The 112,684-nt window shown below is 36.9% G+C and overlaps 8 protein-coding genes and 1 pseudogene across 8 annotated transcripts; 5 read left to right on the top strand and 4 right to left on the bottom strand.

Annotated features, from left to right (window-relative positions):
- Window positions 1–14,019: 14,019 nt before the first annotated feature.
- Window positions 14,020–17,516, top strand: LOC137707665 (EIN3-binding F-box protein 1-like). Its single transcript, XM_068446577.1, has 2 exons — window positions 14,020–14,260; window positions 14,807–17,516. Exons 1-2 carry the CDS (start codon window positions 14,236–14,238, stop codon window positions 16,723–16,725), a joined length of 1,944 nt encoding a protein of 647 aa, XP_068302678.1. The 5' UTR covers window positions 14,020–14,235; the 3' UTR covers window positions 16,726–17,516.
- A 3,550-nt stretch (window positions 17,517–21,066) lies between these two features.
- LOC137741804 (CBL-interacting serine/threonine-protein kinase 24-like) lies at window positions 21,067–25,551 on the bottom strand. Its single transcript, XM_068481524.1, has 14 exons — window positions 24,935–25,551; window positions 24,669–24,731; window positions 24,442–24,513; window positions 24,225–24,332; window positions 24,040–24,114; window positions 23,840–23,893; window positions 23,553–23,678; window positions 23,088–23,177; window positions 22,676–22,798; window positions 22,327–22,446; window positions 22,094–22,210; window positions 21,833–21,889; window positions 21,654–21,728; window positions 21,067–21,433 (listed from the first exon to the last, which is right to left on the bottom strand). The coding sequence occupies exons 1-14, from the start codon at window positions 25,094–25,096 to the stop codon at window positions 21,338–21,340; spliced, it is 1,338 nt and encodes a 445-aa protein (XP_068337625.1). The 5' UTR covers window positions 25,097–25,551; the 3' UTR covers window positions 21,067–21,337.
- Window positions 25,552–38,513: 12,962 nt separating this feature from the next.
- LOC137743318 (uncharacterized) lies at window positions 38,514–40,054 on the top strand. Its single transcript, XM_068483188.1, has 3 exons — window positions 38,514–39,274; window positions 39,370–39,542; window positions 39,643–40,054. The coding sequence occupies exons 1-3, from the start codon at window positions 38,648–38,650 to the stop codon at window positions 39,836–39,838; spliced, it is 996 nt and encodes a 331-aa protein (XP_068339289.1). The 5' UTR covers window positions 38,514–38,647; the 3' UTR covers window positions 39,839–40,054.
- Window positions 40,055–41,617: 1,563 nt separating this feature from the next.
- On the bottom strand, window positions 41,618–43,181 carry LOC137747810 (equilibrative nucleotide transporter 8-like). Its single transcript, XM_068487973.1, has 2 exons — window positions 42,602–43,181; window positions 41,618–42,439 (listed from the first exon to the last, which is right to left on the bottom strand). The coding sequence occupies exons 1-2, from the start codon at window positions 43,089–43,091 to the stop codon at window positions 41,745–41,747; spliced, it is 1,185 nt and encodes a 394-aa protein (XP_068344074.1). The 5' UTR covers window positions 43,092–43,181; the 3' UTR covers window positions 41,618–41,744.
- A 2,825-nt stretch (window positions 43,182–46,006) lies between these two features.
- On the top strand, window positions 46,007–51,280 carry LOC137742482 (nuclear pore complex protein NUP1-like). Its single transcript, XM_068482397.1, has 8 exons — window positions 46,007–46,414; window positions 46,741–46,805; window positions 47,358–47,515; window positions 47,918–48,128; window positions 48,685–48,996; window positions 49,107–49,193; window positions 49,570–50,169; window positions 50,308–51,280. The coding sequence occupies exons 1-8, from the start codon at window positions 46,138–46,140 to the stop codon at window positions 50,746–50,748; spliced, it is 2,151 nt and encodes a 716-aa protein (XP_068338498.1). The 5' UTR covers window positions 46,007–46,137; the 3' UTR covers window positions 50,749–51,280.
- A 6,277-nt stretch (window positions 51,281–57,557) lies between these two features.
- Window positions 57,558–62,075, bottom strand: LOC137716363 (axial regulator YABBY 5-like). The gene is made up of 7 exons (XM_068455806.1): window positions 61,805–62,075; window positions 60,579–60,698; window positions 58,574–58,703; window positions 58,329–58,377; window positions 58,163–58,238; window positions 57,978–58,050; window positions 57,558–57,884 (listed from the first exon to the last, which is right to left on the bottom strand). Coding segments are annotated over exons 1-7 (525 nt in total). The 5' UTR covers window positions 61,880–62,075; the 3' UTR covers window positions 57,558–57,882.
- Window positions 62,076–95,616: 33,541 nt separating this feature from the next.
- Window positions 95,617–97,784, top strand: LOC137747567 (methyl-CpG-binding domain-containing protein 11-like). Its single transcript, XM_068487700.1, has 3 exons — window positions 95,617–95,680; window positions 95,849–95,932; window positions 96,779–97,784. The coding sequence occupies exons 2-3, from the start codon at window positions 95,861–95,863 to the stop codon at window positions 97,496–97,498; spliced, it is 792 nt and encodes a 263-aa protein (XP_068343801.1). The 5' UTR covers window positions 95,617–95,680; window positions 95,849–95,860; the 3' UTR covers window positions 97,499–97,784.
- Window positions 97,785–97,928: 144 nt separating this feature from the next.
- Window positions 97,929–99,951, bottom strand: LOC137747577 (thylakoid lumenal 16.5 kDa protein, chloroplastic-like). Its single transcript, XM_068487712.1, has 4 exons — window positions 99,467–99,951; window positions 98,712–98,851; window positions 98,384–98,456; window positions 97,929–98,263 (listed from the first exon to the last, which is right to left on the bottom strand). Exons 1-4 carry the CDS (start codon window positions 99,849–99,851, stop codon window positions 98,154–98,156), a joined length of 708 nt encoding a protein of 235 aa, XP_068343813.1. The 5' UTR covers window positions 99,852–99,951; the 3' UTR covers window positions 97,929–98,153.
- A 6,763-nt stretch (window positions 99,952–106,714) lies between these two features.
- On the top strand, window positions 106,715–108,098 carry LOC137742140 (glucan endo-1,3-beta-glucosidase 11-like; annotated as a pseudogene).
- Window positions 108,099–112,684: the final 4,586 nt, after the last annotated feature.

Here is a 112,684-nt window from a genome sequence, read left to right as displayed (position 1 = left end):
AAAGTTAACTATGACCTCACAGCCGGTTGGACGTTTTTGGAAGCCAAAACTCTTTGATGCATGTATATTAGGAAACTTCGTTGCTTTGCTGGGTTTGTTTTCCATGTCGTAATTCATGGAATTTCAATGGCTTGGTGTTGATGTAGATGCCGAAAACAATATGAGATAGACTTTGCTTGCGTCTGAGCTTTTTCCACGTGTTTGTCGATAAGCCGTGACTTCTTGAAATTCTAGAATCGATTGGTTCATAGCATGAATCGAGATCTTTGGTTACTGCATCTATGTTGACGTGGATGTCGGAAACAATATAAGATGGGGAGTGATATTCACACACCCATTTTTACTTTGTTCACACCGTTGTTAATTTGTGCCCATTTATCTTCTTCAATTCGTTCAATTTGATGGCCGGAAGTTAAGATGATGTGTGAAAGGTAAAAATAGGTGTGTGAATAGTAACACCCTATAAAATCGAAAATTCTAAATTAGTTATGGACCAAGATATTCATGGTTGTTGAATCCTTAGTCAAGGATTCATCGACTAAAGATCTAACGGTCATAGACCTCTGTTCATGTCATGGGCCGGACTCCGTTTGTATTAGACTTAAATGGGATCGTGTTGATTTAGATCCCTACAAGTGTTATAACCACTCCCAGTGCCTCATCAAGATGTGAGTCGCCCACACCGAAGCCTCGTAGACTTCGAAGAAGGATACTTTCGACATGACCTAGCCTCGTAGACTCAATTGCGTGTCTATAAATCCGTTTCGACCGAACAGTATTATAAATAAATAAACCTTGTTCTTTATGGTTAGATAAACACTAGTGGCGAAGCCACATGAAGGCGAGGAGTGGTGGCCACCACTCCCCTCATCGGAAAACAGGACTGGAGCTATGGGTTAGCCCCTCCCCTTGTCGAAACACTCACTGGTTCAGCTCCTCCTGTGGTCCGCTGTTCTCTGCGCACAGCATACTGCATTTTCTATTTTTTAAACATCCAAGCCAAACTAGTAAAAAAAAATTGAAACAACACCGTTTGTACGTTTTGAAATAAAAAAATATATATATTGGGGGGATCGTGTGTCCCCCTTTCACTCTCGGAGGCAGATTGTCTGCCCTTCTGTTTGGGTGCCCTTCCCATCCCCTCCTATTTGTACGGTCATAGTTAAGTCACGTCAACATTTTATATTCTTATTGCTTTTTGTCTTATTATCTCTATAAAAAAAAAAATCAATATAAGATGCTGACGTGGCTTAACCGTGACCGCACAAAATATGAGGGAATGGGAAGGGCATCCCAACAGAAGGGCAAACAATCTGCCTCCTTCACTCTCAATCCCTCTCAGACTCTCAGTGCTGCCGTGTCCCTCCCCCTTTTGTTTTTTCAACCTTTCTACTAGAGAGCACATCAAAGCGGCCCCCCAAATTCCCAACAGCAACAGAAGAAATATTTTTTAATTGGAATTGAATTTTCAACCTTGAGAGATGCTGACTTTGGGGACTTGCTTGATGATGTACAAAAGTTTTGTGAAGAACATGATATTGTCGTTCCTAACATGGAGGATTTGCATTTCGTACCTAGAAAATCAATGAGTAAAGCTCCAAGACTCACAAACTTCCATTACTATCGTGTGTACTTTTATTTTCAAGTCCTTGATACGCAATTAAAGGAATTGAATGATCGTTTCAATGAGGTAAACACCGAGTTGCTTCTTTGTATGGCATGTTTGAGTCCCGTGAATAATTTTGCATCTTTTGACAAAGCAAAAATTATTCGTCTACCCCAACTTTATCCTCAAGATCTTGATGGTATGGACCTCATGAATCTTCCAATTCAACTTGATAATTATATTCACGAATGAAGATGCATAGTGAGTTTTCATTATTGAGAGGAATTGGCAATCTTGCAAAGGAGTTGGTGAAGACCGGGAGGTGTGCAAGCTATATGTTAGTGTATAAACGTCTTACATTGGCTTTGGTGTTACCGGTTGCAACCGCTTAGGTGGAGAGAGCTTTTTCTGTTATGAAGATTGTGAAAACACTATTGCTTAACAACGTGGGAGATCAATGGTTGAGTGATAGCATGCTTGTTTACATCGAGAGTGACGTATTTGCTTTTATTGATAATGAGCCTATTATGCGACGTTTTCATGATATGAAACCTCGCCGGCAACAATTGCAATTTGTTTGTATTGATAAATTATGGAAGACATTACTATATAAAATGATTTGGTTGTTGCTATTTTTTTAAACCTTGCAATCTTTTAACTTCTCCCCTTCCCTCGTCAATTCCTGACTTCGCCACTGATAAACACATTAACTTTACTAGGTTCGATGCTCAACTTTACTAAGTTCGATACTCCTAACAGGTGAATCTACTTGACTGTAATCATGAGCAGAGTGAAATTCCCCATAGCCTCTCCAAACCCAAAAATAGTGAATAATTATGGCTTGTCACCAATTGTCCACTTTCTAAAAAAATTAAAATAAAATAAAAAATAAAAAAATAAAAAACCGTTAACTTCTTACATGTGGGGTTAATGTCTGTCAAAAGGGAAGAAGCATCTGCATATTACCGATTCAGTTAAACTTGTTCCAAGTGGTAGGTTTGTTGTTTGCTAAATCATGAATATATTATCTAACTTGGCATCCGGGCCTCCGCACAACAGCTGACGAATGCCCTATTGAATATATTCAAGAGTTAAATATATGAATGCAAAGAACTACTTCACCAAAATGTGAACTGAATATTTATTTGAATCATAGATTACGTGCATTTTCTATGAACAAACCAGAAGAGAAGACAGAGCACTGAAGAGTAAATATTTATTTGCATTTTTGTTCAGATATAAATTTCATGAGGTCAGTCACTGCCATTAGTGCCAAATACATTCGTATACAAATAAAAGCTTACATGGATTGCATGATGCATGCTGCCAAATTAAGCTGCCATTACAGAACCTCACCCTACCTCTCTTTGCCCCCTGCACCCACCAAAGGGTGGGCATGCACAATTTTTAATATCTAAATGACTAAGAACTCACCCACCAAAGGGTGGGCATGCACAATTTTTAATATCTAAATGACTAAGAACCATTGAATCAAGTCTAACCATCAAATATGTTTCAGCACTGTATCTTATATAGTGCCTAAAGTTATACTTACCCACTGACGGGCGGGCAACTAAAGAAAACACCAAGTTGCAACTTATAATTTGGTTCCATGTTTATGACTTTATGGCACCCCCTTCCACTTGGTTCTGAGTGAGGGAGAAAGTCTTGCTTTTTTGAAAAGTAAGCCCTACAAAACATATCAAATTCCCAATGGGTTCACATACATTTTCTTATCTTTTTTCATCCCTTCATCTACTCCTATGAAAGGAGGAACAAACAATAGGACCAAGTTGAATTATATAAATATATCCCTCGTACAATGCATGTATAAAGACAATACCAAAAAGGCTACCACTTCAGATATCTTGAATATCCATATTAAACGTACGTAGCATATATTTCATAGTTTTTTTATGACTATTTATGTTAGTATTTCCAAGTCATAAAAGTCCGCATGGATTATGGCAAAGACTTGGTAATAAAAGAGAAGAGATCCTTCCCGGATCTTTTCCACTAAGCCTACCAGATCAAGTGATCCGGGCATTTGAAATTTCATTCAACGGTCACAAATTATTATAACTTTTAAGGGGTTAAAATAGGTAGGCTGTTAGACGAAATTTCAAAAGTTTGGATCACTTAATCCGATAGCCGTGGTAGAAGAGATCCGGAATAAAAGGAAAAAAAATTAATTAAGACGAAAATTGTCAAAGATGAAGACTTTAGAATAGCAAGATCACTGAACATATATTCCATATCGTCAACCAACAAATCCATTAGACTGGATCATGTCCGCTTTCTTGACAAAATTCTCAGTCTTAAAATATGAATATTAATTTTTATAATATCGATACCAGGAAATTGGGTTGAAGATATACCACGGGTTAAACATAATTAGTTATCAAACTCGTCACTTTTTAAGGATTCATTTGGAAGTGTTTTTAAAATGAATGAAATTGCTTTTACACAAAATGTTTATGGGTTCCAAAAGCATTTAAAGAACATGAAACACTTCAAGTGTTTTTTCAGAATTCACTTGCATTTTCATTAAAGATTAATTTCAAAATCATTTTTACAAAAAATATTTTTATTCATTTCGAAAGCAGTTTCAAACGAACCATAAGAAACAAACATGAATTTAACTTATCAAAAAAGAAAAATATTAAAAGTGGACTAAATTGAGACATTCTAAGGTGCATGAATCGTGTGCCTACCTTTACCTTTCTCAACCTTTTTCATTAGAGAATTTGTGGGCAAGCTAAGTGGATGAGATAATTCCCGAAACTTTTTTATTAATGTAAAACATCTTTGATTAGTAGAAATTTGTGCACGATTAGGGTTTATTAGCTGGCGATGGCATGCTGTGCATGGTTGTCTCTGCAAGGTATTGAGAGCGGCGCCTGGTATACCATTACCAACGCTGACCTAGGGTTTTACAGCCTTTTGCCTCGTTGGGTCAAGACGGCAAGTTGGCAACCATGAGTACGCACGTAAACAACTAGTCCTAATCGAATCTGATTACAATACGCCAAGTTGATCAAAAAATTTAAACCCAAACATTTTGAAAAAATAAAAAAATAAAATTCATTCTCTTTTTTTTCTTCCTAGGAGATTAGAGATGGTACGGGTACGTAACAAAAGATTGAAACAGAATTACAGAATTGGACCGGATACAAATCACAGACATTCTAAGAAAAACCAAGCATGCATTTCGATACAAGCACTGGGTGGTTACGTGAAGAACTTTTACCTACAAAGGTAAATTAGTACCCGATGACTTTAATTTTTTTTAATAGTCCAGACTATATATTCAGTAGTTTGAAAAATAAATGGTCATAATTGAATTAAAATTTTTTTTTTTTTCTTACTTAATAATTTTAATGGATAACAAACCGGACTATTCAATGGTTCAGGCTGTTGAAGACAAACCTGACTCTAGTTTAGGTAGCAACATGTAGAACAATTCGAAGAACAAATCAAAAAAATATTTATGGGTTTCTTTTTTCTTCTTTTTCCTTCTTTTTCTGGATGAGATTTGTGGAAATTCATTGGTGGAGGAAGGTGCATGTACAGTTTAGATTCTGAACTTTTGAATTTTGCATTGAAATTTCAGGGTATTTTTGGTGAATTAGATTAATACCCTAGTCTTCTTTGTCTACCAAGTTTGCATAACAAGTGGGAGAGGGTCCAATGTTTCTAGCCTTGCCATCAGGTCAGCCAAATCATATTCAATGCACATTTTCGACGTAATTGTAAATAACAAAGAAAAAGAAAGGCAAAAATGCTTGCACCCTTTAAAACATTATGTCGATGTTAGAATCATCTCTGAGATTTTAGGAGTTCTGTGCAAAATTTATAAAAAGGCTTTTCTTTAAGATGGTTAAAAAAAAAAAAACTAGGAAAAAACAAACTTTAGCACTCACTGATTGCAAGTTTATAAATGCCATTTATAATAAGTAAAACGAATTACAAACATAGTGTCACATCCTGACCCGGGCCCTCACCACATCTCGGGCTCGACTCCACCGTAACATGATATTATCCGCTTTGGGCCCCTACCACACCCTCACGATTTTGTTTATGGGAACTCACACGAGAACTTCCTAGTGGGTCACCCATCATGGGATTGCTCTCGCGTGCTACTCGCTTAACTTCAGAGTTCCGATGGAACTTGAAGCCAATGAGCTCCCAAAAGGCCTCGTGCTAGGTAGAGATGAGAATATACATATAAGGCTCATTACCCTGGGCGATGTGGGATCTTACACATAGCCTTCACTAAATAATCAAAATCAGTTCAATATTAAACAACCAAACAAGAAAAAAAAATTTCAAAACTCTAACTTTATTAAAATTTCACTTAAATATATAACATTATACAAATAAAATTGAAAAATAATATCATTTTTTAGGGTGTTATCATTAGCACTCAAAATATATCATTATACTCCATATTTTTATATGTAGAAAGAAAACAATTACGCTTATAAAGAGTGCGCAATGAGATTTTTTTAATTTTATTTTTTAACAAACGATATTATCTACAATAAGGGATGGTGAAGCGGGCTAAACCTCACAATGGACCAGCCATAATAATGTAGTTCAAATTCGCCTTTGGTGAGAATCGAATCTAAGACCTCTCACTTACAAGTAAAGAGAAATGCCAAAAATTTCGAGGACTGTCAAATTGGAGGCCCTATGCGCATAAAAATATGGTAATATTATTTAGACACATCAAAATCAAATAGTATAATCTAACCTGGTTCATCTTACTTAGCACAACAAACCAAATCAGTTAGTTGCCCACACACATCATTTTCGGCTTAAGTTCACTTTCATGTCACTAATTAAACACAATCACCAACTTTTTGTTTTTTGGTTATAAACAACTAATCCAAGTGAAAGCCTTTTTGTTTTAATATAAATCTCAAGGCTCAAAGCATAAGATTTAACCTTTTATACTAATCTACATTAAGAAATGGAGGAGAGTGCGTAGAAGGCAAGGAGTTGAAAAAAAAAAGATTTTAACTATTAGGACAATTCATAATTTGTAAGATTGATCTGGGATACAGCAGGAGCAAACACATGAAAAAGATTTCTCTTTAGTTATTTAGTTTAGAGTATATTTCGATCTATATTAGTTATAATACAATGAGCTGCTAATAGTAGTTATACAACTTATACTTAAATGGCCACTCCACCAGTTTTAATTTGAAAGTGTCCCAAAACTGAAAAAAATTATAAAAAAAAAAATTTAAAAAAAAAAAAAAAAAAAAAATGAAGAATCAAGTGGATGGAGAGAAAAGCTTATTAACTGACAAGTGATCATGTATTCATGTGGTTGTGGTTGGCTGTCAGCTGCGTGCGAACCTCATTAGTTAAAACTCAAGTGGCCAACATTTTACAAAAATCAATTGCCTTGATATCAACTTATAACTTAAAACCATTAAATTCGTTTATTAAAGTTTAAAAATGTTAGATTGGTTGCTAGTAGTTAATATTTGTTGAGCAGCACTAATCTCTTATAAAATGTCCTATCTTCCTTCATATTTACGTGTTAAAACAGCTAATGTTAGAGTATTTATAATCCTACGAAACTTGAAGGATAATTTATGATGTATTTATGCAATATCTGTCAATGTATAATAGTCAAAAGCAGCTAATTTGTATAAGAAATTCACAAATAAAATACGAACCAAAATTTAAGAAATGTATAGCAAAATACCATTGGCTAATGTATTTCTCTCATAACTTAAGAAAATTAAAGAAATGATAATCAAGCATCATTTTTATCTTCTTATACGGTCATGTTTAATCTCGTTCGTTGTTTCTATTTAATTTCCAATAATAAAAAATAAATAAAATGTGTAAAAAAAGAAAATGATGTATGATTCTCATATCCCGAAGAAAATACTGATTATCCAAGCAATGAAAAAGGTTGGTGAATAATGAAAGAAGAAATGGTCGGTACGTAGACATTTGCTGAGACTTAAAGAAAAAGAATAAACCTATCGACTTTAATCAGAAAAAAGCACAAATGGAAAAACCGGAGGAAAGAAAAGCCAAGTTTTGGAATTTGCATCACCTCTAGAGACTTCGAAAGCGATCATTATATTTTTTAAAAGCCTACAAAGTCTGAAAATGTTGTTATTTTTTAGCCATGCATTGGACCTACAGACAATTTCCTAAATTATTTTTATATCAAGTTCATTGCACATCCTCACACCTCTTTGCCCAAAACAAGAGAACCAGGTTGAATATGACATCGGTCACTCTCACTACGCCCATATTTCCTTTCTGGCTTGGAATTTCTTTTATCCAAGTCTACCAGCATGTATGTGTGACTCATTCTCTTTGGGAAACAATTTTTGACCACTGCAGGTTGACTTGCATTGTTGGAGTGGTTTGAAGGCTACTTGTCAATGCGTGTGAAGATTTACCCCTTTTTCTTCAGTGTTTTGGATTTTAACCATGGAAAATGCTATTTTCGCTCCTTTTTTTTTTTTTTTTTCTTTCTAACTTTGGATTAAATAAATAAATAAAAGAAACATAAATAAACAATGGAATGAGTGTAAAGAAGAAAATAAAAGTGCGGAAATCATTTTTCATTTTTTATATGACAAGACTAGACAAAATATTCGATTAAGTAACGTTTAATGGTAGGTTAAAGATTAAATTTACTCTAACATCAATGTTTGATAAAAAAATAATAATAATAATGAAAATGGTTTAAAAACTTTGAGTTTTAAAGATAAAGACAAAATAAAAGGTAAAATGAATAGTATCAAGATTGAATTTTTAATGTAAAAATGTGATTTTTCGTTAAAATGAACAGTACCAAAAGCTTTTCGTTAAAGTTCCCTAAAAAAAAAAAAAATCTCTTGTATAACATTGACATCCTAATAATCTAGTTTTGTTTTTTTCGTTTTCTCCAGGAATTTTTTATTTTCTGTTAGTTTTAATATGAATATGTACTTAAGAATAATGTTAGGTAGATCAATTTTTAAACCAATTTTATAAATCATGTGATGTGTCACTAATAATAAATAAGTACATTAACAAACATTTAAGTGATAATGTAATCGTCAACTACCAAGTCATATGATATACAAAATTTAATCTAAATAATTAAGGGAATTGTTAAAAAATCTCATTCTACACTCCAAACTTTCTATATTATGAAAAAAAATACACTTAACAAAAGTGTATAATAAAATTTTTAAAATTCTAATAACATTTCCTATAATTAATCTCTCTAATATTACTCTGTACTTAAAATTCAACTTTTGTGTATCAAATCATTGTTTGTTCATGCACGGTATTATGAATGATATTATCACGTCAGTCCCACATAAATATATGTAATTGATTAGACATGCCACCACACTCAATAATGATGCGTCCAAATTATAGTGGTCCAAGAGGAAAGTAATTATGAATTTGTTTTATGGAAGGAAAAATTAATTAAGGGGGATTTAATTATGGAAAAGTAATATCTACATACTTTTTTTTTTATTACAGCAGTTAGGGATGAGTTTGGTTTCAGTCCGTTCGAGTTTTTATTAAAATTGAAAACCTAACCTGTCACATCCCGGCCCGGGCGGCACGATTTCCCGGGCCCGCTCCACCACCATAGCACGATATTGTTCGCTTTGGGTCCCGACCACGCCCTCACGGTTTTGTTTTTGGGAACTCACGAGCAACTTCCCAGTGGGTCACCCATCATGGGAATGCTCTCGCGCACTACTCGCTTAACTTCGGAGTTCCCATGGAACCCGAAGCCAGTGAGCTTCCAAAATGCCTCGTGCTAGGTAGAGATGGGAATATACATTTAAGGATCACTCCCCTGGGCGATGTGGGATGTCACAATCCACCCCCCTTAGGGGCCCGACGTCCTCGTCGGCACACCACGGCCAGGGTTAGGCTCTGATACCAAATTGTCACATCCCGGCCTGGGCGGCACCACTTCCCGGGCCCGCTCCACCACCATAGCACGATATTGTCCGCTTTGGGCCCCGACCACGCCCTCACGGTTTTGTTTTTGGGAACTCACGAGCAACTTCCCAGTGGGTCACCCATCATGGGAATGCTCTCGCGCACTACTCGCTTAACTTCGGAGTTCCCATGGAACCCGAAGCCAGTGAGCTCTCAAAAGACCTCGTGCTAGGTAGAGATGGGAATATACATTTAAGGATCACTCCCCTGGGCGATGTGGGATGTCACATAACCATTTTAAGTCTTCAACGCTTCAATACCTAACCATTTCAAAATTGAATGGATTTTATTAATGCTTAAGTGGCATATGGGGGCAACATAACACCTTTCTTTGATTTTTCACTTGCTTTTTTTATATAGAAAAAAAATAAAGAGAAATCATGATTAAAACATTATTTTGATTATCTGCTTATGAGAAAGGATAATACTAGGAAAATTAAATTTGTAAACGTTGTTTTAGAAACTAAAAGATATGGAAGTTGATAATTAGTTTATTACTTAAACGTTAATAAACGTGTTCATTCTTAGCACATCATTTAGTTTATAAACTTTATCTTAAAAATTTAATCTCCATAACATTACCGTTTGAGCAAATGTTTTTATCTGCTTGCCCTGTGAAACTAGAAGAGACAACAAAACAGAACATTGAGGAAGCGTTGTCGCGGACATCGTAAAGGAGGTGTCGCAGACAAAGCAGAGTGAAAGTGAGGACGACCTGGACGAGGAGGTGTCGGCGTGTTGCCGTTGCAGAGTGACAGTGAGGACCGAGGAGTGCAGGTAGACCGTGCAATGATAACAAACATTTAGGAATTAGGAATTAGGGTTATTGGGGTAAAAGCAAAACAACGATGTTTTAATATTAAATTAAATTCGGTTTGGTTCAGTTTTGAAATTATTAAAATAAAAATCGAACCAAAAGATTTTTGTTTGGTTTGATTTTTCTTCAATATGTTTTTTTGTGTTTCAATTCGGTGTTCCGTTCAATTTCTTCCGCTTTGATCACCCACCCCTGACAACAACACTCGTGATTATTTATAAATTTTAGTTGTATAAACTGAAAAACAAAAATAAATAAAAATGTACAAACAAACAAAAAATATGTAAGAAAATTATATCCTTTAATTACGAGGCAGAGGCAAATTTACTCTTTGCTGATGATAACTCCTCAAGGTTCAACACTTCCTGCTGCTTTTTTCCCTCTCTTCGAATTTTTGTGTTCCCTCCTTCATAGTCATCAGTCAAAAGTTTATCTTTTATTGTATTGTATGTATAATTGGTTTACTTGGGACGGTTCTCCAATTACCAGACATCCACCCTTCCTCTCAATTCTGTGTGATTTATTTATTTATTTATTTTTGGACAGATTCTGTGATTTATTATTATGTAATTTTTGACTCATACTCTTTTGGCTCGAGATTCCAACACTTGTCTCTTAAGTCTATTTAAACGCGCTATTCCTAGATGAATGAACCTGATCATCAAGTACCAATTTCACAAACAACAGAACATGTATAAATGTATATTAATTAATCTAAACTAATTTCCAAACTTATAATCGAGCCAAATTAGCAAGTATCAGTGTATTCAGATTTAGTTTTATGGAAAATACGATATTTATTAAGATGTCAATAAAATACGTATAGATAATAGAACATAAACAAGAAGAGAAACTCCAAAAAAATATTGCCAAAACTTTCAATTCGGAGCAAGAAAATAGAGGCTAGCATTATAGAATAAAAGAGAAAAAGATATAAGCATTCAATAAAACTATCTTCAATCAAGATGTCTGATACGTACCATGTCCCGTGATTCCTCACACTAAGTTACCTTGCGCTGCTCTCCAACTCCTGAGCGTTGCTCTCCAACTCTTGATCTTTTGCAGTTTTTTTTTATTATTTATCGTGTACTTTAATCGTAATTAAGGTGAAATAATTTGATCCTCTAACACAATACTGAAGAGTGTGATTCAGAAATTGAATCATTATGCTTTGTTTGGTGATTGAGAAAATGAATAATATATAAATGTATAAATCCCCAATTTGCGATTAATAGACAAGTGTATAATCCTCAATTTGCTTTTAACTTGTGTGTTAACCAAGGGTGGGCAATTACGTTATGTTTAAAGTTCGATCTACCAACGTAAGCAGCAAGAAAAGTTTAGAGTTCAATTTTTCCTAACATAACAAATAGTTGGAATCTCTAATGCAATCAAGTCATAATTTTTGGTATACGGAAGAGGAGAGGAGCTTTCCTATCTCCGTTGTAAAGCCGTTACGACATAAATAGAGAAAGTATATTCCCCCAACTAGGAAAATACACAATTTCACTATACCCATGTATTTAGCTATGTCCACATACGTGGTAATCCAATTTAGACATATTTTTTCTATCCAAATTAGGAGAGGAGCGTCTTTATCCTCGTTGCATATTAGGGAAGATTTATCCTAGGAAAGCACACAGATTCGCTATACCCATGTTTTTAGCCATGTCCATGTACATCTAATCATACAAATGTACCAACATAAGCACTTGCTAATTACCTTTTAGTCTCATACTAATTTTGCTATATGAAATTGCCATTTGCACAAGTTGTTGTAAACCCGTAGTTCCATTTTTTGTTCATTTTCTCTTTTTTAGGGCATATTTCTAACTAAGAAAAACTTGTTGGATTCTTTATTCTTAATACAAATGGTCTGTGAAAAAAATACCCGAAGAACTAGGTAACAAATGTCAATTAGGCCAATTAAACAAACCAGCATGCTGGTCTCATTGTGCACAAATTTGTATCTTATTTTTTCGTATATCCGTACATTAGAATAATATAGAATATCGCTTTGTGAAAATAATCAATACATATTTCTTTCTTTTTTAACTAGCCTTCACTCACGCGCTCACACGCGTGTAGAAGACATTTTTTAAATCACGACGTGCTATGCGCTACTTACACATTTTAAATGTATTTATATACGTGAATTGACAAAAGAAAAGTTAAATATTGTAAGTAAATGAATAATCTTAGATTATGTTAGAAGAAACCCTTAGTGTAGATAATATCGTTTGTTAAAAAAAAATCGTTTGACAACTAATTTAATCACATTATTATGCGCGTGCGAAAAACCTTTTTTATAACCGACATTACACGTATATGAAGATGTTTTGAACGTGCTTAAAAATAGAGAAAATAATATTTAATGAACAAATTATAGAATCGCATTATTGCTAGCCTATTATGAGGTACTAATTATAAAAAATAAAAATAAAATTGTACAAAAAAAATTTAATTATTAAAAAACACTGTTAAAATGATGAAAATACCCTTACCACATTTGATGTATTATTTTGGATTGCTTTTGAAGTTTTTTGTTTGAGGGGCATTTTTGTTCAATTATTTTTGCTGAAGCTTGTGACACCAAAAAACACTATTTATTGGGCTTGTTGGCTTTATATATACAAGCTTTCATGCACACGTTCAGGCGCTTGCAAAAAACATTTTTTGAATCATGGCATAGTACGCGCGACTTACACGTTTTAAATATATTTATAGGCGTAAATTGACAAAAGGAAAGTCAAATATTTGAAGTAAATGAATAATCTTAGATCATGCTAGAAGAAACCCCTCATAAACCAATTAAAGCAGCTGAATCCACATAATAAAATCGGTCTCTATTGAATTTATATTAAGAATAGAGAAAATAATATTTAATAAACAACTGATTGAAAGACATTATTGATTGCCCATTGTGAGGATAAACCCACCCCCTTAGTGTAGATAATATCGTTTGTTCAAAAAAAAAAAAAAACAACCATTTGACAACTAATTTAATCACATTATTATCCGCGTGCAAAATATTTATTTTATAACCGGCATCACACGCCTCTTAAAATGTTTTAAACGTGTTTAAAAATCAAGAAAATAATATTTAATGAACAACTGATTAAATCACATTATTGCTAGCTTATGTGAGGTACTAAATATTTAAAAAAAAAAGTACAAAAAAAATTAATTATTAAAAAACATTGTAAAATGACAAAAATACCTATGTCACATTTGATGTTTTATTTTGGATTGCTTTTGAAGTTTTTTATTTAAGGGGTATTTTTATTTAATTATTTTTTATGAAGCCTGTGACACTAAGAAGAGAAGATACGGAGGGAAAAAATTTGAGGAAAAACATCGAAAATAAAAATGTCATAAAACAAAAAAGGAAAAAAAATAAAAAAATAAAAGGAATGCCGGTTTCCGGTTTGGAGGTATTGGGCTGGGGGGAAGTGGTTAGAACAGGGGGTGACTGGTATTGAGGAAGGATACAATGCACGTAGCAGAATCAGATGTATGAGAGGAGAGAGAAGGAGAGAGAAAGAGAGAAGGTGAGAGCGACACCTCCGTACTTCCCTTTTCCCCATATAATCTTCTCCCAATGACACATATATACCCAGACTCCCCCACACCTTCCCACATTTCAATTTCAACACGCTCTTCCTCTTCCTCCTTCTCCACCTCCATTTTTTTCCCTACTTGCTAGGGTTCTTCCCCAAATGCTCCGTGCCCTCATCGCTCTAATCTCAACGCTTTTCGTCTTCGACTTGTTTGCTTTTGAAATCTCTGGATTCTCGTGGATTGTTACGAGCCCGCGACCATGCCTGCCCTCGTTAATTCTAGTGGTGAGTCTCTGTTTTTTTTTCTTTTCTTTTTGCTTTTAATTATGTGGGATTTTGATCTAGTTTTGGTGAATTTTGGTCAGTTGCTTTTATGGGTTTTGTTAATCTTGGTTTAGTTTAAATGGGTTGGTGTTAAAGTTGTAAACTTTGTATCCAATTCGTATTGATCTGTATGTTCTATAGCTTTAATCTTTTGGTCCCTTGGTGGTTGAAGAATGCTTAGATTTAATGGCTGGTTGAATTTTCAAATGTCTTAAAGTTGTTGAAGATCTTATGTAGTGTGCTTTGGATGTTTGTTATGTTCAGAAATCTCATACCTTTATGAGTTTTTAGGGGAAAAAATTAGCTGAGAAATCCCAATCAGGAGTATTGTAGATTCAATAGGATTGTATAGTAAGTTACATTGAATGGTAATCCTTACAAATTAAATTCAATAGGAAAGCCTGTAATTTTGTTAAGACTTAAGATTTGGCATGAAGAATTTCTGGTTTTGAACGAATTTGTGGATACTTGTAGCTGAATTTAGTTTTTGTTTTTGGGTTTTTCCAGGTGACGATGATTTCTACCCTGGGGGTTCTTTTTACTCAAATCCCATGGATTTGGGTTGCCTGTTGTCAATGGGCTCCCATGTGGATGTGTATTGCCCTCCTAGCAAGCGGGCGCGCATCAGTTCCCAATACGCCTCTGGAAGGAGCGATTTTGAACAAGTTAAGAATCCGTCAATCAACGTTCTTCCCGATGAATGCCTCTTTGAGATTTTCAGGCGCCTCAAGGGTGGTAAAGAGAGGAGCTCTTGTGCATCCGTCTCTAAGAAGTGGCTTATGCTCTTAAGCAGTATCCGGAAGGTTGATCTATGCAAGAGCCCTGTTGTCGACAATTCCGATGACGCTGAAATGATCACTGGTGATGAAGATCAAGAACAGGAAAATGATGGTTTCCTCACAAGGTGCTTGGAAGGGAAGAAAGCAACGGATATTAGAATTGCTGCTATTGCTGTTGGAACCAGTAGCCGTGGAGGACTAGGAAAGCTATCGATCCGAGGTAGCAACTCATTCCGTGGAGTTACCAACCTTGGCCTCTCGGCAGTTGCTCAGGGATGCCCTTCTCTCAAGTCTCTTTCATTGTGGAACATCTCTTCCGTTGGTGACGAAGGCCTGATTGAGATTGCTAAAGGATGCCCTTTGTTGGAGAAGCTTGATCTTTGCCAGTGCCCTTCAATTTCCAACAAGGGTTTGATTGCAATCGCAGAGAACTGCCCAAATTTAAATTCTTTGAATATCGAATCGTGTTCAAGGATTGGGAACGAGGGCTTGCAAGCTATTGGAAAGTCTTGCTCCAAGTTGCAGTCCGTATCTGTCAGGGACTGCGTTCTTGTTGGCGATCATGGAGTATCTAGTCTGTTATCATCAGCTTCTTCCGTGCTGATGAAGTTAAAGCTTCAGGCTTTGAACATCACGGATTTCTCTCTTGCCGTGATTGGACATTATGGAAACGCTGTTACCAATTTAGTTCTCAGTGGTCTCCAGAATGTTAGCGAGAAAGGTTTTTGGGTCATGGGTAATGCTCAAGCTTTGCAGAATCTGGTTTCATTGACAATCACATCATGCCGGGGAACAACAGATGTCAGTCTTGAAGCCATTGGCAAGGGATGCACAAGTTTGAAGCAGATGTGTCTTCGCAAGTGTTGCTTTGTATCCGACAACGGGCTGGTAGCTTTTGCCAAAGCTGCAGGATCACTTGAGAGCCTGCAACTGGAGGAGTGTAACAGGGTGACACAATCGGGAATAATTTCTGCCCTCACAAACTGCGGAGAAAAGCTGAGATCTCTCACCTTAGTGAAGTGCATGGGAATCAAGGATGTAAGTTTAGCAGTACCTATGACCTCTAGTTGCAGATCACTTCGATCCTTGTCCATCCGAAACTGCCCTGGGTTCGGTAGTGCTAGCCTGGCCATGGTAGGAAGGTTGTGCCCTCAGCTACATAATATAGACTTGAGTGGTCTATATGGAATGACAGATGCAGGGATTCTCTCACTTCTCGAGAGCTTGGAGGAAGGGCTTGTCAAAGTGAATCTTAACGGATGCTTGAATTTGACGGATAAAGTTGTTGTGTCGTTGGTTAGTCTGCATGGGGAAACCCTAGAGGTACTGAATCTTGATGGGTGCAGGAAGATTACTGATGCAAGCTTGGTGACAATCGCAAACAACTGCTTGTTTCTTCGTGAGCTAGATGTGTCGAAGTGTGCAATCACTGACTCTGGCCTTGCTGCCCTTTCTTCCGCAGAGCAGATCAACTTGCAAGTCCTTTCCATTTCTAGCTGTTCCGAAATCTCACACAAAAGCCTCCCTTCCCTGAAAAAATTGGGCCAGACCTTGATGGGGTTGAATCTCCAACATTGTACTGCTATCAGCAACAGATCAATTGAGCTGCTTGTGGACAGCTTGTGGAGATGTGATATCTTGGCCTAATGAGGAACAGAACAATACGCCTATATAGCGAAGGAGAGAAGCAGATATGAAGTAGGGGTAAGATCAAGAAATCAATGGAATTCGGGTTACATTCGGCAGTTCTTAGATGTTAAGCTCACACGGTCAGTCCACACGCGTATCCACGTTCTGCATACATAATTTTTGGTCCATTGGTAGTGGCCTTGCCGGTAGATAAGCGGCTTGGTTGTTTTCCAGGGGGACTTTGGCAGATAATCATCATTTTTTTGCAGGCTTTCTCAAACGGGAAAGCCTGTTTCCGCTGTTTAGCCTCCCATCAATGGGAGGTTGCCTCTCTTCACCGCCATGGTTCCCCTAGAATACAGTCCACCAACCGCTGATATAAGGTGTTTCCACTTGCGTTCGGTCCTCTTTTTGTTCCGCTGGATGGTTTACGTGGTGTTTTTAGCTTCGTCCCTCATTCCTTAGTCGGCGTGTTTGATTAAGCTTTACATATTTTCAGTCTGATGGGAGTCTGTTGTCTGAGATCTTAGTTTTCGTTTGTGTTTATGTTTACGGGCTTGCACATGTTTACGGGACTAGTTTTCCCTTTTCATGCGCATATGTAGTGTTTCGATGCTTTGTGCGGTTCAAGGGATGGGGTTTCTCCTGCGTTTTGGGCTTCGTTGGTGGCAGCGACTCCTGTCGTTCTGCCATGGCAACCTTGTTTTAGGGTTGTTATTTTTCCCAACCAAGTCGTAGTTTTGCAGGTTTCTCCATGTTTATGAATTGTACTCTGCACCTACTAGTAATGTAATTAGCTTTTTCCTCTATTTATGTGGGATGCATTTCTCTTATATACACGTGATTGATGATTCTCTCTCTTGGATCTTATGTCCTCACCACTAAGTTATGAAAATTGAAAACCAAAAACAAAAACTGAGGCTTATGGTTTTGGTTTTGGTTTTGGTTTTGGAAAAGAATGGTGATAGTAAGTAACTCATAGAGAAATGACTTGGTTTTGGTTTTGTATTTCTTTTTTTTTCTCGTCTCTATCCGTGGTTCCACACGATTGAGAGAGGCAGCATGCGGCAATGGTACACAGATTCTCATAAGCGTACACGGGTGGTGCACCTGCCTTAATTTTTTTTTTTTTTTTTTAAACAAATGATATTATCTACGATAAAGAGGAGGGGGTTGGTTTAGCGTCACGAAGAGGAGGAAGTTGGTTTAGCATTACAACGGACTAGCAATAATGTGATTCAATTTCGCAATCGAACTTAAGGTTTTTCACTTAAAAGGAACATCACTAGACTATAATACTAAATGACGGTGCACCTGCCTTAATTAATTTGCCTAGTAGACATCGAAATGAATGTCATTTTATACACAGATGGCTTGTTGTATCTTTTTTTGGATAAGGATTCTCTCTTCTTTTTCTTCCTTCCCTTCTCTCTCCCTGTTTGCACGCTCAAGATTTCATCTTTATAGAGAGAAAAGAAAAAGAAAGAAAAAAAAAATGTAAGAGGAGAGGGAAGAGAGAAAAAAGAGGAAACAGAATCTCCATCCATCTTTTTTTTTTCTCGTCTCCGTCCGCAGTTCCACCCGATCGAGAGAGAGGCAACATGCAACATCTGTACTTACGATTCTCTTAGGGTAAACGAACGGCGCATGTGCTCTGGTTAGTTGACCGAATTCACTTTTAAATGAATGACACTTCATGAGATTTTAGAGGGCAACAGTTGGAAACTTGGAGGTGGTGGTGGTGGTGGTATCTCCTTTGTTGTTTACAATGAAGACATGGTGGTGAGGTGAGGTGGTAGAAATGTCAGAGTGATGCAACTGGTGACTGAGTAGTGGTTGAGCTACCCAAGGTAGTGAAAGCAAGCAAAGCAGCCATCTTTTCTGGTCTGGTGAAAGAACGGCATATGGCTACAGTGTTGATTCTTTTATCATCTGAATGACTCTTTGTCCTTATGTATCTCTAAGCGAAACTTGGGTAAAAATGTCCAACTAGCGCAATTAGATGGGATCAGGTGCGGTCGAATGAGATTAAAATATATTCGTGCTAAAAGAAACTTTAGTAGGGCTATTTAACTAACGCAATCGAATTGAATGAAATCACGTGTGGTTGATAAGATTGGAACATAAAATAATCTCATGCTTTTATAAGATACGTTTAAACGCGTGATTTGTGGTAGGGGGATTGATAGCCCACTATTGCTGCGTCCTCTCAGCATGTGGTTCTTCTGAAGCCTCAGATGTTGAGCAGTTAGACTGTCTCTGTGCACAGAATCTTCCCTGTTTCTAGACAAAGAAAATTATTAGAATTCCACTCATGCCATTCTTAATCTTATAAGAAAACACAGGGATTGATGAGGCCTTTTGAGCAAATTGTTGTTTCTCTTTCGCCCTCACTAAAATAAAAATTTATAGTATGGTCGATGTCGTCTATAAAGTACACCAGAGCATACTAAAAGATCGTCGTTTATCACAAAAAAAAGAAATTAAAAAAATAGTTCTTTTCTTTTTTATGGCACACCACTGCAAAATGTAAGTTTATCTGTGCAACTCCTGGAAGCATGAGCATGAGCTCTTCACTTTTGAGTTGGTACACAGTTCCTCATCAATCAATGTGATCATGGTGATTGGCATGGCAATTAATGCAAAGTTTACAACTTAAGAAAACTTGGTAACACCCTGTGTAGAAAATGCTTTTAGGTTTTAAAACCTACTATCTTCCAACTCTCTGCGGAGTTGTATATCTTTAGCTACTTTCCATTCACATGGGGTCAAGATTTAGCAGAGAAATTTCAGCGGGATTGCTGACATGTCATATTTTACACTAGTAGAATTAATATGGGGTCGAATATATTCATGTTCTTGCTAGAGTTGTCTTACAAATAATGTAGTCAGACTGTTCTACTGAAATTTTTTACGAAATTGAAGTTCATATATGTTATTTAACAGAGAAGAAAGCAAATGGGGATACGGGGTTTGCATGATGAAAAGGTGGAGGGGCAATTGTACACCAATAATTTGTAAAAGAAGGCAAGGAAAAGTCAATTTAGGCAGAAAAACTTGTAACTTCAGTCATTCACACTGAAACCTAAAGTCAGATAAACTGCCAGTTTGCTCCAGAAAAAAAGCTTAAAAAACAATATCATCCTTCCATCAAAACTCAGAAGATGCATTGCTTCAGCCAGTGATCAAAGTCACACTCATAAACCATAGCTGCTGCTTCTTTTCCTTTTCCATTGATGGCTTCTTTAAGAAAATGCCCAAATGGGTTAAGGATCACAGTCATTATCTTGTTTCTCACATTCTTTCCTTCCATTTCAGGTAACCGAAACGAACCCATTTAAGTCGAGACATCACTCTGTTAAAAAAGAATTGTTATTAGCACTCCAAATTAGTTGTCGTGGACTCCTTCTCCATCATGACAATTCTTTTGGTGTGTGAATAACTGTTCCTCCTGAATATGTATCTTGGTTCTTCTAATTATTTTCTCCCTTGAAATGTAGCTGAGTCAATGTTGAAGAGAGATGGTGATCAACGGTTAAAAAATCAAATGAAGACGGTGCTGGGATCGAGGCCGCCGCAATGTGTGAACAAATGCATGAGTTGCAGGCCTTGTACGGCCACTCTGGTTGCTTCTTCACACCACAAGAGCAGTAATCTCAAGGCAACAACTTATCAAGGAGATGAGAGCTATTATCTCCTCTCATGGAAATGCAGATGCGGGAACAAGTTGTTCCATCCTTGAATATATTAGATTTTAGTTTAATGTAACGATGTTTCTACAAGCAGCTTGTAGCTTAAGTGATTAAGAGCATTTACTTGTGTCAGAGATCGTGCGGTCTTCTGACTCGATTCCACCTTCGCCAGATATAGTTTGTATTCTAAAAAATCAAGTTTCAAGGAGTCCCTGCTTCCTATGTACTCAAGCAGCTATGATGTTGATACAAAGACTTATGAGCTCTGGAGTCCTTCCATGGATTGCTCTTTAATATTGAGGCAGGGAAGCCCTTTGGATTGTTGCTGCTTTCATTGTGATTACTTGAAAACATTCATTTGCACAGAATTTTGGGTTGGATTTCCATTAAAATCATTACAATATAACTCGACGAGATTCTTTGAGTCTCGTCGGTGTATATAATCATATGTTTGTGGCTCTCATCAATACCCATATAGCAACATAACTCAACAGATGAAACTTTGAGAAATTCTCGGGTGCCACGAGTTGTATATAAACATATGATGTGATGAGAAATAAAAACGTAGTTACACATATACATTTAGTGATAGGACATACTTTCTAAAGTGAAAATGTCGATGCAAGAGAGAATACTTGTTGAAAACATTAAGAAACTGCTGTAATGGTGGACAAAATGAACAATCTTCACGATTTATACATTCTGCGAATCATGTTCGGCGGATAATAAATACATGGCGATATCTCTCAACGGAAATCAGCTACATTTTTCTTCTTCATGTTTTTAGGGTTAATAATATCGAAACGACAAACTTACAGAACAAAATTACAAGCAAATACAACATGTGAAGGACACGCTAGCTTCAGAACATGTCGCTAGAGAAATAGCCTTCCTTTGTTGGTCTGCTCACTGATTTGATTCACACCCAAGGAAATGGATCAGCAAGCCCTTGTTCTAAGAAGATTCGAACTATCCTTACCCTCTTTTGGGTTCCAAATAATATCTTTTAATTTGGCACAGAAATTCTTGTAAAACTGCAAAACGAACCGTAAAGAATCACAGGAAAGATAAATTAACTGATGCGAGTATGCAATCTTCAAAGAAATATTGTACAAGGAGAAACAAAATACGAATCACGGAATGCTTTTTTGAGTACTTGAGACTCGTCAAACGATCACATAGTGTAGCAGCCAAGTATGACAGGCAAACAACAACGAACTAGAATTGAATTTATGGCATCCACTAGAAGCTAACCTTATGATATTCAAGAGTATCTCCGGCGGCCTTTCGAACATCTACCATGAAAAGGGATGGTCCAACTTCATAAACCTATATGCAAAAGATAACGATCAAGTTAAATAGTAGTTGTACTGAATCCAGTCCTCCTTTGGGAACATAATTACAGTGGTTATGCTGACAATCTTAAAGATTACCTCGAGGACAACTGCAAATTGTCCCGTCCTATTTGCTGATATTCCTTCAAGTCTTGTCTGCGGTGCAAAAATTCAAACACGAAATTAAATGTGATGTTAAATAAAAGGTGAAAAAGGAACCAAAAGATTTTCAGGTAGCATCATCCAGAGTACACACTAGTTTCCAATACAAAGTACTAGGGTAACCCAACCAATCATACTCAAACCTCAACTAAGAACACTAGTCAATGTTGGACATCTGAAGCCGAGGTGCAATAATACCTTGTAATTGCGCGTATGGACCTTGAGACTCATTGATTCTGCAACAGCTTCTACATTTGAAATTATAATTTGAGCTGGTTTGCGGGAAACAAATCGGGTTTGCCGATTTACATAATCCTGCAAAAGGTAAGAGCTTTATAAGTTTTAACAAAATAATAAGTTAAGGGCTGGCCAATAATTGGGCAAGGGAGTAAATGTGTGGCAGCACAAGTGCTGAAAGTATACAACCATACCTGTCTTCGGTCAAACAATGCGGATAGATTTAGCCCTTGGGATAGGGTAATCATCTCGAACGCATTCATTAACAAAGGACCACCATCCTTAATTTCTGACCGCTCCGCTATATATTGATCCTGTGACATAATACCAATAGTGTAGAAATACTTTCTTCTTTAGTTATGAAATAGACTTTGAAATGCATAAACTATGCCAATTAAATACGTCTCTGCAGACATTAGGTTATCACTAGTTTACCGCATCCTACTAATCTGTACTTCACCATAACGTAAATCACAAAACTTTACAACTATGCATTAGAAGATTTCTTAAAAAGTGTATAACACAAAAGAAACATTAACCAACCTCAATATCCTCAAAGACTGCACGAACATCATCCAAGCTTACTTCCTCATCTTCTCTATATTTGACAGGAGCATAATTTTTCTTAAACCATGGATCATTTCTGATGACATCAATCCGAATTCGCTGCATTAACACATGAACCAGTTAAACAAAGTTAGGAAAATCCTTAACACTCCAAAAAATGTAGATTTTCTTTTTTCTTTTCTTTTCCTTTAACTGATTGTAGAAACCAGTTTTTTCGCTCGATTATAACGCATACGCTATCGCCGTATGGCTTCCAAAAAATTAGAATTAATTTTATTAATACTTGTATAATGATGCTGAATTTGATCAATAAAATATAGTGTGAAGTTAATCATATAGACCTTTAATCAATTGGCAAAAAAAAAAACTAACATCTGAATATACTCACAGTTTTAGGATTGGGATCAAGTATCTTATGTATCAATTTATTTGCCTTGGGAGAAAACCAATATGGACAGGAGAACTCTGCTGCAGTAATCTACAGACAAGACAACAAAAGAGTTAGAATCTCATACTCTCTAGCAATATCCACAGAGTCCATATAAAAAAAAAACATTGAAGGAATGACGGGAGGGACCAAATCCGCATTCCTAAGGGTCATAAAATTATAAATGTGTTCTGGATCCTATCTTGGTTGCATTGTTGATACTGTTATACAGCATTTTCAAGTATGTGAGTAGGCATGCAATAGGATAGTTACAACATACAAGACATCTCAAAGGCACAAAACAAAACAAAAATTAAGTTCCTGTGCAAAATGTTTGAAATAGTGAAGGAAACCATTGTGTTAGACATGAACATTCCAAACGTTGTATAACCATAATTCTTACTAAGTAGAACAATGTAAACATACTTTGCTATAGAGGTTATATAGATTTGTCTCATCAAATGGGAGGTATCCAGCCATCAGAACATACAGGATGACCCCACATGACCAAATATCAGCAGCAGCTCCATCATAACCCTGATCGCCGAGCACCTGTTGGGCATTGGTAACAAAACATATTTAGCATAAGATTTTGTTCTCTCCAGCTGACTTCTATAATTATTGTTTTTTTTGCACAAATTATGAATTGACAAGATAGCTATCTCATCAAGTGGAAGGTGTGAATACAGCAGTGAAGTTTCTAGAAATTTTACCTCAGGAGCAACATAGTTTGGGGTTCCACATGTGGTGCGAAGAAGACTGTCCCCCTGCTCAAGGATTAGGAAACACAGGAGCATTGGTCAGAGAGAGAGATGAGGAGAAAAGAAGAAAGGGTAAAGTACAAGAAAATCATACGCATAAAATTAAAATTCTCAAGTGTGATTGAATATTAACATAACAAGATCATCCTTACTTGCAGGGGCAATGCACTTAGTCCAAAATCAGAAACCTTCAAATTTCCATAAGCATCAAGGAGAAGATTTTCGGGCTGTAAATGTACATCACAAGGAAAAGAAAGAGAAACTATTAGAACCACAGCACTGTATAGAAGCCACAAAAGCAATTGGAAAATAGCGCCAACAGAATATTGGTTTGCACCTTCAGGTCTCTGTGGTACACACCCTTACTGTGACAGTGGGCAACTGCATCCACAAGCTGTTGAAAGTATTTCCTGGATTCATTTTCAGGAAGCTTTCCTTGGTGAACCTGTAGACAAAAATTTAATTGTTAAAATTTTCTAACATAACGACACGCCTATAGGAATGTAAGTGTACTGATTATAATGATGGTCCGAATCTTGAAGAAGTAGCCTTACAATTTTATCAAACAATTCTCCTCCAGTTACAAACTCGAGAATTATAAATATCTTTGCTCGACCAGCCAAAACCTAGAATTTCGAAGGGAGAAGGCATAGAGAAACAGGGCCAAATTAAAAAATGAACATCAGCGGAGATGCCAAGACGCAAATATAGCATACAAATTTCCAAATATTCACAGAAGTCCTCGGAAATGAGGCATTAATTCAGAATGGCATAACCATACCTCATGCAGCCTTACTATATTAGGATGCCTGACAATCTTCATTATTGATATCTCTCTTTTAATCTGAAACATGAATAGAAGTTAGCCTACTCCATAAACACAACGGTTTTTATAATATACACTAATCTAAAAAAACTATGAACTGCGGATATGGGGATTTGAAGTCGGGTGCATATGGAGAGCGCATCTGTTCTGTCCAATGTGGCTACGCTCACATCTGCAATCCCAGACACAATTATTTAAGGGAAGAGAAAAAGGTGAATCACCTGATCAACCATTCTGTGCTTGAGAATGGTGCTTTTGGCCAAAATCTTCATGGCCACGCTTTCGCCCGTCTCGCAGTTCCTCGCAAATTTAACCTTGGCGAATGTCCCTTCGCCAACCGTCCGCCCCACCTCATACTTCCCTACCTTTCTCGACTTGTTCATTGTCGTCTCTCTGATCTCATTTCCCACAAAAATCACAGAACCAAACTTTCCGATTCCCGGAAAATTCAAACTAACACGATCAAGCAACACAATTTCAGCTTCAATTTCTCCCAAGTTTTCAAAAATAACACCAAATTAGAAGAAAACTCGATCAACCCAAGTTCCAGTGCTCTTAATTAAGCATGAAAATCGAATCTTTTTCAATTAAATTCAATTAACACGTAACTGATGAACCATAAGACGTTGTTTGGGTGCTGAATGATCAGTGATGGATCATGGAGCATAAACAGAAATTGGGAAATTCAATTCGCGTGGCTGTGATTTGCGGCAATTAAAATTCACCACAAATTAATCGGGAGGTGGAGAACCGGAGTGATATAGCACATTCCGGCGAGGCAATTATCGGAGAACGAGAATATTGTCGTGGATAGACGCCGTCAGGCTTTCAGGTTCCTCCGAGTCCCGTGACTGTCGTCTTTGTTTTATGAATGTTGCAGATGACGTGACGTGTACGAAAGTTTTGTAATTCATGGCCCACCAAGTGTTGTGTGTGTGTATATATTATATATCACTTGTTTTGTAATATAATATTTTTTAGGAAATGTTATTGTCATTTTAAATTTCTTATTTTACATTTCAAACTTTCTATATTTAAAAACATAAAATTGAATCATCATTATTTGTCATTTGACGTGTCTCTTAGTTTGATCAATGTGAACTGAGTCAGACAGAAAGATGATGGTTTGGCGAAACTGGTTTCGTTTGAAAATATTTTTAAAATAAATCAAAGTGTTTTTAGGTTTCAAAGTACTAGAAGTGTTTTTTCAAAATTCATTTGCATTTTGATTAAAGATTGGTTATAAAGATATTTTCACTAGAAAAGTTTTCAGATATTTTAAAAGCATTTTCAAATAAGTTTTACTGTTGAACTTTGAGTGTGTTGTGTTCGAAGAACCTCCTCATCCAAGTATTCAATTAGGGTTGCTAGGAATTCTGCTATTTGTGTAAATCATTTTAATTGATGAATATTTTTTTGTTTAGCGTTTTGCTCGGCCTTTGAGCCTCCTTGTAACTCAAAAAAAGGAAATTATACATACAAAAAACATTTAATGAGATAAACGCATTATTTAACATGGCATAATACAATCCAAAAAATGAAAACATCGATTTTATTTTGTTTTATTTGTAGAAATGTTGAGCTGGATGTAATCGAACGAAGAATAACTTGGCTAGTTCCCAAAAAAGTCGTAACCTTTTTCGTTTTGTTCATAGAAAAAGTCGGCGCGTTTTAGTTTGGCTACTTGTTTGGGAGTAAACAATTTGTCAAATAATCCAAACAAACATATAACTTTAAAATGGAGGTGATAAAAGAAGCCACCGCGGAATGACTCAGCAGTTAGGACAAATTTCAAACTCGTATTTCACACTATTCGTTTTAAATTCGATTTTTAGTATTAGAATCACACAATGATGATTAAAGGAAAGCTAAAATGTCTCTATGAGTTTTTCTGATTCAAATAAAAAAAATAAAAAATAAACTGTCATGACTTCATCACCAGTTATTCTCTTAAAAAAAAAAAAAAAAAAAAAAAGTAATGGGGCTGACAAAGATGAGAAACTACTTGCCACATATGTAAAGTTATATTGATGTACACAGCTAAAGTATGTAGTTTGATTTTTCTTCTCAATCGAGATTATTTCAGTGTGTTTTTTTTTTTTTTTTTGTCAAACGATAGATTTTGTCAGATTAGATGTTAGATTAGCCACCATCAGGTTTTTAGATTATTTTTTTGTTTTGACTTCGTGAAATTATGTAAGTTAAGGTGAACAAGTAATTAGAAAGACTTGCATGCAGGTTTTTAATTGTTAATAAAATAAATAGCTTGAGTTAACGTATGCTAATTAAAACATTAATTTGAGGACTACAAGCAAAACTATTTCGCTACCACGATGGAATAATGATAGACTCTCATGAGCTTACCACGTGGTGTTTATTTCTAATTTTCTAATAGCTAGATTATTGATGAAGAGTGCTGCTCAAACAACTCACATATCATATTTTCTCACCTGTTTTTTTTATGAAAATTTTAAAAGCATGTTTAATTTTGTGTAAAATGACTTTTAAGTCCTAATAAAAAACCATAAGAACAAATTCTAATGACATATTTAACATGTATTTCCAAATCAGATCTATCTCTAATTCTCTATGATTGATAGAGAAAGATTTGCAACCGATATGGTGATCTTAGCAATAATCTCAAAAAGTTTGAATTATAGTTCTTGATATTGACGGTCTTTATATTTGGATCATGGGAGGAGAGAAAGAGAAGAAGAAAATGGGAGGAAAAAATTTGGTCGGCAGCAAGGAGAATGATGGCGGGTGCGGTGGTGAGTTTGGTTGTTGTTGGCTAATGAGCTCCACCGCTATGTGGTTATTGAATTTGTGCTTTTTTCTCCATCTTCAATTTTTGTTTTAAATTTCAAACATAGGAATATTTAGGAACAACAGAGGATGGGAAAAGATGATTAGGTTTTTTTGCACTTTTTACGGTGGGTGGATAAATAAGACAAAAGAGGTGGGTCTAGCAACTATTTGGCAACCATTTAATTTTCACTTTTTTTTTTTTTTTTTTTTTTTTAACTCAAATCTTGTTTTATATTTACTTTCAGTTTTCAGGAAGATGAAAACTAAAAATAAAAAAAATGAAACTCAAGACAAAAGGACACAATAAAGGTGTAAGTGAATAGTACCAGAAATGACTTTTCAAGGTAAAAATGTCTTTAACGTTAAAAGTGAACAGTACTAAACGCGTTTCATTAGGATTCCCAAAATTAAAAAAATAAAACAATAAAAATAACCAATTGACACACGGGCATACGTACGGCAAGTGGCTAATTTTTTTTAAAACCTGAATATGACAACCTAACTAGTTGGATAGTTTAACAGTTACGCACTTTCATAAAGAGAATGCACAAGTTCCTCCGACTTTATTTTTCACATATAACAGCAAACGTTGTGGGATTGATTAATGTCACATCCCAGCCCGGGGCGGATTACTTCCCGGACCTGCTCCACCACCGTAGCACGATATTGTCCGCTTTGGGTTTACCATTCCCTCACGGTTTTGTTTTTGGGAACTCACGAGCAACTTCCCAGTGGGTCACCCATCATGGGATTGCTCTAGCCCCCTTCTCGCTTAACTTCGGAGTTCCTACGGAACCCGAAGCTAGTGAGCTCCCAAAAGGCCTCGTGCTAGGTAGAGATGAAAATATACATATAAGGATCACTCCCCTGAGCTATGTGGGATGTTACAATTAATCACTAATTCGAGCTTAATTATCGTTTATAATTAATATCTCGAATAAACAAAGATGACGAGGTTAAGTAGATTTCAAACAACGTTGTTGCCTCGGGTCAAGGAGCTTGAGGGAGGGGGGGATTTCCAGAACTGTCGTTGGTCTTGGGTGCCCATATCAGCTAATGGTGCGGCGCATGAGCTTGCGTCGGTTGGTTTTTCGGAGATGAGTGATTCAGTTTGGGTCGATCGGCCCCTATCTTCATTGATTTATGTTTTGCACAATAATGGTCTTCCGTGTCCACATTAATTTCGTTGTGATGGTGTTTGGGGTGACACTTCCGCTCGGTGAAGGTGTCTTTATGTTGTATCCCCGTTCACTACTAGTTTGCCTTCTTGGTGTTTACCTCTCAGTAGGCTTTTCTGTTCTCGTTTGGCTTCTGTGCCTTGGTATGTTATCCCTTGCTTCCAAAAAAAAAAAAACACGTCGCAGGCTAGCGCGATATTTTATGCATGTCTCTGAGCCGGTAAACAAACGGGGGGCCTTTTCACTTGAGCATCCCGGAAGTCAGCGAGAGAATAAGCTTGATCCTTTGGGCCGGGACACGTGTAGTTTTAATTGGAATAGTTCAACCCTGGCCCAACACAATCACAAGAAATTTTCCCCCTTCATTTTTGGTGCATTCGGGCTTCTTTGTTTGTGATACTACTTTTGTTATGGGAGAAGACACATATTCTACTTCTTAACTATTATACAAATTTTATAATCGAAATTGTTTAACTTTTTAATTTTGATTTAAGGATCATTCTTATAAATTTGAATCAGAGATCGTTTAGTCATCTAAATTTATAAAATAAATTAAGGGTATTAGCATCAAGTAATATATTCATAATGAACAGCCCAGACATATTTGAATGACTAAATGACATTCGATTTGAATAATTTTTGTGTAGGGATGATCTTGAAATGAAGATTATGAATTGAAAGATTCCGATTATGGAGTTTATAAGGAAAAGATACGTTATTCGCAAAATGTGAGATATGTGTAGTCCCCCCAATAGGAGAACACGAGTATTATTCTTACTTAGGTTAGTTCATACCATTTTTTTAGCGATATTTTAGTGCTTTTTAAAAAAAAAACAAATTCTAAGATAATTTAATTTAAATTCATCTGAACTATGAGGAGAAGATTCGAATGAACATCTCATATGCAAAGACAAATGCTTTTGACCAACTGAGCTATAAGGAAGAGAAATTTAAAATAATTTGGTGCGTAGGAGTAGAACATTATTTTAATCCAATCATATATATAATCAAGGGAGTTTTAACGAAAAGTCTACGGTACTGTTCACTTTAACGAAAAACCACATTTTTACACTAAAAAATCAATCCTGGTACTATTCACTTTACCCTTTATTTTGTCTTTATCATTAAAACTCGAAGTTTTCAAGTTCTTTTCATTAGTTTTCCTTATAATCAAGTGGGAAATCTAAAGCAATTTTTATTGTTATCATTCAAGCATGATGTTCCAATGGTTGCTAAACAATTAATATTTAATCAAGGATATGTCAGACATTTAAACTTGTAACATTGACATATTCATATGAGAATTTTTTTCATTATTGTGCAAATCTTATAAAGCAAACTATGATTTTAACATTATCTCATCACTTTGAAATGTAACAACAATCCCAGTTAAATCCAAAATATGTATGTGATATGATTGTAAGCCAACAAAAATATCATGAAGATAATGTAGGAATTTAGCAAAACAAAGATAATGAAGGATAAAAAATACCTTTTGTTATATTTATTGTTCGAAACCCTCCAGAACAAAAGATGACAAAAAAGAAAAAAGAAAAAAGGAAAAAAAAAAAAAAAAAAAAACTTTCTCTTGAAGCAAACCGTGTATGCATGACACCTGAAATCAGAAAGTACATGATCGTAATCATTTAAATTACAACCAGCCCTAAACAGACTTTAGAAATGAAAATGAGGTGGTTGCCACTTGGCAACATCCTCCCATTCTTATTGGAGGATGCAATGAGATGAAAGATACAGATTTCTCCCATAATCTACAACCTACAATCTTGACCTCTAGATATTGAACCAATAATCTATCCAAATGTTAATTCTCTTTTCCCACTCTACCTGAAGTATTGGCCTGAACATCAACACCTCTCATTTAGCATACGGACAATTTTCTCCTACTGGATAGCATATTTAGTTGTTGTGATCATAAATTTTGATAACAACTATATTGCAAAAGAATAAGCTTACACATAAGGTTACAATTTGATTTATACAGAAGTAGTTAATTACATTATTTGAAATGAGTCACCTTCGAATACCACTGATACTTTGGTTCCATTTGCCAAATAATGGTGTATTTATTTGACACAATTGAATGACTAAATGACATTCGATTTGAATAATTTTCCCCCTTCTTTTTTGGTGCATTCGGGCTTCTTTATTTGTGATACTACTTCTGTTCTTGGAGAAGATACATATTCTACTTCTTAACTATTATACAAATTTTATAATTGAAACTGTTTAACTTTTTAATCTTCATTTGAGGATCATTCTTATAAAAAATCATTCGAATCGGAAATCGTTTAATCATCTAAATTTACGAAATAAATTAAGGGTGTTAGCACCAAGTAACATATTCATAATGAACAGTCCATTTATTTGACACATTTGAATGACTAAATGACATTCGATTTGAATAATTTTTGCACAGGGATGATCTTGAAATGAAGATTAAGAATTGAAAGATTCCGATTATGGAGTTTATATAAGGAAAATATACGTTATTCGCAAAATGTGAGATATGTGTATTCCCCCAGTGGGAGAACACAAGTATTATTCTTACTTAGGTTAGTTCATACCATTTTTTTAGCGATATTTTAGTTTTTTTTTTTTTAACAAATGCTAAGATAATTTAATTTAAATTCATCTGAACTATGAGGAAAAGATTTGAATCAACACCTCAGATGCAAAAACAAATGCTTTTGACCAACTGAGTTATAAAGAAAAGAAATTTAAAATAATTTGGTGCGTAGGAGTAAAGCATTATTTTAATCTAATCATATATATAATCAAATGGGAAATCTAAAGCAATTTTTATTGTTATCACTCAAGCATGATGTTCCAGTGGTTGCTAAACAATTAATATTTAAGGATATATCAGACATTTAAACTTGTGACATTGACGTATTCATATGAGATATTTTTTCATTATTGTGCAAATCTTATAAAGCAAACTATGATGTTGACTTCATCTCATCACTTTGAAATGTAACAACAATCCCAGTTAAATCCAAAATATGCACGTGATATGATTGTAAGCCAACAAAAATAACATGAAGATAATGTAGGAATTTGGCAAAACAAAGATAATGAAGGATAAAATACTTTTTGTTCTCAAAATATTGGGTAAGCCTAGTGATAGATGGTGGATAAGGTAGGAGTTTGAAAGATTTATTGTTCGAAATCCTCCAGAATAAAAGATGATAAAAAAGAAAAAGAAAAAGAAGAAGGAAAAAAAAAAAAAAAAAACTTTCTCTTGAAGCAAACCGTGTATACATGACACCAGAAATTGGAAAGTACATGCTTGTAATCATTTAAATTACGACCAGCCCTAAACAGACTTTAGAAATGAGATGAAAGATATAGATATCTCCCATAGGGTGTTAGAGGATTATATTACGGCCTGAGTTTGATTTGGTTGTCTGCTTTCGATCTTGAGGTCTATATTTTGTAATCCCCATCACACAAATTAGATTTTAAAATTCACATCTCTGTCACTCTATTTTCTTCGCTTTATATCTCTTTCACTATACTTCTTAAAAATATGCTAATTAGATGTCTCTCTCTATCTCTTCCGTGGAATGATTAGGGATCATTTTGTTCATCATTCTACTTCCTAACTTATGCAAGTGGAGTCTTCTAACGTTTATTTGGTTTCCAATACCATGTTTGTGACAACCTACAATCTACAATCTCGACCTCTCGATATCAAATCAATAATCTATCCTAATGTTAATTCTCTTTTTCCACTGTACCTGAAGTATTGGTCCGAATGTTATTCGCAAAATGTGAGATATGTGTATTCCTCCAATGGGAGAACACAAGTATTCATTTGAACTATTAGGAGAAGATTCGAATCAACACCTCGGATGTAAAGACAAATACTTTTGACCAACTGAGCTATAAAGAAAAGATTTAAAATAATTTGGTGCGTTGGAGGAGAACATTATTTTAATCTAATCATACAAATAATCAAATGGGAAATCTAAAGCAATTTTTATTGTTATCACTCAAGCATGATGTTCCAATGGTTGCTAAACAATTAATATTTAAGGATATATCAGACATTTAAACTTGTAACATTGACATATTCATATGAGATTTTTTTTGGGAATATTCATATGAGATTGAAATACATTATCGTGCAAATGTTACAAAGCAAACTATGATTTTGACTTTATCTCATCACTTTGAAATGTAACGACAATCCCAGTTAAATCCAGAATATGTGTGTGATATGATTGTAAGCCGACAAAAATAACATGAAGATAATGTGGGAATTTAGCAAAACAAAGATAATGAAGGATAAAATACTTTTTTGTTCTAAAACTATTGGGGCTAGCCTGGTGACAGATGGTGGATAAGGTAGGAGTTTGATAGATTTATTGTTCGAAACCCTCCAGGAAAAAAAAAAAAAAAAAAAAAAAAAAAACCTTCTTTTAAAGCAGACCGTGTATGCATGACACCTGAAATCGGAGAGTACATGTTCGTAAACGCTTAAATTACAATCAGCCCTAAACAGACTTTAGAAATGAAAATGAGGTGGTTGCTCCTGCTATTCTTATTGGAGGATGCAATGAGATAAAAGATACAGATTTCTCCCATAGGAGTGTTAGAGGATTCTACGGCCTGAGTTTGATTTGGTTGTTTGCTTTCGATCTTGAGGTCTATATTTTGACTACCACCCATATGCATGTAATGCCCATCACATAAATTGGATCTTAAAATTCACATCTCTGTCATTTTATTTTCTTCACTTTATATTTCTTTCACTGTACTTTATAAAAATATGCTAATTAGATGTCTCTCTCTATCTCTTCTGTGGAATGGTTAGGGATCATTTTGTTCATCAGTCGACTTCCCAACTTATGCAAGTGGAGTCTTCTAACGTTTATTTGGTTTCCAATATCATGTTTGTGATAATCTACAACCTACAATCTCGACCTCTCGATATCAAACCAATAATCTATCCTAATGTTAATTCTCTTTTTCGACTCTACCTGAAGTATTGGCCCGAACATCTACACCTCTCATTTAGCATACGGACAATTTTCTCCTACTGGATAGCATATTTAGTTTTTGTGATCATAAATTTTGATAACAACTATATTGCAAAAGAATAAGCTTACACGTAAGATTACAATTTGATTTATACATAAGTAGTTAATTACATTATTTGAAATGAGAGTCACCTTCGAATACCACTGATACTTTGGTTCCATTTGCCAAATAATGGTGTAGGTGGGAGAAATGCAGACAGTGAGAATTAATTCCAAATCAAGCCCATATTTGAGAGTTAAAAGAACATTACCACTACTTCATACATCTTTACGCATAAAATACAGTTATTTTATTTGTATGTGATTTATCACGTGAATTTAAAAGTTAGTCCAAATTTACCTAAGAGAATTGTTCATAATAGTATCGCTCATAAGTGCGTGGGTGAATCCGAGTTCTTGAACTAGATAGGGCATCCCATACATCAATGGTTGATAGACACTACGTATAAGTGGGTAGAAGTGTGAGTGGGTTAAGAATAGGGATGGGCAAAATACTTACGATTATGAGTAACTGCGGTTACCCGGTTATTTAAAATTCACGGTTACGGTTATAGGTAACCGTTTAAACAAAAAACGGTTATGGGTATAACCGTTTACCTGTGAAATTTAAATAGGTGGTTATGGGTATTACCCGCGGTTATAAACGGGTACCCGTTTAACCACGTATTGGTTCAAATGAACATTTTACCCTTGCCTTCACTTGCTTATATCTCCTTCGTTATAATTTCGATTTGCGAACAGTTTTTGCCTACGCATTGGTGGGATCGAGCTCTAATATACTTAGTGTGATCCCGAAATATTACATGATTTGATAAAACTTAGAGGATCAGGTAGAAAACGAAATCCGATCATGGACATGCTGTTGAGAGTTGCTTCCAATGGAGTCAAATGACTTGTTCAGAACTTTACTTGAATAAGGGCATTAAACATGGTTATTATAATCCAGACTACACGCCAGGCCAATAGCATTGGATTTCTTACTAATTCACCTTTCTTAAGTAACTTGCAGCATACCCTACAAACTCACGACATTCCCATCTTATTCCAATAAGTTTTGAGGTATAATGTGCAAATTGTAGGGCACATATAATGTTCCCTTCAACTAACCTTCACAGGAAAGGGCAAATAAGTTTCGTAAGCTTAAGGGGAATGTTTCAGAAAAAAGAAAAAAAAAGAAAAAAAGAAAGTAACTTGCAGTAATTAATAAGATGCTTGAATTGCTTGGACCAAGTGTAAAGGTGGATGTAGTTGCAAATATCGTTCGCTCTATAATTTCAATTATTGCAGTGGTATGAGAACTTAAGAGATTGAAACACGGTAATGCATGTTAAATGTATTTATAAATGAGTAAAAAAAAAAAAACGTGTAGATGGGTAAAACAAGGGTAAATGGATAAAAATGGTCAACGTGTTAAAAACGGGTAAATAGGTAAATGATTAAATAAGTATGTGATTATGGATATGGGTAACCGTTTAGAAACGGTTAAGGGTATGTGTATAACCGTTTATGCAATTATCGAACGAATAAACAATTATGTGGTAATGACTTAAACGGTTATGGATAAATAATTGTTGTTACTTGCCCGCCATAGCTGTTGTTCATCCCTAATTAAGAGCGACGAGAACATCCCTATGGTGGTGGTTGTTGATTGATTATGCTGCTGAGATAACACAACAATTGACGATTGTGAATGTACAATTAAGTTCTACCCATTGATTATGCTGCTGAGGTAAGACAACAATTGATGATTGTGAATAAACAATTAAGTTCTGCCCATTATATATAATCAACGGTTGTGATAGCGTCATGCATGCAAACAACCCCCAGCACAGCGGCATGGGCAAGCATTGTGGAAAAGTCATATTTAACCTAATAATTTTGGACCACCGTTGATTCACATGACGTAAAAGACTTTGTAGTAACCAGCAAGGGCCGCACACTACACCCGACGTACATGTGTGCATGTACAACCAAGTCCTCTCCTCGCAAGACCGTCACTTTTCAAGTGGTGAAAACAAAAATTAAAACATTTTGCTAAAAATAAAATTCACATACATGTATATTGTTATAAGTAAGTTAGATTATTCTCAATAACAATCTTTGCATAAAGACGAAGCAAGAATATTTGTCAAAACACTCGGAATCAAAAACGAAATGACGAAAGAACAAGTACACCGGAGGCTGAAAAATATCTTCGTCATCTCCAAATGACAAATTTACCCTTGACAGGGCAAGTTGGCCGCACTCTCTGACAAACAAGGTTCTTCCATAGTTCCATGGGATAAACAAATCATGCAGGGGAGCTGAACAATCAGTAAGCCCTGCCTATGACGTCATGACCAGGCCTTCAACGGCACAGCTCTACCCTTGAACCCGATCGTGGGCCCGTGAGCTCCACCCAGGATGCAATACGGGGCCCAGCTAGAGCGAAGACTGGCCGCTAAATAGGTCCAGTGGAAAAATCATGCCATCCTTCGGCTAAACACACCCCCCCCGGCCCCCCCCCCTCCCCCACCCAAAAAAAAAAAGGTACATAATTTTAGGCAAAACAATAAGGGTTAGGGCATCCTGGATTAAATCCCAACAAAAAATAATCTAAAACAAAAAATAAGGCCAACTAGACTAATTTAATTGCCAACATATCGTTGAATCTTTGGGTATGGCGAGCACGAAAACACATCCAACACTAAAAGAACTTCAATTAAAGTATGATATGTATTAGGTTTCGTTTAAAGTTGTCTTTTTTCATGATCACAATGTGATTAGCCTATTATTTGGTGCTTCCCATTTTTTTTTTTTTTTTTTTGGTAGACATAGCCACATGAAGTTGTTTTGAACAAATTGTTAGATGAACCAACTTTTGATCTAAAAAGCAAATTATTAGGGTTTATTGATTGACTTCTCATTCTATTTTCTCAAGTTTTTAATCAATACAGGAGAGATGATTCAACTGCAGAATATCTTATAATCAAGGATGGTAGAATCATCAAATTATTCACTAAATAACGTGCTAGTGTACATGTCAGTATCTTCTTTGTTCGTAATTAATCAGATTTAAAGTATAAAGTTTAAATCAATTGGACATTGGCACATTATCTAATGAACAAATTTGACGTACTTAGTACTATTGTAAATATACTATTGGCTACCTTTTTGTCAAACGAGAACATACATGTGAAAGAGTTATTGTGTGGTACTATAATACATTCACATGTATAACTCATCTTAAGATGAATGAATATTTATTGATACTATAACTTAAAATAGGAAAGTATTAATAACTTCATCCACCATATCATAATACATGGACTAAGGACTCGTTTGTAATTGTTTTTTAAATGGCTGAAAATGCTTTTCATGAAAATATTTTGGGAATCAATATTTAGTAAAATGTAAGTGAATTATGGAAAAGTACTTAAGAGCTTCTTATAAAAAGCACATAACTGATGTTTTTTGCAAGAAACACTTTAAGTGCTTTTGTTTCATACACATTTTTTTTTTTAAAAACGTTTTCAGTTATTTAAAAGCACTTTCAAACAAATCCTAATTATATGCAGCTGCATTTAAGACTTTTATTAGCACACAATAGTTTTTGTGATTGTCATGAACAAGTTGAATAAGTAAAAAGGAAATGCATCGTCGAAACTCTCACGTTCACAACCCATTTTTTGCAAGCAGATTGATGATGTGCAAGAATAAATTGTTAGGTTTTGTTGATCTTTATTTCTCATTTGGTTATCCATCACCCCAAATGAAACTACTATTGGTGGTTGCGAGGAACAAAAGTATGCAGCTTTACTAATTTATGTATCTACTGATTTTAGCAATCTTATCTAAAATTAAGCTTGAAAAAATGTAGCAATTGCAGGCGCATACCAAATGGACTTTTCCTTTTTCCTTATTTATACTTACTTTGAATGGGTATGTAGCAATAGCCATTGTTATTGTTATTGTAGAGTATTAAGCGCAACTTTGCTCACCCTTAAATTGTCGTTAAATTAGTCTGATTTAATTAATTTAAGACATGAATCTTGAAATTTAAATTTATTTAACAGTAATTTATGAAAGGGTGCGCATCACCCTAACTTTAGGAGGTGAGAAAAAAGAGTATTGTCGGTCATGTGATGAATATTTTCCATTTCAAGTTATAGTATCAATATATATGTACTCATATCGTAACACGTGGACTGATTATATCGTGACTATATTTCTGTACTAGATGAACAAAATAAATAAGGAAAAAAGTTGATCAAGTGCAAGATACTTGGTTAGGTTTTTCTTGACTTCATCCCCTCATTGGTTGTCCTAACTCCTAACTTTTTACAATAAAAACAAATACGCAAGTTTCCTAATTCTTGTACCAACTGATTTTAGTAGTATTTCCCAAGATTAACCTTGACAAAATATAACAAATTGAGGTGCATTAGCATATGGAGAGGATCAAATTACACATTTTTAGGGTTTGCATGAGCTATTCTTGCGCTGAGGATCTGACCAAACAAATCAAAATTCCAAAAGCCTAAAATCCCTAAACAGCCCAGAAAGCAGAAGCACTTTTAGGCTTTTGCTTTTAACCAAACCATACTAACAAACGCGTCCTTACACTCCCTCGCACCATCTCACATCACTCCACTTGACACAGATACAATCAACGGCTGAGATCTCATCCGTAGCCCGCTCTTTCCTCTTCTATATATTATCTTCCCATTACTGTCTTCTTTCTCATCCTCACCTCTCGCCTGCAAAATTATCGAATTCCTTCACAAGCCCAGTTTCTCTTCCCCTCAAAGTTTTATTCTTTCGGTTCGAATACTCGAATTTTAAAGTCTTTTAGGAGTCTGAGGTTTGGGTTTTTCTCAGACGCAGATTTTAACAAGAAAATATGCTTCTACGTAGCTCATCGACGCCGGTGCCCAACTCATGGCTGCAGTATTCCAAAGATTCAACATTTTTCGATCAGCAACCGGAAATGGTGCAGCAAATCCAGAGAACTCGCTCCGTTACCCTCTCGGCGTCGTCGCGGTCGCCCCTTTCGCTGTCGCCGATCAGCGACTCGGGTAGGAGGTTGACCCGGGCGGTCTCCGAGGACGATCTCAGAGATTTCATGGTGGCGCCGCCGAAAAGAAAGTCCTTCAGCATCCCGATGGATGGGTTTGAGGAGAGAGAGGAGCAAAACGAGATAAAAATGGAGATGGGTTTTTCTGCCTCTGGGTTGGGCAGAACGGCCTCCTTGGGATTGGCGGAGTTGGAGAGGTGTGAGGCCGGGTTGAGGGAGGACAGGAGGTTGCTGAGCGATTTGGAAGGGGGCGGCGTTGGTGGAGGAGGCGGCAAGATCTGCGGTGGTAATGGCGGAGGGAGTGGTGAATCGGACGACGGAGATGATGAGGGCAATGGATTTTGGGAATCGAATCAAGGCGGTGCGAGCACCGATTTGTACTACCAGAAAATTATTGACGCTAATCCTGGAAATCCCATGCTCCTTGGCAATTATGCTCGCTTTTTGAAAGAGGTATCCAAATTCGTACCAAAATCTTTAAATGTAAAGACAAAAGATTGAATCTTTATTGAAGCTAATGATATTTTGTGATGGGAAAATTTTTACAGGTTCAAGAGGATTTCGGAAAAGCCGAAGAGTACTGCGGGAGAGCAATTCTGGCGTGCCCGAATGACGGAACTGTTCTGTCAATGTTTGCGGATTTGGTATGGCAGATTCACAAGGATGGTCCAAGAGCTCAGTCTTACTTTGACCAAGCTGTTCAAGCTGCCCCCGATGATAGGTAATTCGCCGGAGATATTGTATCTAAATGTGTCGATAACATGTTGGTACGTTTTGTGGATCAATTGTTCTGACTGTGTTTTGTGGATTTGATGGTGCAGTTATGTTCTAGCATCATATGCCAAATTTCTCTGGGACTCCGAGGAGGAAGACGAAGAGGAGGACGAGGAGGAGGAGGAGGACGAGGAGGAGGACGAGGAGGAGAATCTGAAAGAAGGGGGGAATAACAGAGCGTCGCCAACCAATTTGTTTCCTGGAATTCCTCCTTCACCACCTCCATTAGCTGCTGCTGCATAGTTATATATAGAGAGATATATGTATCTATATGTTCAGAGGCTGACCTTTCTGTTTATATTTTTAAACTTTTGAAACCTTTTTTTAGTGATCCTTTGGCTGCAGCTGGGGGTGAGAAATTGGGTTGTGTTAACTGACGGCTCTGTTTTTGTTTTCAAGATATTTTTCTAGTCATATCTATGTAAAAGAAATGTAACAAAAATAAGTGACGAAATGGAGTTTTTTGAAGGCATAACTCTCTCTCTCTCTCTCTGCAACACTGCAACATTCCTTAATCTGGATTTTCGGTTTGATTCGGAACCCTCTTAAGCTTGAAGGAGACGCTCGAATCGACTTCATGCACGAACGGTGGAAAGATTAGATATTGAGTGCTGAGGATACTGTCTAATTTGTTAATAATAACACAAATCAAGTTCTTAATCCAACCCTAAAAATGGAAAATGCCTACTGTCCTTCCGTCATTTTTGAAGGATATAAAATCCAGAGTTATGGCCATGTCTCCCTGCCCCCAAACGGAACAAAAGGGTCTCCTCTCGAACAAGAGCCATGTCTGGACCTCTATCTCCTAAACCCTTATACGGAGGAGTTGCAGGCTGCTGAGGCAATCCACCAGGCGCCCATGCTGGTGGAGCTTCTTCCTTCTAAGCACAATAGATTTAGAATTTGAGGAAGTCGATGAAGTCCTGGAGTAGGATCCACAAGAACACCATGGAGTGGAGAAAGATGGAAGGCCTGTGTATATTGAGAGACTAGGGAAAGTAGATCCCACAAAGCTGATGCAAGTTACACCCGTGGACAGATACATAAAATACCATGTCCAGGAATTCGAAAGAACATTTGATGATGGAGGACAAAAATTAGATTATTTCACATGCACTAAAATTAAAAGAAGGAAGTGGCGAGTAATCGAGAAAAGTGATTGGAGAACTGGCGTGTTAATAGATTATTTGCTGCTGCCATATTCCGAAAGTTGATGCTTTGGATTTTTTGTATCGTTCGGATTGACTGCAACTTTGGTTTGGTATCTCGGTGATGAACCAAAGTTGTAATCCTTGTACGCTTGTGCTGCCAAACCAAAGTCGCGTCAATCCGGACGATACTTGTGAGTTGCCGGAGTTTTTAGGAGGGACCTGTACTTGTGCTGATCAGGGAGGCTGTATGGCTTCGGATAAGGGACTGTGGAAGGACCTGGAGATATTGAAGACGGTTAAAAGGGTGATGAGGAAACTTGGAACTTAAGTCCGAAGAGAAGGGATGTGATAACGCTCCAATGGACCATATCAAGCACAACCACCTTCATCCGACCATATCCATTATCATGGCTAAGTCTAACGCAGCAGATGGTTTTGCTGAGCATGATGCCTGCAAAACTTCAGCTCCTGGGTTTTGAGTGTGCTATGACATTGGTTATGTACGGGGATTGGTAACATGCCAAGACGCTCACTGATTTCACCTTCTACTCCAGTGCCGTCTACTGATGATGCAGCGCGCAAAAGCCAGGCGCCTTTACAGCCTGCGTTAGCCTTTTAGCAGATCTTGTCAAGAAGTAGAAGAAGCAGAAGGGATGAAACAGTATAAATTTTCCTGTTTTCCCGTTTACCACATGTATGTAACAGTACAAATTTAACTTCATTGATAGGACTAAATAAATTTGTCGTAAAATTTCTTGTATTTTACTTAACAGATATAGTTTTGATCGAGTTGAATTATCAAAATTTTGAGTTAGTTGAATTCATTTGTGTGAAGTAAATAAATCTTGGAAGGTGGCAGAGGCAAGTTTTCGATTCATTTGAGCAGAACTACTGAACTGCACACCAGGGCTAAGTCAAAGGACTACGAAAACACTTGATACAAAGTCACGACTTACATATCCATTGACAGGGTTCTTAGCATTTCTAACAATGGAACCTCATAAAATCCAGAACCACCCAAGAACCGAACCGCTAACCAAGCCAACTCCAAGGAACACCACCATTACAATTGCAGACAGCTCTGCTTCTGAAACCGGAACAGTTTTCGGAACTATCATCATGAGAACACTTGTCAGATAACCATTTGTCAGTCCAAGCATAAATGTGAGAGCCACCATTGGAGTTTCAGCTTTCAGCCATGGAGGTCCATGGAGGCAAGCAGTGAAGATTGGATAGAATAGGAGCCTTGTAATGCAAGCCAATGTTGCCCTTTTAGTACTTTTTAGAAGATAAACTGCAGTCAACGATTTTCCCACTAAATCTGCAACATTGTACACTGTGATCAGCAAAATAGGATACCAATCTTGAAGAAGCTTGGATTCGAGACTTTCGGCGATAAATCCAGGGAAAATCGACAGAGTCACTGTATACGTTACGAAAATCCCAAAAGCTGGCATGGGGACTTTACGTGCTACGTCCCAAAATTTTGGTCTTGCGCAAAAGGGTTCGTCTTGAGCAAGCCTGCAGTGTTCCTGTACGACTGTCAGCCTGTATAACAAGTTGCAGGCAAGGATGCAGCACAGGAGGAATATGGTGCTGATGATGAAGTACAAATTCGCGCTTGTTTGTAGTCCTTTCGGGGTTTGTGGAAGCATTGCTTTGGTTGAAATCCTCAGCAGAGAAATTATCACACCTGCCAAATGTACAATTAGAAGTGAGGTTTTCTCAAGGCATCCTGTTTTTATACGTTATGCATTTAAGAAAGCACGATGTTCTGCACGGATCAGAACAATGTTGGATTGGAAAAGTAAAGCATGAAGGTGTAACTTTGTGTACATAGCTTATAGCTAGTTACCTGAAGAAGCAGTTCCTGCAAAAACAGCTTGCATGTATTTTTTCGGAAGCTTGCCGGCGGATCCCATCAAGCTTCCTCCTACCAAGCCATCGGCTATGCCACAAACTACAACTGATGCAACTGTCACACCATAATCCGCATTAGCTCTCCCGCTCGAAAGCCAGCCCGTAACTGGGGCTACCATTAACGATAGAATAAACAGAGAAAATCCCAAGTTGAGTCTCAGCCGAGGACTCATCTTCTCCCACCAGTTACTCCAGCTCATCATCACGAGCAATACGAGCAACGAAGAGCTCATATAGGCCACAGAGAAGACCTTCTCAACATGTTTGGTCGGATAGAGACGTCCAAAGTAATCAACGGCGGTTATGAATGCATTCCAAGGTAGCAAACTGCCTGCTCCCAGCAAGAAATGAATAATGTAAGCAATCTTGTACGCATCTCTTGGCTCAGCTTTATATTCAACACTAACCTTCACTCCACCTTCCATTTTCTGAGCTCTGAATCGCCTATTGGCGTAGGTCGGACTTATTAAGGCACCATTTCAAAGCGCGATTGAACATCGCGATTTGACAAGGTTGGAATCTCCAAAGCTTGATAGGTCCTAGCTGTGGCTAAACCGAACCAGTTAGAATGCTTTGAGAGAGATAAACACATGGTCGTGTTCTCATTTTTTGCCTGTTGGGCCATCTGGCAGCTCGAGCTACGTGCTTTCCTTGACTCATGGATTTGATTGATGGATCTGGAAGCAGCATCAATGTGGCTATCTCATTCATGTAGTAAAAAAATTAATGCTGAGTAGGGACAGCAATGGATGGGTGGTAATATTTGGGTGATTAAAAACAAAGACACTGAAGCTTTCCCAGAAATTATGTTCCTCCCCCTTGATATTTTCTGATTTTTACAACTACAACAACAACAACCAAACCTTAATTCACTAGGTGAGGTCGGCTGTATGAATTTTAGAGCGCCACTGCACTCAGTTTTGTGCCAAGTCTTCTGTTAGCTCCAAGTGAGAATATAATCAAAAGATATAATTAGTGTGGGAATATAATCACAAAATATAATCATGGGTTTAGTTATACTGTTTAGGGTTCAAAAAGGCCCTCATTGACCATGAAACACTGATAATTATCACCTATTTGAGTCTTATCATTGCTTTCTAAAGTAGCCTAAAAAGGAAATTCATTGAAGGAGAACCAAAACCTGTTTCTATCAAGAGATTTAAGCATGATCAATTGATCGATCGATGTTAAATGTGAAGCCGAAGAAGGGCCTGTATGCGTGTCCTTGGTGTCACATTGTTGATTTGGATTAGCCACCAACGAATTTGATTCTGTTCTTCTATACTGTCAGGGATTCATTTTCATTGGTGAAGCAAAATCGATCATCTTTTGGGTTCCACTACCAGTTGCTGTGATTCTAGATGCTTCTGTACAGAAAGTGGCAGAGTCAGAACATAAGTACTACTCAAAAATTACCATTCATCCCACACTTACATATGCACTCGTACGATTTGACGCAGCAAAGGCAACTAGTTCAGCCTCTCAGAAGAACTGTGGCAAACAAAGTTTGTATTGTATTATACCAAGCTGCTAAATAGTTTGCATAAACTCAGCCCAACTAGGCTTGTCTGAGACTGTTTGTGGAAGGGCTAGCTAGGACTGGTTTCTGAAAGCCTAAAACGCTCATGACTATGTCTGGAAGAAATTTTTTAATATACTTCAGAAAACGATCACACTTTTAATAGCAATTTTGACGTGTTTCAAAAAAAAAAAACTAGTTCTAGTAAAAAAGCTTATTAGCGTAAGTGTTTCTTATGGAATTAATAACAAATGAGCCCTCATTGAATATCCCATCATGAGTCTTTCCACTAACGGTAAAATTCGGTAAACATGAGTGTCTAGTTCTAAATGGGTACCTAATGACCATCCTTTTCAGGCCATCTCCAATAGAGAGGGATAAAAGTTCAAAAGTCGAAAATGATCTGATTTGCTCAAAAAATTCATGTTCAATAAATGGCAAGACTGTAATTCTATGAAGCCCACTATGACATTATTTGGCCAAAGGGGCATTATGCTGGCCAAGTGTAGCCCCTTCTTAGCCCTTTTTTTGAGGATCGACTTCTCTGTTGTAATAATTGATTCAAATTCAACACTTAAATTTGAAAACATACAACGGTAGTTTAATTAAATTAACGACTAAATTTAAAGTATAAGTTTAAAACTAATAAATTATTGAAAAACTATGTTTAGTCTATTCGATTAAATATAGTATACAAATATAACTTGATACTGGTTATTTAAAAATAATTCTTTGCAAGACTGTAATTCTAGATAAAGCTGTTTTCAATCCTTTTAATTGAAGAAGACGTAAAGTCTTGAATTACGGCTCCAATTAGAATAAAGGTGTACTATACACAGGAACCACATGCAACATTTGATGCCAGATAATAAGAAAGATGCTCTGCTAAAAGTACAACCATGATTAGGGTTTTGTGTTGTGTTTGGCAAGTATGCACTTCACTTTGCTTGGTAATGCACACACACACTTGACCAGATGTTGACTTTGAGTTCAAGATTTTTCTCTATTTCCAGAAAGTGAGAGGGCGTTGTGGTGTACCATTAAAGAGTAAAAGGCCATTGAGATTGAGTTTTTGGCATCGGATTTGTAGGAGATAAATGAGATTGGTCTTTTGGTCGCCACAATCAACCTAATGTTAGACATATCGTTGAGATGGATTAACAATTAAATTAAGTTTCGCCGTGGATTACTTGAGTTGGAGAATAACTTCTATTTTTATAGCCCGAGCATGTCATTACTAAACGGAAGCGAAGCATATTCATTGTGTCGCCTCACTATGTCGTCTTGTATTAATAATATACTACTAAACGGAGAAAGACTTAAATATGACGGTGTCCGGTTATCACAAGTGTCCCAAACTATCATTCTTCTTGAATTGTGATATGGATAGACATGAATACATGACTTGTAATGTGAATAGACATGAACACATATACAAGCTGGACTGTTATACTCAAGCGAGTAACAATATTGTGAGTAACTGAAGGGGTGTGATATCTACATACATTTTTTTACTTCTCACACACCCTTTTAATTTTCGGCCATTGGATCAGATGAATTGAAGAAGATCAAAGGCCAGAAATTAACAAACGATGTGTGAGAAATAAAAAAAGGTGTATAAATAGCACACCCCTAACTGAAACTGAGGTTGAATTGAACTCCAAGTAACTGGATTTACTTGGTTTGATTAAGAATAGTTGATCCAGTTCTCATTCCTTCTCTAATCTTCAAATAAGAAAACATGTGATATTAGATCTTCACATAATAAAAACATCACAGTCTCAATAAAATCCCAACCCCCCTAACATATTATTGAAAAAAAAAAAAAAAAAAAAAAAATAAGAAACGAAGTTTCCAAGTTTCCGCTTCTCATCAGAGAGTCCACGTCGGATCCACCACAAAGTCAGTGGAAAGCACACAGAGGAGCAAGCGAGAGAGTGAGAGAGAGACCCATGGAGACCGGCGGCGAAACGGCGCGTTCCTCAGGGCTCTACGGAGAGAGAGGGGCAGGAGGGAAGCTGAGGAAGCCGCCGTCTCGAAAGCCGAGTACGACGCCATATTCCCGTCCGCCTTCGAACGAAGCCGCGCGGGGACAGCGGCGGTGGCTGTCGGGTATTGTCGATCCGGCGTATCGGCTGATATCTGGAGGCGCCACTCGGCTCTTCCCCACCTTCTTCTCCAAATTGAATTCCGTCAATGCCCTTCCCTCGCCCAATGACCAAAGTCACGGTCAGCCCCAATTTTCTCTCCGTTAGGGTTTTGAACTTTGTTCTTCCTAATGTTTTTTTATTTTTATTTTTAAATTATTTGTATTTGTGAGTTTATGGGTATTTTATTAAATTAAGTTTATTACTTTATACTTGGACTGATTAAATTGGGTTTGTGTGCTTTGCTTAATTGATTGGATTACTCCTTAATTCGATTATTGTTGGTTTCGGCGAAATTAGTTGGATTGAGTAGTTACTTTGAGTTGTTTTTCAATACCCTTTTACTGATTACCGTGAACATTGTGGATTGTTCTTTGGATTTTAACTCAATGAGTTGCTCTGATGCAGATGAGCAGCACACGGAGTCGGAACAAAATGCTATTGGCGATCGTGAGGACAATGCCGATGTAAATGTGAGGCTTCAGTCATTTGAGATCAATTCAAAGTACCACATGGGGTTGTATTTTGTGGATATGTATCAACATCAGTTCCTGCTGTTTCTCAAGTCACATTGCGCTTTAGTTTCGGTCATTAGTATAGCTGTTGTAATTTTTTTGGGTTGCACATACGGACAGTGTTTTTGCTCTTCAAACCGTAAACTTATGTTCTAGCATGTTGTTCCATTCATGTTCATATACCTGATTCTTTCGTGCAAAATTTTATTTATGTGATTCATGTTTGGATGACATTAAGAATTATTCAGAATTCAGAGTCGTTAAATTTTCCTCTTTTCTGTTATGTGGTGATAGGTATAAGAAGCATATTCTCATTGTTTTTTCTTCCTGTAGTGTATATCAAGAAGCATTTAGTTAGATTATCTTCTGATTGCTGTAGAGATACCCAGTTTTTTGTGTGGTCTTCTCTACAACTACGGATAGGGATAGCTATGTCTTTAATTGTATATGATTTGCCCAGAGTAAAATCATTTCTCATATTCAATTCTTCTTTGGCGTTTATCTTTGCAGAATGGGATCTCCAGAACAACTGAAATAGTAGGCCCCTGCAAAAAAGCAGATAGATTAATAAGTGGTTCGGATTTTGAAGGGAATAAGAAGACTGACCAGTCTGATGATATTGGACTTTCTGAAATTGAGCAGTTATTGAAGGGGAAAAAGTTTTCTAGGCAAGTTATGCATGTGATGTATTTATTCCATTTATGATTATAGTTATGCATAAGACATTGATTTTCTAATAGTTTGCCAGTAAGATGCTAATGAGTCATAATGGTGGAGCTTGTTTAGATGAGTGTTTAACATGATTAAAGTAATTTGTTATAAAAAAAAATGTAAATAAAGTAGTTCTTTCCTACATAGATTGCGTTAATGAAGATTTAAGAAACCTGTTTCTGATATCAAAACAGTTTCCACCATTATATAGTGACATAGAAATTCAAGTTTCTCTTCCATTAAAAATCGGGTTGCAATTTCATTCACTGCGGGCACTCATGCATGCAGTCATGGTCTTGAAATGCATTGTCTTTCCAGTCTTTTCTTTCCCTCTCGAAGCTCATTTTATTTTTCTCCAGGGATGAAATCAATCACTTGATGGAAATTATACAGTCGAGGGCTGTTGAACCTCCTACTGTGGATCACAAAAAGAAAAACCAAAGCTTTAGTGCTGCTGAAAAAGCCAAGTGGCCTTTAATTACAAATGATATTCCAAAGTCATCTGAAGAAAAGCAGGAAGACTTGAATAAAGCTATTTGGCCGACCTCAACCCCTCTACCGCAGTCAGCTGTGAGTGTCACTGTCAACTTGCTTTGTTTATTCAATGTCATCAGGCAGAATCAATTTTCGTTACATATTTAAGTTTATGTGAAATTGTTAATTTGCGCATTTGTCCTCCACAAGAAATGTTTGTTCATACGTACTCAGTCCGCTTGATCTCTGTCATTTCAACGATCACTACCAATATTGGTGGATGAAATTTTAGGAGAGATTAAAAGATTATTCAATGGATAATTGCATGTCCTTTTGAGTGGTCTAATGTAGTTTCTGTTGTTCAATGATTTGCCCAAACTGTTTTTATTCTGTTTAAGTCTGCATATCTGTGAAAAATAAGTTTTTTATTTTTTTATTTTTTTTTTATTTTTTTTATTATTTCTAATGAAAAGAAAAAACTAAGTGTCTAATAGAACTTACCAACATATTTTTGTAGATAAGTATTAACTTCTTAAATAGCCGAATTGTGAAAACACCTTCCATGTACATTGATTTTTTTTTTTTTTTTAATATTTTTGTTTCACTTGGTATATATTCTTAGAGGAATTTATTATTTCCCTTAAAATTGCAGATACAAGATCAGGTTGGTGCTTCACCTGTTGAAATTGCAAGAGCATTTATGGGAAGCAGAAATTCAGAAATTGATCCTTCGTCTAAGAATGCAATGTCAAAAGATGAAAGGGCCACACTGCATGGAGATGAGTTCTCTTCAAAACCATTTCTTCCAGCACCTTCTTATAAGCCATCGGCATGCTGGCCTGGTTCTATGGTACAGGATCAGCGTGATTATTCAACCCCACAGACTGAAAGAGGCAGATTTGGCCTTCATAATCTTCCTCGAACTCCTTATTCTAGAACTATCTTTTCAAAATCCAAATCCAAGGTATGTCAAAGGTCTTGATACTTGTTTTGGTTTCAAACATTTTGATTTTAGTAGTCATGCTTCATGCTTCATGCTTCAGATGGTAATTGTTCTTTATTGCATGTCATCAGCTAACTCAATTACAAGGTGGTAATGACAGAACCCCAAGAACGTTGTCTACTCCATTGAAACAATCGCAGACTCCTATATGTGGGCAGGTAAATTTACATATCAGTGATCATTGCCAATGGTTAATTTACAAGTATTGTGGATTACTTTATCAGATTAGGAAATTGAGTTCAAGTTAGTTTTTGGAATCTCAGAACGTGTTTGTTAGTTGCTGGTGCACGCGTGCAAATATGAATCTTTCAATATCTAGCTTACATTTATAGCCAAGTTTATAATGTCTATTCTTGCTTTTATAATTAAAAAAATGAATGCATAATAAATACTTAAATACATAATCTCCAAAAGGATGAATCACAGATTTTAGCATCACTATGTAGTTTTACATGATAATTGACATTCTTATAATCATGTTTTTGGCTCCCGACTTGATTGTTTGTGTCTTTGTGTTTCAATGCATTGGTGAAGCCAAGGGGTGATAGATTGGATGGTGGCTATGGATCAGCTGGACCAGTTCGCAGGTTACGACATAAATCTGCTGCACAAAGTCCTGCCACAGGGTCTCTGTATGTTCACTCCTCTCCATTTGGGCCTTCACGGGTGGTGAACTCCAGTGCTACCAAAGGCTTCTTGCCTGCTGCCAAGAATTTTGAACTTGGAGGATTAAGTGGCAACTCCCAAATCCAATCATCAGACAGGAAGTCTTCCAGCTTTGGTGTGCCAACTGTTCATCCACAGTCTAGCCTGAATGCTAGGACAATCTTGGAGCACATTGATAGAAACCCATCCACTCCGAAAGATAAGTCAGAAGAGTTAAAGCTAGCCTTTGCATGGAAGAAAACCCCGTCTTCTGGTGTTTCTTCAGTCATCCAGAATGGGCATGATAGCTTACCACTTGGAGGGTTCAATTCTCGTAAGCTCATAATTCATGATTACCAGAAAAATTCTGCTCATGAGAATGCTGACAAGGGGAATTCTCTGTTTAAGATTCCACCTGTGGAGAACACTGTAAAAGCCACCACTGTTGCAAACAATATCCCCGCTGGTGATGGGAGGGTGGAAGATCTTTAAGCAAGAGTACAGATGAGGTGTTTATTTCTTACATTGCTTTTTGCTACTGCACCCATTGTCTGAAACGCAATATTGCCTTATGGTGATAGAGCTATACGATCATACCGAAATAGAGCTAACTTAACTAATTTGCAGGATTTTCCGAAGATTGCTCCAAATGTCGTTGGCTCTGGGGTGCTAAATCAGCAAAACAAGCCTGCATTTCAATCTTTACAGGCTAAACGCGCGTTTCCTTCAATCTCTGTTGACAAGCCTGAATCAAAATGGGCCCTTTCTTCTGGTAGTAGCTCTGGCTTCACTTTCCCTGTCTCTACATCGTCTGCAGTGTTTTCTGAACTACCGACACCATCCTTTATGCCATCTTCCCTGGCAAGCAGTCAGCATCAGCCAAAAGAAGAAGGAGATGCTGTTCCTACTTACGATTTTGGATCCAAGAAGTCCGATCCCCTTGTGTTTGCATTCCCTTCAACAAGTGCAGAAGTTCAGAACGATGCTTCAGATATCAAGTTCAGTTTTGGATCAGATGAGCCAAAGTTGTCTTTCGGTTCAATAGGCAAAGATGCCATCTGCTATTAACTAACAGGAAGACGTATTAGCACTTCTTTTCGAGTATAGGTTTAAGATTTTCGCAAGGGTTGTCCACGGTGTACTTCAACCCATGCCTCATTGTGCACCTTGGAATTGGGTGAAAGCAGGACAAGTAGTATAGCAAGTTTGCATTTCCCTTGCTCAAATAGTCCAATCGTGAATGAATCGGTGGATTCTGGCTAGGTCTCCTTGGTTATTCATACCCCTACATGTTTAGTACCTTGTATTAACATGAACATGTGATGTGAGAGGTAATTATATAGAGACATACGACCGGTTATGTGTTAGAATCTCTCTGGCAGGAGTGTTGAATAATATTTTGAATTCCAGGATTCCTACTATAAATTTATGTGTAGTTTATGTTAACTTTTACGCGGTTTAGATTAGATTTCCTTAAACTCTGTCGAGCGTGTGTATCTGGTCGTTAAATTCAGCAATATGCTATACATTTGTGTGCTCTAGAGTTTTTGAACCAGCAGCAGTGTAAAATGTAATGCGCTTCAAATGGTCCTGCGCTTCGTCGCTCATCCATGTTTTTATAATTCTGAGTGCTGTTTGGTGCATTTTGAGGCCATGTGAGGTCCTCTTTAATACGAGTCTCCGAATTATTTTTAACGGTAGATTAACTTACAAGTTTAAAATGTTTCTCTTATACTTAATCGAAATCCTAATCTACAAAATAAAAAAATAAAAAAAACCAAGTAAAAAAAAAGAAGCAGCAGTGTTCGAATGTGAAATCCCTTCGAGAGGCAGAGCTGCTTCTACAGGCAAAAGCTTTTCCGTTGCGATTCAAAATTCAAGCATCTCTCATCCCAGCAGAGCTAAATCATATGAAGGCTTTCGTACATGTTTTCCAGGATTGTTTTATTGATCCTGTTTAACATCTTCAATTGAATGTAAGCAATATTTCTGTAAGCATGAAAAATATTTGGTTATCTCAAAGCATTTGTTACTCATTTGCTTCTCAATCCTACAAAATTAGATGGAGAAGATGGAAGAACTATTTTTGAAGGCGTGAAACCCTGGTGGAACTGTGGAACACAATTACCTCTCTCCCGTTGGAGTTGATTTCACTTCTTTTTTTTTCCTTAAACAATCAATATTAAGGGGAGGGGGTGAGCTTAGCCTCACAATGGACTAGCAATAATGTGGTTCAAATTCGCTTTTGGCAAGAATTGAACCTAAAACCTTTCACTTACCAATGAAGATGAATACCACTAGACCGTACGTAGTACTAAGTAAATTTACTGTTAGATTAATCTGAGAGCTCCTATTAAAGATGACCTCACATGTTCTCAAAATGATGATCTTAGGTGAGCAGCACTGTTCTAATTTTATGATATGATTGCACAATCAACATGCATACATGGTAGTTGAATTGAAGCACTCATGACTCACAACTGTGTGTATGTTACCTAAATACAAAGATAAATTATGCTAGCATCACTCGGCTCGTGAGTGACTATGGGTAGTTGATACGTTCAGCACGGTATTTTAAAAATTCCTGCTTAGGCAATAGGTGGCCGGCCATCATCATGATTAATTCAAAGACATTTAAAAATTAAGAAAGGGCGTCCAGACTCGCTTAGATACCCGCCTAAAGCGCAACTCTCATTTAGACATAAAATTTATAATTTTCATTTTGCATTTTATTTTTTCAAGACTTGTTAAATATTTGGATGAACACTCATTATAATAAATTTAAACTAAATTTGTTATATATAAATTAATTTCTATTCACATTGAAAATATACATAACTGTATTGTGATATAAATTGCAAAATATAATGATATAGATTTTAAAGTATTAGAATATACTAAAAATATGAGGAACAATCATATCTTCACCTAAACGCCTAGGCACTAGACCTCTGTCTGCTGCCCGACTAAATGGCTTTTAGAATCTTGGTTGAGAGAGAGAGCCACTAACATCAATTGCTTATAATCACTTGCATACTTGTGGATGACTAAGGCCTGGTTTGGTACTGAGGTGATTCTGAAAAGAGCTGGTATCAAAAAAAGTTGGGAGCTATTTTTGTGTTTAGTAAACATTCAGCTTTAGTTTTTTTTTCACAGTTTTGGGTGAAAAAAAGCCAAAAACAAGAAGCTACAAAACCCAGCTTTGAAAAACTGGCTTTTTTCACATCTGTTTTACATAAAAGTTTACCAAACACTATAATACTACTTTTTTTTTTTTCAAAAGCACTTTTACAAAAAAGTTTATCAAACACTCTGCTTCTTTATTTCACAGCACAGCAGAAATAATTTTTTTTCAAAACACAGCAATACCAAATCAGTCCTAATGCTTGTGAATGACTGTGGTCCGATGATGCAGTCAGGAACTTGCCCTTCATCAACGACCCACATCCACTCTCGCACGTGTGGACAAGTGATGCTATGCTTTCTGACAGACTTACGTGTCACAGTTTTTTACCACACACATTGGACTGTTGCGAGATGGAGAACTTGTTGTAAACGAACAAATGCATTTCCAGACACAGAACATGATGCCATAGGAATCACATCTTGCCTCCATTTTTTGTATTGAAGAAACTTTAGTCGTAGTTAGACTTCTCTCCTCTCTCTAATCTTTTCAGCTTACTAGCCAGTCACTCACTCTCTGGGGCCCACCTTCGTGGTATTCAAACTTCATTGAGGACACCCGCATTCCAAACAGGAGAGTGAGAGAAAGAGAGCGGAAGGGAAGGGGGGAAGTCAGAGGTGAAATGACGTTGATTTGATATGACAGACATGAAATTGACGTTTCAGATTCTAAATGTCAGAAATGGTGAAGGGGGTCAGAGCAGAGCAGCAGGACACAGCAGCAGCCTCTCAGCCGTATTACTCTGCCCACCCCACCACCACGACCACCATATTTTACTATATATATGGGTATATATACATACATACATATATATATATATATATATATATATATATATATTTCCCTTCTCCTTTCTTTTCAAAAAAACTAGGAAAAAAGAAACTTGCCAGCTTGTGAGAAATCTACCGTAACCCACTTCAAGATCCGCAGGACATCCGATGGTCCCCTCCTCAATATCTATCACCCCAACCCTAGCTACTTCAACGTTCACTCCCTAAACTCTTTGTCCATGCAATGCAAAGCCAACCAGCTTAATTATCTCACCACACACACACACACACATATATATAATTCTTCTTCTAAATTTTCTTAGATTGGACTGGTTAATAACGCTACAATATTTTTTTTTACTTGTAGCTAGAAGGTCTCAAGTTCGACTTTTATAAATAACGAGTTCGATACTTAATTATAATTAGCCCAAACTGTGCCCCCTTAATGTAACTTTATCAAAACCTAGCTTCTTACCTCATTTATCAAACAAGTCATTTTTCATTCGTGCAAATCATGCAAATATAACTTAAAAAAAAAAAGAAAAAAAAAGGAGTTTTAACGAAATACTCTTAATATTGTTCACTTTTAATGAAAAACCACATTTTTACCTTTCCTTAGTACTATTTACTACACCTTTATTTGTCATTTTTCATTAAAATGAAAGTTTTTTTTTTGAACTTTTCATTAGTTTTCCTTAAAAAATAACAAAAAAAGTTCTTTTTTTTTTGAAAAAAAGTCGAATTTGTAATTAGCTTGAACATACAAATGCCTACTTTCAAAGAAAGAAACTGAGTATTATCCTTACTAAATAAGAACAAAGTTGGAAGCAACTCCCTGAAGCAATTAAATAAGAATTTTTTTTAAAGTACTTCCCGAGGATCACTAAGACCTGGTTTGGTACTGAGGTGATTTTGAAAAAAGCTGCTATAAAAAAAAGTTGGGAGATGTTTTTGTGTTTGGTAAACACTTAGCTTCAGCTTTTTTTCACAGTTTTGGATGAAAAAAAGCCAAAAACAAGAAGCTACAAAACCCAGCTTTGAAAAACCGACTTTTTTTCACATCTTTTTTACATAAAAGTTTACCAAACACTCTAATACTGTTTTTTTTTTTTTCAAAAGCACTTTTACAAAAAAATTTACCAAACACTCTGCTGCTTTATTTCACAGCTGCTTATTCTCACAGCACAGTAGGAACAGCTTTTTTTCAAAGCACAGCAATACCAAACCAGCCCTAACAATCTTTAGTGCTTTTGTAAGGGATTCCAAGGAGGTATCAATGAAAAATGGGGATGCCTCAGAACAAAAATGGTGGTCCATGAATTCCTTTTCACACAGGGTCATAGTATTTATGAGTTGCAGTCCATGCGTGGACAGACAATGGCTTTTCTTAGATATTTGCTTTCTTTTAATTTTGAAAGAAGAAAAAAAAGAAGGGAAAGAATACATTTTTCTCTTTTCCCCAACAGCACATTACATGCAACCAATAATTCAACAGGAAATTAGGACAAATTATATAAAGTCATGGTAGCTTTAGCTAGTTGATATGCTTGCTGCACGGTTGAAATTTTACTTACAAACCAATGTCTGCAACTAAGGGTATCATAGGGACACGTGTGCGTGCGTGTGTGTGTGTGTGTATAAAGTGGTTTTTGCAGATGATGACTATTACTTATATTAGGTCTAGCTGCAGGAGAAAAAATTTCATTTTGGGAACACGGGTGGTACATCACGTGTTATTATATAAGTGATGAGATTTTTTTTTTTTTTTTTAAGTTATTAACATTTTAATACACGTATCACACCATTTGAAAGTGACACGTGGTGTATCACTCCGCATTCCGATCACACTGAAAGATCTCTCTAACTGCAGTGAAAGATAAGCAGATTAATTTAAGGGTCACCTTAGTTCCCCTAATCTATTAAATTTTTAGGCAATATTTTATTTGTTCAAATATTTTAATCAAAGTCCAAAAATTTAAAGCACTTTGCCATATGTTGCCTTTTTTCATTTCAATTTGTTCAATTATCACCTTTTAAGAAATTTATCTCGTGTATTTATGATTATTAAATTGCACTGTACAAAAATTACTTAAAAATTAACAATAAGTTTTTTTTTTTCACATAGTTCTAGCAAACAAAAAAAACAAAAAATAAAATGTACAGTGCAATTTCACATTCCGGCTCAGGGCATATCACTTCCTGGGCTCGCTCCACCACCGTAGCACGATATTGTCCGCTTTGGGCCCCCAGCACACCCTCACGGTTTTGTTTCTGGGAACTCACACGAGAACTTTCTGATGGGTCATCCATCTTGGGAATGCTCTCGTGCACTACTCACTTAACTTCGGAGTTCTCATGGAACCCGAAGCCGGTGAGCTCCCAAAAGACATCGTGCTAGGTAGGGATGAGAATATACATATAAGGCTCACTCCCCTGGGCGATGTGGGATGTCACAGTACATTTGAATTTTGAAACATGAAAAATATACATATAATTGGTACGAGTACATTCTTTTTTGTACAAATAAAACCTTTGGGAAAATCACAAAACTTATGGGTACAAAAACAATGGATACATGTCAAAATTAAATATGGGTACATATAAAAGTTAAAAAAATATGAGCACAAAAAGAAATTAAAATGTATGGTTACAGATTAACATTAGAAAGAATATTGACAATTTTTTTTTTTTTTAAAGAAAAAACCAAAGTGTAACGTCTTTTAACTCTTAAAAGATATTTGGAAAAAGTTAAATAAGGCTTTCAATATGAATTTAAAATATGTTGACGTGTAAAACTTATAGTATTCAAATAATGACGTTGATAAAAGTAAAAAAGGTTTGAACAAAAAATAAAAAATTAATAAGGTTTAAATCGATGAGATAGTAGAATGAAGGATGGGAACATATAACAAGTAGTTTATATGGATGAGTTTTTCTTTGAGTAAATAATTGATGAGGTTTACATATTTTCGTTTGTAAGCCGCGCAAAAAATTGAGTAAAACCCTACTTTGATGGTAAGTTTAAGATATATACCATCATACCAAGAAGGAGGATTGTGTTAATGTTTTTATAAATTTTGGAAATGGGGGATTCCTAAACTTTTTATTTTATTTTTATCAAACAATATTATTTACACTAAAGGGTTGGAAGAGTGGGCTAAGCCTCACAATGAGTTTATCATAATAATATGGTTCAAATTCATTTTTGGCGAGATTCAAGTATAAGACCTCTCATTTACAAGTGCAGAGAGAAGAGGAATACCTAGACTATAGTACTAAGTGGCAATTCCTAAACTAATTTTAAAACTTATGAGAAATGCTGCTAGGCAGACTCTCTTAAAGTAGGACTCTCCACGGACTCTTTGTCACCTCACAAGCTAGCACCAATTATCGTGCCAACAGTATAAAACATTATGCAAAAAACATGAGGTGACAAAGAGTCTATGGAGAGTCTCACTTTTGAGAGTCTCCTCAGCATTTTTTTTTTTTTTTCAAGTAAGCGTGACCAATCGCACGTTTTATTTGTAGGTAAACGCATTTTCTAAGAGAAAGGAGCCATAGCAAATCTTGAAAAGGTTTAAAATTTAACCCTGAACTTTAGCCAATAAACGTATAGGCTAAACCTACCCAACAAACATGCGCATGGTTCTCCTATATGCCATGCACTGTCTACAATTAAGCATGTTAATGTGATGATGAAGTTTTAATAAAAATAGACTAAAAAAAAAAGAGAATTATTATTGGCACTCTAAAAATCTCATTTTATACTTCAAACTTTCTATATTTGGAAAGAAAAATACGTTTACAAGGAGTGTAAAATAAGATTTTTGAGGTGCTAATAACACTTCCCAAAAAATATGATGATAAAGTACTTTCCATGGGACTGATGTACTTCCTAAACATACTATATTATATTACGTGGTCTCAATTTTGCATAAATATACAAAGTATGCATGTTGGAAACTGTAAACTAAGTAATATTGATCAAGATAACAAATTAAATTAAGGAAAGTAGCGTATTGCTTAATTCTAAGTCACGTAACAAAAGAAAATCCCTAATAAGGGGGAGTAGTAACAGGTACAAAGAAGAAGGATATTGAAATGTCCTTAAGAACAACACAGTAGATCAGTCCAGGCAATTCCTTTACACTAAGAACAACTTTGATATCACCGGGCGTCGTTGCCGGAAATTATCGTGGTCATCAGTTATTCAGTAGTGCAGCCCTTGACATAAGATGTTTCTCAGGGTCCTGCAACATATATATATTTTTATTTTAAAATAAAAAGGATTAATTAAGCCAAGGAAGTAGTTTAGAAACACATAAATTAGTGAAATTACTTACATATATTGTCCAGCTTAGCCTGACTGTTGGTCTCCAACATCAGCCCAAAATGAATACGAGGGAAGTGCGCCCACTAATTAAAAAAAAAAAAAAAAAAAAAACAAGTTCATCAATATGGCTTACAAAATCTCACAAATAACTAGTGTTTTTACAATTTAGCTGTTTGCAAATGCATGTCCACTTACATTTTTGGCAGCAGTGCTGAAAGCCTCTCTATGGCTAATGTCTGGATTATTAGCCTTGATCCTCTGAATCTCCTCCCTATCAATGTAATTAATCTCATCTTGTGTAATTAATTATAAGCAAAGCAAATTAAAAGAAAATAAAATTGAAATATAATGGTTTAGTTACTTTATGAACTGGTTATATGCAGAAGGTACACGTTGCCTCTTCTCGGGAGCTGAAAAGGAAAACAACAACTCACTCCATTTTTATCAATATGTATAATAGCAACAGTCAACATATACTATAGACTACACAGAGGCACGCAAACACATAGACACATTAGCAGTAAAAGGGGGGCATATATATATATATATATATGCTTAATTATCTTTTATTTTTACAAATTATGGAATGATTAATTGATAACTCACGTCGGTTCACACCCCTTTCTTCCGTGGCATGATCTGAAGTTGGGTCTCTGGTTGCATTCTTCTTGTTGCATTTGGAAGAGGAGCCCGAATCAATCCGGTAGTTTTGAGAGTTACAGTTGTAGTTTTGTGCCTAAAAGTAATTAAATGCATAACAAAAAAGCAAGAAGATCAACTTTTTATAAGAACGGTATACATTAGTTAAACATCAAGGGCACCAACCATGAAATTAAATAAACCTAAGAAACCAGTTTTTTTTTAGGGTCATTTTGGTTCCAGTCCTTAATCAACCTAATTGTTAGACTGAAACCTTGTTTGTTTAAATATTTTGATCGAGGTCCTTAGCCTCATTTAAGAGATTTAACTCATGCATTTATGCATTTAATGTCCCTCAAATTATGAAATTTAAACAAATCAAATAATATTTTTAAAATATAATAAATACTTAAAAAAAAAAATTTTTAGAGTAATATTGTTTTTCACAAAAATTATAGCAAAAAAATAATGTACCCACATAATTATTAACATATTTTAAAAATAACTATTGATATTTTAAAACATAAAATAATACATATAATTAGCATGGGTACATTTAGCAAAATTAAAATGGGTACAAATAAATTAAAAAATATGGTTACAAGTACAAATAAAACGTTTAAAAAAATATGGGCATAAAAAGAATTAATATATGGGTACAAATTAAAACTGAAAAGAAAATTGGTACAAAATATAAAAAAAATGGTTGCAAATTAAAAATGGGTACAAACTAAAAATAAAAATATATGATAAAAATTTTAGTCATAAATATAAATATACCAAATGTAACGTTTCTAACACTAAATGAATATATTTAGAAATAAAAAAAAATTTATTATTGAAATATTAATGATATTTATTAAAATTTAAGTACCTTGATAAAAAATTGAAAATGAATAAGATTTTAAATAATGGAGTAGAAAAAATAGGAATGAAAACCATTTTTTTTTTTTAATGAATGTAGAGCTTGTCTTGAGTTTTAACTATAAGAACAAAATAAAAGGTAAAGTGAATAGTACCATGATTGATTTTTTAGTGTAAAAATGTAGTTTTTCGTTAAAGTAAACAGTATCGAGAATTTTTCATTAAAGTTCCTTATACATATGTGGCTAGTTAGCTACCCTACCAGGTGGCCGGGCTCGGTTTTTTTAAGGGGGCGGCGGGGGTTTTTGGTTGGGGGGTTTTGTGGGTGGGGGCGGGGCGCGGGGAGAGCACGAAAAGAAGAGCAGCTTGATAGGACTGAATCAGTTAAGACTGTCATATAAAATAAAGCATATAAAACCCAGATTGACTGTTGGAAAATAAATCAAAGCGTGGTAAGATTTGTGTTTGCACAGTAGAGGACAAAGTTGATGGAAAAGAAATCATTGAACCTAAGAACCCTATCATTCAATCGTGTCAATCAAATCAAGCCAAAGAAAAAGAGACTAGAAACGTTGATTAATTGACAAAAAAGAAAATGCTTATTAAGGTTTAGATGGTTAAGAAAGAAGAGATTGTTTGGTGTAACAGAAAACTGTAAAATTGTATTTATTATTTTATTAGAATTATAACACATTTTATTGTCTTATATTAAAATTAATAAAAATATATTAATCAAGTTGCTCATAACAGATAATTTTTTGGTGCAATCGGATACACAAGCAACAATTGTTCGTCAGGACTCAGGAGGGCACAGGCCCTGACCTGCATCTTAAAAAAAGCAAAAATTTAGGTATTGGGTTGTGGGTTATGGCGGCTGCTGTCTGAGCAACCTACCTAGGGTTTCTGCACTACTGCAAAATGCCTTGAAATACTCGATCGATTTATGTTAGATCCTCGAGTCTGCGATTTACTAAAAAAAGAAGTAACACCCAGAAGAAGCTAGCCCTAGATTTCAAAGAGGGTTCTTATATGAACTCCTTTAATTGAATGATTAATTATTTTCTTAGAATTAGTAAATAACAAATAATTAAATAAGGGAAAAGCACACCTGAACATCTTGCCAGGACAGTGACTGAAAGGCTGCGGCCATGTTCACGGACCATAAATTGGTGCAGCGCCCACATCGGACGGTCACAATGTCAAATAGGCTGCTGCATGGAACGCTCACCTGACAAAATCATCACTACTATATGAGCGGGCCTATATATAATATATGTATCTTCTTACATGTTTCTTAGCTCGTTAATTGCACCCAAAAATTATCATACACCGATTTAAAAGCTGCACTGCACATCTGGACCGCAAGAGTAATTAAACAAATAAATCAAATTAAATGCAAAAATGCATTTCTCAGAAATTAATAGAAGAAGAAAGAAGAAATTAAGAATTGGGTACTGCTAGATCTTAAATGGATTATTTATTTGGGGTAAATTTATGTATGTCTCTTCTCTCATAAAAAGGTGTAAAGTTGATTATAAATTTGTAAGCACAAAACCCTAATTTCTTTCCCTACAAAAACACATAAGGCGAGATTCGAAACCCTATGTGTTCCTTTTCAGATTGCTGTGAGGGGAGTTTTCATAGGAAAGAACACCACAGAGAGTGCGAGAAGAAGGCTTCATTTTCTGTCTTCCCCATCGGGCTATCAGAAATAAAAGAAGGTGATGAGTTTGGACGAGACGATGTAGTGTTTTTAGCAACAAAAAAGGTCAGAGAGTGAAGAAATCAAAGGGAGGACTTGTCCTTGTCAGTGGATTATCGTCAAACCCTCTTGTATTTTACGTTAAAAAGAAGCACCATTAACTTACAGCAACAAAACATAAATTAACCAATCAACTCTCTCTCTCTCTCTCTCTCTCTCTCTCTCTCTCTGGTCTTAAGCGTTTCAGGAGGACCTTCAGGTATGACCTTTCTTTGACTGCAAAAGAAGAAAAAGTAAAGTCCAACGATGGAGACCTGACTATATATACCTAGCTCGCTGGTTAAAACAACACAAAAGAAATCCTCTTTGTTAAACTATCAAATTGCGTACTATTTGATTTCACCACTGAAAAAACACCAAACCCTGACCAAAAATTAATTAAAACCTGATTTTAATTTCTCAGGATCGGATTTGTTTTTGCTTCTTGTATATATGCTAGAAAGATATTTATGGAAGAAATAAGATAGGTAAAGTGGGTTTTGAGAGGATCACTGAAAAGCAGATCTCCCATTAAAGAAAGAAGAAAGAGGAAAATATCAGAGATATATGGATAGATAGATAGAGATCGATACCGCGAGTACAATACTGCAAAAGTTGCAAGGGATGTAACAGAGTTGCTCAGTCGCAACATCGACGCAGCTGGTCATGTCGCTTAGTAGCAGCTGGATGCAATTATCACTGAATTAAGAAATCCTCCTTCCTTTGAACAAACCAAGCTCAGCAGCTTTTGCAAATTGCACTTTCTTCTCTCTCAACCATTCCCTGCTTTGTAGATAGGTTATGTACTAATCCAATAATACACCATATATAGAGCTAGAAGCTGCGAGAGAGAGAGAGAGAGAGAGAGAGAGAGAGAGAGAGAGAGAGAGAGAGGGTAAGGTAAGTGGTAAGGGTGAGGGGTAAGGAAGTATAATGATTAAAAAAAAAAGTGGGCTTGGAAGTGGCGAGGGCAGACAAGGAATGCTGGGACCGGGAAGGGAAAGTAAAAGCGGGTTTATGGAAAACGGGGTTTTTGATTTAGCGTAATGTTAGAAGGCTAAATTTATAGGTTAAATTTGGAAATTAAATGATGTGTTACCAATAGTAATGAGCACGTTTATCAACGTTTAGGTGATAAACCAATCATTAATTTCCATGTACATTTGTTTTCAAAACCTTGTCTACAAATTTAGTTTTCTTAACATTACTCTTTGATTTATTGGACAACAAATACGGTTAATGTACTACCATAGGATACCAGCTATATATTTGAGTTGGGACTTGACAGAGTTACAAGAAAGGATAACTTTTGGCTGCATTGCCTAATCTGTTTATGATGCATGCTAACTATTTCTGATCCGATATTGAGTGTGAGTGTGAACACTACTTCTTCCTATAAAAGACATCTAAAATAGATTTACCACTTATCATAACGTCTTTATTCAATAAACTAATGATATATGTTCAGAAATTTACACATATCATTAATTTATTGAAATGAGACTTCATGTGCAATAACAAGTTAAATAAAAGTTGGTCCTCCATTTTCCCCCTCCTACTAAGTAGAAATTCTAAATGGATTCTAATTGAAATAGCAAAGATTGTAATTAGCTAATCATTATCTTTTAGGAAAATTAATGAAAATGGCTTGAAAAGTTTTAGTTTTAATAAAAAAAACTATGTTATAAGTTTTGTTTAATGATTAGTACTGTGACAACCCGTTCCAAATTTTACGTTTTTATTTTATTTTAAAACCGTGAATTTACGAAATTGCCCTAGAGGCAAGGACTTTGACTTCCGTAGACCATCGACTTGAGAGATGTGGGACTTATTCTTTTAGCATATCCTCGTAGTACTCATTGGTACGAACGTATAGGCGAAAGCCGTTTGGGAGTCCGGATTATAACGGTATAGTTACGGACGTTCGAAATTGGTTATTCAAGGTTTAATGTTTATTTAAATTAAATCCCCACTTTGTGGGGGAAGCCCAATCAGAAAATGGAGGGAGGAAAGAAGAAGTAAAGTTGGCAGCCAATCAAAAAGAAAGAAGAAAAAAAAAGAAAAAAAAAAATGGGAAAGCTCCCCCAAAACCGTGACCCGACATGCACGACCATCCATCTTCCAAGGCTGATTCCGGCCAACTCCGGTGGAGTTTTTGGATGCCACCACCATCATCTTGAAGCTCTCATTCCCCTCTACAAAACCCACCCAAGAACCACCTTGATTAACCATGGTATGAGGCGGTTTGAGGCCACGAAAGTTGATGAAAATCAATGGTGCTCCGGCCACCCTTTTCGATTTTCCGGCAAATCGGCAAAGCGATGACCGATGCCACCACTTGGGCTTTGTAGCCCATCATCCCAGGAGCAAAACCCAACCAACCTTGACCCCGTTGGACCACCGTAGACGACGAATCGACGTCGGGAAGTTTTAGGCACCTGCCAGCTTTGTGGGCAAAATTGACCATCTTCCGTCAACTTTTGGACTTCGTGGAAGGTATGAAAGTTGCTCCACTCACTGAGATATTCATTTCTGTGAAGTTTGAGAATTTTTGGAAATAGTTGAATTTTCCGGCGAGTCGGGGCGGCCGACCGCCACCCGCGGCGGCGCGTGGCCAGTGGGTCGCCAATGCTATTTTTAGGCTATGTTAAATGTCTTGAATTCAGTTTTGTCATTTGAATGACGTAGGTTGATAGTTGGAACCTAAATTCGTTACGATACGTTACTTGATAAAAATGTGAATCGATGATCCGACCGTTGGATCGTCACCAAAATTGGGTACATTATAATATGTAATATTTAAAGATCATAGGAATTTATGGATCGGGAATCCGACTTACGGATCTTCTTGAATTGATTTGTAAGTTAGTAAAATAAATGTTCACGGCCACTTGTTTTAGGCAATTGGCGGAGATCTGACCGTTGGATCGTAATGAAATTTTAATATGTTATTCTAGAAATATATTGTGGATCGTTGGGAGTTGCGGATTGGAAATCTGATATGCGGATCTTCCGGGTCAAGTTATACAGGGTTGTAAACCCTACCGTCGATTTTTGATTGACGGTTGACTTGTGGTCAATGGGTCTCAAACTATTTTAGAATGTCGTTGAGGTTGTGTTTTATGTGAATTACGTATTCTTCAGATAAGAGTTCTGAGATGTGATTTGATGATTGGTCACAGGGACCAATCATTCAGGATGCCTCGATGCGTGCGCTAGAGAATCATAGCGTGGACTCCAGGTGAGTGGATCTTTTCCTTTTTATCGTACATATTGTTGAGAGTTCTATCGACACTTTTAAATTGATTAGGCGTATTACCTTCGTATAATTATTGTGAATGCTTGAAGTACTTATATGAACTACGAATGGCTTGATCCCTGTCTAGGGTACGTAGGCAGTCTAACGAGACGTTAGATGCAGCCATAAAATATTTGAGACAAAAGCCTTATTTGGGAAATTGAGTAATGCGAAGGAAATTGATAAAGACAAGTTTTAGTTTTGTGAATTAGTTAGTTAATTAGTGTTAATTGGGTTATCATGGATAATTATCCCTGAAAATAAGTAGTTCGGGAGTAGAGCGTTATTGATTGTACATTTCATACTGTATAGTTTATAATTGAAAATGCTACAACATGGTTGAGTGTTAGATTGCATCATGGTATATCCATATGTATACTACTTGCATATAATTATTGGGAATGCTTTCAAGTGCAAAGGTGGACGCAGGACACCTAGGTAAGCTTCAGGTGAGTACATGTTGATGTTAGTGATGGTAGTGAGTACGATTGTGTTAAGATATAGTACAGCTTATAAGCCTGCACCCCGGTGTTAGTGCTCCCGTCCGTGGCCAGGGCACAGTCCTTCACGTGATGTTCACCTCCCGCACCTTACGCTCACCTTGGATTCAAGGTAGGTGTACAGTCCTGTCGTACAGACCACTTTAGGTGGTTCCGACTCGTAGGTGACCCGCGATTATTCGCCCAGTCTTCACGTGATCGTAGCACTTGAGCGTATTTATTTACACCCAGTCCTGTCGTACAGACCATTTTAGGTGGTTCCGACTCGTGTGCAAGTATACTTATTGAGCTATTGGCTAGCCAGGATTGATGAGATATGGATAAGTCGTACAGGTCACTATAGGTGACTCCGACTTATATGCTAGCCATGATTGATGAGATATGGATAAGTCGTACAGGTCACTATAGGTGACTCCGACTTATATGCTAGCCATGATTGATGAGATATGGATAAGTCGTACAGGTCACTATAGGTGACTCCGACTTATATGCTAGCCAGGATTGATGAGATATGGATAACTCGTACAGGTCACTATAGGTGACTCCGACTTATATGCTAGGCATGATTGATGAGATATGGATAAGTCGTACAGGTCACTATAGGTGACTCCGACTTATATGCTAGCCAGGATTGATGATATATGGATAAGTCGTACAGGTCATTATAGGTGACTCCGACTTATATACTAGCCATGATTGATGAGATATGGATAAGTTGTACATGTCATTTTAGATGACTTTGACTGATATATCACTTTGTATTGATTTAGTTCATTTGGCCTACTTATTAATGTATGGTGGAGTTGATGGTAAACCGTGGTTTTGGTCATTTCTGAGTATGGTTTGGATATAGGTATATATGTTGTACTATCTTATGGAAAACGATACGAGTTTTACATTTAGGGGCATTACTTTTAGAGAGGTAATAACTTTGGGAAGCTTGGTTTTATTGCTTACTCACACCTTCTGTTTGGTGCCCTCTAGGTTTTAGCTGCTGAGTTTGTATCGACAAGAATCTGTGGCGAATCTTAGTATTGATGGATATTTCTGAGGGTATGATTCTTACCCACAATACTGTACCTTACTTATGTTCTGACATCGCGTGTGAAATGGGTTCGCTCCCACTCGTAGCGCACTCTGGTACTTAGACAATTTTAGATTCAAATTTATTCACTTTTTATGCACTATCACATTTTATGGTTTCGTCACCTTCCAGGTGTCGGCCAACACAGCTCGATTCAGGGTCCAAGTGGACTTTCTGGGTCGGGGTGTGTCAAGTACAATGCCCATATTAAAGTAGTCTAACTAAAAATGGCCAACTATAATAAATTATGATTTGTCGATTTTATCCCTAATTTTTTTAGGTTGAGTTCCAGATTTTCGTCGTTAATGAAGTTCATCGTAGTTTTGCAGACCTTCTTCTTTTTCTTTGAAACAAAAATATAGATCCTCATGCTATTTAATTTATATTTTGTATTATTTTGTTGAAATGTGATCGTCATTATTATTCATAGTGTATTCGAGGTACTGTTTTTCAAATTTTCATAGTTAGTGGAGTTCATCGTTTGTTTCTCCAGAAAATAAATTTAAGATATGCGTGTTATTCAATAATAACAACAGGTCACTGTTTTTGGATTGTAAAAATAAACTGTTTCTGGATTTTAAGTAACATTGTTTCTGGAATCTAAGTCACTGTTTCTGGAACCTAATTCACTATTTCTGGATCCAAATGAAATAGACACACTGTTTCTTAAATGTAAGCTAAAAAAGAAATAGTGAAATTCACTATATTTGGATTCAAAGCAAAATAAGCACCCTGTTTCTTAAATATAATCAATTGATGCATGAAAGAAAAGAAAACTTTTGACTGTTTCTGGAACTAAGTCACTGTTTCTGGAATTTAAATCACTGTTTCTGGATTTTGGTTCTTTTTTTTTTCTAAATATAGTGTTTGTTTGTGCGACACTATATCTGATTTTTTTTTTTTCCTAGAAACAATGTTATGTTTTGGATTATCCAAAAACAGTTTTATGTTTTGGTTATTTTTTTTTTGTTTTCAGACATTTTTTCGCTGGTTTCAACCATTAAATTTCTTTGACCTTGTTTCGGCGGCTTTGTTTCAATGAATACTTCATTTTTCAACTTTGATTTGAACTTTGATTTGGTTGTTTTTGAAATGGGAGAATTCAATTTGATAGGAAGACAAGGAGTTATTATGGTAGTTTTGTGTTGGGTTGAGGTTGGTGAAGAGTCAAGACAATATCAAATCATTTTGGGGTATTTACAGAATTGTAGATTTGTAGTAGGTTGGGCTTGTAAGTTTGACCAGTGGACAATAGCTTTGGATGGTTTTTTTTATTAAACTTTTAGCCCTTTTGGTTAAATAACATTTTGAGATGGTTTTTGGTTAAATATTTATTGGCCTAAGCCCTTTTAATTAAAGCTCCATTTTTATTTAGACTAGTCACATTTTACACTTTCAGGCTTTAGTTGATTTACAAAATTGTTCATCTAGTTCAATTTTCTCAATATTACGCCATATATATATATATATATTTTTTTTTATGCTTTCAAATTATTTGACCTTCGAGTTTTTCATTAAATTGATGCATTGTGAATTTGAGACCCATTTATGAGATAACGTTGAAGGTACATTTGCACTATATGAACAAAAATAACTCATCGTGGAGCTTCAATTTCTCTTAAATCAATGTGTATCCAAAAAGGACAAATAATCACACATTTGGCTCCAAAAAGAATAAGTGTCACTACCAGAAATTACCATTTTCCCTATAAATCATATTTCGTTGGACAAAGTAACTTTCGACAAATTAAAAAAGTTTGTGGGTAAAAGTGGTCAACATTCCAAACTCAATCAATATCAACAACATGTCGTGACTGGTTAGGCTTAGTTGATTTTGTTAGAAAAGAAAGTAGGTTTCGAGGTTTTCTCATTTGTATACCTCTGGTGCTAGTAAGTTCAAGACCGTGGTCGTCCGTCTCCGATTTGCCGGACGATAAGATTTCTGAGATTGACTAGCCCACTAGGTTGGTTTCGTTATTCCTTTCTATTGAAAATGAGTCAGCTGTCTTGGTTTTTTCAAAGCCCTTTGCCCGAAGAACAACGTTCGACAGGCAAGGTTTTCATGTAAAGGGAAAAAATTAGAGCATAACATGCTACCATTTGCGCGACGAACTCTTCAAATTTAATCAAGCTAAGGTATATTTCATGATTTAGGGATTAGGGTTTAACGTTCGTTGGGCAAAACTAAATTTTCTATCAGGCAAAGGTGAGGGACATTTTGGTATATCCAATTCCTTTGATGTTTTTCACAGTCTGCAAAATTAATTTCAACAATCCAATTGTCAATGTAGTTGGTATATACTCCGAGATGGCATATGCCAAAACTAATCTAAATGCAAGTTTCAATAATTAGGTAGCGAGAAGAATTCCTTCGACGGCTAGAAACATATTCTCACGATTTAACATTATTTTAGCTTCGATTTTGATGAGGTTTTGCAAGGATACTCATCAACCCTAGTAGAATACAATGAATAGACCCAATCATCAAGTTAATATATTTAGACTAGTGGTTACCACAAAATCTTACGTTCTACTTAACAAAAGTATATAATAAACTCTAAGTGTTTGTTGAAGCTCTTCTTTTGACAGGATACACATTCTACATAACTAATTTGAACGATCCAACTGTCAAACTTGTTGGTATATACTCTGAGATCGCATACGCCAAATTCTCCAAAAATAAACTTTTGAGGATTAGGTAACAAGACGAAATTCTTTGAGGTTAGAACATATCATCACGATTTAACAATTATTTGCGCCCTAATTTTAATTATTTTTTGCAAGGATGCTCATCGACCCTAGATGGATACATTAAATGAACTCGATCATCAATTTAAAATGTTTACATTAGCAGTTACCATAAAATCTGACGTTTTACTTAACAGAAGTATAGAATAAAAAGTGTTTGTTGAATATGTTGTTTTGACAAGATACACAGTTTACATAACTAATTTGAACAACCCAACCATCAAACTTGTGTGTATGTACTCCAAGATCGCAGACACAAAAAATCACCATAAATTTTTTTTGGAGATTAGGTAACGTGACGAAATCCTTCAATGGTAAGAAACGTATCGTCATGATTTAAAAATTATTTTCACATCTGATTTTGATGATTTCTTGCCAGGATGCTAATTAAGGGTAAAACCACACACTCAAATGACCTAGTCATCAAATTCGATGATCTTTTAACAGTTTGAAAATAAATTTAAAAACCAAGAAAAATTGAATTTTTAGTGTTTGCCTGACGAAATTGGTATATTTCGTCGGACAAACTTTCAAAACTTCCCCCACTTTTCCCAAAAAATTATTCCCCCCCCCCCCCACCCCCCAACCCCCACCCCCCACCCCCCACCCCCCACCCCCCACCCCAAGATTAAAATGTTTGCCGACAAAATTTGTAAATTTTGGCGGACAAACACGTTTTCCCACCATTTTGGCGACACAAATTTAACGTGGTTTTATACAACTTTTGCCTGACCAATTTTTTAGGTCAGACTACACGTGACACACTTATAAGACCTTTGCTCGACAAACTAGTTCGTTGGACAAAGATCTGACATTATATAACAGTGAGAGCGTTCTTCCCTTCTTTTTTGCGCCGCTTCACTCTCTAGCTCTCTGTTCTCTCTATCCACTCTGGCACTCTCCGTGCTCTTTCTCTTTTCTCTCCCCATGCTCTCTCTCTTTTACCCAATAACCAAAGATATGTTTGCTCATCTTTTTCATTTACATCAATTACATGTCCAAAATCTTGTGTTGTGATGAATTTGTGAAACTTGTAAGAATTTGTGACATTTGCAGGAATATTGTAAAATTGTAGGAACATTGTGAAAATTGTAGGAATATTGTGAAATTTGTAGAAATATGTGAAAATTGTAGGAATATTGTGAAATTTGTCTTCAACATGTGAAAGTCTGAAATTTGTGGGAAAAAAGAGAAGTTTTTAGGATTTTTACAATTTTTTTAGGAATATTAAAATTTTGTAGGAATTTTAGAAATTATTGTTTTTTTTTTCCCACAGTGACCGCCGCTTTGCCTCTGGTTCAGGCTAGAGTAAGTTAGCACCAGAGATACCTAGCGACACCTGAGAGGCCACTGCCGAGTCGGGGACCAGCCCTACTCTGCTTCATCAGGCCCCGTGCAGCGATCTGTCAAGCATGTTCACAACCCGAGGCAGCATGAAGCTGTGCCATCCCAACCCTCTGTTGACGTTCTTGAGGCCGATGCCGATTTGGCCGCCGTACGCCCGAAGAGAGACACATAACTCCAATTGAGAAGAAGGTCAAGTTGTGGGGATCTGTAAAGGCTTGTCCTTGAATTGAATCACTAACATAATGCAAAACAATATCTTGGTCGATTACGACCCACTGCATCCATGAGAGAGCCTAAAAGCCAACAACTTGTTGACTCACACTAATGGAGTAGCTGACACCTGATCTAAATGTGTTTTTACAGTCGATGGTGGATTGGTTTAGGTGAAGGAAATGCAAAGAGATATGCGGCTTAGGAGCGGGTCGAGTTTCGGTACCTCGAGGGATCTTATACATCTAGGTCATAAACTCTAAGCGGGACGTCCTCTAGCAGCTGGAGATGGAGTTAGTGGCCTTACGCTAGCGAGAAGAAGAAGCTCGGGAATATGAACACTTGCGAGAAGAAGCGTATGGCCAACGAGATGAGGAGTTTCAGGGGTACATTGCTGGGATAGCCTAGACAATGATAGCTTCTAGCATTCACCTTCCCGATCATTTGAGCGACCTTCAACTGCCATCCCACCATCCACCCAGTATTAGTTTGTTTTGGATATTTTACATACGTTTGTACGAATATTTCAATTATATTATAATTAAATATTTTATAATATTGTGATTTTTATTTAAATATAATTAAAACTAAATCATTTATTTAAAGCTTGAATTTTTTTTGTCCAGCATGCATTTTGCGTCTTTTTTTTTTTTTAAATGATTGCCCGACAACTATTTCGTCGGGCAAATGATTTTTAATTTTTTTTTTTTTTTAATCTACGAAGGTCTGACGACGTCATTTTGGTTTGGTTTGGTACTGAGGTGATTCTGAAAAAAACTGGTATAAAAAAAAGTTGGGAGCTGTTTTTGTGTTTGGTAAACATTCAGCTTCAGTTTTTTTTTCACAGTTTTGGGTGAAAAAAAGCCAAAAACAAAAAGCTGCAAAACCTAGCTTTGAAAAACCGGCTTTTTTTTCACATCTGTTTTACATAAAAGTTTACCAAACACTATAACACTGCTTTTTCTTTTCAAAAGCACTTTTACAAAAAAGTTTACCAAACACTCTGCTGCTTTATTTCACAGCTGCTTATTCTCACAGCACAGCAGAAGCAACTTTTTTTCAAAGCACAGCAATACCAAACCAGTCATTTGTTAGGTAAGTTCCATTCTTCAGGCTAAGTAGATGAACACAATTCACTCAATGGATACATTTCGTCGAGTAAGTATAACTTGTCCACCATAATAATTTGTCAGGCAAAGTTTTGAGCGACGGATTTTGCACAATGGACATTGCCCTACGAAATGGCGTTGGGCAAAACTATAAGCGATGAAACCTTATTTGGCCCGACGAAGTTGGAAATGGGTTCCTAATTTACAATAGGACTAGTTACATTTTACCCCTTTCAAGTTTTAGTGATTTACAAAATTGTTCATATAGTTCAAATTTTCTCAATATTACACCATATAAGGTTTTGAATTTTTTTATGCCTTTAGATTATTCAACCTTCTGGTCCTTCATTAAATTGATGCGTTATGAATTTGAGACCTATTTATCGGCTATCGTGAAAACCACATTTGCACTATATGAACACAAAAAACTCATCATGGAGCTTTGACTTCTCTTAAATCAGTGTTGTGTATTCCAAAATGACAAATAATATCACACATTTTGCTCCAAAAAGTGTAAGTGTGGCTTATATGACTTCCTAAAAATGGTTCCAATAGTACTAGTTACATTTTACAACTTTCAGGTTTAAGATGATTAACAAAAAATTGTTCACACAGTTCCAATTTTTCAATATTACAGCATATATAAGGTTTTGAATTTTTTTATGCCTTTAGATTATTTGACCGTTTGTCCTTCATTATATTGATGTGCTGTGAATTTAAGACCCATTTATGAGCTAACGTGGAAGCCATATTTGCACTACATAAACAAAAATAACTCACCATGGAGCTTCGACTTCTCTCAAAACAAAGTTATGTATCCCAAAATAACAAATAATCACACATTTTGCTCCAAAAAGTGTAAGTGTGGCTTATATGTCATCCCAGAAATGGGTTCCAAAATGGCATGTCCTTAATTTAATAGAAGATTAGACATTCAAACAAACATAATTAAGGCACATGTATAAATTGATACAATCATTATATCTTAAGGTGCAATGTGAGAAAATTGAAATCTCATGATCAATTTTAAAAATCACCTCAAACCTATAGAGTGTGAAATGTGAGTAGCCAATTTTTTTTCTTTATGCAAGCGATCTATGTAAATGAAAAATAAACACAAAATCTCAAAAGCATAAATAAATATTTTTAAACAACTGAATAACATCTAACTATTAATCTTATTTACCTTCTACAAATATGACAATTTAATATTTTCTCAGACTCAAAGTATGCTTAATGACTACTATAAAGAGCCAAAAAGTAATTTTCCAAAAAATATAGGGTTCGTTTGTTTGTGCTTTTTAAATGATTGAAAGCGCTTTTAGAGAAAATATTTTTGGATTCTTAAAGCACTTTAAGTGCTTTCTACGAGAAACACCAGTTATGTTCTTTTTCCAGGAAGCACTTTAAGTACTTTTCCAGGATTTACTAGTATTTTTACTAAGAATTATTTCCAAAAATATTTTCATCAAAAGTGCTTTCAGTCATTTGCATATCCAAACGAGCTCATAGTAACATAGGGAGCCTACTTGAGTTTCAATTTCCCCCTTTCACTATGTACTCTTGCTAAGTGCTCATTTGAGAATCTTATGGAAATGCTCTAGACCCCAAAACCAACGATGCTGGCAACGACTTTCAGTCGTTGCGAATATCTTTAGCGAATGGATTTTCGAATATCACAAATTTTCTTGTAGTGTCTTGTACAGAGGACTAGAGTCAAATTTTCATTTATTTTTAGTTAAATATATGAATATAAATCAAAGAACAAATAACAATGTGGCGGATCCGTGACACCATTTTTTAAATACAATTTTTGACACATGTTTTGTAAGGTCTATTTCGGAATAGATTTCAATGATCCGAATAGTCTATATTTTAGAACATCATTGATATATTATCCTTGCAAAAAATTAGACAAGGCCAAAACCATTAAGACATTCATTTGTAGTGAAGGAAATTGACGAATACTGCTCTGTGTAGAAACACTAAACTTAATCCAACAGTCATATGGTTTTGAGTTTGGGTAATTTTTGGTACATATGATCTTTGAGAGGAAACCCAAAAGATAGAAGGTTTAGATCGTTGAAATACATTACGAAGTAGGCTTATAAAAGTATGTGTTAAAAATTGTATAAAAAAAGTGGTGTTACAGATCCGCCTTGAAGAATAATAAGTATATAAAATGCTTGAAAATTGAATGTGGTATATACACACACGTAAAAGATAGACGGTTTGGATCGTTGAAATACCTTACGAAGTGGGCCTATAAAAATGTGTAAAAAATTATGTAAGAAAAGCGGTGCTACGAATCCGCCTCCAAGAATAATAAGTATATGAAATACTTTAAATTGAATGTGGTATATACAGACACCTAAATGCTAAATAAGTTAATTTCTAAGGAATCAGGATCATTCCCGAAACCATGAGCCACAAGATTATTTCCTGCATATTTACAAAATGGTTAACCTAAAGAAGTCAATTGGAACCTGCTATTGGCCTGGTAGAATTTGTTGGAAAACTTATAGGAATTTTATAAATGGAAATTAGAGTTAAAGATATAAGTTACAAGGAGGTAACTATCCATTTTTACAAGAAAGGTAACTATCCATTTTTACAAGAAACTTGTTGTAAAATAAATGCTACATTTGGTTGTATATATATCAGTAGTAAATAGAATTTTTAATTTGCAAAATAATTTATAGGGACATGTGTTTATTTTTCAAGGATTGGGAACAAGAATGAATAAATACGAGAGCCTGAATGAATGTATGATATAATTAACCACAAATTTGATCATACATAGGTTTTTTGGTATCTTATCCCAAAATCGTTGTGAGACTCGCTTATTTGTTCACCCCTTAGTTATAAATTGCTATATGATGAATAGAAATTATACTGCTTTTCTTTTGGGAAATGTTATTGGTACTCCAAAAATCTCATTCTATACTCATCACAAATGTATATTTCTTTCCTAATATAGAAAGTTTAGAGTGTAGAATGAGATTTTTGGAATGCTAATAACAATTCCCTTTTTTTATTATCAAATATATATATATATATATATATATATATTTTATAAATAAACATACCCTGATGGGTTATACGTATAATTTGGCACACCTTAAGATATTGTTAATTACCACATACAGCTAGCCATTTCCTTTGCTTCTCAATTAGGTACACCATACATTATCGAAGTGGACAAAAGAAAATAAAAGCGTCAAATATAAAAGACATGGGAGAAAATGACAAATTAAACCGAAACATTATTAGGATACATCTGTCGATTTTGGCCGACTTGATAAAGCACTGTGCAGTGCTTGTTTGGCTTGCGTCCCTTTCCATGTCCCGTCTATTAAATAAGCATCAGACGACACTGCTCAATTTTGCTACATCCTCAACTTTTAAGATCTATGCGTTTATACTAGGGCTGGACACGAGCTGGATCGGGCTTAATTTTAGAGGAACCGGACCTACCTGTTTTAAAATGTAACGGGGCAGGCCGGGCCAGGTACATGAGTTTTAAATTTGGAAACCGTACCTAACCCGACTTGTTTGAAATGGATCGGTTCAGGACGGGTCCACGGGTCCAATTACTTTTTGTTTTTTTTTTCACCCCCTCTCTGAGATTTCTCAATCCCCAATACCCAAATAAAAACCCACCTCTAGGATCTCATTGCCCCTCCATATCCTAAAAATTTCCCATTTCCCATTCCCTTGCTGCTTCAAATCCCACCTCCCCATTTCCCCATTCCCAATTCCCTCTTCGGCCATGTCTGCTTTTGTTTTGATACCAAGCTCCAAAACTGATTTCTCGATCAACCTGTGAAGGATCAATTTCAAATGCATGAGTCTAAACTGTGAGGGAGACAAGCTAACAATGAGAAACAAGGGGCTTCATTTTTCAAATCACAGACAAGCTAACAATGAGAAACAAGGGGCTTCATTTTTCAAATCACAAACAATCTACCTGTGAAGGATCAATTTCAAATGCATGAGTTTCTTTTTCTTTAGCCACAGCTGCTAGTTCCGCTTCATTTAGCAAATCACTGGGACCAGCTCCAATTTCACCCATTGTTTTGCTAATGGTAAAATCATCAACAGTTCTTGAAACCCACCTTTTGCATAAAGAACTCCATCAACAGCTAATGCAGTGACAACAGATGTAGCAACAACAACCATACCTGCACCAGCAGCTGAACCACCGATGGTGAATCGGTGAAGGTCTGGGGTGACGAAGGTAAATCGGCGATAGTTTGATCGGAATCAGTTCGCGTGCCAGTGATGTCAGCGTTCGGTGATGTCGGCGAGGAGAGATAGGAGTGGGAAAATATGAGTTGAGTGGGAAAGGAGGATAGGTCACTCGGAGAAACAAATCTCATCCATTCATTCCATTTTAGAAACGGGCCGGCGAGGGCCCCATGCTTTTACAGATTTGGATTCGCCCTGTCCCGTTTCTTCTTTAGAAAAATTGGACCCGGCTTGTACCCGCCCCAAACCGCGATTCCTAGACCCCGTTTGCCCAACCCTAGTTCATACTGCATATATGCACGTAATTGAATTAGTTAGAACAATAAAAAAAAATACACTTGGAGTACATTTTAATACTTAATTATATATTGAGACAACACTTTTTAAACATTTCAATGAGGGACAAAAGTTAATATTTTCAAAACAGGATATTGTAAGGTTTTTTTTTTTTTTTTTTTTTTTTTTTTTTTTTTTTTTTTTTTTTTTTTTGTTGTTAGTGTAAATTACGAAATATTCTTTATACTAGTAATGTCTTCACAGTTCTATCTCCTTTCATCCATTGTTTCTCTCACTTTCTCTGATGGTCACCATCACCACCTCCTAGTTGTAGCTTCCTCGCCACCGCTAGCATTGTTTCTATTAGACTGGGCCTTGTTAATGGTGATATTGCATAAACTAGCTCGAAATCAAATGCCCTAAGCCAGCGCCTCGTTAATGGTGAATGTACATATTTGTTGGATGTCTCAAGCCTGCAAAAATTGGCTCGATATCAAATGCTCTTTTTCTTAATTTCCAAAAAAAAGTTCTTTTATTGTTTGATTAGACATGCTCATGTGAAATTCAATTATGCATATTATGATGGGTGGATTGAGATTGTGTGTGCAAATAAAGTGCGTAAAAATACCTCCAAAAGTCTTATTTGCACACACCATAACTGTTTGATGAAATAGCTAAGAGAAGAGTGAGATCACAATAGGCAACCTCTTCAATTTCATGGCCTTTCTTATCCATCATACGAGTTCATCGATCAAGCAATGCATGATATGTGGTTCATGTTTTGGCATCTTAATTAGTGAAGGAATTCACTTATCTGGGTTGTTCGCAGCAAATATACAAAATGTGTTTGCTGAATTAATTAGACTCGAGAGGAAGACTTCATCGACAAAAATGGCTTTATGCACTGTCATTCCATTTGGAAGCAAGAAAGTTGGCTTGAATTAAACACAAATGGTGTTGGGAACAACATCAAATAATGGTCAAAATCTATCCAATGCTTGGAACAACAATCATTGTAGATTGCAAGTTGGACATGGGTGATGCAGGTCTTATTGGAAGCAAGGTCATTAACACCTATGGCTGATGGGGAGCCCACGGTGGTGGACCTGTTGGTGCAAATATTTATGTACCATTATTATAACTGTAGTAGTTTAGTCACAGTGAGAAAAGCATGGAGACTTAACGACAAAACTAGTTGCAAATTATTTATTTATTTATTAAATTTTTGAATATTATTATTATTTCTAATGTTGTACATAATACCATTCAATTGCATAAAGTGTAATGGAGGGGGAAGAAAGCTAAAAGTCTAATGACATAGTATAGTGGTGGTAGCAATATTTTAGCTTGGAATAGAAACTACATTTTCGTCATCGGCTCGATAGGATTTAAGGATCTCTCTTTGTTTAATATTTACCTAGATTAGCGCAGCTGTGTTAACTCAATAATTTTTACTATGGTCAAGTTATTTCAAACTGATTATGCAAAAATGGTCGAAGATAATTTGAACTGATTTTGCAAAAATGGTCGAAGATCGGATTGAATTGATTCTGCAAAAATGATCGAAGACAGGTTGAATTGATTCTGCAAAAATGATCAAAGATAGTTTAAATGATGATCAAAGATAGTTTAAACTGATTCTGTAAAAATGGTCGATGATAGGTTGAACTGATTCTGTAAAAATAGTCAAAGAGTTGAACTGATTATGCAAAAATGGTCGAGAACATGTTGAATTGTTTGAAGACGGATTGAATTGATTTTGCAAAAATGTTCGAAGACGGGTTTAACTAATTTTGCAAAAATGGTGGAGGACGGGGTTGAATTGATTATGCAAAAATAGTCGATGACGGATTGAACTGATTATGCAAAATGGTCGAGGACGGATTGAACTACAAAATGGTCGATGACGTATTAAATTGATTATGCAAAAATGATCGAAGATAGGTTGAACTAAGTTTGCAAAAAAATGGTCGAGGACAGGTTGAACTGATTCTGCAAAAATGGTCGAGAACGGGGTTGAACTGATTCTGCAAAATGGTCGAGGACGGATTGAACTGATTATGCAAAAATGGTTGGTAACGGTTTGAACTGATTCTTCAAAACTACAAAAATGGTCGAGGACGGGTTGAACTAATTCTGCAAAAATTGTCGATGACGAGTTGAATTGATTCTGCAAAAATGGTTGAGGACAGGTTGAACTGATTCTGCACAATGGTCGATGACGGATTGAACTGATCATGCAAAAATGGTCGGTGACGGTTTGAACAGATTATGGAAAAATGGTTGAGGACAGGTTGAAATGATTTTGCAAAACTGAAAAATAGTTGAGGACAGGTTGAACTAATTATGCAAAAATTGTTGAGGATGAGTTGAACTGATTCTGCAAAAATGGTCGATAACGGGTTAAACTGATTCTAGTAGTAAATGATACAAACTGATTCTACATATAATTTCAAAACTGATTCTGTAGAAATAATTGAGGATGTGTTGAGCTTATGGCACATTAATTTTGTTGGAATTGTGAGGGTTGGGTTTTATTAATACCTGTAAGGCCTTAAGGGTATGGATGATATTTTAAAACATTGTTTTTATGTTTTTGGGCTGGGTTTTAGTTGTTTTTATATTTTTGTTTTTTCTTGACGTGATTAAAAACTAGTGGAGTTCCTTGAAATATACTAAAAGTTTTTGTCTCTATATATAAAGCTCCATTCTCACAAGATTTGCTTGAAAACACCATACCGACCAACCTAAAAAAAATAAAACAAATGAAAATAGATACATGAAATCAAGAAGGGACTACTTAAATTATACAGAACTACAAGGGTGTATTTATAAGTATTTAAGGCTTATTTTTAGTTATGCCCTTTGGAACTTGATTTTAATCTCAATTTGCGATATGTAACTTAAAAGTCGCCATTTTACTCCCTGAAAGTCAAAATTGGCTCTAGAACTTGATTTTGATCCTCGTTTGCACACTGAAGCTCAAAAGTCGTCATTTTACTCCATAAAACTCAAAATTCACTCCACATTGCTTTAATTATGTTAATTCCATTATGTGGGTTTGAATTAAGTGCACTAGACTAATCAATTTCTTTTTTATTTTTTTTCATCTCTTCAATTTCTTTTGAACTTAATATTTTTTTATTGTTGATGTTAACGCATAGTGGAGATTTATAATCAAATTTATTGGCACAACTTGCATGGTCTTGTTTGGTGGTGGGGTCCCACAAATGTTCCAAGGGGGTGACTTTTGAGTTTTGGGAGAAGAGAGTCCACAAGTCAAAATGAAACAAATTTTGAGTTTCATGAAGTAAAATTGTGACTTTTAAATTATAGCTTTCCAGAAATTGAGATTCCTCACATGGGGTGCTTGGATACACCCATGAAGAGGTTCAAGAAGATCTTGTATACACCCAATAATTTTTTGGCAGGAGCTCATTCTCATAGTTTATCGTGTGCACCATTTTCTTCATTAAAAGATTAGAGATAAAAAGAAGGTTACTCACATAAGTCAAAACTTCTAAATAGAAGCATATTCGTACACATTAATTTGAACAAATGATCATGACTAATAATGTTTGATTGATGGCCTATGCAGAATGGTTGTCTTGGTGGGGAAATGATCCTCACCGGATCTTTTCCTAGGGATCCAGTGATCTCACCCGTTCATCGTATATCATACGGTCAGAAATCATTTTAAAATTTAAAATTTAAAATTAAATATGAATAGTACCTAATGAAAACTGACCTTACGATATACGATGAACGAGTGAGATCATGGGATCCCTAGGAAAATGATTCGGCGAGGATCCTTTTCCGTCTTGGTGGACCCTTCCCCTTTTTGGTGGTTTAGGGCTTTAAGGAAGATGGTGATTGTTTGTAGGAGTGAAGTATAAATGTTTTCTTCTTTTAAATTATTGACTAATTCTAATAGCGTAATTGGACGATGGATTATACAGCAACAAACACTAATCAGTGAGTCGATGAGAGTCTTTTTCTCTAACTGAGAGTTTTTCTCACCACTAGTGTGAGGTTTTTTTGTATTGAATTTCCGTTCAGCCGTCGACTTTAGCTATGGCATAGATCGGTGGCAGTATTTTCTTTTTTTTCCCTACTATCCATTATGGCTAGTGTGATCTGTCCACCCTAACAACTATTGTTCGTACTTAATTATGTCCTTAGATCCATCTTTTTCTTTTTTTCAAATCCATGTTATCCCTTTATCTTCACGTCCCTCATCCATTCTTTGAAACTTCGATCTCTTTTCTCTTCGACTTGGCTCCGTCCTTCATCAATGTCTTCCCAAAGTTAGTATGAAGTCATTTTTTACCATGATTTGTTGCGGTCCATCAAGAAGGTGTATAGAGTTCCGATGTTCACGTCGACTTAGGTGTTCTCACCACCAAATTCTCTCGATTTGCCTTTGTTGGCAGTGTTGCTTGTGGGAATCCCACATGATTTTTTTTATTTCTTTTATGTGGTGGCTATATTCAAATAGGGTTTCTTTGCTGGATCATGGGGTCTTCCTTTCTTTTATCTATGAGTCATTGTTTAGTTGGATTTCTGACTTTCATTGGGGCTCGTGGTTCGTGCTGCTTGTGAGGTGCTGGGGCGGAGGTAGTAGTCGAAGGCTAGGGCTTTCTTTTGGTTTGTTTCTATTTTTGGGCATAATCCTTTGTCTGGTCTCTTGGTCTGTTGTTTGGAAGGCCCTATTTCCTTTGGTTTGGGTCTTTGTTGTGTAAATTTTCTAATTGTACTAAAATTTACCTTTGCCAAAAAAAAAAAAAAACACTAGTAAGTGTTGAGAGTAAATCTCAAATTAGAGAAAGAATGGACATTTTATGTTTTATTTATTTTTTGTTGACAATGGGACAAAAGCCCCAGAGAAAAAGAAAGATTACATAAGAATATCACGAGGCCATGAGACCCCAGTTATATCTGCAACTAACAACCAACAACAATGAGGATGAGCTTGCTCTAAAAGACTGGACTAGGGGTGGGCAAATGGGTAAATGATTCGCGGATCGGGGTGGGTAATCAAGACAAATCACCGTGGATTGGCCCGAGAGAAAGAGAAATGATGCTTGCCTTGTTTGTTATGCTGACGCTAGTTACTTATCAAACCGGCACAAGGCAAATCACCGAATGGTTATGTCTTTACCGTTATGGATATCCCAATATCTTGGAGGTCCACGATATGACCTTAGTTGGGAAATCTTCGAATCATTCCAAGACTTACCTCACTTCACTACACCACATGTGAGACATGGTTAGGAGTTCTTGTTGAGCATATTTGAAGTACTTGTTGTTTTCATCCATCGTTGAGTCCTGACGATGATTCATGAAGAGTATGCCGCATGTATCCACCCAACCAAGACATGATACATCAACGAAGTCAACATCAAGACATATTGCGTTTACATCACATCAGTAAAGCATCATGAGATTGAAGTCATGCAAACTGATCCCAAATAACCTTGTTGACCTCTGCACAACGTCACTACTGAAGTTAACCTTCTAGAAGCTTGTTTGAGGAATTGGTATGCCTAACTATTCATATGCAATGCTTGTAGTTCTGATTCAGAAGTTCTGTCAAACTCAGGGGAAGTATTCAGAACCAGAAATATACTCACTTGATCTTAATGTACTATTTTTCCCTACGATTACAAACATTTTTCCCACTAGATTTTTGCTACCTAACTAGGAGGCACCCATCCTGGGCTGATCATACCCTTGTGAGCTCTTCTACTTGCGTCCAAAAGACGTATAGTTTTGACTTAATGAAACTTCTCACTTTTCTCCTTAGTTTATGGGTTTTCTCCCACCTTGGGTTTTACCATAGTAAGGTTTTGTGAGTTTTACTTTCTATGCATTCTTCCATTGATCTGAAACTCGCATTTGTTCATTGTACCGACGATTTCATCAAATGTACTTACTTCATCGCTAAATACCTAATGCGTCATTTAGTTGAGTATTTACACACTCAATAGGGAGTGTTGCAGTCCTATTAGATTATGAATGTGATTGTGTAAATCCTAATGTATCCAGGAATATCTTGGAATATTCCTTTTAGTAGTTAATATCCTATTTAGAGTTGTAATCCTAAAAGGGTAATGATTTAACCTTCCATACTACTATAAATAAAGGCACAATAGGGTGATACAACACACACTTCACAATTATACATCTTTCTCTTCTTTCTCTATGTGCCGCACCCTCTTTCTATGACCTGTGTAATTGTTTAGTAAATTATACCTACAATGTAGGAAACATATTCACTTTAGTATTTCATGAGTCCTGACCACTTATATCCACATGTGTATAAGTTAACCCTGTATACATGTACGGTGACTTCTCACTTTCTGTCACATCCCAGCCCAGCCCCTACCACATCCCGGGCTCGACTTTACCGTAGCACGATATTGTCCGCTTTGGGCCCTGACCACGCCCTCACGGTTTTGTTTCTGTGAACTCACACGAGAACTTCCCAGTGGGTCATCCATCTTAGGATTGCTCTCGCGTGAACTTGCTTAACTTCGGAGTTCCCATGGAATCCGAAGCTAGTGAGCTCCCAAAAGGCCTAGTGCCAGGTAAAGATGGGAATATCCATATAAGGCTTACATGATCCACTCCCCTGGGCGATGTAGGATGTTACAATCCACCCCCTTAGGGGCCCGACGTCCTTGTCGGCACACTTCCGGCCGGGGATTGTCACATCTCGGTTCGGGCCCCCCACCATATCCCTGACTCGACTCCACCGTAGCATGATATTGTCCGCTTTGGGCCCCGACCACGCCCTTACGGTTTTGTTTTTAGGAACTCACACGAGAACTTTCCAGTGGGTCACCCATCTTGGGATTGCTCTCGTGAGAACTCGCTTAACTTCGAAGTTCCGATGGAATCCGAAGCCAGTGAGCTCCCAAAAGGCCTCGTGCTAGGTAGAGATGAGAATATGCATATAAGGCTTACATGATTCACTCCCCTGGGTGATGTGGGATGTTACATTTTCCCTATATATTCGTTAGAGAGTACTTCTCGTCCTTTGACTGCTGGTACAATATTAGGTTGTTGCGAAAATTAGATACCTGAAATTAGCTTCATTAAGTCTCGAATTTTTGTGCTCACAAGTATTCGAATCAAATGGCAGTGTAGCATATAAGCACGGATATCGTCCCACAGAGATCAAATTGATTCTAAAGTCTTACTAATTAAATTTAAACAAATATAATTGAGAAACTTTAATGAAAAAGATAGGAAATTTTGAATTAAACTGAAATAAAACAAAGCTTCAAGTAAAATATATGTAAATAATAAAATGAAAAACATAAATAAATATAAATAAAAAAAAAGACCTAGGGCATCCGAATTCACCGTAACCAATTCTACTTAATTCGCTTAATATGTTATGCTTAAGTAGTTCCCCAATATTGATGATCAATTTTCCCTAAATTATTCAATAACCATGACATCTGGTTGCACCAAAAGTATCCTTGCATGTTAACCATCTATATGACATCTAGATGAATTTAAACAAGTAAGAATCCATAAAGGTCTATGGAAATCGTTGGAAAATCACACAAACCCTTATTCCATGGCATCTAAAAATAGGTGTTTATGATATCAATTGCAAGAAGCTAGACTCAAGTTAAGTATGACATCTACTCTAACTTGCATCAAATCAACTCGATTAAAACCTAGATGGTGATCAAGCATTTAAATAAAAATCAAGCGCATTATGAATAGCAAAAGATACTCAATAAAGATGAAAAACATGATAATAACAATACCACAAAGAAATTAAGTATTTATTGTTAGCCTACATCCGAGCTAGACCTGTAAACGGGTCGGGTTTATTGGGTTTGGGTTAGGACTTGTTAAGCTAAAGGGTCACCCGAACCCAACCCCTTAAGCTAATGGGTTATCCGAACCCAGCCCGTTAAGCTAACGGGTTATCCGAACCCAGCCCGTTAAGCTAACGGATCACTTGTTTCACCCCTTAACCCTTTTATTTATTTATTTTTTCATCCAAATCAATTACGCCCGTTTCACTCGTTCTTAGCATCCTAGTGCTTGTGCTAGCCACCTCCTTCCTTTATTCGGTTTGTATGCATATGCAAGTCATGGAGTGATTTGATGAACACCTGGAGCTTTATTACAATGCACAAGAATACAAGATTAGGAATGTCACAAAACATGTTTATGTCTGTCTACTTTGCCTTAAGAACTAAATGAAACAAATATAACCAAGACACATGGTTGCAACGAGTGTTGCTGATCAATAAACCAGGGGGTTGCCGCATATAAACTTCCTCACTCAAAGAACCATGTAGAAACACATTTTGAACATCAAGTTGATTAATAGGCCAATTAAAATGGATATCAACTATTTAAATTAACCTGACACTAGCATGATTGTGTTTTTATATAGTAGAATTCGACTTTCTATCAATTACATGCATCTCCGAATCTTAACATAGATTGGGAAATTGTTTAATAAAACACATTAATTCTCTTTCTCAAATCTCAATCAATGTTTCACTACAGAGTCTACAGTGGCTCTCTTTCTTCTTGCATTGCATCCTCTGCTGCTTTTTTGCCTTCAACATTCACCTTAAGTGAAATTTCCTTGACAAGTGAAATTTCCATTAGTAAGAAGCTTGTCACAATAAAAGTAAGCATTAATCTTGCACAATCCATCCTAATCATTAAACATCACAGAAAAATATCTTTAAAAGAAGAAGAAGTTAAAATACATACCATGCTTCCATAATTCTACTAAGATGTAGTTACAGGGACGAAAACTAACTACTATATATATTTTTCCTAAAGCAGGTCATGTCCTCTGAAATTTCGAATTCAAAACTGAAGTTCTTTTGCTTAGGACCTCTCCTCTTACTCTCCCCTTACACTACATGCGCCTAACGCCTCCTTTTTTAATACCAACAATCTGCAAAAATCCAAAAACAACACCATCCTATGTCCTGCGATTTTTAGACATAATGTAGAGACCTAATCAATGCCTGTTCTTTCTCTCGTCGACAATCGACAACAGCCTCGAAACTAAAGATTTAACCTAAGACCTAATCAATGCAAGAACAACAGACATAATTTAAAAACAAAAAGAGAAGGAAACATCATTATGAGTCAAAACCCAAAAGAGTGGAGAGTTTATCCATCCATAATGTCTCCGTCCCTGAAAACTTCATGGCTTAAATACCATTGCCACTGCCAGTTCTCGATCCACAATCACGAGACAGTGCAAAATATAAAGTATGACTTCAAATTAATTACTAAAGTTCAATGTAATAGAGGAAAACTATAAACATCCAACCCGAACTCCTTTATCCACCTAAAAGGGAAACATTTCGAAGGCCAGGAGAAAAATAGAAGGAAATATATAAGTATGAGCAGGATGCCTACACAGGGAGGATATAGAAACTTAATGAGCAGTAACTTATGTTGTTCGTATCAATTTCAGTAAAACCAAACAACAACAACAACCCAATTCCAATCCAAAAACCAACCAGAACAAAGCAAACTCAATACTTTTAACTTCATGGGGGTAAATTAACAGCTCCAAATTACCCAAAAATGGAAATTTTAATCAGAGAATATACAAATGAGCAAATTTTACACAAAACCCATGTACAAAAAGCAAAACCCATTATCCAAAACACAACCCCAAAAAAAAAAAAAAAAAAAAAAAAGCCGTAGAAACCCAAAATCTCCAAAGTAGCTCTTCCTCTTGTCCTTCCTTGCCGCAGCCCCTATATGAATTGTTCTTTGTGGTTTTTTGGTGGCTTCCTCCTGATAAGAAGTAACCTCCTTATATAAAACTCATGGCCAGGTAGCAAATTAAACCAATTCAAAACCTAACCTAATGGACTTTTGCAATCCTTATTAAAATAAATAACATAAATACTAAAATAAATAGAATAAATATCCCAAGTCTCGATAGCGTTCCACGTTAATTAGCTCTTCAATTCAAGTTCAACTTCCAAATCTCTTCCCTTGCACGATAACATTACTTTAGGAACTCTAAAAGCTCATTCTTCTTATTTTTTCTTGTAACTCTAATATTGAATGTCCAGAAATTAAAACAATAAAATTAGTGCAATTAATCCATTCGTAACTCCAAAATGTATGGTAAATATTCATTAAAATATATTAAAGGATCATTTTGGTTTTGGTCCCTAATCAACCTAATTGTTATACTGAAACCTTATTTGTTTAAATATTTTGATCGAGGTCCTTAGCCTCATTTAAGAGATTTAATTCATGCATTTATGCATTTAATGTCCCACAAATTATGAAATTTAAACAAATTTAAATAATATTTATAAATATAATAAATACTTAAAAATCAATTTGAGAGTAATAGTAGGGGTGGGCAAACGGGAATAGGAACCGCGGGTCGGGCCGGGTAATCAAGGCTCGGGGTGGGTCCAAAAATTATAAATACAAAACAGGGCAGGGGGGGCGGGGCAGGTATAGGTAGATAACGGGGCTGGACAGTTTTAGAAATTGCAAAAAAGGGGCCCTCGGCCCAGACCGTTGACTTCCTATCTTGATTTCCTACGTTGATTTCCTATCGTTGATTTCACCCTTTCTCTCTCTCTCATTCTTGTCCGGGAGTCCTGAAGCTCCATTCCATTCTTCGACTTAATTCACTCAACTCTCCCCTTCCTCGATCTCTCCTCCTTGAATCTCCATTCCTCTCTCTCCGCCACCATCATCATTAGACCTCCATCTCTCATCCTGATTCGCTCATGCCTTCCTCGCCCCGTCCACTGCCATCATCATCATGCCTCAATCTTTGGCGACGCTTTATTTGGCGCTAATCTTTGGCGACGCTTTGTGGTGCGTCGACGATAAGGTCGTTGATGGAGCAGTTAATCCCTCCATACCTGTTCGCGTTCATCTTCTGTGAGCTAGGGTACCGGGACATAAGGTGATGTTCATACACAAGCAAAGTACTTTGACGTCCTCACCAAAATCGGCCAGAAGATCGGCATTTCCATGCCCAATCAAGCAGAGCTAGTATTTTCTTTTTAATTAATTTAATTATTTTCTTGTAATTTCTGGAAAAACAAACGGAATATATTGTGGAAGGAAATGATATGGATAAAGCAAAGTAAGTGAATCAATTACAATTATCAAGTAAATTGAGCAACTCATTTGACTGATGAAGCTAATGCTGTCCACTAATAATCCCACTAGCTGCTGTACAACCTGGACAACATAAGGAATACTCCCAGCCAGACAATCACATGGCTTCTGACGCCTTTATTGTTGTTTAGTTTCTGCCACCTTTATTGTTGTTTATTGCATGCGTGTATATGCAAACTGTATATAAACCATGCTGCCATTGCAGCATTGGTAAGCAAAATATAAGTCATCAAAGACAATATTCTTTATGGTATCAGAGCCATTTGTCTAACGACAAAACCTCCTGCATCTGTTTCCTCCTTCCTCTAACCCAGCAAGCTCGCGACTGTATTTTTTTTTCTTTCTTCTCTTCTTCTCAAATTTTCTTCCGCTTCCATGGCTGCTTCTTCTTCTCTTCTTACCAGCTTCCTTCCTAATATTTCCTATCTGGTTTCCATCAAACTTGATCGAACCAATGACATGTTGTGGCTTGCCCAGTTTAATCCCTTACTTAAAAGTAATGATCTTGTTGCCTATGTTGATGGTACAAAAACATGTCCAACCAAGTTTCTTGAGAATACTACTACTCTCAATTCCGAGTACGTAACTTGGCAGCGACATGACCAACAATTGTTGAGTTGGATTAACTCAACTTTGACACCCAATGTGCTTTCCATCGTCGCAACCTGTGACACATCCCGAGCTGCTTGGGATACTCTGAAAACACGTTTTGCTTCTCAATCTCACACCCGTGTTCTTCAACTTAAGCACCAGATGCAGTCCACTAAAAGAGGTAACATGTCCATCACAAACTATGTTGATAAATTAACTAACTTTGTTGATCAATTGGCTCTTGCGGGAAAACCTGTTGATGACGATGATCTTATGGAGCTGATTTTGAATGGTGTTGGTCCTGCTTTCGAAAGTATAGTTACTTCGGTTCAAGCAAGAGAAAATCCTATGAGTCTTGACGATATGGTTGCTTTGCTCTTGAGCGCTGAAAGCCGTATGGACGACTATAGCCCTACTTTCAGTCCTGATCACACCACTACAGCTCTCTTTGCCCCTTCTGGCTCCACTCCCAATCCTGGTCGTGGAACCACACTTCACCGAGGAAATGGTCGTACATCCTCATTCCGTCGTGGTGGTTTTCAAGGTCGTGGCTTTTTTCAAGGTCGCGGTGCTGGTAATCCTTTTGTTGGCCGTCGTGGTGGTTCAAACAGTGGTTTGTTTCATGGTGGATCCGGTCGTGGCTCGTTTCAGAATCGAGGACTTCTTCCTACACCAAATGCTGGTCTTCGTCGCTCTTCCTATCTTCTCAACCATGCTGCGGATGCTCCCTCTTCCTCTAATATTTGTAACTATTGTGGTGATCATCGTCATTCTACCACAAATTGCTTCAAGTCTCCTTTTTCCGAAGGCCGCTATCCACAATCTCATGCTATGATGGTTGCCTCTCCTGTGGTTAATGTACGGTCCACTACATGGTATACCGACAGTGGCGCATCGTCACACATCACCAATGATTTAGCTAATTTGAGCCTCTCCACATAATATATTGGCCAAGACCAAGTCGCGGTTGGTAATGGTGCAGGTTTGTCTATAAAGCATATTGGTTCCGGTTTCGTGTCTCAATTTCCTTTAAATTCTGTGTTGCATTGTCCTTCTGCTTCTGCTAATCTACTGAGCGTTCATCGCTTTTGTTGTGATAATCATTGCTACTTCATTTTCACTCCTACTGATTTCTTTGTGAAGGATCTATCCACGGGGAAGACGCTTTTCCACGGCAAGAGTGAGAATGGATTATATCCGTTTCGTGTGGGTTTGTCGAAGTTTCCTTTCAAGAACGTGGCATTATTTGGACAACGAACCTCTTCATTTATGTGGCATCAGCGTTTCGGTCATCCATCTCCTGCAATTTTAAAAAAAATTATGTCCTCTATTCCTATTAAGGATTCTAAATTCCCTAGTTTTTGCCCTACTTGCCCATTGGGCAAAAGCACTAAATTACCATTTGCTTTGTCTCCATCAGTTTCAGTTTGTCCTCTTCAATTGATTCATTGTGATGTTTGGACTTCACCAATTGTCTCTGTTAAGGGTTCCAAGTATTTTATAATATTTCTTGATGATTACTCTCGTTATACTTGGATATTTCCTATGAGATTTAAACATGAAGCTTTTTCTTATTTTCAAAAATTTAAATTGCTTGTTGAAAATCTTCTATCTATCCATACTGTTTATAAGATAAAATCTTTCCAAACTGATGGCGGGGGTGAATTTATGAGTAAGGAATTTCAACAATTTTTAATTAATAATGGTATTGAGCACCGGTTAACATGCCCTCATACTCCTGAACAAAATGGTGCTGCTGAACGGAAACAACGCCATATTGTTGACATGGGTCTTACTTTACTTGCCACTGCTAAAATGCCTTCTTCTTTTTGGGTGGATGCTTTCAACACCTCAGTTTATTTAATTAACCGTCTTCCAGCACGCCAATTGAATTATATTTCGCCTTATGAAAAATTGTATAGTCGCAAGCCTTCTTATTTATGTCTTCGTGTTTTTGGTTGTGCTTGCTTTCCCTATTTACGCCCTTATAATAAAAATAAATTGGAATTTCGTTCAAAAAAATGTGTTTTCATTGGTTACTATAAAAATAAATTGGAATTTCGTTCAAAAAAATGTGTTTTCATTGGTTACTCACTTCATCATCAGGGCTATCGCTGTTATGATATGTCAAATGGACGAGTTTATTTGTCACGTTATGTGGTTTTTGATGAGGAAACTTTTCCATTCGACAACCCTACACAATTCTCCTCAGTCTTGCCGTCAGAAGCTTACTCTCCCGTGGTTATCACTCATTCTCCCTTACCACCTCTCCCTCAGGTACCTTCATCATCTCATATTTCTATTCCTCATACTCTAACATTCTCTTCTAGTGCAACACCTATCTTCCCCTTGCAACCTTCCTCAAGTTCACCATTGTCTACACCTTCACTTTCCTCGCCACCTCATTCTCAACCTGCTCCTGATAGCTCTGACAGTTTGATTTCCATTAATGAGGCTCCTCCACCTTCCTCCGCTTCTGCTCCCCATCCCATGCTCACTCGGTCTAAATCTGGCATTCGAAAACCAAACCCCAAATATGCTTTATTGACATCATTACAAGCTCCTGATTCTGAACCAACCTCGTTTCGCGAGGCAAATCAATTATCTCATTGGCGTGATGCAATGACATTGGAGTTTAAGGCCTTGAAAGCTGCTGGTACATGGGAGTTGGTACCTTCTTCAACTGCTACTCATGTTCTTCCTTGCAAGTGGGTCTATCGCACAAAGCGGAAATCTGACGGTACAGTGGAACGATATAAAGCTCGTCTTGTTGCCAATGGATTTCATCAAACGATGGGTGTTGATTACACGGAGACGTTTAGTCCGGTGGTTAAGCATGTCACCATTCGTCTGGTTCTTGCCCTTGCAGTTTCTTATAATTGGCCTATACGCCAACTTGATGTCCAAAATGCGTTTTTGCACGAGAATCTCTCTGAAGAAGTTTTCATGAAACAACCACGTGGTTTTGAAGACCCCGAGTATCCTCATCATGTTTGTCGTTTACGCAAGTCCTTATATGGCTTGAAACAAGCCCCAAGAGCATGGTTTCATCGCTTTTCTGAATATCTTCTTGATTTGGGTTTTGTGGCATCACAAGCAGATCATTCTCTCTTCATTTTTAATAATCATGGAGTATATTTGATTCTTCTAATCTATGTTGACGACATCCTTATCACAGGCAATCAATGCTCTCATGTTGACTCCCTTATCCATGCACTTGGTCAGAGTTTTTCTATGAAAGATTTGGGACCCCTCCATTTTTTCTTGGGTCTTGAAGCAACTCGTGGAGCTGATGGGTTACATCTAAAGCAGACAAAATATGTTCTCGATTTGTTGCAGCGTGTAGATATGTTGGACGCCAAGCCTTGCGCTACTCCAGCTCAATCTAGCTCCCTACTTCATTCTCTTGATGGTGTTCCTTTGCCTAATCCTACCAGCTACCGCAGTGTGGTCAGCGCTCTGCAATACTTAACCATCACCAGACCTGACATCACGTATGCAGTAAATCAGGTATGTCAGCATATGCACCAGCCCACCTCAGTTCATTGGATTGCAGTAAAACGCATCCTTCGTTACTTAAAAGGCACACCTGAGGACGGGCTTCAGTTTAGTCGCGGTGGTACTGATTTGGTCGGATTTTCAGACTCGGACTATGCCGGGGATCCAGACACTAGACGCTCCACTGGTGGTTTTTGCATATATTTTGGTCCAAATTTAATATCTTGGAGCTCCAAAAAGCAACGCACAATTGCTCGTTCAAGTACCGAATCCGAATATCGGCAGTTGGCCATCACGGCAACTGAACTTGTTTGGATCCAACAACTACTGCAGGAGCTTTGCATCCGTATTTCGACTCCTTTAATTTGGTGTGATAACACAAGCTCCATTGCATTGGCATCTAATCCCGTGTTCCATGCTCGAACAAAACATGTTGCTGTGGATTATCATTTTGTGCGTGAGCTTGTAGTAGCAAAGTCATTAAATGTCTATCATGTGTCTACTACTTTTCAGATTGCAGACATATTCACCAAGGGCTTATCTGCTGATCGTTTTCATTTCTTAAAGTCCAAGCTCGTTCGTCGTCCGCTCATGAGCTTACGGGGGGATGATGAAGCTAATGCTGTCCACTAATAATCCCACTAGCTGCTGTACAACCTGGACAACAGAAGGAATACTCCCAGCCAGACAATCACATGGCTTCTGACGCCTTTATTGTTGTTTAGTTTCTGCCACCTTTATTGTTGTTTATTGCATGCGTGTATATGCAAACTGTATATAAACCATGCTGCCATTGCATCATTGGTAAGCAAAATATAAGTCATCAAAGACAATATTCTTTATTGACCAATTTCGATAAACTGCAACCCAATAGTTTTTTGTTTTATTAATGTGTATGTATGTAAATGTTCAGTTTCTGATTTTTAAGAAATTTGTGCTAATAACCCATTAGTTTTGAATCTTTAGATTCAACTGTATCGTTAGCGCCATGCGAATCGAAATCGCCCATCATGCCTTCTGTTCTTAGTCTTCCAGTGTCTCTTCTTAGATCTTAATTTTTTGCAAGATTTGGTATCTAGCCCATATGGGTTTTCATTAATTTGCAGGTATGGTGGGAAATCTGAGATGGGTTTTTTTTTTTTTTTTTGTTTTTTTTTTTTTTTTTTTTTGTTTTTTTTTTTTTTTTTTTTTTTGTTGTGGAGTTTAGACTTTAGAGCATCTGGTGGTGTTTGACAATCTCCTGCCATCCTGCCATCGTGCCATCATCGATTGGAGTCGAGAGACAGAGACCTTGATTTGGGATTGGGAGAGACGAGCAAGAGAGATAGGGATCTGTGGACTCGACCCGTAACAACCGTTTCAAATGAGTTGGGTGCAGTCCGGTTCCTAACTCAGAAATTCCATTACTCGGCTCGACCCAGCCCGTTACTATTTCCAACGGGTACGGTCCGGTTTCTGTAAATTTGGGCCTAGCCCAGCCCGTGCCCACCCCTAGTAATAGTGTTCTTCACAAAAATTATCGCAAAAAAATAATGTACCCACCTAATTATTAACATATTTAAAAAAATAACTGTTGATATATTTTAAAACATAAAATAAATACATATAATTAGCATGGGTACATTTAGCAAAATAAAAATTGGGTACAAATAATTAAAAATATGAGTACAAATACAAATAAGAGTTTAAAAAATATGGGTACAAATTAAAACTGAAAAGAAAATTGGTACAAATTAAAACAAAAAAGTTGCAAATTAAAACTAAAAATAGAAATATATGATAAAAAATTTAGCCATGAATATAAATATAACAAATGTAATGTTACATCCCACATCGCCCAGGAGAGTAGATCCTACAAGCCTTATATGTATATTCCCATCTCTACCTAGCACGAGACTTTTTGGGAGCTCACTGGCTTTGGGTTCCATTAGAACTTCGAAGTTAAGTGAGTTCGCACGAGAGCAATCCCAAGATGGGTGACCCACTGGGAAGTTCTTGTGTGAGTTCCCAAAAACAAAACCGTGAAGGTGTGATAGGGGCCCAAAGCGGACAATATGGTGCTACAGCGGAGTCGAGTCCGGGATGTGATGGAGCCTGGGCCGGGATGTGACAATTTGGTATCAGAGCCAATCCTTGGCCGGAAGTGTGCCGACGAGGACGTCGGGTCTCTAAGGGGGGTGGATTGTTACATCGCACCTTGCCCAGGGGAGTGGATCTTGTAAGCCTTATATGTATATTCTCATCTCTACCTAGCACGAGGCCTTTTGGGAGATCATTAGCTTCGGGTTCCATTGGAACTCCGAAGTTAAGCGAGTTCGCGCGAGAGCAATCCCATGATGAGTGACTCACTGAGAAGTTCTCATGTGAATTCCCAGAAACAAAACCGTGAAGGTGTGATAGGGGCCCAAAGCAGACAATATTGTGCTATAACGGAGTCGAGTCCGAGATGTGGTGGGGTCCGGGTCGGGATGTGACAATTTAGTATCAGAGCCAATCCTTGGTCGGAAGTATGCCGACAAGGAAGTCGGGCCCCTAAGGGGGGTGGATTGTTACATCTCACCTTGCCCAAGAGAGTGGATCCTGTAAGCTTTATATTAAAATATGGGCACATCATAGGCCCCTTGACCAGTCATGGTACACACGCAACTCCGAGTCCCGAGAAACTAGATGCATCATGCATGCATATGATTTGTTGAGACTTGAGAGCATATTATGTTTGAAATGAAAGTTTTGTATAAATGTTTTCAGTTATTGTCGATTAATTTTGAGTTGCTTGTTACAAATTCTAACAATTTAAGCAACCGCATGCATGCGAGATCATCACATAATTTCGAATAAAAGTTATAGTTAACACACACACACACACACATATATATATATGGATCATCCATGCATTTTAGGGTAGTAGGATCCCCACCATAAATAGACAAAACCTGAAGCTCCAAACTTTCCGTAATGACAATTTGGTGCATCGTATACAAAATGCAACATGGCGTAGAGGGTCAATATTGATACAAGCCTTGAAAATGTAGCCATGCGCCACATGTGGATCGTGTTCCCCAATTAATTAATAATGATAAATAGCTAGATTGCATATATTTGGTTTTATCTAAAGGAAAAGGATTCTCACCGAATCGTTTTTTAAGAGATTCTAGGAATTCCGTGATCGTGACCGTTCATTGTATATCGTGCGGTCAGTTTTCGTTAGGTACTATTTATATTTAATTTAAAATTTAAAATTTAAAATTTTGAAATGATTTCTGACTACACGATGTACGATAAACAGTCACGATTACGAAATCCCTAAAATTCCCAGGAAAAAAAATCTGACGAGGATCCTTTTCCTTATGTACAAGGACGATTGCTCCATTTGCCTGTACTAACTACTGTTTGACCAATATATTATTATGGTACATGTCCTACACAAAAATGGACATATTTGATCTTTGAAATGAAAGGACGTGGTTTCCATTTCATTCTGGGCATCCATATATTTACACAACTATCACACACACACATATACATTCTCTTGCATGCATGCTTGAAGTTCACATCGCGTGCGCACGAAGAGAACGTTGGGATAGGTTTCGTTCAAATTACGATCAAACGACTTAAAAACAAAATGATGATTGAAACACTGAAAATTGGTAAGTTTTCATGTACGTACTAGTTAGCCTTGCGATTTTTATGTTGTATGCAATAGCTATGGGTAAGTAGAATCACGGCTTCGGCCTCTTGAGGCCTCCTTGGACTCTCCACATTGTACGATACAGCCCATGGTATTGGGCCTCACGGTCTGCAGGATTCAGCTACAAGCTTTGGTCTCGTCGCGTCTCCATTTCTCAACCCACACAGTCCAGTGGAAGGCCCAGAATCAGATTAATGATATTTGTCCAGATATATTTGAAGGTTTTTGTCTTTGATTTATATTTTACTTGACTTCCAAAATTATGGATAAGTGGATATTCTTTTTGTTGCTTTAATTAGATGCCAAGACAAAAAATAAATAAATTTGAAATTCAAAACACGAGCTCCTATGCTGCGTATCTTGTCCACCGTAGTGATTGTATGGTTGTGAACCCAAAGCAATCACATACAACCCAACCGACACAACCCCCCCGAGCGGTGACTCACAGCTCTCCGAAGTTAAAACCCACCTACTCAATCACCCGCAATCCCAACCGTCCATAATCCCCATCCGCTCCACGTGCCATCACCGCATCGCGCCGTCAAGTTCCAAAATACCCAGCACAAAAATCACAGACGAGCTCTCGAAAGAGCAGCAGCACAAATGCTAGCAACGTGTCTGTTATATTGAATTAGCCCTCTTTTGTCTATCCTCCTTTTCAATCGAATTTTTCAAAGCCTCATCGAATTTTACAGAGAAAGTAAGGAGCTTTCCCTCTTTGCTTACTGCTTCTCGCAATTAAGTTAATTTAATTTAAATTTTTTTTACCGATTAATTAATGTGTAATTTGGTTATTAAAATACAGGATTTATTTATTTTTTTTTTCATTTATATTTTTTTGGAAAATAACTGTTTGAATTTTTTGCAGGTGGGAAGTGAAATGGCGAGCTCTGTGGAGAAGGAGGAGGTTGTTTCCTTGGAACTTCCAGCTCCTTCTGGTTGGGTTAAGAAGGTTTAGTTGCTTTCTCTCTGTTTTATTGGCTCTGTATTTTTTTGCCCGCATAATTTTCTGAGCTACGGAATTTTGAATTTTGAATTTTTGGGTAGCTAAATTAGTTTAATTCATGTTTAATTGGGGAAATTTCAATTGGGTATTTTGGGGTTTTGTGAATTGGTGGGTTTGTGTGGTAGAATTTGAGGATTTGGTCATGGTTCTGTTTTAGGGTTTGTGTTGGTTTTTCAGCAATTGAGCTTAAATTCTGGGGCTTTTGCTTATGGTTTGTTACGTTAAATGGTCTGGTAGGGTTCGGTTTCGGCAAATTTTCGGGATTTTTGTACATGTTTCTTGGAACTCTGCATTCGCAATTGTATGAGGATTTGCATATTTTTATACAGAATGTAGTTTGGAATATAGACACTTGGAGAAAAAGTGGAGGCAATTACAATCTCTGTGGTTGTATTTGGGGATACTCTGTTATTGAGTTTATTGCTGATTTTTTTTTTTTTTCAGATATATTTGTTGAGTTAGAGTTCCAGCGGATTCCATTATTAGCCTTCGTATTTACTTTCCCAAGTTGTTTTACTTAAAAACCTTAGTGCACTACTCCAATGAACTATTAGGTCTCTGTGCTGGTTGATTTCTTAAGGTGCATGACCGCTGTCCTTTATCTCTTAAGTGCACTTTCAATATCTGCCTACCACGGTTCAATAGTTTGTCTTATTCCATTTTCGTGCAAGTCCTCGCATAGCACCTTTTTCAAATGTTTTTCCTACAATGCATATTATCTTGTTATGTGTTTTTTTTTTCCAGTTTATTGAGTCAACTTAACACGCTGAGGTTGGTTTGTTTAACACGCAGTTTCTGCCCAAGCAAAGTGGAACTCCTAAGAAAAATGAGATCGTATTTACAGCTCCGACAGGAGAGGAGATCACCAGCAAAAGACAGTTGGAACAGTACCTGAAAGCACACCCTGGTGGTCCTGCAGTATCAGAATTTGATTGGGGCACTGGTGAGACACCAAGGCGGTCAGCAAGGATTAGTGAGAAGGCAAAAGCAACTCCGCCACCAGAAGGTGAGCCCCCAAAAAAGCGAAGCAGAAAATCAACTTCGGCGAAGAAGGAGGACAAAGAAAAGGAAGCTGCTCCTGAAGGAGCCAAGGAAACGAAAAGTAGTGATGTGCAAGATGCTGAAAAAGCTGAGAAAGATGCAGATACTGAGATGGAAAAGGTTGATGTGAAGGAAAACCAAGATGTGGAAAAAACACCAGCTCCTTCCGAAGAAGCCAAAGTTCAACAAGAAGCTAACGTACCTGGCGATGCTCTGGCTCTGGGAGATTCAACAGCATCCATTGATGGGAAGGAAGTTGAAGGGGAAAAAGAAGAAAAGGTTGAGCAACCACCAGTTGGGGTAGGGAAAGATGAAGTGACTGGGTATCAGGGCAAAGCCGGTATTGCTATTGCAGATGGGGACAAACATGAAGGAGAAGTAGAGGAAAAAGGGAACGATGAGGAACATAATAGTTCAGGTGTTTATAAAGCAGGCAAGAAGGTCGAAGAGAATGGCAGCCCCGGCAATTAGGCTGCTAAGGTCGATCCTTGATGATTCGTTTAAAACCCGTTTCTCTTCCGTCATTCTGACCTTGCACATTTCTGAGAAAACTCAGTTTCTGTGTTGTTAGTTTTAGCTCTCTGATTGTCCATTGAAGTATCCGTCTATAGAATCGGTAGATTAGGCCTATAAAATGTACCTTCCTTTTGTTGTGTACTAGAGAGAATGTAGCGGCAGTGACCCCCGTAACATTATGTTGTAAGATACTGGTGATGTATTATTAATATTATGCAGCTCTGTACTATTGTAGTGATAACCTTGTCTTTTCGCTCGATCTAGCTGTCGGTTGCCACTGGTCTGGTTTAATCTGTGTTTTATCGGATGAACAAAGATTTGAGATCGTAAAATGCTGAAAGCCTGAAACATACATAGCTGGTCGTGTTGTGCACAGGATGTCAAATACATGAAAACGAAAAGTTTCATTCATTCAATTCAATGTAAGGTTGAACAATGAAACGAAATCTGTAGTTTCTAGCGAAAACTGCGGTAGCCGGAAATCAATGGAGACTCTGGAACTCATATTTGTAATACTGATTCAGAGAATTATTGGAATTTAGAGTCTTCCTCTCAGAAAAAAATAAATAAATAAATAAACGTAGTGATCAAATGAGTAATCTTCTGTGTTTTAAAGTCCCTTAAGCTGGTCAATGAGCCCGGTTAATGTTGTCCATTTCTCAATTGCACTGGCAGAAGACACAAATGCAAGCTTGGAGGACTCTACATCATTCCGCGTAACTGCAAAACAAAATGGATCCACGAAAAGGTATGTTTAACCGATGATTTTCCAGTCAAATAACAGACGATTTTCTGTAATGTAAGTGAGGCATTGAAGATCAATGTGATGGAGTAACTCACCTGATGATATCAATGAAGCTAGTGAGGAGTTGAACGTATCCACTTCAGTCTTTTCTTCAGGGCTAGAGCTTAGCTGTTGAGAAAGTACACGGAAAGCTAGGTAATGTATGCCAACATAACAAATAGAAGATGCTGTGACTCTTCATGAAACTGAGACTCTAACTGCGGAATGTAATTCTCGGAAACAATACACAACGAATGGCCATCTGAAAACCCCAAACATGATGGTACATGACGCTATAAGTTTTCAATATTTAAGTTTTTTTCGTGAGAAGGCTCACATTGTGTGTAGTGTGTGCTAATGTTATAAACCAGGATGAGGGGTGACCTTATTCAAAGCGAGGTTCGCCTTCTGAACCCAATCTGTGTCAGTGCTGGCTCCAAGAACCGAACTGGCTGCAGGCAAATCGTTACTTTCGATGGCCTGGCCTGCTTTGCTTAGCCGGTACACAAGTTCCTGCAGATATCCTGCAACAGATCAATACTATTCTGGTAAGGTTCACGCATGTCACAGAAGCGAAGCATCATTGTGGATGAATTTGAGAAGGTCATGTGAACACAACCAAATAAACAGATTTCTCATAGACCAGTGGATTACACACTATTTGATTTTTGTCAAGAAATAATAGAAACATAACTAGAATGCAAATATTTAGGTCTAGAAGCTGCATAGTTTCCAGTTATTGAAAACTGAAACAAAAGCAGTCTCTAGATTGCACTGGTTCAATTTGAATGTTAAGATTTCATAGAGATTGACTGGCATGGTGGCCCAATACTAATCAACACTGATAATGTCTCCAACTTAACCATATTCACATACAACAGGTATAAAATTTTAAGATAGAAGGCCTCGATACAATTAGTAGTCGAACTTTTACATTCTCTACCAAGAATAGTTTGAGAACATTATTTTGGACTACACGCGTAAATATTATTCATCAAAAAGATAATTCAACATGTTCTATCAGGGGAATTGATCATTTATATTGAAATTCAAATTAAACAACAAGGAAAAAAAAATTAAGCATTTAATTTGGGATTTTGAAGTGAATTAAAGCAAAGTCAAATGGACAAAGCAAAAACCTGTTTCTTTCTTTGATGAGCTGAGAACTCCTTGCCTTTCAAGCCTCTTCTTCCTGTCCTTCTTAACCTTCTCCAACAGTTCTTCATCATCATCAGCTTCCAGAATTGCTGCATTAGAACTGTTGAAATCTTTGCCAACCAATGAGAAGGCAAAGCTGGTGAGAAAGCAGATGGACAGACTTCTTTTGGTGAGGATTGGAGCAGGTGAGTGTGGCTCTTCACTCAGGGCCTTACAAAAAGTCAATCCTCTCCTTGTATTTGTTTTTTGGACAAGAATTAATGTTGGTGGTGTTGTCAGTGAAGAAGAAGAAGTAACAGAAGATGCTGAGGAGGAAAGGGTTGAAGGGAGGAAGGATTTTGCAGTGGAGAGAATGGCTGTGGCCATTTTCTTTGATTACTTTTTTACCTTTTTTTTTTCTGATGATTTTTTTGGTCGGAAAACTCAGAGGTATTGAATTGACATGTTAGAACTTTTGAGGATAAGGTTACAGGATTCTGTCCATCTGATATCCAGTCAGTTTTTTTCCTAGTGCTTAGGGGTATAGACGTAATATGCAAGGACAAATCACAAAATAAAGCTTGTTTATTAGCGGGGGAGAAGAGATTCGAATTTCAATGCATAAGAGAAATTATGTGGTCTTAACAAAGTTGACTACATTCAATCTGCAAAATGTTAGCGTTCTTAAAGTGACTTCTCACTTGAGGAGTGATAAAGGAACACGAGAGATATATTCCTGAATAAGTAAGTTTTCGTAAAAAAAACACGAGAAATATACTCTTGAAACTTGTGGTTTTATCTAAACAAGTCACATGATAAGTAAAAAAAGAAAGTAAATTCAACTTTTCAATATGACAAGTGCTTGACTTGTTCACACAAGAAAAAAAGTGCTTACTTGAAATAACGTCATTCCCACTTCATAAAAATTATTCTTTGAAATAATACCATACAAATGGCGTCCTCCAATTGTCAAATTGAATGCTTTTGATGAAACCATCATATCTGATGGTCTAAAGGATCCCAAAATGGAATGCATTGCATGCATTGATGCATTGCATGCATTGATGCATTGTAGAATTTTCGTTCCCTTATCCATTACCAGAAGTTAGTTTTTTCCCCTTAGTGAAGCAGACTTTCTTTTTTGTTCCTGAGCAATTTTGTTTTTGTTCGAGACTGAGGTAAATTGTTATGTTAATTTGAGTGTAAAATCTGGTGTTGTAGTATGTTGAGTTTTGGTTTTAAATTTTGTATTGTATTTTTCATGATCATTACAAGAGTTAAAGATAACTCTTATAGAGAACCGAAAAGAAGACTACAAGAGGAAGGCTAACAGCCGTACCTTACTACTAAATCAGTCCTAACAAGTGGACAAGACAAAAATTAATAACAAGTAAAGTGGTTCCTAGAAACAAGGAAGAAAGATGGACAAAAGACCTAAGTAAGTGACAAGGTATGGAAGACTAGAGTATGGTTGAGAAAATCACTTTAACCCATACTTAGCTAGAGTGATACTTACAACCATGCATACTTGTGACATTTGCTTTACAACCATACTTGTGACAGATAAAAACAACTAGCACTAGTATTCGATTTGTTTCAATACTCCCCCTCAAGCTAGATCAAGGCGGTTAATTGATCCAAGCTTGCACAACAAATGATGGAATTGAGTAGAATCTAGGGCTTTTGTGAACAAATCAGCCAGTTGATCGTGGCTTCGTGTGAACACCGTGTCAATCACCTTGGATTGAACTTGAGCACGAATGTAATGGCAATCAATTTCAATATGTTTAGTCCTCTCATGAAACACTGGATTAGAGGTAATGTGCATGGCAACTTGGTTGTCACAAAACAAAGACATTGGAGTGTTGCTTGTGAAACTGAGATTAGAAAGAAGACCTTTCAGCCATGTAAGTTCACATGTTGTCACTGCCATGGCCCTATACTCAGCTTCTGTTCTAGACCGAGCAATTACAGTTTGCTTCTTGCTCTTCCAAGTGATAAGATTACCTCCAACAAATGTGCAAAAACCTGTTGTAGACTTTCGATCAATGGCATTTGCAGCCTAATCAGCATCGGTGCAAGCCATGATGTGATTTGAACCATTGTTCTTCATAACTATTCCTCTACCTACTGAGCTCCTGAGATAATGAAGTATTCTTTTGACAATTTCCCAATGAACTAGTGTAAGAGAGTGCATAAACTGACTGGCTAGGCTTATTGAATAAGAAATATCAGGCCTAGTAATGGTGAGATAAATGAGTTTCCCAACCACTCGCTGATAAACACTAGGATCCGAGAGAGGTTCACCTTTTTTATGCAACTGAAGTTTGCTAGCTAGGGGTGTCCGAGCTGGCTTGCAATTCATCATGTTAACTTCATCCAGAAGATCTAGAACATACTTTTTTTGATTCAAGAATAACCCCTTTGAAGAGGTGACCACCTCAATGCCAAGAAAGTATTTCAAGTTCCCCAAGTCTTTAATGGCAATTTTTTTATGAAGCGATTGCTTAGGAGCTGTGATTTCACTCACATTATCACCTGTAATAATAAGATCATCAACATATATAAGTACCATTAATTTCCTAGTATTACCACTTCGAACAAACAAAGAAAAGTCAGCATGACTCCTTTGGAACCCTGCAGCATTAAGAACTGAACTGAGCTTCGAATACCAAGCTCTAGGGGACTATTTGAGACCATATATGGCTTTGTGAAGTCTACAGACCTTGTTGGATTCTTTTTATCTCGGATGACCTGGAGGCAACTTCATGTACACTTCTTCTTCAAGCTCCCCATGAAGAAATGCATTTTTCACATCCATTTGGAATAAGGGCCATGCATTATTGATTGCCACAGATAACAATACCCTCACAATGTTCATTTTGGCAACTGGAGCAAATGTCTCCTTGTAGTCAATGCCATAGGTTTGTGTAAAACCTTGAGCTACTAACCGTGCCTTGTGTCTTTCAATGTTCCTATTGGAGTTGAACTTGTTATTATATATCCACTTACTTCCCACTGCCTTCCAGCCTTTTGGAGGATCCACCACACTCAATGTCAGGTTGTTATTCAGAGCTTGAAGCTTTTGAGTTATAGCATCTTGCCACTCAGGCATGCATGAGGCTTCATGAAAATTCCTTGGTTGAAAAGTGTTGGATAATTTGTTAAGAAAAGAAGCATGAGATGGTGAGAATCTATGATAAGAAATGGCTGCAAAGTTAGGATGCCTTGCAGTGTAAGTAGTGTACTCTTGCAACCTTACTGGTGGATGTCTATCTTATGCATGATTTGTTCGTGGTGCACTTATAGCTTGCTGAGTTGGTTCAGGTTCTGATGGTTCTGAGGAGCTAGGTATGCCTTCACTTACACTCTCAGCGGGGTGAGAATTCTCAGTGTTAGTATGAGCATGAGTGACTTCATTAACTTCTGCTGGAGTAGATAGTGGAACTAGGTCCATAAGATCTTCCCTATCGTGATTAGTCTTTAAACCTTTGTGAAAATAAGGTGAATATTCATCAAATTGAACATCTCTAGAGACTGCCAGCTTCCCAGTATTAGGATTGTACACTTTGTAACCCTTTTGAGAATTAGAGTATCCCATAAATACACATTTGACAGCTCGAGGGTCGAGTTTGTCACGATGGGAAGCTTGAATATGCACATAGCATGTGCAACCAAAGGTCTTGATAGGGCTGGTTTGGTATGGGATCCCAAACCAAAAATGGGATCCCAAATTCCAATCTAATTTTTTTTTGGGATAGGGTTTTGGAAACCAAAATCAAACTGAAAATTCGGTATTCCTGAAATTTTTTCAGGATTTTGGTATGGTTCGAGATTCATCGACCTCCTATCTTCCCTGCCAGCCTACACGGCCACACCTCACCCCAGATTTGTCAACCTCCCCACCCCATCTCCATCCCTCTCATTCCTAGGTTTGTTTTTGTTGCTTTTGGGAGTTGGAGGGCTTTGTGAAATGCATTAAATAGAATCAAGCACCGAAAGCTTTTCCATGTCTTGCCATCAGAGGGCTAGTCTGCTCTGCAGGCTTGTAGCAATGGAGATGAGGGTGTGGAAGGAGCGATAGAGGGTTATTGGTTTCAAGAAAAGAAAGAGGGTTAATGCTTTTGCATTTGAGGGTATCAGTGGAAGGAGAGAGAGGGTTACTGGTTTCAAGAAATAAATAAAGAAGAAACCATGATGGTTTCAACTTTCAAGAAATAAAATAAAGAATAAAGGTTAGTGAAAGATGGCAGACAATGGGACAAAGAAAGAATAAAAATTGAAAAAGGAAGTGAAGAAAAGTTATTAGCCAGAGAAACGGTAGGTTTAAATTACACACACATATATATATATATATATACACATATATTGGTTTGGGATTCCCGAAGAAAGGAAAATAGAAGACCGATTCTCGTACTGAACGGTTCGGGATCGGTTTGGGATTGGTACCAAAATTTTCGAGATTTTCGGTTCAGGATTTTTTCGGTTTGGGATTAGGATTTTTTTGGTATGGTTCGGAAATTTTGGGATTTTTTTCCAGCCCTAGGTCCAGAGGTGAGACAAGTCTACAGACCTGCCTTTCATGACTTCGAAGGGAGATTTAGTATTCAAAACATGAATTGGCAGTCTGTTAATGATGTAAATGGCAGTAAGTAGGGCTTGAGACCCAAATTTCTTGGGAACATTCATTTGGATCATAAGTGATCGAGTCTTTTCCAATAAGTCTTGATTCTTTCTCTTTGCCACACCGTTTTGTTGTGGAGTACCAACACAGCTAGTTTGATGCAAAATGCCATAAGTGCTCAAGTACCTACTCATGTTATTGGAAGTATACTCGGTGCCATTATCTGATCTTAATATATATAACTTAGATAAGAAATGATTTGTGATTAGGTTGTGACAGTCTTTAAAAGCATCAAACAACTCACTTTTAAACTTTAAAAGATACAACCAGGTCACTCTAGAATAGTCATCAACAAATGTAACATAATATTTATACCCATCAAAGGATTCTACACGAGAAGGACCCCAGATTTCTGAGTGAACAATCTCAAAAAGTCTACTGGCTCTAGAATTAGAGGAAACAAAAGGAAACCTAGTGGCTTTTGACATTTGACAAGTTTCACACTTAAGTGTGTTTTTACAAAACAAAGGAAACAACTTGGTCATCACAGGTTCAGATGGATGGGCAAGACATTGGTGCCAAAGTTGATGTTCCTGAGCTTAACTTAGGTTGACACTGAGTTTTTTTGACAAATTTGGACTCATTTGAGAGCTAATAGAGTCCATTTAAGAAGAACCCTTCACCAATCTTCTTCTGTGTAACTCGATCCTGAAACACAACATTGTGAGGGACAAAATGGCAAGACAGTCTAAAGTTTTAGTGATTCTTCCTATGGACAAGAGCTAAAAATGAAAGGAAGGTACATAGAGAACAATGGAATGAGTATGCTTACTCAGCAATCTCACTTTTCCTTTCCTTAGAATAGGTTCCCTTTTCCCATTTGCAATAGACACATGAATTGGATCACTAGTTTTTTGAAATTCATGTAGACTATAAGATTTATTAGTTATATGATCAGTGGCACCTGAGTCAATAATCCAAAAATCATGTGTAACATTCTCATTAAGAGTAGTGGAAATGACACTGATTATACCTGGAATATTGCCTTTTGATGTGTTCTCCAAGTCAGCTAAGAAACCAACAAATTTCCCTAGCATTACAGTAGGGTTTCCAGTCATCACTTCCTCATGCTCAATGCTTCCTTGCTTCTTTTGAAGAAAAACTGCAAACTCATTGATCAAGGAAATGAGGTTTGTTAAGAAATTTGACATCCTATCAGCTAAGGAACAAGCTGAGTGAAAAGTTTTTGGAGTAACTTCCTCCATATCTTTGATCATCCGGCATTCCCTATCAAACTTAGGTTTTAACTCCAGATGTAGAATCCAACATTTTTCTCTCAAATGTCCCTTCATGTTGCAATAAGAACATTTCCAGTCTGCTCAAGCACTCTATCACCAGTTGTCTTGTGATTGGTTGTGAAAACCCTAGCCTAAGAGTGGGATTTGGGCTCAACATTCATCAATTTTCCTCGAGTTTCTTCTCTCTGGACTGTATGACACACACTGGTAAATGAAGGCAGCTCTAGAGTCATTAACAAATGACTATGCACGTCTTCATACTCAGCTCCCAAGCTTGCCAAGAGTTAAAACACATTGTCTTCATCAGCCATCTTCAAAAGCACAGCGGAATCAGTCGTGTGTGAATGATACATATCGAGTTCATTCCACATGGATTTCAAGCTTCCAAGATGTTGAACAAATGAGTAGTCACCTTGCTTCAGAGTAGCAACATTTTTCTTTAGTTGAAAGATGCGAACTGAGTTGTTTTGGCTACCATACATGTCTTTGACATACTCCTATAGAAGAATGGAAGATTCTGAGTAGCTGAAGAGCTCAGACAACTTTGGCTCCATGGAGTTAAGTATCCAGGACATGAACAGCTGGTCAGTAGCGTGCCATGCATCATAGGTTGATGAAGTGGATTCTAGAGACTTCGAGTTCCATTGATAAACCCTAGTTTCGATCTTCCTCCTAGAGCAAGCAACACAGCTCTTGACCAAGGTATATAGTTGAACTTGTTCAGTAGCACCGAGCACAGTCGTTGATTTAGGTTGTTCTCACCCCCTTGAGTTAAGTTGGAGGGTAAAGATGAGGAGCTATCAGCACTAGAAACATTTTATTCTGCCATCTCTTTTGATGATGAGCAAGTGAAGAAGGAAAAAAAAAAAAAAAAAAGGAACAAAGTTAGGACCCTATGGTTCCTCCTCTGATACCATGTTGAGTTTTGGTTTTAAATTTTGTACTGTATTTTTCATGATCATTACAAGAGTGAAAGACAACTTTTATAGAGAGCCCAAAAGAAGACTACAAGAGGAAGGCTAACAGCCATACCTCACTACCAAATCAGTCCTAACAAGTGGACAAGACAAAAATTAATAACAAATAAAGTGGTTCCTAGAAACAAGAAAGATTGACAAAAGACCTAACTGAGTGACAAGGTATGGAAGACTAGAGTATGGTTGAGAAAATCACTTTAACCCATACTTAGCTAGAGTGATGTTTACAACCATGCATACTTGTGACATTTGCTTTACAACCATACTTGTGACAGATACAAGCAACTAGCACTAGTTTCGGTTTGTTTCAACATAGTATGTTGCTATTATCCTTCATTCCCATATGAACAAATGGTTGATGGTGTTGATTGTGTTCTTTCCCAGCCTTTGCCGCGGTACAAGCATTTCACTGGAACGTATGGAATAATTCATGGATGAATTGCAGATAACCTTCCTTCTCCTGAGAAAGTTGTTGTTCATATCAAAGCAGCAAAGATAAAGAATGTCAAGATATATGATACTGATCGCAATGTTCTTAACGTTTTCAGAGGGACAGGGCTTGAACTAGTGGTAGCACTTAATTCCAAATGCAATGCTGCCGGATATGAGTCTCAATGAGGATCATGCAGTGAATTGGGTTAAAGACAATGTGCAGTCATTCCTTCCCGAGACACAAATACGTGGGATTTCCATGGGAAATGAAGTATTAGGTGTGCCGGAGTTTGAATTGTGCGGAGCTCTTTTAGCTGCAGCTAAAAACATCTACAAGGCAGTAAAGAAGCTACATCTAACCGACATTCAGATTTATACTCCGCACACGCAGGCTGTTTTTTGATCATTCCTACCCTCCTTCTTTATGCACATTTAACAAAAATGTCAAGCAGAAGTACATGAAGCCGCTTTTGGAGTTATTTAGAGAAATCGAATCTCCCTTCTGTTTAAATGCTTACCCGTTCCTCGTCTAAATGGCTAATCCGAAGGGTGTTAATCTTAATTATGCTATTTTCCTGGATTCTAAGGGAATTTACGATCCTAATACTGAACTTCATTATGAGAACCAATTGGAGATGACGTTGAAACTGCAGTTACGGTAAATAATGCGAAGATATAGAATTATGCCATTGAAACTGCAGCTACGGTAAATAATGCGAAGATAAATATTATAATCTACGCCAACTGCTAGCAAGGGAAAAGGGCCCCTCTCCGGCCCAAAATTGTAGTGAAGGTGTACGTTTTTGCCATGTTTAACGAGAACTTGTAACCGGGACCAACTTCTGAGAGAAATTTTGGACTGTTCAAGGCTAATGGGAGCATTGCATATGATATTGGGTTCCGTGGAATTTCATTGTCTGGAGATGTAGAACCGGCAAATGATGTTTTCTTCGTAGAGGATGGACACGCAGTTGCATCGTCCCCAATTCCATCGTCTGCAGATTCGTTGCTTTTTTTCCTTAAGGGTACATGTTTTCTTACCTCCCCATTGACTGTAAGTTACTCCACTCGGAATCTAATTTCAGCATTTTGGTGTTCTTGTTAACCCATCAAAATATAAATATTATCTGAACTGGTATATTATTGGAAGTTCTTCCTCTATCTCATTGGTTTCTTTATGTACACCTTACAGAAATATCGGAGCTCAAAGTTGGTTCCAGTGGCGATACTTTTTGCTACCGATCTCCGCTGCTGCACCGCTTCTGCTTTTAAGATGATGGTTGAGCAAACCAGGCAACAATAGTCAGTAGAGAGATTGTCTAGCCATTTCCTTTTCTCATTCTTTCATATGTTCTGTTATTTTGGTGGGGAAATTTCTGAGTCATTTTTTCTAATGCTTAAACATTCTTGTTATCTGCAATTAAACAGTAGTTAGACTCAAACTGTAACCAATATCAAAGCCAACTCAGCATTTGAAAATGGTTCATTAATTTTATCTCTTATCATAATCTGAAAGGAACATTTTTCCTTCTTTCTTAGGTTTAGTACTCCAAACTATGTCCAATCACAAGAAAGATTACTTCATCCACTACAAATATGATGATATTCTAAACTATTATAATTTACGCAAATGAGAATTTGAATTTGAATGTAAGAAGACAGACAACTATCCTAACCAATCATAACAAATTAGCCCAACTTATGCCTATTGCATGTAACTAAAATTAAAGAATCATAAAGGCTAGACAATGGGTGTGTGGGGTTCGAATTTTGGCACATTGCAGGTTTACCAATCGGGGATCAAGTGGAATGTTGTAATGGGGTCCCTGGATGGAAGGCTTTCCTAGTTCTAAACTAGGAGAAAAATGATGGCTTCCTCCATGCTCTTATGACTATTATAAATTCAACGAACAGTGGATTTACAAGTAGATTCCCATATACGTGGATCATGTCAATTGATATGCCCAAAGGCTAAAGCAACTTTTATTTTTCTGCATTTACAACCACCGTTTGATCCATAACTTTTGTCGTTTCACATTTATATTTATGTTTGGCTAATTCATCAATTTGATTCTTTATATTTTAAATTTATCAATTTCTTCTATTATATATTGCTTCATTAATTAATATGATCATTACATTGCTTCATTAATATATTGTTTTGCTGATGTGGTAACCTGCATAGGGCCTATAAAGCCAATCATGCGAGATGCCACATGGACTAAACCAATTTTTTTAAATACTTTTAAAATTTTAAAACAACAAAAAACTAAAAAGAGAAAGAAAATAAGAAGAAAGAAAATAATACTCTCTCTTCGTCTTTACTTACCTCCTCCCCTACTCCCCGCCCCATTAGGGGTGGGCACGGTTCGGTGCGGTGCGATTTTTAGTAAAACAGGAACTGAAATCGAAACTTTTTGTGGTGCGATTCGATGTGATTTCAAACGGCTTCGATTCAATTTTTAAGAAAAAAAATCCACATATTTACACATAAGATAATCTTATTTTTCTCATATATTAATTAATGAACCTACAGCAACAACAGCAAAACTGCGGAAAAAAAAAAAAACAAAAAAAAAAAAAAACAGCAGAAAAACTACAAAAAAAAAATGTAGCAAAAAACAGGAGCAAAACTGCACAAAAAATGCAGTAAAACAATAGAAAAACAGCAGAAAAAAGTATAAAAATGCAAAAAACTACAGAAAAACAGCAACAAAAAAACTGCAGCAAAAAACAATAGCAAACTTGTACCAAACCTGTACCAAAACTGCAGCAAATGACAACTACTAAAATTGAGACAACATCAATGCATCAATGGGTTTAAATCCTTACGCATCATATCTACTAAAATTCAACTTGATCACAAATCACAATACTTTACTACAACCCAATTGAAAAGTTAAGTTTGTCATAATACAACTAAAGTTCAAACTTCAAAGTTTCAAACAAAGTTCAATGTCAAAATGCCTTATGGCATTAGTGCAACCAAAAAAATAAATGGTTCATGGAATTCAACGAAGTCTTGGTTTTCAACTTACTTTGCATCGTTCAAGTTTCAAACCTTTGTCTTTCCTTTTCCTTTTGGACACTTATTCTTCCAAGGTTTAGGAGGCCTTTTAGCTTGTGAACGGGCTTGAGAAGGCAATAATTGTGAAGACCTTGCACCTTGTAAACGCAAAAGGGGAGGTTCTTGTGAACTAGAACCTTGAGAGTGCTTTAGAGCTTGTTGTGGTTGTGGATCAAGAGTAAGAGAGGCAATGCTTGAAGCCGATTTGGCCAACTCTATACAATACAAAACATAAAAAATATAATTGATGTTTAGTTGAAAAAAGAAAACGAAGAAAGTTCTTTTACTTCAAATGATATACTTACCCGATTCAATATTTTCATAGAACTCAATGTAGTCAATCGAAGGTGCATCATCATCCAAAGTAATAATGTTATCGCCTCTCAACCAATTTTGCATGCATATCAAGGCCTCCACCGATTTAGGAGTTAAAGAACTCCTAAAATCCGAAATCACTCGACCACCGGTGCTAAAAGCACTTTTTGATGCCATGGTCAAAACTTGAATTACAAGAATATCTTTTGCAATTGTGGCTAAGATGGAATACTTGTTACTGTAACATCCCACATCACCCAGGGGAGTGATCCTTATATGTATATTCTCATCCCTACCTAGCACGAGGCCTTTTGGGAGCTCACTGGCTTCGGGTTCCATGGGAACTCCGAAGTTAAGCGAGTAGCGCACGAGAGCACTCCCATGATGGGTGACCCACTGGGAAGTTGCTCGTGAGTTCCCAAAAACAAAACCGTGAGGGAATGGTAAGCCCAAAGCGGACAATATCGTGCTACGGTGGTGGAGCGGGCCCGAGAAGTGTTCCGCCCCGGGCCGGGATGTGACAAATTGGTATCAGAGCCTAACCCTGGTCGCGTGTGTGCCGACGAGGACGTTGGGCCCCTAAGGGGGGTGGATTGTAACATCCCACATCGCCCAGGGGAGTGATCCTTATATGTATATTCCCATCCCTACCTAGCACGAGGCCTTTTGGGAGCTCACTGGCTTCGAGTTCCATGGGAACTCCGAAGTTAAGCGAGTAGCGCACGAGAGCACTCCCATGATGGGTGACCCACTGAGAAGTTGCTCGTGAGTTCCCAAAAACAAAACCGTGAGGGAATGGTAAGCCTAAAGCGGACAATATCGTGCTACGGTGGTGGAGCGGGCTCGGAAAGTGTTCCGCCCTGGGCCGGGATGTGACAGTTACCATTCACCTTCCACCATAGGAGAATATTAAAATAATTTGTGGACTCCTCTTTTGTAATTTGTACCAAGGGATCAAACAAATAAGAATCCACCTCATCTCCCACCACTTTCTCATCGCTATCTTCAACTAAATGCATCCATTCATCAATAAGATCATTTTCCGTCATAGCCACATTAGATGAGGTAGAAGAAGGTTGTGCTTGTAAATTTGTCAATTTCTTCATATATTTTCCACCTTCAACATTGGGAGCACATTCATCATAAAGGGCACACAGTAGATTTTTTATTTCTTCAGTTTTCAATATGCCTCAATGTTGGAAAGTTTCTTTTTAAAGAGTTGTGTGACGTGCTTGAACTTGAACCTCTGATTTAAAACAAGTCCAATCACAATAAGAGGGTTCAATTCATGGTATGAGTCAAAATATTTTTCATATTTTGATCTCATATCGGATACCATTGCCTTCAATAATTGCTCTGACAGTAAACCCACTTGCATGTTGGCTCGGGATTCCAAGTTATTGATGGCGGTCTCCACTTTTATGATATCATTGAGGTCGGTATGAACCGTTGGATGTGTAAAAGCACTCACCCTCAAGGTTACATCATAGAACACCCGTAAAAGCTTGACGAAAACCTCCGCCTTGGATCAATCTTCTTCCATTAGTGGTCCAACCCTCTTTCTCCCCTTAGTTTGGCAAACAAGAATCACACCATTTTCATCTTTTTCATCTTTAACATAACAAAGGTAGAATTCCACCGAGTAGGGCAATCAAGGCAAACCGTTACTTTGCACGTCAATTTCACCCTATTCACGGCTTGCCTAAAAAGCTCCAATCTTTGTGGAGAGCTCTTCACGAACCTCACACAATTTCTTATAGCTAAAAGACCATTATTTAGCCTCTTCATCCCATGACTCACAATTATGTTGGTTATGTGAGCGATGCATCTTACATGTAAATCTTGGCACCTAGAATAGCTTGTGAATTTTCCCACCTATTCATTTTCGTCATAAATTGATCCAAAGAAACTTTATTTGTAGAAGCGTTGTCCAATGTGATTGTCATAACTTTGTCTATCCCTCATTCCAACAAGCAACTTTCAACTAACTTTGCAATTGTGGTTCCATAGTGGTTAGGTGTAACACAAAAGTTTATGATCCTCTTGTGCATATTCCATTCATAATCAATAAAATGTGTAGTAAAAACCATACAATTGGTGTTTTGTGTGCTTGTCCAAGTGTCGGAGCGAGACAAATTCTATGGGCACTTAAGGTTTTTCTTCAAATAAGCCTTCGATTTATCACACATGTTGAGAAAAGTTCTCACAAGAGTTCTTCTAGAAGGCACTTTAAACAATGGAATACTAACAACACAAAAAAGACGAAACCCCATCTTATCAACGGTACTAAATGACATCTCATCTATGACTACCATCTTGACACATGCTTCTAACACACTCTCTTGTGAAAATCCAACAACAACCAGATTGGTACCTTTACTTTTATCCCCAACCAAAAAATTTTGCTTTTTACTTCTATTCCCTTGGTAAAATTTACAATATCTTTCAATGTGGTGTCTCATGCTTGTGGTGCCATTAACTCTCGGTTTAGCTGCACAGTCACCCAC

Source organism: Pyrus communis, chromosome 1, assembly GCF_963583255.1.
Source record: "Pyrus communis chromosome 1, drPyrComm1.1, whole genome shotgun sequence".
NCBI classification, from domain to species: domain Eukaryota; kingdom Viridiplantae; phylum Streptophyta; class Magnoliopsida; order Rosales; family Rosaceae; genus Pyrus; species Pyrus communis.
The sequence above is the reverse complement of the archived record's forward strand: the minus strand, read 5'-3'. Positions and strand labels throughout refer to the sequence as shown.

Coding starts and splice junctions, on each gene's coding strand:
- LOC137707665 (XM_068446577.1), top strand. CDS start 14,236: ATGCCTGCCCTCGTTAATTCTAGTG. Junction 14,261..14,806: donor TGCCCTCGTTAATTCTAGTG/GTGAGTCTCTGT, acceptor GGGTTTTTCCAG/GTGACGATGATTTCTACCCT.
- LOC137741804 (XM_068481524.1), bottom strand. CDS start 25,096: ATGAACAAGTCGAGAAAGGTAGGGAAGTATGAGGTGGGGCGGACGGTT. Junction 24,333..24,441: donor GAGAATTGTTTGATAAAATT/GTAAGGCTACTT, acceptor TTTTGTCTACAG/GTTCACCAAGGAAAGCTTCC. Junction 22,799..23,087: donor TTGATCCCAATCCTAAAACT/GTGAGTATATTC, acceptor GTGTTAATGCAG/CGAATTCGGATTGATGTCAT.
- LOC137743318 (XM_068483188.1), top strand. CDS start 38,648: ATGCTTCTACGTAGCTCATCGACGCCGGTGCCCAACTCATGGCTGCAG. Junction 39,275..39,369: donor ATGCTCGCTTTTTGAAAGAG/GTATCCAAATTC, acceptor AAATTTTTACAG/GTTCAAGAGGATTTCGGAAA. Junction 39,543..39,642: donor CAAGCTGCCCCCGATGATAG/GTAATTCGCCGG, acceptor TTGATGGTGCAG/TTATGTTCTAGCATCATATG.
- LOC137747810 (XM_068487973.1), bottom strand. CDS start 43,091: ATGGAAGGTGGAGTGAAGGTTAGTGTTGAATATAAAGCTGAGCCAAGA. Junction 42,440..42,601: donor TGCAGGAACTGCTTCTTCAG/GTAACTAGCTAT, acceptor TACATTTGGCAG/GTGTGATAATTTCTCTGCTG.
- LOC137742482 (XM_068482397.1), top strand. CDS start 46,138: ATGGAGACCGGCGGCGAAACGGCGCGTTCCTCAGGGCTCTACGGAGAG. Junction 46,415..46,740: donor GCCCAATGACCAAAGTCACG/GTCAGCCCCAAT, acceptor GCTCTGATGCAG/ATGAGCAGCACACGGAGTCG. Junction 50,170..50,307: donor ATGGGAGGGTGGAAGATCTT/TAAGCAAGAGTA, acceptor ACTAATTTGCAG/GATTTTCCGAAGATTGCTCC.
- LOC137716363 (XM_068455806.1), bottom strand. CDS start 61,879: ATGACCAGCTGCGTCGATGTTGCGACTGAGCAACTCTGTTACATCCCT. Junction 60,699..61,804: donor TTTGCAGTATTGTACTCGCG/GTATCGATCTCT, acceptor TGATTTTGTCAG/GTGAGCGTTCCATGCAGCAG. Junction 58,378..58,573: donor AGAAAGGGGTGTGAACCGAC/GTGAGTTATCAA, acceptor TTTCCTTTTCAG/CTCCCGAGAAGAGGCAACGT.
- LOC137747567 (XM_068487700.1), top strand. CDS start 95,861: ATGGCGAGCTCTGTGGAGAAGGAGGAGGTTGTTTCCTTGGAACTTCCA. Junction 95,933..96,778: donor CTTCTGGTTGGGTTAAGAAG/GTTTAGTTGCTT, acceptor TTTAACACGCAG/TTTCTGCCCAAGCAAAGTGG.
- LOC137747577 (XM_068487712.1), bottom strand. CDS start 99,851: ATGGCCACAGCCATTCTCTCCACTGCAAAATCCTTCCTCCCTTCAACC. Junction 98,852..99,466: donor CTCATCAAAGAAAGAAACAG/GTTTTTGCTTTG, acceptor GATCTGTTGCAG/GATATCTGCAGGAACTTGTG. Junction 98,264..98,383: donor AGCTTCATTGATATCATCAG/GTGAGTTACTCC, acceptor TTTGTTTTGCAG/TTACGCGGAATGATGTAGAG.